We start from the raw sequence: 142,581 nt of genomic DNA on the forward strand, positions 1-142,581 counted from the left end.
TCGGAACTCTGCAGTGGCTTTATCTGGGGAATTATGCTGAGTTTCATGAGGGCCAATATTTTTAATCACTGTCACTGTCACTGTCATCCCGTTGCTCATCGATTTGTTCGAGCGGGCACCAGTAACGTCTCTTATTGAGAGACTTATTGTTACTATTTTTGGCATATCCAATACACATGGGGAGCTTGCCAGGCTCTGCCGTGCGGGCTCGATACTCTCAGTAGCTTGCTGGGCTCTCCGAGAGGGGTGGAGGAATCAAACACAGGTTGGCCGAGTGAAAGGCGAACGCCCAACTGCTGTGCTATCGCTCCAGCCCATATTTTAATACGTTGCCAAAAAAAAATTTTTTTTTAATTTAAACAGATTCAAATCAAACGAAGATCCAGGCTTCAGATGAGGTGTTTTAAAAAAACAGAAAGACATAAGCTAGATGACAGAGGGAAAACACAACCTATACGAAGACACGCTTTCAAGAGCCAGGTGACAAGAGGGGCAGTTTATGTACGAATTATGCAAACTTGTTTGCTGGGCCTGGGAGAAAGTACAGCAGTAGGCGCTTGCCTGGAATCTTGCCAATTCCAGTTCGAATCCCAGGTGCCGTACGTCTTCCCCTGAGTACCACCAGAGGTCACTCCTGAGCACAGCGCCGGGAATGGTCGCGCCTACTGCAGCGGGTGTCCCTACTCTCACCAACGAAATTAAGAATAAAAACTGGGGAGCTGGAGCAATAGCACAGTGGGTAGGGCGTTTGCCTTGCACACGGGCGATCTGAGTTCGATTCCCAGCATCCCATATGGTCCCCTGAGCACCACCAGGAGTAATTCCTGAGTGCAGAGCCAGGTGTAACTCTCGTATATACTCTTGTATATCGCTGGGTGTGGCCCCCCAAAAAAAAAAGAATAAAAACTGGGATTTTATTTGCTGTTGTGGGGAAATGAAGTAGAGGCCCTGCTTGTAGGCAGCCACTCACCCCACCAAAAGACATTGTCTCTGCTGGCTGAAGAAAGGGTGTTATTTGTAGTTAGTAGGCGAGAAGGGTAAAAATGTAGGCAGGAGTCAAAACCGAGTACCTAACAAATCCTAACATTACTTCCTGAATGACAGTTTCCTCTCAAGTGAATATAAGAGCTCATGGGCTGGAGCAATATGACAGCAGGAAGGATGTTTGCCTTACACCTGGCTGACCCAGTTTGATTCCTAGCACCCCATTTGGTCCCTGAGTTCAGAGTCAGGGATCCTGAACACCCGCTGGGTGTGGCCACTCTCACTCCGTAAAAATGGAAAGAAAAGAAGAGTTCAACCCGCTGAGCTCTTAATAGAGGTCAGCCTGTGCTGTCGTACCTGTGTCACTTCATTGGGTCTCCAAGCGGCCCAAGCAGTCGACTCTCCTCATTTAAGAGGAAACTGGGTTGCAGAAAGGTTAGTTGACTTTCCCGAAGTCACACAGCTACATGTGCACTCGGTCGCTGGAGGTGAGAGGCCATACGCGTCAGCCCCGTGGCTCTTGCTCTCTAATTTAAGATGGAATCCTGCAAATATTTAAGACATGACCCTTTTTTTTTTTGGCTTTTTGGGTCACACCCGGCGATGCTCAGGGGTTACTCCTGGCTTTGCACTCAGGAATTACTCCTGGCGGTGCTTGGGGGACCATATGGGATGCTGGGAATCAAACCTAGATCGACCGAGTGCAAGGCAAACGCCCTACCCGCTGTGCTATCGCTCCAGCCCCGAGACACGACTTTTGAGGGTGGGGAGCCACACCCAGCAGTGCTCAGGGATCAGTCCTGGTGGGACTTCTTGGGGGTACTGGGGATTGAACTCAGGTTGGATATGTGCAAGGTAAGAGCTATACCCACTCTATCTCTCTGGCCTGTGACCTTTTTTAACCATCTCCTGTCTTTAATGATTACCAATCAATTTTGTTTGTTTTTGCTTTCTTGTATGTGGGCCACACCTTGCAATGCTAAGACCTCTCCCAGCTCTGTGCTCTGAGGCCATGCACAGCCGTGCTCTGGGCAAACTGGTGGCCATGGATAAAACCTGGACCTCCTGCATGCAAAGCTCAGCCCAATGGGCTAACTCTCCAACCTCTAACTGGTTGATCTGGTACTTTTGCTTCTTCTTGGGCCATTTAAATTTACACACACACACACACACACACACACACACACTCGCGCACACACACATCTCTCCCCTATCTCCACAACTCACTCCAAACCCTTCTCCTCAGGAAATCTGCTGTCAATGTCCACTGGTTTGTCTTTTCATTTCATTTTTATCAGTTATTCAATTATGTGTTCTTGTATTGCATACAATGGGGAGACTAGCCAATACTTGCCTTTTCTCTTCTGACTTGTTTGGCTTCACAAAAACATTAACAGTTTTAAAGGTTATTTTGAAACGTGGATTCTGTAAAATATTGTCTATTATTCTCCCAAAATCACGTACCTTGTCATGTTTCAGTACTTGAAGGTAGCCTATGTCTTCCCTCTTTTATTTTACAGAGGGTTTTTTTCTTTTTGTAATTATTGCCCATTTATTTTTCAAGTGAACTTTCACAGTAATTCTGTTGTTTCATTTCTTGGCCCACAGCCAGCTGTGCTGAAGGGCTACTCCTGCCTCTGTGCTCGGAGGCGCCCCTGGCGGGCAGGCAGTCCTGGGTATCCACCCCAGACATCCTAAATGCAGAGCTAATGCTCAGTTTTTGAACTTTATTTTTGGGAATAAAGGATTTTGCTCAAAAGTGTCAAACATTTAGAAATTGAATTGTAAAGTGGTTGGTACTTCCATCCATCAAGTGTTACGTGTGTTCATTTAATCCTTCTTTCAAAAACAATGTACTGTGCCATTTTCCTACAACATCTACAAGTTCCTTTTGTGGAAGTGTAATATCCTCTTATGCTTCCTACCTTATTTTTAGTATAGAGAAGTGCTATTTACTTGCAAATAGGATCCCTTTTGCTGGATATGCAGTAAGAACCATTCAAAAAAAGCTCAGAAACAGATAAGGACTATGTGCGTCATTCAATCACATTCAAACCATTCTGAAAAGATCTGAAAATCTACGCAGGAAAAACACACTCATTGTTTATGCACGTTTTGGTAACATACTTAAAACGGTTGTCGCTGATGCGTTTCCATTCTGCTTCTCCCGTCGGGAGAGAGAGCAAACCGTGCGGGTGACTCTGAGCGCCACCTCCCTCAGATTACGTTGCTCTCCCCGAGCTATCCTGAACCTCACAGTGCAGGCTAATCATTGACAGAGCTTTACAATCACCAGCTTTTACCGGAGCGTTGATAAGACGGTGCAGCAGTCAGTGGCAAATGAAGCCAGGCTGTGCAGCAGAATCTCCAGGGAATGAATGGATTCTCCTCAGCCCTGATGCGGGCAGCGCACGTTATAGGAAAACAATGTCCACCCGCGGACGGCACGGATCTGTCATCCTGTCAGCCTTTATGCTCCTGAGGGCTGTTATTGGATTCTCTGGAGACGGAAGAGCCATCTGGGCTAAAGATCCTCATCTTAGCCCAGTAAATGAAAGTCAACTGTTTGTCTATGACACTTTTCCTAAAAACTTTTTTTGGGGTGTGGGGACTGGAGCATTTCAAGTGGAAGGCACCTGGACGGCAGATGGGAAAGGACCGTCGATATGGGACCATTTCATCCAGACGCACCTGAAAGATGTTCACAGCCAGAATAGCTCCAGTGACAGCTACCACCTTCTGGAAAAAGATTTGTCAGCCCTGGATTTTATTGGCGTTTCTTTCTATCAGTTTTCAATTTCCTGGCCAAGACTGTTCCCCAATGGAATAGCAGCCGACGCCAACGTGAAAGGTCTCCAGTATTATAATTCACTTCTGGACGCTCTTGTCCTTAGACGCATTGAACCTATAGTGACTTTGTACCATTGGGATTTGCCTTTGGTGCTACAAGAAAAATATGGGGGGTGGAAAAATGAAACCTTGATTGATATCTTCAATGACTATGCCACATACTGTTTCCAGATGTTCGGGGACCGTGTCAAGTACTGGATTACAATTCACAACCCATACCTAGTTGCCTGGCATGGATATGGGACAGGGGCGCACGCCCCTGGAGAGAAGGGGAATTTAGCAGCTGTCTACACTGTGGGACACAACTTGATCAAGGTACTGTACAGTGAGATTAATGTTGTAGTTTCAGAATATAAGGAGTTCACACATGTGCATACACACACCCTTGTCTTCTGCTGAAATAATTCTTTATTAATATTAAATAATAGGGTCCTCAGCTTAGCCTAGCCTGATTCTTCAGTGCTAGCCTCAGCTTTCATATTGAAAGTAATCTGGATTCTGTTTTCTAAGAAATTATGACAGTATCCAGTCAGTGTTCCCAAAATGTGCACTTTGAGACAATTTTTAAGCCAACTGTAAGTTAGAGCAAGAGTATATGATTTTACTTTCAATCTGTGGGAAAGTAGTTCCTTATGAATTTGATTGTTGACCCTTTTCCGATAACATGCAACTATTTCAGAATTGTACTTAAGGCATAGTCACTTAAAATATTGTTACTATTGCTATTCTTGGTTTTGTTTGCTTTTGTTTCTGTTGCTATTTTTCATGATATAATAAGCTAGACAAATGTTAGCTGACACATATTAAGTACAGAAATTGAAATAACTAAAGTTCACCCATTGGGTTTGTTTGTGTTACATGGGAGAGCAAATAAGGCTGTTTAAGAGCTAAAATTAGACTATATAATAAAACCTGGAAAGAATATGCTCCATTAAAAGTCTATCTCAAAAGTAAGAGTTTATGTTGGAAATGACAAGTTATTGAGATAATAGTGAAAAATAGCAAATAAGAGCTAATAATATTCATTGAGCTCCTAATTCTGCACCACCGGCTAGCCTGAGCATTTAATGTGCATTATCATATGTAACCCTCATGATAACCTTATGAACTATGTCCAACTCTTATCCCAGTGTTAAAGATGAGCCCGAAGATCAGTGAGATTAAATAACTTACTTCACGTTTGAGACAAAACTGTAGCTATTTGAACATGGGATTTATAAATGACTTTGTATAATAAAGAATAAGTGTCTTCTTTGAAAAGACTTTTTAAAGGCAACCTTGCAAACATTCTCAAAAGATTTTGCCTGACATGTTGGCTATTCTCTAGAATCAGGTTACTGTGAAGAATCAGGTAGTATACTTAGAAAAAATTACTTTGTATACTTATATTTTGAAGATGAAAAAACTTTACTAATGTCATCATGTGTTAGAGGTGGTCATTTGGTTTTCCTTATCCTCAAGTAATTAGATTTTTATTTAGAAAAGTGAACATTAAAAAAATGTTAAATTCATGGGCATTTTTAAAAGTATACAACATAAAATTACTCTATGTCTAATTGCATATAGAAAAATATCTCCTGGTCTGGAGAGAGTATGGGGGTAAGGCACTTGCCTTGTACACATTCTACCCAGGTTGGATCCCCAGCCTCACAGCTATCACTGTCAGGAGAGACCCCTGACCACAGAGCCAGGAAGAAATCCTGAGCACCACCAGGTGTGGCCTAAAAACCAAAAGGAAAAAAGAAACAGAAAAATATCTCTTAATGCCTCTTCTCTTTTTAAACTCTCTAGATTATTGAACATTGTACATGTATAACACATTATACAATGTAATGTGCATTGTACTATGGTTTCAATCACATCTGCTTTGCAGTAAAACAAATTGCATTATGATTACCAGGTCACTTATATATCTTTGAACATAATTATATTATGGACATATTACTAATATGATATTGTGACTTGGCAAAACAAGAAAGGCTTTAATGGGAAGAAAACTCATAGCTATTATGTCTGAAGATTATGCATATATCAATTAAATTTTATTTTATCTGGCTAATTTAACTTTAAATACAACACACTCATATAAATTTAGAAACATCAAATGGTATCAGAGAGGGGCTGAAGCGATAGTACAGCGCATAGGACTTTTGCCTTGCACACAGCCAACCTGGGTTCAATGCCCAGCATCCCCTATGGTCCCCCAAACACCACCAGGAGTAATTCCTGCATGCAGAGCCAGGAGTAACCCCTGCATCACTGGGTGTAACCTGAAAAAGGAAAAAAAAAATCTGTGTCTAAATTGTATCAACGAATGAAAAGTGAAATCTTTTGGTTGCCAAATAAATGATGTTAATAATGAGAACATTCATAAAAATATTCTGGTAGTTAACTTAAGTCCTTAAAACCTGGTTTACCCAGGGATGAGAGAGATAGGACAAGAGTCAAAGCACTTGCCTTGCATATGGCTAACTTTGGGCCAATCCTTCACAACACATATGGTCCCTCAAACACCACCAGGAATGATTCCCTGAGTACAGGGTCAGGAGTAAGCTCTGAGCACAGTCAGGGCTGGGCCAAAAACCAAAATATGGGGCCAGAGCAATGGTACAGTGGATAGGGCATTTACCTTGTAATTGGCCCATGGAGGTGGATCCCATAAGGTTCCCTGAACCCTGCCAGGATTGATTGCTGACACTGAACCAGGAGAAAGCCCTGAGCACAGCTGAGTGTGGCAAAAAAACAAAACAAAAAAACCAAACAAACGTAGAAACACACACACATACACACATACACACACACACACACACACACACACACACACACACACACACACCAAGGCCGGAGTGATAGTACAGCAGGTAGGGCATTTGCCTTGCATGTGGCTGACCCAGGCTCAATCCCCGGCATCACATATAGACCGAAGAGCACCACCAGGAGTGATTCCTGAGTGCAGAGCCCGGAGTAACCCCTGAGCATCGCCAGGTATGACCCAAAAAGAAAAAAAAAAACAAGTAAACCAAAAAAGTGGTTATCTTACAAAGAGTCATAGGTGACCAAAAAGTATATAACATTGTGAACCAAGGACAAATCGATACAATTATATATTTTTGAATTTTTTAATTGAATCACCATGAGCTACAGTTACAAAACTTTGATGTTTGAGTTTCAGTCATACAATGATCAAACACCCATCCCTCCACCAGGGTACATTTTCCACCACCGATGTCCCCAGTACCCCTCCCCCCACCTGGTACAAGTATATTTTTTAAATAACTTTCTCCTGATAAACACAAACAGAAGAAAGTTCTACCAAGTAGATATTGCTCCTGAATAGCATAGAAAGTTCTGTTTCCAGGGACCAGAGAGATAGTACAGCGGGTAGGGGCACTTGCTTTGCACACGTCCAACCTGTATTCAATCCCCAGCACCCCATATGGTTCTCTGCATCCCTCCAAGAGTGATCCCTGAACAAAGAACCAGAGTAAGTCCTGAGCAAAGTCAGGTGTGACCCCAAAAAACAAGAAACAAAAAAGTGTTTTTAGATGCATTGCCTGCAGATTGAGGTAGATTCTGCCCATCACCCAAAGGAAGTGCTCTGGTTTGATTGGGTTTTGTTTTATTTTGTTGGGGGGCATATTGGCTGCACTTAGGGCTTGCTCCTGGCTTTGCACTCAGGGATCATTCTTGGTGGGCTCGGGGAACCATAGAGGGTGCCAGGAATTGAACCCAGCTCCCCGGTGTGCAAGACAATCACCCTACCTGCTGTACTACCACTCTGGCCCGCAGAGTAAGAATTCTGAAGGTGAGACAGATGTCGCTGTTTGAAATGGAGGGATGGTATTTTCAAGTTATGTTTTCCACATAATTTCTATCTCTTTAAAATTTTGGAATCACTCCCCTAACTCAGGAATGTAAAGGGTCTCATGAAATCAGTCAGGAAATGGAACCTGCTCCATCACCCAGGGGCTGGAAGCCCCAGAGAGAAACCTTGCGTGCCTGGGAACCCAGGGGGATCTCATTTTCCCCAAGTGCCCCTCTGTCTTCTGTTAACATGGGAAACAGTCATATGATTCTTGTATGTTGCAATCAAGGCTTCTCTCCTCATTGGGCTGCTTCTTGACCAAGAAGCAGCAATCTCAGGATTCATCTTCGGTCCAAGAACATATGTCTAAATGTTTTTGAAAGTCTAATATAAAAACAAAAGTTCATGAGACGGTGTGGGGGGAGAAGGCATGAAGCTGTAGTACAGAAAGTTAGTCTCTTGCCTTGCAACCTGGCTTCAATCCCCAGCATTCCCTGTGGTCGCCCAAGCACTCCAGGTGTAATTCCTGACTGCAGAGGCAGGAGTAACCCCTGAAAAATCAGGGTGTGGCCCAAAAAGAAAAAAAAATACCCTAAGCTAAACTGAAACTGAACTTATAGGTGGCCAGAGACTATTTTCTTCTCCCATCCCCAGATACTGACAAAATTTCATAGGAGCTGTTGTGATCTTTTTAGTTCTGGGAGGATCTTTTTGGAAGGCGAAGTGGAACCACACCCAACAGTACTCAGGTCTTACTCCTAGTTCTGTGCTCAGGGGATCACTCCTGGTGGGGTTCAGGAACTCCTGTGTGGTGCTGGGTATCAAACTGGGGCTGGCTGCATGCAAGGCAAGTGCTTTACATGCTGGATCCTCTCTCCAGCCCCAGATTAATCTTTAAAAAATTCCTCCATCTGAAATGTCCTGGCATGGCAGAAACCTGAATGGTGCAGCCTGTTCTGACACTGACCTGGAATTTAGACGCCACTTTATTGCACCTTTAATAACCAGAAGGCAAATCTAAGCCACTGGGGAAATTTTGCCATAATCCCAGACCCTAATGAATGGTCCCCTCTGCAATTTTTGACCTTACCACGGTGACCATCACTTCAAATATTTTCTGTCATTTGGTGGGCGGGATTGGGGAGGGGACACTTGGGAGGGCCATACCTGGCAGTGTTCAGGAGTTATTCCTGGCTCTGCACTCAGATCACTCCTGGCGGTGCTTGAGGGATCATATGGGATATCAGGGATCGAACCCAGGTCAGCCATGTGCACGGCAAGCCCCACCCCTAAATATCACCTTTGCCAGCATCTATCTGGTACCTTTTATTAGATCCCATTTTACTGAGAGTGATTATTTCTAAGAGGTCATGTGTCACTTCCCCTCCTTGCAGAGAAGTTGGTAAGTGGGTTCCCAAAGATTTGGGGATGGAGTCCTGACCTGTCAATCGAACCTTGAAGAAACCAGATCTCCACCTTCCCCCCCTCCTTTCGTGACCACTCGCCCACGCCCTTTCTTGGCATCCTGGACCCCACACACTGGCCTGCAGGCCCTTCCTGGCAGTGTCTGGCTTATTTTGTCATGCCTTCCGCTCAGCTTCCACTGTGCCCTCTTCAATGAGCGTTCATTCTCTAACACCCTGCCCACCCACTCCCCACCTTCCACGACTCGGTGTAAGTGAGCACCCCCTCAGAGCTACCCCTGCCCCTTGAGGCGGGTTAGCGCCCCCCTTGTGATCTTCCCCCCAATACAGTCCACTTGCACCGTAACACTCGCCCCCTCTGGTACTTGTCTGCCTTCCCAGCTGGTCTCAGTGGGAGGGGAAAGGAGCCATGTTCCATGTGCCTTTATTTTCCAGCCTCTATCATATCAGGTACAAACCGAGTACCTGGTTGGATGGTTAAGCCCTGCAGCCTTTCTTTTTCAAGCCTTTCCATTCAAGAACCAGTATCAGGTGCCATATTCATAAGCCAGTGCATTGTAACTAGTTCTTTTTATTTCCGGTGGGGGGACACACACCTGGCAGTGCTCAGGGCTTAATCCTGGCTCTGTGGTCAGGGATCACTTCTGGCAGGGTCAGGGACCCTATGAGATGCTGAGGTTGGCTGTGTGCAAGCCAAGGGCCTCCCTCCTATCCCATCTCTCTGTCCCCTAATTCCTATCAAGTCACCTGTAGCCATGCAGTGTTTGAGTCAGAACTCTGAGTTGCAGGTGATAGAAACTGAGTTCAAGTTGGCTCCCACAAAAATGACCTGTTGTGGGCTGGAGCGATAGCACAGCGGGTAGGGCATTTGCCTTGCATGCAGGCAACCCGGGTTCAATTCCCAGCATCCCATATGGTCCCCTGAGCACCGCCAGGAGTAATTCCTGAGTGCAGAGCCAGGAGTAACCCCTGTGCATCGCCGGGTGTGACCCAAAAACCAAACAAAAAAATTTCAAAAATGACCCATTGTCTAGCTCCACAACCAACAGACAGAAACAGAGGGGCTGGGTGAAAAGGACCTTTATCTCAGCCTCTCAACTCATTTCTTCTTGTGCGTGGAAGTCAAATGCTCTGCTGAGGGGAGGGGAGATCCCTGCCGCTGTTTTCAATAGTGAAGACCTCTGCCCTCCCGCTAGAGGAGCAGGGCCTCAAGGCCTCACACTTGTCAGGGCAGAAATGCTGCCTGTTTCCAAATCAATAGAAACACATTCATCACAACTTAAACACAGGGACTTGCCACCCCCCACTCCTGAAGAACATTTGAGAGACTCTGAGGAAACAGGCACAAAAGTTGAGGGAGGTGGGGCCGGAGCGATAGCACAGCGGGGAGGGCGTTTGCCTTGCACACGGCCGACCCGGGTTCGATCCCCGGCATCCCATATGGTCCCCCAAGCACCGCCAGGAGTAATTCCTGAGTGCAGAGCCAGGAGTAACCCCTGAGCATCGCTGGGTGTGACCCAAAAAGCAAAAAAAAAAAAAAAAAAGTTGAGGGAGGTGAATTCGCTCCTGGAACACTTATTCATTTCTGCATTAAATACTGCCAGCTTCCATCACTGTTCTGGCTTCCTTTCTTGACGGTGTTGGGAATCCAAGACCTTACATGTGCTAGGCAAGCTCTCTACTGCTCGCTGCCTCCCCACTCTCCGTCATGGTTCTGATCACGTCATGAGTCCAGAATATTATCCCTCAGAGACAGGAACTGTGTGCCCATCTATGAAGCACCAGGATTTCCTGCCCTTGGCGCTACTGACATTTGGGGGGCATATAATCCTTTCTTGGACACTGTGAGGGAAGGAAGGGGCAAGGAGACCTTGCCTGTGCACTGTAGGATGGTCGGCAGTACTCCCAGTCTCTACCAACCAGTTAAGAACCTTTGTCCTTTAGATCCTGCCGGAAGGCTGGAGAGCTAGTACAGTGGGTAGGGTGCTTCCCTTACATGCAGCCGACTCAGGCTCAATCCGCAGCACCCTATGTGGTCTCCTGAGCACTGCCAGGAGTGTTACCTGAATTCAGAACCGGTAGTAAATGCTGAGTGCTGCTGGGTGTGATCAAAAACTTAAATCCAAAACTAACATTGTCATCTTTGTTTCACCCCATGTCACGTCCTATTCAAAAAGAGGTAGGGCCCGAGCAATAGTACTGTGGAGAGGGTGCTTACCTGGCACCCATATGGAACCCCCAAGCCTGTCAGGAGTGTTTGATGAGCAAAGTGACAGGATTAAACCCTGGAGCACTGCCAGGTGTGGCTTCCCCCAACACCTGCCCCACAAAAAAAGGGGAAGGAAGATGTATCAGGCTTAGCAGGCTTCACTGAGTATGTAAACTTCATTCTGCGTGTTCACATTTAGCCCTAACAACTAACCCAGTGTGTCACTTAAAAATAGGTCATAGGGGGAGGTGGAGCAATAGCACAGCAGGTAGGGCGTTTGCCTTACATGCGGCCGACCCAGGTTCAATTCCCAGCATCGCATTATGGTCCCCTGAGCACTGCCATGAGTTAATTCCTGAGTGCAAAGCCGGGAGTAACCCCTGTGTATCGCCGGGTGTGACCTAAAAAGCAAAGAAAAAAATAGGTCATAGGGGTTGGAAAGTTAGTACAGCATGTAGGACACTTGCCCTGCACACAGTTCACCCAGGTTCAATCCCTGAAAACCCATGTGGTCCCTCAAGCGTGCTAGGAGCGATCCCTGAGTACAGAGCCAGGAGTAAGCCCTAAGCAGAGGCAGGTGTGCCCCCCCCCAAATAAAACCAAACAAAAAGAAGGTCATAAGTGCTTTTCCATATAATATAAAATGATTCAAATACTATAATACTTTAAATGGGAAAATGCAAATATTCTTTTACACTGAAACAGTGCACTTTATTTCTAAATACCATAAATTTGTTTAAAATAAACCTTACAATACTATCTTGAATAACCCTACAATACTATTTTCCACAGAAGAAAAGATATGCTCTTTCTGTAGACCAGTGATGAAATAGTTTTAAATTCCTCAGGGATTCAAGAGGTTGCTCCATAGTGTAGAAGAGGCTTTCAGGACAAGCAGTGTTGGGAAACCAACACAAAATCAAGGTCTCAACAACTATTCCTGGACGTGGACCTCAGCTCTACTGCTTCTCTATTTTTCCACCTCTGAGGAACCCTGACTTAGCACTTCTCTTTCTGTCAGACGCTCACAGAAGGTTAAATGTATGTTCATTTGCAGAAATAATTCCATCAGCTATTTTCTCTTTAAGGAAGATCCACTTTGTTTGATAAAGGATTTTCACCTGTGACTGAGTAGTCAGGGATGTAGCTCAGTGGCAGGGCCTTTGCCTTGCATGTGGCTGACCCAGGTTCAATCCCTAGCACTCCAGATGATCCCCCGGGCCTGCCAGCAGTGAGTCCTGAGCACTGTCAGGTATGGCTCAAAAAACAAGGGGGGAAAAAGTGAATTTTATACAAACAGGCTTCCCCAAACACCCCATATGATCCCCTGGGCCCCACCAGGAGTGATCCTTGAGCACAGTCATGAGTACTACTTGGTGTGACCCCAAATCAAAACTAAATAAACAAAAAAAAGTGTTATGTGGAGCTGGAGCGATAGCATCATGGGTAGGGCATTTGCCTTGTACTCGGCTGACCAGGTTCGATTCCCAGCATTCCATATGGTCCCCTGAGCATGCCCAGGGGTGGTTCCTGAGTGCAGAGACAGGAGTGACCGCTGTGCTTCACCAGGTGTGACCCAAAAGACAAAAAAAAAAGTGTTACCTTAAGGAACTGGACAAATAGTGCAGGGGTTAAGGCACTTATCTTGCAAGCAACCAACCTGGTTTGGTCCCCAGTGCTGTATACACCCCTGAGTACACAAAGCCAGGAGCCATTTCAGAGCACCCCAAATAGGGACCAACCCCCCAAATAAAATGTTACCTTACAAGTCCATCTTGAAACTGTGGAATGCTGATGGCTCATGAGACGTGTTGTTTGTTCGTTTTGAGTGATATGTTCTTAAGGGGTCAGTTGTAGTCTCCTATTTTTAAGTGATGATTATTTCCATAATTAAAAGGAGCATAAAAGTAAGAGGCTAGAGAGAATTTCACCTATGCACACATATTAGCTTCTGGGCCACACCAGCAGGCCTGGCCTCCTTCCCCCTCTGTGCTTGGGAGACCAAGCGGTGCCAGGGATGGAAGCTGGACCTTTCCAAGGGAAGCAGCTCACGAAGTAATTGCTCTGGCCCTCAGAATTTTACATAAGGCTTGGGGGCCACATCTAGCGATGCTCAGACTTATTCCTGGCTCTGCACTCAGAAATTACTCCTGGCAGTACTAAGGGGAGTACTGAGTATACAAATACTCAGCTTGCACAGTACAGAGTAATTACTTACTTACTTGACTTGTAAGGTAACATTTTATTTGGGAGGTTGGTCCCAATTTGGGGTGCTCTGAAATGGCTCCTGGCTTTGTGTACTCAGAGGTGTATACAGGTCCTGTATACAAATATCAAATATTTGATATACAAATATATAAAATACAACATAGGTTGTCGGGGATGGAACCCAGGTTGACCACATGCAAGGCAAGTGCCCTATCCGCTGCACTACTGCTCCGATCCATGTTTTATATTTCATTGAAAAAAGAAAAAAGAAAACCATCACCTGGATATATAGTGTGCTTGTTAAAGATTCTATAGACAAAAAAATAATGTTTTTCTATTTTAAGTGCAGCTGCTAGGGCTGGAGCCTCAGTCTTCACACACACAAGGCAGGTCTTCTATGGCTCAGTCACGTCATGGCCCACTGTTGACGTTCTTAACCAAAATTAAGTGTGAAAATGGTAAAAACAGTGTGAAAGAGCCATCATCCCAGGACTCGGAGCTGTGTCTTCTCTGCCAATGGACTGTTGCAACAGCTTTCTCAGGCAAGAAGCCTGCAGTATTGCACAGACCCCTGAAAACAGATCAAATGTCATCAGTGAATTTCTACCCAACCCACCACCTAGATCTAGAAGACTGTAAGAGCAATATTTATAAATGGAAATGCCAGCAAGAGCCTTCTTTAGCTTTATTTGGTTTGAGAGATATCTTCAAGAATGATCTCAATGAATAGTTTTTTCATAAAAAAAAAAGGATTAAAAAAACTCATTTTTTCAATTTGGTTTGCAAGAGCATAAGATGACAAAATTAACTTTTGCTAAATTGTTTCACACACACAAGATTAGCTATCTGCATATTTTTTTGGTCATTGATGGACAGAAAAATGAAGGTTTAAAAAGAACACATTTGGGGGCTGGAGCAATAGCACAGCGGGTAGGGCGTTTGCCTTGCACATGGCCGACCCGGGTTCGATCCCCAGCGTCCCATATGGTCCCCCGAGAACCGCCAGGAGTAATTCTTGAGTGCAAAACCAGGAGTAACCCCTGAGCATCGCCGGGTGTGACCCAAAAAGCAAAAAATAAAAAAAAATTTAAAAAAAAGAAAAAGAACACATATGGTGCCAGAACAATGGTAGAACAGGTAGCATTTGCCACCCACTGACAGGTAACTCATTTCTATAGACAAAACCTCCAGTTTTGATGCCTTTGCCAATTGTTGCTCCCTTACTATTTTTCTTTATATCCTACATAAAAGAGAACTTTTTTTTTAATGTGGAGAGGTGAAACCTATACACATATGGATAGAACTATCCATGTGCTGTATTTAAGGACAGAAACAATCTGTGTGCTTCTTTATTTGTCCATCAAAATGTCTGAACATAGTTACCTGGCAGAGGAGAGACCCCGATCTTGAGGGGGCCTCCCAGGGCGGGGCTTATCCACTGCACTCGGCGGTGCTGACCCTGCGATTTCCCCAAATGTGGGAAACTGCATTGACGCTCTCCGCTCAGGGGAATGTCTGAACAATTTATCTCCTGATTTATACAATATCCCTTTTGTTTTGTTTTATTTTGTTTGTTTTGGGCCATACCTGGCGTTGCTCAGGGTTTACCCCTGGCTCTGTGCTCAAGGATCATTCCTAGAGGGGCTCAGAGGACCATTTGTGGTGCTGGGGATTGAACCCAGGTTAGCTGCATGCTAGGCAAGCGCCTTACCCACTGTGCTATCTCTCTGGCTCTTTGAATATTTTTTTAAAATAGCCCCTATGATTTTAATATTAGTTCAAAACTTAAGTGTCCCATTAAATGTATGTCCCTAGTAATCTCATCTAAAATTAAAATGTATGTTAACATTATTCTTTATTTAATTAGCTAATGCATAGCACCTACATTATAATCAAAACTCATTTCTGGGGATGGAGTGATAGTACAGCTGGTAGGGCGTTTGCCTTGCATGAGGCTGACCCAAGTTCAATTCCCAGCATCCCATTATGGTCCCCCGAGCACTGCCAGAAGTAATTCCTGAGTGCAGAGCCAGGAGTAACCTCTGTGCATCGCTGGGTGTGACCCAAAAATTGAAAAAACAAAAAAAGAAACTCATTTCTTTTAGGAGCTGAGATGCCTCTAGAAAACTATACAAGTAATAATTAAACAACCTAAAGTTAGCATTTTCAGATATATCTAAATTAACTTTGAATAAATTATGAAAAACACTTGCTAATAAAAATTTCCAAAGAAAGTTACTATACCAGAATATCATTGTTACATAAAAAAGAATCATGTAGAAAACCTACCTGTAGCCTATAAGCAGTATTTGAAGACCTTCCAAAGAGCAATATTTACCTTTTCTAACCATTAAGCAGAAAAAGTTATGCTTCAGTGAATGATTAACAAGAGCTTAAATAAATGTAATTATAAATGTTCAGAGAATAATGCTGGGTTATATTTAAACAGCTTGATTTGGTATGGACACTCTCATACACGGAAACTTAGATCCAAGTAGGTATCAGAAAACATCATAATGAAAACAGGGCAATGACGCAACTACGAACAGACAGGAATTTCACATTACTTAATAGTTTTCTGCTGCTGCCCTGGGGTCACACCTGATAATGCACCGGGGTTACTCATGGTTGGTGCTCAGGGGTCCCCACTCCTGGCAGTGTTTTGGGGACCACCGGTGCTGGGGCTAGAAACCAGGCCTCCTGCATACAAAGCATGAGCATTTGCCCTACCCCTGTAGCTTCAAGTAAGTCATTTTATAGTTTTAAGTAAGTCATAAAAATGTCTCACTGTGGGCTAGAGCGATAGCACAGTGGGTAGGGCATTTGCCTTGCACACGGCCAACCCAGGTTCGATTCCCAACATCCCATATGGTCCCCTGAGCACCGCCAGGAGTAATTCCTGAGTGCAGAGCCAGGAGTAACCCCTGTGCACCGCTAGGTGTGACCCAAAAAGAAAAAAAAAAGTCTCATTGAGAAAACTCAGCATTACAAAATGGTAAAGAAAAATGGTGCAGTGCTTAGATACAAATGGTTCAGTTGCTGCAGGAATACTGAAAATATGCTAGAACCCTCCAATTGACTCCCCAAGAAAGAAGGCCTCCGAAGGGATTCAAGTGGTTCCAGGGTGATCTAGTGGTATTACCTGAGAATGTTTTTGAAAAGATGTGAGGCTGGAGAAAACCAGGATCTGTTAGTATTTGGTGGAGTGGTTCTTCCAACCATGGTATCTGGCCTAGAGATTATGTGACTAAGTCTCAAGCAAAGGACAGGGCTTACCGCTATCGGAAGGACTTTCATGTTAATCACGTAGGAATTGCAGATCTCCTCCTTTTGCCTTTGAACATCAACACATTATTAAGGATTTAAAAAAAAACATTCTTTAATATGTAATGAAAAAAACATTCTTTAATATATAATGAAATACAAAACAACTGAACTTAAAGATAAAGTCTGTTTTTTCCTTTGAGGTTTTTTTTTTTCTTTAGACCTTTGGAGAAGAATGGACTCAGGGGGCAACGAAACTCACTGAAAAAGAACTGTTTTTCTTGAGCTTTTTTCATTATAAAAAGAACCTAAACTGAAAACCATTTCAACAATACAGAAAAAACATAAAAATAAAAAGGTGGGGTGGGGGCTAAAGCAATAGCACAGCGGGTAGGGCGTTTGCCTTGCACTCGGCCAACCCGGGTTCAATTCCCAGCATCCCATATGCTAAGCACCACCAGGAGTAATTCCTGAGGGCAGAGCCAGGACTCACCCCTGTGCATTGCTGGGTGTGACTCAAAAAGCAAAAATAAATAAATAAAATGAAAATGAAAAGGTAGGACTGGAGAGAAGTACAGCAGTACAGTGGGCACTTACCTTGCATAGAGGCTGACCGGGTTCCAGGCCCAGTACCACACCGGGACCCCGAGCCCCACCCCACCACTGTGATTTTGAAGCACAGCCAGAAGTAAGCCCTGAGCTTAGAGGGTGTGCTACCCCCCAAAAGAGAAAAAGATTTTCTCTCTCCCTAACTCTACCCCAGAAGTAACAACCACTTGCCGTTGTTCAGTGGTCAAGTATTTCTGTGTCTATATAAACATAAATTACATTTTAATAAAAATTGTAATTATACTACATTTAGTTCTGCTTATCAATTCTTATTATTAAAATATGAAAATACTTTGGTTTTCTGTTTGCTTGTTTTGACTTTTGGGCCACACCAAAAATCTGAGCTTACTCCCAGCTCTGAGCTCAGGAATCACTCCTGGAGGTATTCAGGGGATATTCAGGAGACCACATAGGGTGTCAAAGATCAAACCCGGTTTGGCGAAGTTTAAGCCAAGCATCCTACCCACTTTACTATCTGTCTAGCCCCAAGTATATAATTTTTTTTGGCTTTTTGGGTCATACCCGGGGATGTTCAGGGATTACTCCTGGCTCTGCACTCAGGAATTACTCCTGGTGGTGCTTGGGGGACCATATGGGATGCTGGGATCAAACCCAAGTGGGCTATGTGCGAGGCAAACATCCTACCGCTGTACTATCGCTCAGACCCAAGTATATACTTTTTTGTTTATTTATTTGATTTTTGAGTCACACCTGGTGTTACTCAAAAGTTACTTCTGATTCTGTGCTCAGGAATTACTCTTGGCATACTTGGGGGTCCATACTGGGTGTCATGGATCGGCGTGTGCAAGCAAATACCCTCCTTCCTGGCTATACTATCACTCGTCCTGCATATTATTTTTATTATGCTTTTTTCTGTAGTCCTCTTTCCTGTTAGAGGTCATAGGTTATCAGAAGGCAAATTAGTGACTTGTTAAAATAATTTGAAAATGTAATAATTGAAAAGGAATTGGGGAAAATTCATTAAGGTGAATTTTCATATGGCCGTTACTGAGCTTTAGAAAATGTGAATCTGAACTATTAAAAATAGGATGAGTTAAGGAGGCCAAAAAGATTTAAAAAAAAAAAAACAGCCAACGGGGGGTTGTCTTGCTAACAACTGACCCAGGTTTAATCCCCAGCTCTATGTAAGATTCCACAAGCCCTGCCAGTAGTAATCCTTGAGCACAGAGTCAGGAATAAGCCCTGAACACCACTGGGTATGGCCCAACAACCCCCCTAAAAAAATAGGATGAGTAAGCACTGTAGCACTCTTGCACTGTCATCCCTGTTGCTCATCGATTTGCTCCGGCGGGCACCAGTAACGTCTTCATTGTGAGACTTGTTGTTAATGTTTTTGGCATATCAAATATGCCTCGGGTAGGTTGCCAGGCTCTGCCGTGTGGGCAGGATACTTTTGGAAGCTTGCCGGGCAATCCGAGAGGGACGGAGGAATCCAACCCAGGTCCGCCGTGTGCAAGGCAAACGCCCACCCCGCTGTGCTATCGCTCCAGCCTCCCTTGTGCCATTTTGAGGACTGAATAAGGCTTGGCTGCATGCAAGTCAGGTGCCTTGCCTCCTGTATGATCTTTCAAATCCAGAAATTTGTCTTTTTTAATGTCCTACCAATATAATTTATTTCTTCAGCCAAATTTTCTTGGACCCTGGCTGGGGGCGCCGGGAGAGGAGCAGTAACTTTGTGAATATTTGAGTTTTCTCCTAAGAGCAGAGAGTAAGATAGTGTTTTCATGATTTCAAAAGGTTGCTTTGAAGCCTAAAATGTTCTTAGGCTGAAATTGTTGTGGGTGGGTTGCTCCCGAGCTGTGCTCCGGGGGCCTCGGGCCAGTCCCTCTGATACCCAACCCAGCCATGCGGGCGCGGGCGTGGTCCCTGGTTTGGGCCTGCAGCAGGGCCGTTGGAGCCACAGAGCATTAGGGCTCCGCGGCCCTGGGATGGAAGCCCGCGCTCCGGGAATTCACAGGGTGCTCCGAGCCCTGTGAGCGCTCCTGCCAGCCCGAGGCTGATATTATTGCAGGCCACTTTGACCGGCTAAATTGTCCAGGTGGCTGAATATGCATAGGAAGCCCTGGGTTCGATCTTTGACATAAGCAACCCTTTGATAATGACCGGAGAGAAGAGATAAAAGAAAACAAGCGAACTATTGGAAGAGAGGGTGATGGGCACTAGGGAGAGAGCACAGTGGGCAGGGCGCTTAGCTGGCCAGCGGGCACACCAGGTTCAGTCCCCACCAGGAGGGATCTTTTTTTTTCTTTTTGGGTCACACCCCGCGATGCACAGGGCTTACTTCGGGTTTTATCTCAGGAATTACTCCTGGCGGTGCTCTGGGGACCAGATGGGATGCTGGGGATCGAACCCGGGTCAGCCTCGTGCAAGGCAAACACCCTAACCGCTGTGCGATTGCTCCAGCCCCAGGAGGGATTTCTGAGTGTGTCAGGAGTAACTCCGGAGCATCGCTGGGGTGGGCCAAAACGTAAAATGAGAGAGATAGAGACAAAGAGAGGATGAGGACAATATTTCATGAGATTAGTGAAACTGCAATATTGCTTAGATAATTCCAAAGATTAACAACAACAGAAAAGAGTAAAAATTATTTTTGCTGGGAAAGATACTTGGAAACATTGACAGGAAACCCAGAAAATATGAAAACTATTTGCTGTGATTGTGGGGTCTTAGAATAAGCTTTCAGTTTTACTCTCTCTCTCTTTTTTTTGTCACACCCAGTGATATTCAGGGCTTAATACACCTGGCTCTGTGCTCAAGGATCACTCCTGGCACTGCTCAGGGGACTGTATGGTATACCGGGCATTGGCCGTATAGTATACCACAAGTGACGGGGTTTCTCAAGTACCAACACAAGCCTGGCCAGGTCCGTCCATCTGTTTTCAGTGCATCCTTTCCCGGAGTGTCCCTGTCAGATTTTCCTACCCTCTCACCTTTTTTTTGGGGGGAGGGGGGCTTCTAAAGATACACAAGTTGGGGCTGGAGAGATGGGACACAGGGTAGGTAAGGTGCTTGCTGTGTTAGATTAAGTTCAACCCATGGCACCTGAGCGCAGCCGGGTGTGGCCCCCAATCCCAAATAAATAAATTAATAAACCATCCAGATGGGCAAGGCAGCTTCTTGGTTTCCACCACTGAGGCATCAAGTCTGGATTCCAGGGCCCGCAGAGCACAGCTGCCAGCTCCCGCCCGAGGGAGGCAGGAAGGGGAGCTCGGGACAGGGCTGTCTCGCTGCCAGCACGCCCTCGGAGCTGGCTGGGAAAGCAAAACCTGCTGGCTCCCCCCGCTACACTACTGAATGTAAAGAACAAAGGTTGACGCTCCCTCCAATCAATCATTCCAAAGGTGGACGGCCTTGTCCAGGAGAGAGGATGACCTTGGAAAAGCACCCAGAGCCTGTTGTGCAAGGCTGTGGGATGGCTCGGCTCGGGTGACCTCCTTGGGCCACCGGGTTCTCGCCACGGGGCTCAGGTAGATGTTTCACCCGGACTGCAGCCCCTGCAGAGTCTGTCCTGGCGGCCCTGGCTGTGGGCATCAGGGCTGCCTCTCAGGGCCTCCCCGCCATGTCCCCGGAGAATGAAGAGGCCGGCCTGCCGCCAGAGTGCGCACAGATAACCCTAGATACCTTGATAGTCAGTGCAAACAGCAGCCGAGGGGAATGAGACCCCGGGACTGCGAAGGTCACCTTGGGGGTTGACCAGCACATGCTGACCTCTCTTTCCAGAAAACTCCAAGGAAAGGTGTGGCCAAGATAAATGCCTCTCCTCTCCTGTGTTGTCTTATTTCTCATGAAAATGCTGGTGATGCAGCCAAGTATTTAGGCGGTCTTTCAGATAACCCTGAAATACGTCACAGAATACCTATTGTATGGTGTTTGGGGGTCCACACCCATTGGTGCTGAGGGGTTACTGGGACTGGTGCTCAGGGGGCTGTGTGGTGCTGAGGATTGAATCACTTGCAAAACTTGCATCAGTCCTTTGAGCCATCTCTTTGGCTTGGATAGAACATCTATCTTAAAGAAACATTCCCTGCCCTAACTCCAACTAGGAATAGCTCCATGCATTTAAAGAAACTACAATCCTTCCTTCCTTCCTTCCTTCCTTCCTTCCTTCCTTCCTTCCTTCCTTCCTTCCTTCCTTCCTTCCTTCCTTCCTTCCCTCCTTCCTTCCTTCCTTCTTTCCTTCCTTCCTTCCTTCCCTTCCTTCCCTTCTTCCCTTCCTTCCTTCCTTCCTTCCTTCCTTCCTTCCTTCCTTCCTTCCTTCCTTCCTTCCTTCCTTCCTTCCTTCCCTTCCTTCCCTTCTTTCCTTCCCTTCCTTCCTTCCTTCCTTCCTTCCTTCCTTCCTTCCTTCCTTCCTTCCTTCCTTCCTTCCTTCCTTCCCTCCTTCCCTCCTTCCCTCCTTCCTTCCTTCCTTCCTTCCCTCCTACCTTCCTTCCTTCCTTCCTTCCCTCCTTCCTTTCCTTGTTTTTGGGTCACACTGAGTGGTGCTCAGGGCTCACTCTTGCCTCTGTGCTCAGTGTATCATATGGGATGCCAGGGATCAAACCCGGGGTGTGCAAGGCGAGTACTTACCTGCCCATTGTACTATCTCCCCAGCTCTCACACTATCCATTTAATGTCTGATGGTATCACACTTGCAAGGTAGCTGGTAAATCAATGCCCAGAGTCTTGTATATATTCAATGCTCTACAACTTATGCACTGGAGGTGCACAATAGCCCTGAAGATAGGAGCTGAGTCTTTTAAAGAAGAAAGATCTGTGGCTCCAAGGGATTAAGCAGCTGATTAGACTAAAGCAAAGAATTTCCCCCTTTGAATTTCAGCAATGCACAATTGTTTCTGTTTTGAAACACGAAGGGGGGCAGGGGAGCTGTTCTCAAGCTTTTCCACTATGGTTCCAGTCCCAGAAAAACCGAGGGGTGGGGATGTGACGCAGCAGCAAAGCATGTGTAAAGCACCTACCTTGCCTGCATGAGACCTGGGTTCTGTGCTTGGAATCATTAAAAACAAATATAGACACTGAAGGCCCTGTAAGAGCTGTTTGGGGATGGGGTGGAGCTCAGTGGTAGAGCATTTGCCTCCTATGTGTGAGGCCCCAGAGTCAATCCCAGGTAACACACGAAAGAAAAGGAGAGGAGAGGGGAGGGGAGGGGAATGCATGGAAGGGGAGGGAAATGGAGGGCACTGGAATTGAAGAGGAGAGAAGCTTCGCATGTGGGCGACCTGGATTCTCCAGTAGCAAAAACATAAGCTCACGGTGAGAGCTGAAAGCCGACTCCGTGTGTTCAGCCAGGACTTGGGGTCGGAGTGACAGCACTGTGGGTAGGACGTGGCCAACACGGGTTCCATCCCCGCCAGCACCAGATGGTCCCTTACACCTGTCAGAAGTAGTCCCTGAGTACAGACCCAGGGATAAGCCCGGACCACCACCAGGTGTAGCCCAAAAACAGACAAAAAGAGATTCAGTGTTTGTGCACTTGCCGGAGGAGCATCCAGAGAGACAAGCCGGGAGGTCTGTGAAGAGGCAAATCTTTCAGCATCGTCTGGATGCTAAGGACAGGGCGGGGATGGTTGGGACCAAGAAGTGGCTTTGGGCACTGTCGACTGGCCTAGAGTCCCTATCTACTGCTGATTCTGGGGGCGAACCCGGCCCTTCAGACAGGCTAGGCGTGTCATGCTCTACCACTGCGCTGCCACCCAACCTTAGGATTATTGTTTGGGGAAAAAAATGGGCGGGGTTATTGGATCACATTCAGCAGTGCTCTTGGCCCTGTGCTCAAGGATCACTCCTGGCTCTGTGCTCAGAAATCACCCCTGGAAGGGGCTTGGTAGACCATATGCGGTGCCAGCTACGGGACATGCGCAAGCATCTTAATCCCTGTACTCTCAATTTCTCCTTCCCCTCGAATCATTGTTCGGAAAGCATTTTTTTCCTCTTTTTAATTGACATAGGATGCCAGTCTGAGGACATAGTGCTGCTTTTGGGGCTGCAGTGCTGGGGACCACCAGGGCCACCCCAATGGTGACTCTGGCCTTTGGGGACGACAACCGGCTCTGTACTCAGCAATCACTCTTGGTGGGCTCAGGGGAACATACAGGATGCTGGGGGTGGAACCCGGGGATGGACCCTGGCCATGGGCAAGGCGAGCACCCTGTACTGTACTGGCACTCCAGCCCCTGCGACTCGGGGCTTTCTATGAATGATGCTCTATGTTTTTCTTGACTTTTCTCATCATGCCCCATGTTGTGCAACTGGTATGTTCCTGTTCAACACTTCTCAGTCTCATGTTCCCAGGGCAAGTGTTATGACCTGTGATGGGGGCAATGGCTCAGGGGACTGGAACACATGCTCTGCATGCAGGAAGCCCAGGTTTGAACCCCAGTACTGTGACCCCCACCCCCAGCATGAAGGTGCCTGTTATTCTGGGTGTGGCCCCAAAACAATCCAGAAAAGATTATTTTTGCCTCTGACTGGGAGCAAGGCAGGCACTCAGCACTGGCTCAGTATGTGTGTGGGAGATAGACTGGGAACAGATCGTGAGGTTCTGCTTAAGCGTGTTCAGCTGCAAATGTGAACTCTAGGAGAAACATTAACTATAGCATCCTGTTCTGGGGGGAGTGTGGGTCGCACACCCAGCAACGCTCAGGGCTTACTCATAGCTCTGTGCTCAGGGATCATTCCTGGTGGCACTCAGAGGAACATGTGTGGTGCCATGGGCTGAATCTGGGTCGCCACTTACAAAGCAAGTGCCTTAGCCCTGTCTCATCTCTCTGGCCCCAAGGGTTTGTTTATTTGCTTGTTTATTTGCTTGTTTTGGCTATATCCAGGGATTTGCAGGGCTTACTCCTTCTCTGCGCTCAGGGGACCCTATGGACCCAAGGACATCTCCAGGGTCAGCCACACACAAGGCAAAGCACATTAACCCTGTACTGTCTCTCCAATCCCACATTCATCCTGTTCCCCTCTCCAACCCTGGGGCATCCCATTCCTGGAAGCACAATTCCACATTAAGTGGAGTGGGTTGAAAATGCACTGTAGTACTGTTGTCCCGGGGTTCATCAATTTGCTCGAGTGGGCACCAATAACATCTCCATTGTGAGACTTGTTGTTACTGTTTTTGGTATATCGAATACGCCACAGGTAGCTTGCCAGGCTCTGCCATGCGGGCGGGATAGTCTCGGTAGCTTGCTGGGCTCTCCAAGAGGGACGGAGGAATCGAACCCAGGTTGGCCGAGTGCAAGGCAAATGCCCTACCCGCTGTGCAGAGCCAGGAGAGCCAGGGTTTTAATAAAACCTTTTATTCCATTTCTTTACTCCAAAAATACATTTAATATTGTTTTCCTTGGGGCCAAGGGCTTAGTTGGAAGGGCTGAAACTTTGCGTGCTGGCGGCCCTGATTTGAACCCTGACATTCCATGGTCCGCCAAGCATTGCAGGGAGTGACCCCTGAGCACCACTAGGTGTGGCCTGAAAACCAGATGCTTCGTTAATGTGGTCCATAAAAAGGTCTTCTACCAGTAAAGTGACAACCCTGGTAAGGACACTTAAGATTTTTTTAACTCTTTTATTTTTTAATTGAATCACCGTGAGATACAGTTACGAAGCTTTCATGATTGAGTTTCAGTCATACAATGACCGAACACTCACCCTTCCACCAATGTACATTTTCTACCACCAACGTCCCCAGCATCCCTCCTGCCACCCCCACCCCACTCCACTCTCTGCCTCAGTGGCAGGCACCTTCCTTCTTACTCTCTCTCTACTTTGGGGCATCATGGTTTGCAACAGATACTGAGAGGCCATTATGTTTGGTCCTTAGTCTACTTTCAGCACACATCTCCCATCCTGAGCAATCCCTCCAACCATCATTGACTTAATGGCACCTTTCCACCCCAACTGCCTTCTCTCCCAGCTCATGAGGCAGGCTTCCAACCACAGAGCAATCCTGCTGGCCCTTGTCCTTGGGTATTAGTCTCATATTATGTTATTTTATATTCCACAAATGAGTGAAGTCATTCTATGTCTGTCCCTCTCTTTCTGACCCATGTCACTTAGCATGACACTCTCCGTAAGACACTAAGGTAAGGATTAATGACACTTTCTTCTTATCAGGCTCATTCGAAAGTCTGGCATAACTACCACATAAATTTCCGCCCGCAACAGAAGGGCTGGTTATCCATCACACTGGGCTCCCACTGGATTGAGCCAAATCGGTCTGAAGATGCGATGGACGTCCTCAAATGCCAACAGTCCATGGCGTCGGTGCTCGGGTGGTTCGCCAGCCCCATCCACGGGGACGGCGACTATCCCGAGCTCATGAAGAAGAAGTTGCTCTCCCTTCTGCCCAACTTCTCCAACGCAGAGAAGAACGAGATCAGGGGCACAGCTGACTTCTTTGCCTTTTCCTTTGGACCCAACAATTTCAAACCCCAGAACACCATGGCAAAAATGGGGCAAGTAGTGTCCCTCAATTTACGGGAAGTGCTGAACTGGATCAAACTGGAATATGACAACCCCCGAATCTTGATTGCTGAGAACGGCTGGTTCACAGACAGTCATGTGAAGACAGAAGATACCACTGCCATCTACATGATGAAGAATTTCCTCAACCAGGTTCTTCGAGGTGGGTTGAATTATTGGTTCATGTAAAAAAAATTATTATTATTTTTGGAATTTGAGCAATGCTTAGGGGTCACTCCTAACTCTGCACTCAGGAATTACTAGGGGATGCCAGGGGTTGAACCCAGATCAGCCAAGTGCAAGGCAAGCATCCTATCTGCTGTACTATTTCTGGGCCCTCATTTAAAAAAAATTTTTTTTAATATCTTATGAGTATTTAAAGCGACCTGTGAATCAGGCTATACTTAGTTGTGCTCAGGTCTTACTCCTCTCCGTGCCGGGATCACTCCCAGTGGGGTTTGGGGGCTTGGAGGACCATCTCGGTTGCCAGGAATTGAACTCTGTGGTCAGTTTTTGCGTGCATGAAAATGCCAAAGCCATTTTCTATCTCTCCAGCCCCTCTCATTTATTTTTTTATTTTTTTGGGGGGGTGATTTGGGTAAGGGGCTGGGTCACACCCAGATATGCTCAGGGTTTACTCCTGGCTCTGCAATCAGGGGTCACTCCTGGTGAGCTTGGGAGACCATATGGGGTGCCGGGGATCGAACCCAGGTCAGCTGTGTGCAAGGCAAATGCCCTACCCACTGTTCTATCACCCTGGCCACTCTCATTTCTTTCTTTTTTTTTCCTTTTTGGGTCACACCCGGCGATGCTCAGGGGTTACTCCTGGCTCTCCACTCAGGAATTACTCCTGGCGGTGCTCGGGGATCATATGGGATACTAGGAATTGAACCTGGGTCGGCTGCATGCAAGGCAAACACCCTACCTGCTGTGCTATTGCTCCAGCCCCACATTTCTCTTTTTAAACCATCCCCTGGGAGGTACTGAATAGCAGTCACAGTGAGTTCCTGGAGATCCTGTTCACCTACCTTCCCTGTTCACAAGCTCCAGAGGACTGAGCTCAGGAGCCGAGCGGAGCGGGCCCAGTGCCTGCCCCTCGGCCCGGTCAGCACAGCCTTATGTCACAGCACTCCTCCCCTCTCCCCCCATCCCATGTCTGCATGCTGTCCCCGAAGGGTTGCTTCTAAGAAGAGAGTCTGTCCGAAATGGAAAGCAAGCCAAGCCAGGCTGGGAAACTCTTGGTCAAGAGCCTACATCTGTACTGGTCCCCCAGGGCTGAAAACGACCATGCCTTATGACACAGATTTGCACCAACCGTCTCAGGAATATTTTTGGTTTGGTTTTGGGATTATTACTCCCAGCGGTGCTCAGGGCTCATTCCTGGCTCTGGGTTCAGGAATCACTCCTGCCTGGTCCAGGGGACCATGCGAGGTGCCGAGGCTCAAACCTGTGTAAGCTACACGCAAGGCAAGCACCCCACCTGCTATACTATGTCTCCCACAGCCACTTTCACTATCTCCTTTCTCACACAGGGGCTTGGAAATGAGAGACATTTAGTTAGTTTCAGGATGTGCTGTCCCCCAGCGTGTCAGTGAAGTCGGGGCGTCGAGCCCTCCAAACATCTCTGCTTTTCCCCCCCTCTCTCCGCACAGCAATAAGATTTGATAAAGTACAAGTGTTTGGTTACACAGCCTGGTCTCTTCTGGATGGCTTTGAATGGCAGGACGCTTACACCACTCGCCGGGGATTATTTTACGTGGACTTCGATAGCGAGCAGAAAGAAAGGAAGCCCAAGTCTTCGGCACATTACTACAAACAGATCATACGAGATAACGGTTTTACTTTGAAAGAGTCCACACCGGCGGTGCAAGGCCAGTTTCCCTGTGACTTCTCCTGGGGTGTCACTGAGTCTGTCCTTAAGGTGAGTGACCACTGACAAATCAACTACAGGCACGGATAGTAAGAATAATAAAAGGGGGTACACCTACTGGACCTGGGGTGCGGAGACCGGCCCCACTCTTGTCAGCGTCTGCCACAGTCTGGCCTGGGGACATGCCTGACAGTTCAGTGCTGAGCTGCTACTGCAGAGCTGGGGCCTGGCTGCGCTCAGTGGCCACCTAGGGGTGCTAGGTAAGCCGTGTGGTGCCAAGTTTCCAGGACCGAACACATGCTACACATGTGTTCTACCACTTCGAGCCATCTCTCCACCCCACACTTTTTTTTTTGTGTGTGTGTATATATATATCACTGTATCACTGTCATCCCATTGCTCATCGATTTGCTAGAGTGGGCACCAGTAACGTCTCCATTGTGAGACTTGTTGTTACTGTTTTTGGCATATCGAGGATGCCACAGGTAGCTTACCAGGCTCTATCATGCAGGGGAGATACTCTTGGTAGCTTGCGGGGCTTTCCAAGAGGGGCGGAGGAACTGAACTCGGGTCAGCTGTGTCTAGGGCAAACGCCCAACTGCTGTGCTATCTCTCCAGCCCCCATGTATGTGTATGTGTGTGTGTGTGTGTATATATATATGTATATACATATATATATACACACACATAAACAAACATACACTATACACATACACAAACACAACATATATATATGGTTTACTATCACTCTGGCCCAGTCAAGATAAACTTTTTAAAAAATTTTTGGTTTTGTTTTGGGGTCACCCACTGATGCTCAGTTATTATTCCTGGCTCTGCATTCAGAAATTACTCTTGGCAGTGCTCAGGGGACAATAAGGGAATGCCAGGGATTAAACCTGGATTGGCCATGTGCAAAGCAAATGCCCTACTCATTGTACTATCACTCTGGCCCCCAAGACACACTTATCAAAATACCCCTTTTGGGGCCTGAGCAGTAGTACAGCAGGTAGGGCGCCTGCCTTACACATAGTCAACCCAGGTTCTATACCTGGCATGCCTCTTTGACCCCCTGAGCTTACCAGGAGTGGTCCCTGAATACAGAGCTAGGAGTAACCCCTGAGCACTGCTGAAGGTGGCCCAAAACAACAAGAAAACACCCTTTCAATATCATGATGCTCTGAGGTTCCACAACCCTAAACTAGACACACAAACTAGGAGAATTTTACGTCAAGGGCTATGTACAGGTTTAACTTTGTCCTGACATGATCACTGTTGCCGTGGTTTAATGTTCTAGATAACTGGCTGGCAGATGGCACGTGGGTAGGGATATGGTCTGGTAATTATGCTATGAAAGATGACATACAAGGAAACAATTAGGAAAATGTTTACCAAAGGTTCATTATCCAGGTGCATTACATTCAAACATGGGGGAAAACCAGTAGGTTAAAATCAGTGCAGAATTTCTGCTTCCTCTTGGTCACATATTTAGAAACAGTTTGTCTTTTTTTTGGAGGGGGGCCACACCTGGAGATGCTCAGGGATTACTCCTGGCTCTGCACTCAGAAATCAATTCTGGTAGTGCACAGGGGACCAATATGGAATGCCAGGAATTAAACCCAGTACTGCCACATGCAAGGCAAATGCCCTTACCCACTGTGCTATGAGTCCAGCCCCCAAGATATTTTTTTTAATGTCCTTATCTGTTTTAATTTAGACTCTGGAGCTAAAGAGACAAATACTGCCTCCAAGGAGAACTAAGCTCATCACTGCTGCTTATGTTGGTAGACTGCCTGTCTCAGAGCTCACTGAGCACTTTCCCAGAGTCCTTAGTACCTCCCAGCACATCTGCTCTATCGCTACAGTGAGATCGAGCCTGGGGTTTAAAGCAGTAGCTCTCGGGCTGGAGAAAGTAGAGCAGTTAGGCTGCAGCCTGGAATGCACCCGTCACAGGTTTGATTTCCAGAGCATGGTCCCCCAAATATTGCCAGGTGCTGCCTGGAGCCCCACCGTCCACTCCTACAAGCACCGCAGGACTGGCCCAGGAGTCCCCAGCACTGGGGGGCCCAAGCAGCATCCCATTCTCAGATCCTCCTGGCCGAGGATCATTAGTAGGCCCCAGGCCTCCTGAGCACTAGGTGGGAGGCCCCCAAACTTAAATGAAAGAAGGGACAGAACTAGAAACTGGAGATCAGAGTTGTGATGGGGGTCGAAGGGCAGCGGGTGAGACACCATCAGATCCAATGGTGGAGGAAATTTTGGGAGGGGGCCCGGGGTGTCCAGCAACCAAGGGGTTGCCTTGCATGTGTGAGGCTCTGGGTTTAATCCTCAGCATCACACAGACACTCACACACACACACACACACACACACACACACACACATTGCAGGAAAAGAAAAATTTGTGGCTCAGTGGCAGAGCACGTGCTGTCATGTATAAGGCCCTGCGTCCATAGGCTCGGAACTGCAAACTCCAAAACAAAAACAAAACATGGGAAATAAGAGAGTGTCAGGGAGGATCTGACAGCCCATTGTATCAGGATCCAAGTGCCAAAGAAAGCGGTGGGCGGGTACGGGCTCTGTCCTCAAGGCTCAAAGGTGGCAGAGAGGAGCTGGGGCCCGACCCTGGTTGGGCATGTTCACCCAGGTTCCCTGCCCAGCCAGGAGTATTTCCCGAATGCAGAGCCAAGAGTCAGCCCTCAGCCCTGCTGGGCGTGCCCCCCCCCCCATCTCCCCTCCCCACCTCCACTGCCCAAGAAAGAAGAGCTGGAAGGGAAGATAATCCATCACGGAGCTTCTTCCTCCCACCTCCCTGGAGGCAGCGCCAAGAACCCTCCCGTGAACGACGCAGGGGTCCTCCTGGGTGTTTTTATTTTGGGGGTTTTGTTTATTGGTACTGGATCTTACTCGGGGATCACTCCTGGAGGTGCTCGGGGGATCCCAAGTGGTTCTGGGAATCAAGCCTGGGTGGACCGAGGGCGAGGAGAGGGAGTGCCGGGGGCTCGTCCCTTCTCTCAGTCTCGTGCTTCTCCCCAGCCGGAGTCCGCGGCTTCGTCCCCGCAGTTCAGCGACCCCCACCTGTACGTGTGGAACGTGACGGGCAACAGGCTGCTGCAGCGCGTGGACGGCGTGAGGCTGAAGACGCGGCCGGCGCAGTGCACGGACTTCGTCAGCATCAAGCGGCAGCTGGAGATGCTGTCCCGCCTGAAGGTCACCCACTACCGGTTCGCGCTGGACTGGCCCTCCATCCTCCCCACGGGCGACGTGTCGAGCGCCAGCCGCGCCGCCCTGCGCTACTACCGCTGCGTGATCAGCGAGGGCCTGAAGCTGCGCATCGCCCCGATGGTCACGCTCTACCACCCCACGCACGCGCGCCCGGGGCTCCCCGCGCCCTTGCAGCGCCGCGGCGGCTGGCTGAACCCCGCCACCGTGCAGGCCTTCCAGGACTACGCCGGGCTGTGCTTCCAGGAGCTGGGCGACCTGGTGCGGCTCTGGATCACCATCAACGAGCCCAACCGGCTGAGCGACGCGTACGGCGGCCGCGCGGGCAACGCCTCGTACCTGGCGGCGCACCACCTGCTGCTGGCGCACGCGCGCGCCTGGCGCCTGTACGACGCGCGCTTCCGCGGGGCGCAGCGCGGGGCGCTGGCGCTGGCGCTGCACGCCGACTGGGCCGAGCCCGCCGACCCGTACGCGCCGTCGCACGCGCGGGCGGCCGAGCGCTTCCTGCAGTTCGAGCTGGCCTGGTTCGCCGACCCGCTCTTCCGGGACGGCGACTACCCGCGCGCCCTGCGCGAGCACCTGGCGGCGCGGCGGCGCCAGGGGCTGTCGGGCGCGGCGCTGCCCGCCTTCAGCGACGCCGAGCGGCGGCTGGTGCGCGGCGCCGCCGACTTCTGCGCGCTCAACCACTTCACCACCCGCTTCGTGATGCACGCGCGCCCGCGCGACGGCGGCGACCGCGACGTGCAGTTCCTGCAGGACATCACCCGGCTCAGCTCGCCCAGCCGCCTGGCCGTGCTGCCCTGGGGCCAGCGCAAGGTGCTGCGCTGGGTCCGCGAGCGCTACGGTGACGTGGACGTGTACCTCACGGCCGGGGGCATCGACGACCCGGCCCCGCTCGACGACCGGCTCCGGCAGCACTACGTGGAGAAATACGTCCAGGAGGCGCTGAAAGGTGGGGCCGGGCGGGGCGGCCCCCGAAGCACCTGCCCTCTCGCTCTCCCCGCCAGGCACCGCCGACGCAGCTTTGCTAGCGAGTTGGCTCCAGCAGTTGCATCTTTGGGGTTTGGGTTGGGGGCCACACATGGCGGTGTTCAGGGCTCATTCCTGACTCTGAGCTGAGATAGGGATCTCTCCTGGCCGAGCTCAGGGGACCTAAGGTAGGGGCGGTCAGTCCCGTGCAGAGTAAAGGCTCTACCCACTGTTCTTTTGCTGTGGCCCTTGGCACATTGGTTTTTGTTGTGGTTTCCTTTTGGCCACACTTGGCTCTGCGCTCAGGAATTTACTCCTGGTGGTGCTCGGAGCACAGAACCCGGTCAGCCGCTTACTCTACCGGCTGTACCATCTCTCCATTTGAAAGTAAACTCATTGAGATAGATGTAGGAGCGAGAGGTGAGCAGGAATGATACCAAGTCTTTGGTTGGAGCAACTGAGATGAGTGGCCATTTACCAGGGTGGGGGAATGGGCAGGTTTGGGAGATGGGTTGTTGGTTCGCTGATGATTGTTGGTAAGCTGAAGCTGTCTGTTGGACATACAGTTAGCTCATGTCAGGTATGCTGATGAACGCCCCTCAGGCTTAGAGTTCTGGGCAGAGCTAGTAACCAGAGTTATTTGTGCATTGTAACCAGAGTGCATTGACGGTCTTTGAAACAGGCCAGATGAGCCAAGAAGGGAACAGCAAGCAGAGTGCTGGCTCTGGAGCACTTCAATACTTAGGAGTCAAGAAATCAGTCAGAAATGGACAAGCACCGGGGCTAGAGCGATAGCACAGCGGGGAGGGCGTTTGCTTTGCACGCGGCCGACCTGGGTTGGGTTCCCAGCATCCCATATGGTCCCCCAAGCATCACCAGGAGCAATTCCTGAGTGCAAGAGCCAGGAGTAACCCCTGTGCATTGCCAGGTGTGATCCAAAAAGCAAAAAAAGAGAAAGAGAGAAATGAACAAGCACCAGTGCTGAGAGCTATGGACAGAAATTCCACCCTGTCAACATGGCAATGATCCGGCAGGGGCAAAGGAATGTGCAGTCTATAGGGAAGGAACCTGGCCCTGCCTGGACCAGAGGGAGTGCAGAGGCCAGCGCTGGGTAATGTGACCACAGGACTGCAGACACCTCCAGTCTCTCAGTGGCTGAAAAGGCAGGTCAGTTCAAAGCATCAGAATGAAGAGGAGGGACCAGAAGAAGACAGGTGTAGTCACTGGGCAGCACCCAGGGTACGTAAAGTCTGAGACCTGGCCAAATAAGCAAGTTTTCTGTGTCTGACCCTGTGAGCAGAAGTGATTAATCTTTTTCAGTTTAATGGTTCCATTTGGGGGGAGCCATTTTGGGGGGTGCAGGGGTGAAGCTCTCCCAGCACTGCTCAGAACCATGTGGTGCTGGTCAAGCCCTTGGCCCCAATTCTTGGTTGCTTCTCTCAAATGTTTTTAATTGTTTACGGATCCAAGTTTTACTGCAGGATCTCTTGGTGGGTTTTTCTTCTTTATGTCAATCATAACAGCATCCACGAACCCTGTAATAAGAACCACTACTTAAGGCCACGATGTTAGCTTGTTTCAGTGTAAACTAAAACATTATTCAAGATAATAATCCTTTCTGATCTTTTTTCTTTTCCAGCACACCTGATTGATAATGTCAAAGTCAAAGGCTATTATGCATTCAAGTTGACTGACGAAAAATCTAAACCCAGATTTGGGTTCTTCACATCTGACTTCAAAGCTAAATCCTCAGTGCAGCTTTACAACAAGCTCATCCGTGACAATGGCTTTCCCCCTGAGGACAGCGAGCCGCAGTGCAGAGCGAATGCAAGAAGTTCAGAGTGTGCCGTCTGCCTATTCCTGGTGCAGAGGAAGCCGCTGCTATTCTTTACCTGTTGCTTCTTCTCCACTCTGGTTCTGCTTCTCTCACTTACCATCTTTCACAAGCAAAGGAAAAGAAAATTTTGGAAAGCAAAGAACTTGCAACACATACCGCTGAAGAAAGGGCAGAAGAGAGTTCTTAGCTAACTTGGTCCTATCTGTCTGCGTGATGGAAGGTTTAAAATTTCACTCCAGCTCCATATACAGATCTCACTGGGTACAGAGCGACAGCGTGAGAATAACACCTCAGTGTTATTCGTGAGCAAGCTGATCACTGTGTCTGCTTCGTGACTCTCAAAGGACTTCATTCTAGTTGGTGAATTCAGCTCTTCAGTGTGAAGATAATGCCTGTGCCTAGCTGTAAATACGCTTGGTGACCGTCTTCCCCTGCTCCATGTTTGATGAGCTGTTCCCACCATTCTCTAGAACTACCAGTAGCTATTTTGAAAGGTACTTTACAGCAGAGATTTAAAGCTCTTTAACATTGGACAGTGATGTTTCTGTCACTTCTAGCAAGGTGCTTTCCCCTGTTGAGGTAGTTGGTCCCCAGAAGAGAAGATTATGTAGTACTTTTTCCCATCTATGGCACTTTCAGCCTTGCCTCTTTTTCCTGTGGAGACCCCGCTCTACCAGCTGGCCCCTTAGTCTTGTGCTGTGGTCCTCCATTTACATTTTACAGCCCCCTTGGAATATCCAAGGGGCCCATCCAGTTGACAAATGTTGATATAGTCTGTATCTACAGCCATGGTACAGCAGACTGAAGCACAGCAATTCCTCCGTTCTCAATAAAAACAAGCATTTCTAAAACATCAAATTATGTGATGTCTTTCATTTAATCAGATCTGGTACTATAAAAACATGTGGGGCCAGAGATCCAGTGGGTGGTGCTTGCTTCGCATGTGGCCGAACAGGTTTGATCCCCAGCACCCCATATGGATCCTGACCACCTCGAGTGATCACCGAGTAGAGCCAAGAGAAAGCTCTGAGCACAGCTGGGTGTGACCCTAAAACCAAAAAGAGTCCGGAACAACAGTAACCAGGTGTTTGCCTTACATATGGCAACCCAAATTTAATCCCCAGCATTACATGATTCCCGAGAGCCAGGAGTAACTCCTGAACATTGCCAGGTGTGGTCCCAAAACCAAATAAATAATAAAACATGTAGGGCTTAAGATCAAGTTCAAATGGTACAGCACATATTTTGCATGGGAGGAAGACAAAAGCCTGGATCCTACCTTCAGCACATGGCACCTTAAGTTATGCCAGGACTGCCCTCTTACCCAAACCCCACCACCAAATGCATGCAGTTTACATAACTCATGGAAAGATCTGGGACTAGAATTAGGGCTGGACCCTAGTCGGGCCCGTGCTCGGCTCCGGCCGGCCGGGTTTTCGGCCCGGGCGCCCATGCCCCTGCAGAGCCGGTGGATGTGGAACAAGCGGGAACCAGAGACAGCTTTAGGAATTGGGGTTCCAGCAAGTGCCTGCACCCATGTATGGAGACTGTGAATTAAGCCTTTGCCCCACGCCGGCTAACGGAGGAAATATGTAATTTCTGGCAGAATTTTCCCAGGACTTTATACAGAAATCCAAAACCGCGCGGACGCGACTTAACATTTATAATTGTCATCAATGTGAAAGGGTTCCATTTGAACAGGTCAGACTTGGGGGGGAAACTCCAAATAATAACAGTAAGTTTTTGTTGAAATATTGAAGGTTCTTAATGTAACAGCCACCTCTGGACTATGAGCTAAGCAAAAGCCCCACGCTGGCCAACGTGGCGTGGAGTACACCATACTATGAGGCGCAGGAAGGGGGATGAGGGGGAAAAATTTAAAAAAAAAAAATGGAAAAGGAAAAAGAGAAAAAAAAGAGAGAGAGAGAGTTATGTCAACTATAGTGAGTTTTGTGTTGAATTATGGAATGTAATCAAGGTAAAGAAAAAATGAAGTGAAATTCATTAGTTATACAGTAGGGGGTAGGGGGTGGGGGCGGGGGGTAAACTGGGGTTTCTGGTGGTGGAATTTGGGCACTGGTGAAGGGATGGGTGTTTGAATATTGTATAACTGACATATAAACCTGAGAACTTTGTAACTTTCCACATGGTGATTTAATAAAAATTAAAAAAAAAAAAAAAAAAGAATTAGGGCTGGAGATAGTACAGCAAGTAGGGCACTTGCTAAGCACACAACTGACCCCAGCACCACGTAATGGTCCCTGTGCCCTACCAGGAGTGATCACTGAACAGTCAGCCCTGAGCAACTACTCAGGGAATGATCCAAAAAACAAACACCCACGCACACTTGCCAGCAACAGGATTGTCCTAGAAAACTTTCACATCGTGCTACCTCATGTGATTTCTATGGTAATAAATAAATGGTAGCAGTTAGATCTGATTCAGCTGAGTTAATGTCCTAAAAAAGTTTATTTACTGATGAAATGATATTTCATTCCCCAATACCTGCTGAGGAACTTCACTTTTGGGCCATATGCGTAAGATTCCCTCCAAGGTGGGGCTGGAGCGAGAGCACAGCGGGTAGGGCGTTTGCCTTGCACACAGCCTGCCTAGGTTCGATTCCCAGCATCCCATATGGTCCCCTGAGCATGCCCAGGGGTGTTTCCTGAGTGCCTGAGTCAGGAATAACCCCTGGGCATCACTGGGTGTGACCCAAAAAGACCAAAAAAAAAAAAAAAATTCCCTCCAAGGTACAGAATGCAGATCTCAGTTCAAACTGTTTTTATACTGTAAATCTTGAACTTGGAAAGTTTGACTTTAACTCTGCTGAAAATTGGAGTTAGAGGCCTGGTCCTCAAGCCCATGTTCTCTCAAACATCTTGTCTCATCTCTATGGTTCTTTGCTGCCTGAAACACACCTGTCTCTTACAAGTTTCAATAAAAACTATCTTGTTTCAAGTTGGAAGGGAAAATGCACACCCCTTTATGCCCCATTCTTGGACTGCACACAGCAGCCAGTCACTGCCCACCCTCTTAGGAGTGAAACCATGATTTTTAGAAGAAAAAAATTCCTTAGGGCAATTTGCTTTTTCTCAATGCGGCTGCTCTAAGGAACAAAATGTTTCTTAGTTGTCTTACATATTGCAACCTTTGGTAGTTTTAAGTGATCCCTGAGCAGTCAGAGTAAGTCTGAACAGAGTAAGTCAGAGTCTGTCTTACAGACCTTTGTTACTTGCAACTTGCTTTTAAACCATCGCCATACAATTCTTCAGTAAATAATTGGGCTCATAGTCAGGGTTGGAGATACAGTAGCAGCAGATAAGGTGCTTTGCACAAGGCTGACCTACTTTTAATCCCTGGCATTCCATATGGCTCAAAAACACGATTAATTCCTGAGCACAGATTCAGGAGAAACACTGCTGGTGTGAACCAACCCCAGAAAAATTGTATTTGCTCCAATTACAATACTGGCACTCTGACTTGTTCTGTCACATTAAAGTGAGTCACTGGGTGGTATACACCAGATTCAACATGTTAAAGACCCTAAGAAATGAGGTCAACACACTGTGGTAAAATGATTTTCAGTGTAATTTATTCCAAATAAACTGGTTTGGACTGGAGCCATAGCACAGTGGGTAGGACGTTTGCCTTGCACCTGGCTGACCCGGGTTCAATTTTTATTCCTATCACCTTTCCAACTGTGTTAAGATTAAAATTAATTAAAGGTGCAGGTAAGATGCTGGGAGAGGAACAATTACTAGGAAATTATTTAATTACTTGGAAAAAAACATCACATACTCCCTTGGTGGCTACTATTGCCTATACACTGATGCTCAGCCTGAAAATCTCACTTTGGGAGAGGCTGGGGCACCACACCCAGCAGTACTCTGGCTCTTCTCGGGGGTGAATCCGGGCCAGGCTGACCACACGGTGCTGGAGATCAAAGCAGGATTGCCAGCTTGCAAGGCAAGAACCAGAACCCCGGAACCATCTCTCAGTCCCCAGCACCAACAACGTCATGAGGCCCAAAATTGCTGTGGGTACTCGCAATGTTCCTGGGTTCAATCCCTGGCACCTCATATGGCCCTCTGAGCAGTCAGGTGTGGACCCAAAACAAAACCAAAAACCATATAAATAAAAAGCCCAGAATAGTTGTGCCGGAAAGGAGGCATCTCAAACGGCTAAATCCTTTTTTTTTGCTTTTTGGGTCACACCCAGCGATGCTCAGGGGTTACTCCTGGTTCTGCACTCAGGAATTACTCCTGGCAGTGCTTGGGGGACCATATGGGATGCCGGGGATCGAACCCAGGTCGGCCACGTGCAAGGCAAATGCCCTACCCGCTGTGCTATCGCTCTGGCCCCCTCAAACGGCTAAATCTTAAGCTCTACATGTGAGAGCCTAGGTTAGATCCTTCCACTGACTGAGCAGTATGGATATAAGGCTAGTCACCACTCCATAAAGACCAGTTGAAGGAGCAATATTCAGGAACAAGTGGCTCACTTTGGTCACAAGAATGTAGTCAAACTGAGCAGAATCAGGAGCCAAGTTCCTATTTTCAGATTCAATACCAATTTATAGATCTAGCATAGACTGACCTTTAAATGCTTCCCACTCATCTCTCCCCCACGCCTGTTTGTCAAAGTCAATCCCAGATTCCTGTTTTCTTTAAAAGTAAACCATCCAGGGGCCAGAGCACTAGTACAGCAGGTAGTCTTTGTCTTGCATGTGGCCAACCCAGGTTTAATCCCCAGCATCCCAAATGGTGCCCTGAGAACTTCCAGGAGTAATTTCAACACCAAAGTCAGGGTAAGACTGAAGGGACAGGGGGCTGGAGCGATAGCACAGCGGGTATGGCATTTACCTTGCACGCGGCCGACCCAGGTTTGAGTCCCAGCATCCCATTTGGTTCCCTGAGCATTGCCAGGGGTGGTTCCTGAGTGCAGAGCCAGGAGTGACCCAAATTGGGAGGAAAAAAAAAAAAACCTGAGGGGATGATGCAGGGCCATAGCCACCAGGTGTATCAAACACAGTACACTGCAGCTTCAGAACCCCATCTGTTCTGCTTCTTGGCCACTTTTCCAGTTACAGCAGAAATAAGCGACTCAGGTGTACCTGCCTCACAAATGCCTGTTGATGCTTCTGCAAAGTAAGACACAACTCTGCCAATGCCTACATCCACAGATGAGCATGTGTCCTCCCATGAACATGTTATTCAAGCACTGAAGTATTCCAGGTATTACTTCACAGAACTCAAGCCACTCCTCTGTTAAGATTTTAATACTTGGTAGGGTGACACACAGCTGACTCAGGGTTGAAACCCTGAGCACCACACTGCCTCCTCCCACCCAACAAAAAATAAAATACTGTGGGTCGGAGTTAATCCAGAGGATCAAGGGCTTGCCTGTGGCTGATCCTGAGAGTAATCCCGAGCACTGCTAGCTGTAGTCTAAACCACCTTCCACCCCAATGACTACTGTTCAGCTGTTCATACATATTAGACTTCAATTCTGCTCTTGTAAAGGATAATGATTCAATGTAAGATGGTAGTCATATAGTTTTATTGCGTCTCATTATCACAAATAGATGTAAAGAGTCGTCCTGTATATTCTGCTTTCTGTAGACAGAAAACTGTAAAACAGAAATGAAAATGTCTGTGTGAATTAAGTACTTTCATTTACTGCCAAAACCCCTTTTCACCCAAAAAATTTTTACATCAAGCCTAGGCATTTATGTCTGCAAAATAAATTAGTCAAACATTTACTCATAAATTCAATGACTTATTAAATTTCTTCTGCATATTCACATATCCCATGAGGTTCAGGACCCAGTTTTAGAAGCTAGGCTCTAAATAATCTAAAATGTATTTTCAAATTATGGTTTAGGGGTCCACATTAAAAAACTCAAAATCCTCCCAAAATAATGTATACCCAAATGCAAATTTTTCCTATTTCCAGTCTAGCTTAAGCACCTAGCAAATTAATAAAATTTACAGTAATAAGAAAATACCTTGGATCTTATTCATCAGCCTGCTGTACAGTTCCTTTTTCAGAAACATAGATACCATCCAAAAACTTTCGGATATCCTTGTTTTTCACTGTTGTGGCTTGCTGAATTAAAGCAGCTAATAAGGTGAAAAAAAAAAAAGACAAAGACCTATCAGTCCAACACACCTCAAAAACCTAAAATGCAATACTAAAAACGTGAGTATTTTCAACTCTAAGTTCTTGGGCCAGAGCTCAAAGGACTTAGCGACGGTCTGCATGCAAGTCTGGGCTCATCCCTGACATGTGTCCCCAAAGAGCTGGGAGAAGCCCCAGATCACCACAGTGCACGCCCTGCCCCCACCATCCAGCCAATGTAAGGAACCAACTATTCAATTACAGGGTCGAGGCAAAGCCCATACACAGTCCACACACCTGAGTTTGACACAAGTTCAATGTCATTTCCTTCAAGAATCAACTCATCTTTTTGGGCCTGGGAGACAGAACAAGCCACACCTAAAAGAGAAAGGGCATTTTATGTCAACATAAAATTAATTTCAGGTCATACTCCTGTCTCTGTGCTCTGGAATCACTCCTGGCAGACTCGGGGGACCATATGGTATGTGGGGGATTGAACCCTGGCTGGCTGCATGCAGGGCAAATACCTTACCCGCTGTACTATCCCTCTGCTAAGATTTTGGTTGTATATAACCCGACTTCTCTAGACCAAACTCGTGTTCCTGCTTGAATTTGTCCAAAGTGGTGACTTGCACAGTCATTCATCTAAGAAACACCAGGGCTGGAGAAAAGCACAGGGATTAAGGTACTGGCGCATGGGGCCTATCCTGCTTCCACTGCCAGCACCACAGAGGGCTCCCCAAGTAAGTTCTACCAGGAATGATCAAGCAGAGCCAGGAATGGGCCAAGAATAAGCCCAGAGTAGCTGGTGTAGCCTAAGAACCCTCCACCCCCACCCCGAAGAACATAAACTAGCATTTGGCTAGAGCTAGTCTTATTTCTAACAGATATCTGGCATCCCTCAACAGGTTAACTTAACTTTTATACAAATTGCCATAAAGTAACTATTGCTAATGCGACACCCCCCCCCCCAGCCCAAAAGCCTGTAGAGCATGCTTAAGAAACAGATGCCTGAAGTTCAGGCCCTATAAAGCATGGCTTCCAAGCCCCAAGAGCAAGCCTGGATACCCTCACCCCCTGCAGGGAATGCTTCTCAAAACCAAACAAAAACAAAAACGGGTACCTTGCCTGTGATGGACAGGGGCAAGATTAAGATCTGAATTTAAGCAGTCCACACTACGAACAACTATGCACTATGACTTTTTACTACTGGGGACACACCTGGCAATGCTCAGGGGTTACTCCTGGCTGTGCACTCAGGAATTCACTCCTGGAGGGCTCGGGGGCCATATGGGATATGCCAGGGATCAAACAAGAGCAAGGCAAGTGCCCTACCTATTGTAATCTCTCTACAGCCCTACACAATGTATCTTCTAATGAGAAACTACACAGATGTCACTCCTGCAAATAACTGCTTAAAATTCTTTAAGAATTACAATTAGTAGAATCAGAGGGAAAGGGAGATGCTTGTGCCTTGCAGGCTTCATTTCTGGTAACATATATGGTCCCCCCAAAGCATCATGAGGAGAACCCCGACACTGAACCAGCCAGGCTGGCCTGTTAACCCACCCCGCAAAACCAACCAACAAAAAAATCACAACTGGAACAAAGATAACAAAGTCCTAACATTAGACTCTTAAGAATACACATACAACCAACTCTGCTATAAATCAAATCTGGTTTGTAGCCAACCCAAAACACTAGTACAACCGGAATTTTTCTGAATGACATCTGAGGTATCCACATACCTGACCTCATACGAACCCTGCGGATGTATTTTTCACCCAAGAAATTTCGGATTTCAACAAGCGACCCATTCTCCTGAATAACCACGTTGATAGGGAAATGGGCATACACAGACCTCATCTTGTAGCGGAAGCCCTGTTAAGAAAACCAACCATTAGCAATGCAGAGAAATCTGAAAGAAAGCACTTTCAGGGAGAGATAATTCAGTACAGGGGTAAAAAAAAAAGGGGGCTGGCATTTCATGCAGCGACCTGGGTTCTATTCCCAGCATCACTTATGTTCTCCAGAGCACAGCAAGGAATGATCTGAGCATAGCTGAGTATGGCTCAACCCCATCCCAATGCATTTTAAAACCTTAAACCTACAATATTTTTTGGGGGGGTCACACCTAGCAATGCACAGGGGTTAGTCCTGGCTCTGCACTCAGGAATTACTCCTGGCGGTGCCCAGGGAACCATATGGGATGCTGGGATTTGAACCTGGGTTGGCCGAGTGCAAGGCAGATGCCCTACCCGCTGTGCTATCGCTCCAGCACCAAACCTACAATTTTAAAAAGAAACAGTGATGACTGGAGCAATAGTACAGTGGGTAGGGAACTTTCCTTGCAGGCAGCCAAACCAGGTTCTATCCCAGGCATCCCACACGGTCTCCCAAGTACCACCACGACTGATTTTGGAGTCCAGCGCTAGGAGTATCCCCTGAGCTTCACCAGGTGTGCTCTCCCTCCCCACCAAAAATAGTCCTTATGGAGTTTTAAAACAAGTCACCTCAACCATGACTTACAAAAATTTTATCCACATTTGTCTCGTAACTAAACTGTACAGATCCTTAACCATTTATTTTACTATTTCCTATGCCCACAATAAACAAATTATTTGTGGTACAGACAAAATTTCCCCTCCAGGTGTGACCAAAAGGAAAAGAAAAAACAAACCCTAACCCGAAGAGTTGTTGTCTGAAAGAGTTAGTGACATTAAAGACTTTTAATGAAATAGAAAGCAAGCTCAAACAAATGTCTTCTTGCCCTGGGGTTTACCAATTGGGCTTACCAATGAGTAAACAAAACCTACTAAAACTTCCTGAAAGTTCCATCTATTTTTGAGATGGAGGGTGCTGTCAATCTACTTTCAAGTCTACCCACCTTCCCTAAGTCCTAAAGCCTAGAAGCTAGGGATGGCTTCACTGGAGATCACACCTTAGATCTGTCTAGGCTTCAAACATCTCCCCAAATACATACTGAACGATTTCTCACAGTGGCTATTCCTTTAACACACATGAAATACAGCCAGAACAACCGTCCACTCACCAGCGTGACCCCCTTGATCATGTTCTGCACATGACTGCAGATGGTGCGGACCGTAGCCAGTTCCTTTCGATTCCCCCACCATTTGTCAACCCGGAGCTGTGTAAGAGAACAAAGTTTGAGACCCTTCATTCCAGAAACAGGTGTGGAAACCAAGAGTGCAGACATGCGCATTTTACTTTAAATTCTGGAATCAGCCCAATGAAGCTAACAGTTCTCAAAATATCATTAGATTAATTTGCCAAAAACGGTTGGTATAAGCTGCATCAAACCTTACTTCCAGAAGAACTAAAACTGCCTAAGTCAGACCAACACTGGGGCTTGAGCGGTAACCCAGAGGGGAGGGTGTTTGCCTTGCACATTGCCGACCTGGGCTCCATCCCTGCCATCTCATGTGGCCTCCGAGTACCCTGGAGTATCGCAGGGTATGATCCCAAAACAAAACAAAAAGTAAAGACAACACTGGTTCTTCAAAGTCATGCAGAAACAAGTTTGTAGCATTAACAAGTTCTGACACCAACGACTGCGTGTGGAGCGCTACTGTACACTGCAGAATTCGAGCTGCCACTTTCACTAAAGCTGTTAACGCCCAATCTACCTACATTAACTTTTCTTTAGATTTTTGGGTCATACCCGGCAGTGCTCGAGGGACCCTCTGCAGTGCAGGGATCCAACCAGGGTCCGCTGCGTGCCAGAGAAGCCAAGACCCACATTTTCAGGCCGGAACATCCAAATTTCCACGCCCTGGCCGCTCGTGCTTCATGCCTGCCCGGCCCCGGAGCGAACACCCTATTTCGAGCCCGCCTGCCTGAAACTCCATCCTGCCCTGGCCCCCGACACCCCCCTCCCCTGCAGCGCCGTGCAAACCAGCGGAGGTAGGAGGAAGGCCTCACCCTCTTCTTCTTCTTGCCAAGAAGGCTGAGCTCCACGTTGATGTGGTTGAAGTCCCTCCGCAGGGTGCCTCGGGGGCCCTTCACGATGACCGTGCGGCCCTTGAGGGAGATGTCCACTGCAAGAGAAGGAACTGCATGAGGGCGCGGGGCGCCGGGGCCGGGGGTCGGGGGGCGGGCGGGGCGCGGGCGCCACGGCTCCTACCATTCTCGGGAATGTCGACGGTCTGGTTGCTGAGGATGGTCTTCATCCTGGAACACACAACACCCGGGGGTCAGGCGCGGCGGGCGGGGCTCCGCGGGGCTCCCCGGCCCCGGCCAGGCGGCCCGGCCAGGCCGGCAGGCCCCACGGCCCAGGAGAGCGGGCGGGCGGCGCCGGCAGCTCCATCGCGGGCTCGCCGCGCGGGGGCCCGGCCGGGACGAGCGGCCCGAGCGCCAAACGCAAGCTGCCGCCTTCCCCGGGGCCGATGGCTCCAGATTCCCCGAGCCCGCCGAGCCGGGAAGCCACCTTACCTCGCAGTAGATGCGGCAAAGAGAGAACGTCTTTCGTCATCACGCTCTTGTACCCCGTCGGGGGACCCTTGCGTAACGCGTCACGAGCGCGCGACGCTGCCAGGCGAAAGCAGCCGATCGCGGAGCGGCGCGATTTCCTCCGGGTCGGCGGCGCGGCAGGATGACGTCAGAGAACGAGCGCCGCTTGGTAGAGCCGTCCGGTCCCGGGAAGTTGGCATCCCTCCGGCGTGCTAGGGAGGAAATAAAATAGTAATAGGGGATGTCTCTGCGCTGCGGGGGCGCAGCCCGCAGGCTGGGGCCCCGGGTGAGCGGCGGGGCGAGCAGGGGCCGCGCGGGTGCGGGTGGGCTTCGGTGGGGTCCCACCCTTCAGGGGCCGACACGAGCCTTAACTTCTGGGCAGGACGGTTCAGATTTCTTTTGGATGGATCTCAGTGCGTTCTCCCGACCCCGCCTCCGCACCCCACGAGTTAGTGTCTCCTAGGTCGGTTTGTTCCTAAGTCTCGGACCCGCGCCAAAAGCTTTTTGCCTGCTAATCAGTGCCTCGGACCCTGTATTTCTTGGAGCCCTGTAATAAGCACCCCCGAATTACCGTTCTATTTGTCCGTGACTGCCCTGCCCACGGCGCGCCTCTCCGGGCTCTGACAGTGTCTAAGTCTGTGTTCTAGGCTTTTGCGAGGGACTCACCAGTTCCAGTAGCACCAACAGGCACGCGGAATTGTTAAAGGTCCCTTAGCTTTAGTGACGTGTACTGACTAGTGAATTTTTACACTGTTTTAGATCTCTTGTGCGGGTCTGTGTTCTCCTCTGCGAGTCAGTGGCTTCCAGTGATGTGCCATGTTCAAATGCGAAAACGAGGGTGGTGGGCGCAGTGGGCTGAGTGCGTGATTTGCAAGAGGGAGGCTTGGGTTGATCCCTGTACTGCCTGACCCCCTGGAGCGCCACTGGGTGTCTCCCAAAAATCAGATTGAAAAATGTAAAGTAATATGACCTAGGAAATTAATTTGCTGGCTTTATTTGCATCCTTCCAGGTCTCTGAAACTGACTGGGGGTTAGCCCAGTGCGTTTTTGTTGTTTTGGTTTGGGGTTTTTTTTTGCCTTTTGGATCACACCCGGTGATGCTCAGGGGTGTGCCAGGCTCTACACTCAGAAATTATTCCTGGCGGTGCTTGGGGGACCCTATGGGGTGCTGGGGATCGAATTTGGGTCAGCCGTGTACAAGGCAAATGCCCTACCCACTGTGCTATCACTCTGGCTCCTAGCTCTGTGTTTTACATCTCTGCTAAATTATAATGTCCCTGACTCAGATTAGGAATAGATGGGCGGGGAGGGGGCGGGACGTGCTACATATGGCGGTTCTCAGTGCTTCCCCCTGACTCTGTGCTCAATTATCACTACTGCCTTGGGAAACCAACCATATGTGGTGGCAAGGATAAATCCCTGGTTGGCCACATGCAAGGCAAGCACCCTATCCACATACTGTTGCTCCAGCCCCATTAATAGATTTGAAGTTGGTCTGTGGCATATGTTAGCCCATTCCAAAGCTTTTCCTATCTTTGGAAAGCAGTAACCAGGTTAACATCTGGACTTTAAATTTGCTTTATTCCCCTTGAGTCCTCCTTATTCTTAGAGCCTAAACTCTTGCACAATTTGAGCTTGTTGATGGTTTGTCATAATTTTGGAATCTGCTCACTTCTAGGTAATAAAGCATATTAAAAAAAGCAACAATTGGGTGGCTGAAGCAATAGAGCAGCAGGTAGGGCTCTTACCTTGCACATGGCCAGCCTGCATATGATCCTCTATACCTCATATGGCCCCTCCCCCTCAACCCCACGAGGAGTGATCCCTGGGTGCAGAGCCAGAAGTAAGCCCTGAGCACATCCGGGTGTGCCCCTAAACAAACAACGGAAAATTTCCAAGTCTCACACAATGAACTGTTTTGGGGCTAGAGCAGTAGTACAGTGGATAGGACGTTCTGACCATGGCAGTTTAATTTCTGGCATCCCTTATGATCCTCTGAGTTCCACCAGGAGTGATTCCTGAGTGCTCAGCCAGGAATAAACCCTGAGCATCACTGGGTGTGGCCCCACCTCAAGAAATAATAATGAATTTTTTCATTAGGTATTTGGAAGATATTTATGCAGTCCAGTCAAATCACTAAGTTCCCTGCCAGATGAGAAAAAGGAATCTTTACATAATGGACCGGACCTTCAAGATTTCATATCTGGTGACCTTGCAGACAAGAGCACCTGGAAAGAATATAAAGGAAATTTAAAACGCCAGAAAGGAGAAAGGTAATTGAAATGTGAAGCTGACATCATACCCACTCCTTCATCGTGCATTACCTTCAGATATAATCAAGGCCTAGAGTATATTTTTAATCTTGTTAAATTAACAAAATATCACAGGCTCAATAATAATAGGCATAGATGAAGCAGGTGAGAAAGTTGAGGTGTTTTGTGTTTTTTTTTTTTCTGACTCTTTCATGGTTTCTTTTCAACCTTCCTTGGATTTAACCACCTTACATTGTCATTTTCTTTTTTCTTTCAAGCCTCAGATTTCTTTTTAATTTTATTTTATTAAAACATAAACTGCAAAGTTATTTATAGTTTTGTTTTTTGGTGTTTTTTTTGTTTGTTCATTTTTACTTTTTGTGTCACACTGGGTGATGCTCAGGGATTACTTCTGGTTCTGCACTCAGGAATTACTACTGGCAGTGCTCAGGGGATTATATGGGATGCCGGGATTAAATCTGGGTCAGCTGTGTGCAAGACAAATGCCCTCCCCACTCTACTATTGCTCTGGCCCCAGCCTCAGGTTGCTTTAGTGGTGCACCTGGCAGCCAGCCCATTAGACCTTGATGGAGTTTTCATTTGTACTTGGTGTTGATGATCTAAGTTGTTCTTAATGTACTTAAAAACTATCAATCTCAGGGCTTGCCTTGCACACAACCAACTTAGATTCTATCCCCGGCACTCTCTTGGGTCATCCAAGCCCAGCCAGGAGCACATATGGTCACCCTAGCCCCATCTCTGAGCACAGAACCAGGAGTGAGCCCTGAGCACTGCCAGATATGGCTCCAAAATTTAAATTCTTTTTAAAAATATATCTATGGGGGCCGGAGTGATAGCAGAGCGGGTAGGGTGTTTGCCTTGCACATGGCCGACCTGGGTTCGATCCCTGGCATCCCATATGGTCCCCCAAGCACTGCCAGGAGCAATTCCTGAGTGCAAAGCCAGGAGTGACCCCTGAGCATCGCTGAGTATGACCCAAAAAGCAAATAAAAAGATATCTATGATTGTCTCTCCTAGAGAGACTCTGAGGGCCAGGGGAGCCAGCTCTAGGAGTGGGAGCACATTCTCCGCAAGCAGCAGCCATGGGTTCATTCCCCAGCACCACCAGGACTGACCCCTACCCCCCGCATTCATCAGAGAAGAGCCCCTGAGCATCATCTGGTATGACCCACAGAATATACCAAAAAAGGGCCCAGAGCGATAGTACTGCGGGTAAGGTATTTGCCTTGCATGCGGCTGACCAGGTTCAATCTCCAGCATCCCATATGGTCCATGGCCCCCCAAGTATTGCCAGAAGTAATTCCTGAGTGCAGGGCTAGGAGTAACCCCTGAACATCACCAGGTGTGACCACAAAAAATCTGTATATGTATATGTGTGTGTGTGTGTATGTGTGTGTGTGTGTATGTGCGCGCACGTGTGCATGTGTATAGATACCAAAAACTAAGAAAAGACTGATGAAAGAATATCATGCAGAGGGCAAATTGTTCTGCAGGATTGTTTGCCCAACAATACCTAGGCCAGATGGGGAGAGGTAAAGTATGCAGTGTAGGGGCCGGAGCGATAGCATAGCGGGTAGGGCGTTTGCCTTGCACTCGGCCGACCCGGGTTCGATCCCCAGCATCCCATATGGTCCCCTGAGCACCTCCAGGAGTAATTCCTGAGTGCAAAGCCAGGAGTAACCCCTGAGCATTGCTGGGTGTGACCCAAAAAGCAAAAAAAAAAAAAAAAAAAGTATGCAGTGTAGAACAGAATGTAGAATTGAAAGTAAACTTGTGGGATCTCTCCTTACTCAGAACAAATATAGAGGAGGCTTGCCTTGCATGCGGCCAGACTGGCTGGATTGGACACCCAGCACCCCGTGTGGTCCCCTGAGCCCCAGCAGGAGCGAGGTCGTACTCAGCAGTGTGTAGAGGTTATTCTTGGTTTGTGCTTGGCGGTGCTCAGGGGACTGTATGTGGTTCTGTGAATAGATGCAGTGTTGGCCACATGCAAGGCAGGCACCTTCGCCCACTTTATCAGCATTTTCACAGAGAAATAAGATGTTAAAAACTTGCTTATGGGCAGAGCGATGGTACAACGGGTAAGGAGCTTGTCTTGCATGTGGTCTACCTGGGTTCCATTCCCAGCGTCCCATATGGTCTCCAGAGCACCGCCATGAGTGACTCCTGAGTACAGAACCAGGAGTAACCCCTGAGCATCACTGGATGTGACTCAAAAAGCCGAACAAATGGGGACTGGAGTGATAGCACAGCGGGTAGGGCGTTTGCCTTGCACGTGGCGGACCTGGGTTCGATTCCCAGCATCCCATATGGTCCCCTGAGCACCGCCAGGGGTAATTTCTGAGTGCAGAGCCAGAAGTAAGCCCTGTGCACCGCCAGGTGTGACCCAAAAAGCAAAAAAAAAAAAAAAAAAAAAAGCCGAACAAATTTTTTAAAATATGAAGTTTTAAAAAAAAGCAACAAACTTGTTTACATGGGGACAGGCAGGTTTGGCTTTGCTCAGCATGGTCCCCCAGGAGCAACCCTCAAACTCAAAGCCAAGAGTAGCTCAGAGCCAGGTGTGACCTAAAACCAAAAAACCCCAAAACTTAACTTTTTTAAATTAGGATAGTGTAACTCTGTGCCTTAGCCAAATGTAGCTGTGATCTTGTGCCAGTTGGCTTTTGTTACTTTGTTTGAGCAAACCCAGATTTGATTCTTTGTTCTTTTACAGAAATCATAAGAGTTAATTTAGAATTATGGGTAGATAAAAAGTCCCTCTTGGGGCTGGAGCAATAGCACAGCGGGTAGGGCGTTTGCCTTGCACACAGCAACCCGGGTTCGATTCCCAGCATCCCATATGGTCCCCTGAGCACCGCCAGGAGTAATTCCTAAGTGCATGAGCCAGGAGTAACCCCTGAGCATCGCCGGGTGTGACCCAAAAAGCAAAAAAGCAAAAAAAAAAAAAAAAAGTCCTTCTTAACTAGGAATTGTAAATAGATCAAAGCTATGTGATTGTTCAGGAACAAACTTGCTAGTAAACAGAGTGTTTCACTTTCCTCAGGTTAAGACTCCCCCCATGGCTAAAGACAGAGATTCCTATTGGAAAAAATTACAATAAACTGAAAAATACACTGCGGAACTTGAATCTCCACACAGTAAGTTATCAAAAATTTAAATATTCTTTAAACCAAAAGCATAAACACTTCTACATAGGTATAGCTTAAAGTTGGTGAAAGTAATTGTGTTTTATGTTTCTGAGCATATTAACAGTACACACACACACACACACACACACACACACTCGAGCCTTGGGTGTTTGTGTGTGGTAATGCCTTGGGTGTCTGTGTGTGACCCATGGCTTAATATAAGGCACCACCCACACCCCTCAGAAAAATCCCTGTAGCTTAGGAGATGAGAATTTGTTACAAATAAAATATGTGCTTTTTTGGAAAGAGTATAAATGTTAAATATGAAATGTCACATATTTGCCTCTAGATGTTAAACATTTAATATATGTTCCTCTAGACCTTTTTCTTTGCACATGAAATATATGCGTTCATGGATTTTTTTTTAATGTAAAAATGAAATCCTGACACATAGAATTTGGCATTTTGACATTTTTAAAAGTCAGTGTTGGGTAGCCGGAGCTATAGTATAGTGGGGAGGGTGCTTCACTTGGCCTCGGCCAGCCTGGATTCAGTCCCAGCGTCCCGTATAGTCCCCAGCCACAGCCAGGAGTGATTTGTAAGTGCAGAGTCAGAACCCTGCGCATCACTGGGTGTGCCCCAAGAAACCCAGCAAAAAATTAAGTGCACTCACCAGAGTGATGTGAAGAATACCGCTGAGACCAGACTGTGCCCAGCGCGTCTCTTCTCTCCCCCAGGTGTGCGAGGAGGCTCGCTGTCCCAACATCGGAGAGTGCTGGGGAGGGGGCGAGTATGCCACCGCCACTGCCACGATCATGGTAAGGTCGGCTCAGCGCACCAGGGTCAGTCCAGAGCCTTTCTCCCCAAGGCGTGCTCTGCCACACGGGTCTGTGAGGACTGGGGGGGGGCAAAACCTCGAGAGGCTTTTTCAGCCTTTACGCTCTCAGCCTTCTTTCGCTGAACAATCTATCATTGATTCTGCCATCTCTCTGACGATCGTTTACCACCTTTGGTGCCATTGCTGGGGGCTGGGGTGAAAGCACGGCAGGTAGGGTGTTTGCCTTGGTATAGCCACCCCAGCTTCAGTCCCCAGCACCACACAGTTACCAGAGCCGCACTGGGTGTAATCCCCAAGTACCACCAGCCTTGGGCTGGCCCAAAACCAACGGTAACAGATGCCACTTCTGTAGATTTCTGGAGCGGCTGTTGCTAATTGCTCTCTCCCCCCCCCCCCCCCCGCACCTGCCCCTACCCCCACACTCACTGCTCTGTCCTGTGGGTCTTCTCCGTGGCCACATCAGCTCTCCTCTGGGCCACGCTGGATTCCAGAGGTAAGGTATGGGTTCAGGTTTGCCCCTTAGAGCCTCACTCTGCTTGGACTATCAGCTTTCCAAGGCACAGTGCTAACTTGGAAAATGGAAGCACAGGAGGGCAAGCAGGCCCACTGTCCGTGCCCCCTCAAGGCTTCCGGGTCGCGCCTGCTGCGGTCATTCTGCTGGCCAAGGTCAGTCTCCCAGTTGAGCCAAAGAGCAGCGGGAGGGCCCTGTCAGTTACAGGCCAAGGATGGGAGAGAGAACCTGAGTGCCGTATGGGGAAGTGAGAACTGGGCTCAGTGTAGTTTGTCATTCTTACCTGGAGGGGCTCAGCATTTGTGGCTGAATCTAAATGATATGCAACTGGGGCTGGAGCAATAGCGTTTGCCTTGCACGCGGCCGACCTGGGTTCTATTTCCTGCGTCCCATATGGTCCCCCCCTCACTCCCCCAAGCACCGCCAAGAGTAATTCCTGAGTGTAAAGCCAGGAGCAACCCCCGTGCATCACCAGGTATGACCCAGAGAGGAGAAAAATAAAAAAATCTAAATGATACGCAACTGAAGGCTCAGACCTGCCTGGGAGTGTCTGATAGACCAGAGAGCTGAGCCAGCAGGAAGCTCATCATTCCCGTGAGGAACCGGGGCTTCTGAGAGAGCTCGTCTGGCCAGCTGCTTATCCAAGTCACGAAGCCAGTTTTTCAGGGAGGGGATGATTGAGAGCTTCGTGACGGACATCAGTGGCTTCTTCCCCACAGCTGTCGGCTCCCCAGGCCACCGGGAGCACCCTAGGTGAGGTGGCTGAGGAAGACCATTTTCCTGTGGCCTCCTTGGTCACGTAGAGAGCTCTGAGATGCTGGCCTGGAGGAGCCCACAGTTCACCAAGAGAATGAGGCCAGCTTCCGCTGAGAGCTGGGCCCATGGGTAGGGACAGTGGCTTCTGCTGGCCCTTTGGAAGTGTTCCTGAAGAGGCCGTCCATGTGCAGAATGCACTCTGGCCCCACTTCAGGCTCCTGGGGGCCACTGGGGAGTGTTTTTGGCACGGGTGAGGCAGGAGTTTGCTTTATGGGGGCTGGGGGTAGAGTGGTGGTGGTTTGGGCTACACCCGGTGATGCTCAGGGCTTATTCCTGGCTCTTGTGCTGAGGGATCACTCCTGTAGGTACTCAGAGAACCATATGGGGTGCTGGGGATCAAACCCTGGTTGGCCACATGCAAGGCAAGAACCCTACCCACTGTACTATCTCTCTGGTCCCTCAAAAGTGCATTGTTTTTTTGGGGGGGCAGGGCAAAGAAGGAGCCACACCCAGAGGTGCTCAGGGGTTGCTTCTGGCTGTGCATTCGGGAATCACTGCTGGCGGGGCTTGGAGGACCATGTGGGATGCAAGGACCATGTGCAAGCCACGCACCCTCCCCGCCGTCCTGTCACTCTGGCCCCCTCGAAAGTGCATTCCTGAGGGTGATGCCTATTCGAGCGGTGACATCTCTGTTCCAGTTGATGGGGGACACGTGTACGAGGGGTTGCAGATTTTGCTCTGTGAAGACAGCAAAAGCCCCACCGCCCCTGGACCCCAAAGAGCCCTACAACACCGCCGAGGCCATCGCCGCGTGGGGTCTGGATTACGTGGTCCTCACATCGGTGGACCGAGACGGTCAGTGCGCCAGCACCTGCCCAGACTCCGGCCCTCCCTGAGGCGTGCGCCCTCCTGAGCTCTGGCTTCTTTTGTCTGTAGATCTGCCTGACGGGGGAGCCGAGCACTTTGCGAAGACTGTGTCGTTCCTGAAAGAGAGGTACTCGTCTTTTGCCTTCGCTTGGGTCCTTGAACTTTGGAGGGAGGATCCCTATAAATCTGGCTCACTTGGGGTCGTTACCTCGAGAGGTGCTCATTAACCTCTGGGGGGAAGCCCCTTCCCGATGTCTGCAGGGAATAACCTGCTCTTCTCTCTCCCACCAAAAAGTAGCAGTCAAGTATGCTGGTCTATACGTACAGAAGTTTTAGGGGTACAGAGATGCCCATCCACGGCCGATGGAGCCCCTCCTTTATAATTGAGTGTTGGTGGATTTGGGGGGGAGTTGTTTAAAGCAGTGTAAAATGCTCTGTGGAGACCTCAAAGGGCCGGAGCACTTGCACTGCATGCAGGAGATCCGAATCCAAGGCCTCAGTCCCTAGCACTGCCAGGTGTGGTCCAGAAACATAACACGCACCTAAGAAAACGGCCGGGCTAGAGCTCCGAAGACTAGCCCAGGGGGCCCTGAGCACTGCTGGTATGTCCAGCAACACAAAACCAGATGTTAAGCATGCTATAGATCCTTAACCACGTCCAGATGTCCTTGGGCTTCAGAATCTACGTTGTTATCAGTACTTGAGTCCTGTCTCTTAATGAGCACAAAAAGGGAGTCAGTTGTGCTTATGTGAGCAGCTCAGTGCTTTCTCAGTGTTTTCTCAGTGGTTTCAACCAATGCTTGATATTTTTTAATGTACCAATATTTGATATTTTTTAACATTTGATTTGGGGCTAGAGTGCCTGCTAGAGGCGGGGAAGGTATTCTTTCAACGTTTCTCCATGGAAAGAGATTTATTTCCTTTCTGCATGAGAAACATTACCATGGGGGTATGAAAACTGTCTTGTCCCTATCTTCCCTGCTGCTATCAAAGGATAAAAAACAACTCTGTTTTTTAAAGTTTTGGTGGGGAAGGGGGCGGGTTTTAGGGCCACACCCAGCAGTTCTCAGGGGTTACTCCTGGCTGCACTCAGGAATTACTCCTGGAGGTGCTGGGGGTGAGGGCCCAGATGGGATGCCAGGGATCGAACCCGGGTCTGACATGTGCAAGGCAGAGTCCTCCCTGCTTTACTTCCGCTCCTGCCCAGCAGCTTCATTCTCTCAAGGTTCTAAAGATTGAGGGTTCTGAGAGACAGTACAGGGGCTCATACGCTTGCCCGCGGGCAGCCTGCCCTGGGCAGTCTCTGGTGCCCCACACGGGCCCCTGAACACGGAGCCAGGCACGAGCACCGAGCAGAGCTGGGGCTGTCGAAACTGATGCCGAGTAAGTGCTCTTCATTTCTGTCTGAGCGGTAGGTGCCTCGGTTCTTTTCTCAATTTGATTCTTGCCTTCCCCCCTCAAGGAACCCAAAGATTCTTGTGGAGTGTCTCACGCCTGACTTCCGAGGAGATCTTACAGCAGTAGGAAAAGTTGCTCTGTCAGGGTTAGATGTGTATGCACACAATGTGGAAACGGTTCCAGAATTACAGAGGTAAGTTTATGTGAGAACAACCGTGGGAGGTTGGGAGGGTCAAAATCTGATGTCAGAGGGATATTTGTCATTGACTCTTAGAAGATGAAACACTTTTAAGTATCTATATGTTATTTAATATTTAATATTATTTAAATATATATAAACGGTGTCATCTATTCGTAAAAACCATGAACAATACCCAAAACATTATTAACTCCTGATGGTATCTTTGTGTAAATATGTGTTTGTATGTTTTGGTTTACTCACAGAATGAGCGCCTTTTTTTTTTTTTTTTTTTGCTTTTTTTGTCAGGTCACACCTGGCGATGCTCAGGGTCACTCCTGGCTCTGCACTCAGGAATTACTCCTGGCATTGCCCAGGGAATCATAACGGGCTGCCGTGGACCAAACCCGGGTCGACTGTGTGCAAGGCAAACGCCCTCCCCACTGTACTATCACTCCAGCCTGGGCATTTAAAAATATATATATATATAGGATCATGTAGTACTGCAGGTGAGGCATGCGCAGCTTACCTGGGTTTGATCTTTGACACCTGCGTATGGTCCCTCAAGCCCAGAGCACAGCTGGGTATGGTCCAAAAACAAAAGAAAAAAATAAGATGGGATAACAGCAACGCACCAGTTTCACAAAATGCATAGAAAGGGTCATGTTTAACATAAGTGACTGTGCTTTCATTCATGTCGCCTTTGCGCACAGTGGTTGGGCCACTGCTGAAGCCCAGCACACAGCCTGCACTCACCCTGCTGTGTCTCGTGTACCACCACCAGTGGGTGCCAGCAAAACCGGGTTTCACCCTGGAAGCATTCTCTCCAGTGAAAATTCCAGAAATGTGCTGCTTTTTTTTTTTTTTTTAAACGAGTGGCGTCCCTTCTACACTCACCAGCAGAGGGCAGCTTAGTCTTTTAGAAAGAAAGAAGCATAAAAGTTTCAGCCCTCTGAAATGCGAATTTGGGTTAAACCGTTTTTTTCTTTGTTCGTGGTCAAGATTTTATTTTCGGTAATCTTCCACCCTCTTTTGAAAATTTCTTACAGTCACCCAACCTAAGCTTCAGAATTTTGGTTTCTCAGTAAGTAATTCATTAACAGAATTACTTGCATTTTATTTTTTTTTTTTTTTGCCCCAGGTTTAAAGGCCCTAAAAGTCAGAACAAGGAAGTCCCACTGGACCTTATTTTCTGTTCTAAAGAAGCAGACCGGGGCTGGAGGGATAGCACAGGGGGTAGGGCATTTGCCTTGCACACGCCCGACCCGAGTTCGACTCCCAGCATCCCATATGGTCCCCTGAGCACCGCCAGGGGTAATTCCTGAGTGCAGAGCCAGGAGTAACCCCTGTGCATTGCCGGGTGTGACCCAAAAAGCAAAAAAAAAAAAGAAGCAGACCTTTGCGTGCAGAGGCTGCTGCCAAGCCTCGGGCTGTGCCCAGCTGGAACACGCCTTTCTGGCCTCCCGGGGTGCCTGCACAGGCAGATATTTACTCAGTTGAGCCCGTGGCCATTCTTGCTGACATCAGCTCTGCTCTTTTCAAGGAACGTTCGAGATCCCCGGGCCAATTTCGACCAGTCTCTCCGTGTCCTGAAACATGCCAAGGAGGTCCGGCCCGATGTTATTTCTAAAACATCCATAATGCTGGGTTTAGGCGAGAGCGATGAGCAAGTCTATGCGACGATGAAAGGTGAAAGAATCAGGACACGCTAGGGGCCGGGGCGATAGTCGGCCCGGCTTCAATTCCCAGCACCATATGCCCTGAGCACTGCCAGCAGTGGGGCCTCCACCCAACGCCCCCCCCCAACAATGTCTGTAAGAGGAAGAGAGAGAGTAAAGGGGTAAAAGGGAAAGTTGGAGCAATAGCACAGCCGATAGGGCGCTTGCCTTACACACGGCCGGCCAGGGTTCGATTTCCAGCATCCCATAATGTCCCCCAAGCACCGCCAGGAGTAATTCCTGAGTGCACGAGCTAGGAGTAACCCCTGTGCATCGCTGGGTGTGACTCAAAAAGGAAAAAAAAAAAAAGAGGCCCTGCGCCAGAGAGACAGTACAGTGGGTAAGGTGCTTGCCTTACACATGGCTGACCAGAGTTTGATCCTCAGTATCCCATATGGTTCCCCGAGCACTACCTGGAGTGATCTCTGAGTATTGCTGATATGGCCCCAAAAGCAAAATAATAATGATAGTAATAATAATAAAGCCTCCACCTCTAATTTAGTACCTGCTTTGTAATATTAGAGTTAATTGCCTTTTGTCCGCCAGCCCCTGAGGGGTTTCAGATCGTGTGTATATTTTCAATCTACATGCTTCCTGGCACGGAAATGCTTGGGGTGGGCAAAGTCTGACTCCACAGAGAGAATCATTGGCTAATGGAAGTTCACGCTGTTCTGAAGTAGTTTTGTTTAACTCACAATCGTACCGTCACTGAGACACCTCCTAATGTCACATGTGCTTCCCCCCAGCCCTCCGTGAGGCAGATGTGGATTGTTTGACCTTGGGACAATATATGCAGCCAACAAAGCGCCACCTTAAGGTACGTCGGTCATGGAGGGGCAACTGTGGGCCGGAGCCATAGACAGCGGGTGCGGGCCACTGTTCTGGGTGTAATCCCCAGAATCCCCTATGGTCCCCGGAGCCTGCCAGGGGTTTCCTGAGCACAGAGCCAGGAGTAAGCTATGAGCAGGCCGGGTGTGGCCCAAAAATAAACAGAAAGAGCAGCTGTTGGTGGATGGTTGGGCTTAGTAGGTCAGAGTAGGCTGCGGGGGGGGGGGGGGGGCAGGATGCAACACGTGGCACAGGCTTCACTGGCATGAGGCCCTGGGTTGACCCCACCTTCAAAAGTGAGAAAAAGGCAGAAGTGCTGCCTTTTCGTGTAATGTTACTTTTCTTTTTAAGATTTAAAACAGATGGAGGGACTGGAGAGATAGTCCAGGAGGGTGAGGCTTTTGCCTTGCACGTGGCTGACCGGGATTGATTTGAGCCCTGAGCACAGCCAGGAGTAGCCCCCAAAACCGAAATAAATAAAGGTGTAAAACAGGGCCCGAAGCTGAGGCACCTGCCTTTCACATAGCTGCCAGCCAAGGTGTTTGAGCCCCCAAGCCCCACTAGGAGCGACCCCTGAGCACAGATCCAGGAGGAAGCCCTGAGCACAGCCAGGTGTGGCTCCGAAACAAAACAAAAAAGAGGTCAGAATGCCCACTGTTGCTGTCGTGGGGCCACCCCCGCAGTGCTTAGGGACTATTTCTGGGTTTTGTTTTGTTTTGTTTTGTTTTTGGCAGTGGGAGGGGCCCACCCAGCAGTGTTTGCATACGTGGCTCTCCTTCAAACCTGGGAAAGCGCAGCGGATTTTACAAGACTGTTACACCCCCTTTGCCTAGCAGATAAACCTTCAGGGTCCCTCAGTCAAGCAGATTTTCAAGTCCCACTTTCCATTTTCTCATCTTGTGTCTGTCAGCTAGCCGGGCACTTTTCCGCCCCCCAAGATTGTGCAACTTAAGTGAACACACAGAAAAAGAATGTGAAATTAGGAAATTGGTCTGGGATGACAGCATCAGGGGCTGGAATCCGTGCCGTGGGTAGGAGAGGCCCCGAGCTTCAACCCCGCCACAGCACTGCCCTGCAGTCCTGGCGACCCCAGGCGCCCCCAGAACATCGCCTTGCCAGCCTGCACCCTCAGGTGCGGCCTCAGAGAGTGGCCCGTAGGTGCCTCAGGATCGCTGTGGAGATCCCTATAAAAATAAGCGGGGAAATTACATTAATTCACGCTTGGTGGTATTGTGGTTTATTTGGGGGTTACAGGCGAGCCAGAAATGAAGTCAGAAAGCCAAGTTAGTCTCACTGCTCCTGCTTTATTTCTGGAATGGCCATTTATTCATTCATTCAGAACGCTTGCTTACACCAGACACCAGGCCGAGCAGGAGACAGACAGGATGCATCGGGCAGAGTCATCTTCAGGCCTGACTAATCCTTGTATCTGGACACTCACATAGTCACCTCTGAGGTCACTCAGGCTCCCTCCCTGTCCTTCGGAATCATACAGACAGTGTCATACACACACACACAGTGTCATACAGACACTGTTCCCCTCCCTCCTGCAAGGGCCAGCTGGTAGGGCTGCAGGAACAGGAAGTCGAGGAGCTGGGAGAGGGCACCGTGGACACCCCCCACCCCCAGTAATTGGAAAGCAAAGGCTTGGGTGGGTATTTTTTCATAGAATAAAAATTACTTGGGGGAATTTCTAAAATCAACTAGAATTCATTCTTTACATATCCAGGTTGAAGAATACATTACTCCTGAGAAGTTCAAATACTGGGAAAAAGTAGGAAATGAACTTGGGTTTCATTACACTGCAAGTGGCCCTCTGGTGCGCTCTTCATACAAAGCAGGTAAGGATCTGGGGACGGGCGGGGTGGGGCGCATCTTTTAAAATGGTTTCTCTAAAATTCAGGCCCCATGATATACAGGGCTTTAGATTTTATGTTACTGCATGCACCGCCCCCACCTCGGTGACATTGTCCCTTCTCGTCTGCCGCTTGTCCTTTGGTGAACCCCGGCTCTGTTCGCAGAATCAGTGAGTTTGTTTTCCTTGGCCGTTGTCTCTCCCCTTGCTTTGTTTCCTTACATATTACACATGCCAGCGAGACCATCCAATATTTGTCTTTCTCCACCTGACCTATTTTGCTTAATGTGACCTGCTCCTATGCTAGCCCAAGTTGTTAGCAAAATGCACAATTTCCTCTTTCATAACTGATTAAAATTCCATTGTGTCTGTATAGAACAAAGGGAATAGTTTTGTTTAGACTAGACCTCACCACATTAACTTCTACTCCAAATCCCAAAGTCCGAGGGCAAATTATAACGGCTTTGGTTATCTTTTGTGGGGGAAATAAAACTTGTTTTTCTGGAACATTCTTAGGAGATTTGCTTCATAGGGATCACAATAAAGAGGGTGGGGGCTCTCTAGGAGGGCACTTGTATGCAGCCAGGCCCCGTTTACCCTCCAGCAGCGCAGAGGGGCCTTCAGGCACTGCTGGATGTGAGCCCTGAGCATAGATCCAAGCCAGGAGTACGCCCTGAGCACTGCAGTCGTCACACAATCCCCCCCTCCCACCCCTCCCGCCCCTCATGCCTAGTTTGTCTCATAAATAAAGAATTCCTCTTCTCTCTTCATAACTCATCTGTTGTGATGAAAGCAGAAATAATCCATTTACTCAGTGTGGATTTCAATAGCAGGTTATTCAGAAATGATAAATATCAGTTAAACATATGACATGGTTTTCTGAAAAATCTATCTTTTGACAGTGATGCTAGTTGGGTCTCCAGCTCCCAATTTCACATCAGTTTGATGTCTGAAGAGTATATTGCTGGTAGCATTGTTGTTTGCATCAGTAACATCTTGGTGTTTTTCCTCCTCCGTGCAACAGAAACTATTTCATAAGATTTTCTTTTTCTTTTTTCTTTTTTTCTTTTTTTTGTATTTTGACATATCAAATATCGATATTGAATATATAGAATATTTGATATGCAGCGGGAAGACAGTAATACAGTGATTTGTTTTTGGGGTCACACCTGGTGATGCTCAGGGGTTACTCCTGGCTCTGCACTCAGGAATTACTGCTGGTAGTGCTCAGGGAACGAAATGGGATGCTGGGGATCGAACCCGGGTCAGCTGCATGCAAGGCAAATGCCCTACTCACTGTGTTATTGTGGAATAATTCTTTAGTGCAAGCCAGGATAGGTTCGGGCCAAGTGCTATTGGTTTCGCTCCCCTTGGCTTTCCGTGAGGTGTGGAAGAGCAGAGATTATGCACTCCATTATCTTGCTGGGTTGTCAGCCGTGGCATTCTTATGAGTGTGTACAGATAATGTCAAGGCACCCCTCTATTTAGATCCCAAAAAGGAGTTTATCAGACTGCTGGCCTGCCTGCCAGCTCTGCTGATAGATAGGGCAAATGCAGGTAGGGCATTTGCTTTGCATGTGGCCGGCCCGGGTTTCGTCCCCCACGTCTCATATAGTCCCCTAAGCACTGCCAGAAGAAATTTCCAGAAGTCACCCTGGAGCATTACTGGGTGCAATCCAAAAAGAAAAAAAAAAAAAACACAAGCCTTCGCTTTGCTGTAACAACAAGGAACACTGAAGGCCTGGACCCACAGGGGTTCCTGGATGCAGAGGTGTGCATCCGTGCGGCTCGGAGAGAGGCTGGCGTGAGTGACTCTTCCCACTCACGAGAGGGGAGGCGCTGAACCTGTCCAGCCGCCAGGAGGCACTGGGCTGCCTCCAAAACCTCGAGTCCAGGCTGCTCTGGGGCGGCGCTCAGGACCATATCGATTGGGGGGACAAAGGGCGACACATAGTGCACCAAGTGGGCAGGAGCTAACCCTCACCCATGGGGTTACTCACTACTGGGCCACTAGGGGCCACGAGGCCAGAGCGAAGGCGAAGGGGAGGGGCGAGTGCCCCAGCGCCCGTCTGGGCCTGCACCAAAGGGGAAAAGACGCGCAGCAGTGTTGGGGGAAGCGCCAGGAGAGGGGGTCTCTGAGGACGGAAACCGAGTGCCAGAGATGCGAGACCAGGGGTCAGTGGATTCCAGGGTGCTCCCTGGAAGGGAAGCACCGTGAGGTGATGGGGCCACAGTATACTTCGAAATCGTAACTAACGTGTTTTCATTTTCCCTAAATAGGTGAGTTTTTCCTGAAAAATCTAGTGGCTAAAAGAAAAACAAAAGCCCTCTAATGCACACAGCCTCCCGGGGCACAGAGCCTCTTCCCAGCTGCTCCCCGTCGGCAGTGCAGGGCTTGCCGAAGGCCCCAGCTTCAGCGACGCGCCCCGGCGGCCGCCCTTAGGACAGTGTCGTGTACCGTCGCGAGGAAAGGTCACTCAGCTTCTACCTGCTTGACTCCACTAAGCAGTCGCTTGCTATGACGTAATCATAATGTGATATGAGTTTGCTGTTAACAGTGTAATTTATAAAAATACATGTAAAAACTGTGATTAACAGTATTGCAAACACTGGCACCTTAATAAAAATGATTGAAAAATACATTTAAAACTTCTGTAAGGTCTTCTGAGCCGCGTGTGTGTGTCTGTGAACTGCATTTTCACAGTACCCAATTGTAAAATAATTATAATAGTGTTTTAGTAGATATGTTAATATTTCAAATTTAGGGTCAGAGACCGTTCAGAGGACAGGCGCATTGCCTTTCATGCAGAAGGCAGGGCTCAATTCCTGCCTCCGGGTGACCAGAACAGGGGGTGTGGCCAGCCCAAGTTCCATCCCCAACACCACATATGGTCCCCCAAGCCCTGCCAAGAGTGATCCCTGAGCTCAGAGCCAGGATTAAGCTCTGAGTCCAGCTGGGTGTAGCCCAAAAAAACCCTGTCTCCCTGTCTCAGCATGTTCCCGTTGCACCACCATCAGCAACCCCTGAACACTGAATTGCAAATAGCCCCTGAGTATTCCCAGATGGGGCCCAAATACTAAAATAAAAATCACTGTATCACTGTCGTCCCATTGTTCATCAATTTACTCAAGGAGGCCCAGTAACGTCTCTATTCCTCCCAGCCCTGAGGGTCTCATTCCTCTGACCCTGAAAGAGCCTCCAATCACTGGGAAAGACAAGTAGGGAGAGGCTACTAAAATAAAAATAAATTTTTTTTTTTTTCTTTTTGGGTCACACCCGGCGATGCACAGGGGTCACTCCTGGCTCATGCACTCAGGAATCACCCCTGGCGGTGCTCAGGGGACCATATGGGATGCTGGGACTCGAACCCGGGTCGGCCGCGTGCAAGGCAAACGCCCTACCCGCTGTGCTATCACTCCAGCCCCATAAAAATAAATTTAAAAAAAATTTTTTTAAGTGTTGTCTTGCAACCTCAGGATTAGCTCTCCCGTGAACCTTAAAACAGGAATAGCAGGAAATGTCTGTTTCAAAGCAGAAACACAGCCATGATCTTCGAGGCCTGACTTCGATCCCCTTGTTACTGCACGACTGGTCACAACTGTTAGCAGACTCCGGGGACCTAAGGCCTGGTTCTTGCAGGACGTGTGGGCACAGTGAGCATGAGCTGCAGGGGCCCTGGCACAACTGCCAGGGCAGGAGCTGGAATCTGAACACCCGTTAGGGCCCAGGTGCCGTCCCCGCACCACACGGTCCAGCCTGGCGCAGCTCTGGATGGCCATGCACAAGACAGACTTGGCTGTGCACAAGCAGGGGTCTGGGGAGGGTCACTCCTGGCAGAGTGCTCATCAGATATGCCCTTGAGGTGCTCAGAAGACCCTGGGGTGCTGGAGATCAAACCCGGGGCTCATTCATGCAGAGCGTGTGCCCACATCCTGCAGTGCTCGGGGCAGCATACGTGGTGCCAGGGATGGAGTCCAGGTCAGCTGCTTCCACGGCCCTCACCTTACCTGCTATAACATCTCCTTAAAATAGTTTTTACTAAGGGAAGATACAAAATTGAAGGAGAGTGTGTGGAGAGAGAGCCCATGAAAGGAGATGATGCGCTGGAGGTGTGAAGGGGAGACGCCAGCATGGAGCTCTGCCTTGGCTGCGGCTGCAGGAAGGCAGAGGGTCAGGAGACGAAGGAAACAGCTCGCGCATTTATTTTGACAAATGCAGCGGAGAGGACACAGCCTTGCTGGCTGCCTTTGCTCTAAGGGCCCAGGAAGGCCCAGCCCCGTGGGCCTGGAATGCATGGAATGTGCAAGGCCTGGCCCGGGCACAACCACGGTGCCTGGCTCCAGCTCTGCCCAGACACCCCTTGTCCGTCCAGCAGAGCCCCACTCGCCTTTCCGTGCCCAGGACTCAGCCAGGTCGTCACAGGCTGTTCAGGGACAGACCGAAGTGGGCCGCGCCGGGCCTCGGGCCAGAGCAGAGGGCCGCGTGTTCCGCTGACACTCTCAGCGCCTGGCAGTGCCCCTGTCTCGCCCATGCTCTCACCTCCCCTGGGAGCCTGTGCAGAGATGCTGGAGGCCCGTCCCCAGCCTCCCAGGACCTGTCCTTTGGCTCAGAGACCTTCATCCACCCTGCCAGAGCCAGAAGTTTATTGCACAACTTAACCACTGAGGAACGCATGCTAATTTCTGTGGCTACGTTGTGCCCTGCCTTTTTAAAAATTTCCTTCCTTCCTTTGCCTGCTCTCCCCTCCTGTGCCCTCCCTCCCTCTCTTGGAGGCACATCCAGTAGCGGTGTCCACTGCTACTCCCAACAATGTCAGGGGTCAAGCCGATACCTTCCAAGCAAAGCTTTCGCTTGGCGCTCTCCTATGGCCCCTGAGGGTTTGTTTGTTTCCCACATCCGGAAGTGCTGGGAGCTCACTCCCTGCAATGATCTGGGACCATGCACTGTTGGGGTGGATCCTGGCACTGCCACGTGCAAACACTGGGCTCCAACCCTATGAGCCATCTCCCTGGCCCTTCTGCCTTTTGTTTGTCTGGTTGAGGGGGTGGGTTCAAAGGCAGAAGTACTCAGGACTACTTCTGGTTGCGCTCAAGAGTATCCCCTGGGGGCTGGAGAGATAGCACAGAGGGTAGGGCGTTTGCCTTGCACGCGGCTGACCTGGGTTCGATTCCCAGCATCCCATATGGTCCCCTGAGCACTAGGGGACTAGCTAGGAGTAATTCCTGAGTGCAAAGCCAGGAGTAACCCCTGTGCATCACCAGGGGTTACTGTGACCCAAAAAAGAAAAAAAAAAAAGTATCCCCTGGCCCAGTTCTGGACTTCCAGTTGGGGGTGGCAGGATGCAAGGCAAGAGCCTCAGCACCTATCTCTCCAACCCCACTCCTGTCTTCTAAAGAGAGCTCTGTAGACCGAGACCGCTATTATTTGTTTTCAGACCACACCCACTAGTGCTCAGGGCTTACTCCTGGCTCTGAGCTCAGGGACCAGTCCTGGTTCTGCGCTCTGCTGGAGAGCTCTGGGGGACCACATGGGGTCTGGAGATCAAACCCAGGTCAGCCATGTACAGGGCAGGCACCTGCCCGCAATATTACTCGTACTCCACTACGCTGTGGGGTGTCCATCGTGTATATATTTACTCTTTTGTTGTTGTGGGCCACATAGTTTCAGAGATCAAGCCCAGGATCTCACACGCAAGAGCCTGAACACGCTCACTGTTGGTCTCTGCTAGAGCAGAGAAACAGCAGGTGGGAGGGGTGCAGAGATCCTCGGCTTAGCTTCTGAGGCTGAAGATCCTCTGTTAGGGTTATTTTGCAGCTCTGGCATACTGTCAGATTTTTGTTGCTTTGGGGGCACACCCAGTGGTTCCTCCGGGGTTAGGGGTTCCTCCTAGTTCTGTCCTCAGAGATCATTCCTGACAGGTTCGGGAGACCATATGGGGTGCCAGGGCAAGGCAAGAGCCCTGCTCTCTTTCTTTTTTTTTTTGAGTCACAGTGGTGCTCAGGGCTTACTCTTGGCTCTGTGCTCAGGGACCACTCCTGGTGTATTCCCATGCTAGGAATCAAACCCAAGTGGGCCACGTGCTAGTCAGGCTCCCTACCCACTGTACTATCTTTGTGGTTCCACCCTATCTATTGTAGGATCACTGTGATCTCAAGGCTGTTATAAATATTGGTTTCAGTTCAGACATTTTAATACATTGCCAGTATATGGATAAACTAAATGTTAGTATGGGGGTGGGCACTAGCTCTGGGAAGCGAGGTTGAGTCTCTAGCATGACTAAAACGAACCTGGGCGGACCCTGTGTAAGACAGGTGCTCTACCCTCTGTACTGTTACCCCGCCCCTACACTATCACAGTGCTCCCTACTTTTTTGTTTTGTTTCTGGGTGACGCTTGGCAGCACTCAGGGGTTACTCCTGTTCTTCATTCGGAGATTTCTCCTGGCAGTGCCCTGGGGACCATATTGGGTACCAGTAATTGAACGTGAGTCGGCTGTGTGCCAGGCAAGCGCCGTCCCTGTTGTGCTATCACTCAGGTCCCTACTTTTGTGATTTAAAAGAAAGAAGCTAATTTTAGAGAGGCTATTCAGGGCTGGAGATTTGATAGTGCAGATGTCAAGGAACTTTCTGATAAGTGGCTGCCCCTGTTCCATTCCTGCTACCACATATGGTCCCCTAAAACTATCAGGAGGGATCTCTAAGCACCACCCAGCCCCCAAATCACCTCCCTCCAAAAACAACCCCAAATATTTTAAACTTTTATTGATTTTTGATTTGGGGGGCTACAACCAGTAGTGCTCAGTGTTTGGAAGTTGTTTCCAACGGCCATCAGGTGACCCTGGGTCAACGCCAGGGCTTCCTGCATACAATGCATACGCCCTGCCTCACTGAGGTCCCCCTGGTCCTGGCCCGAAACACACAGTTTCTAATGTAGAATGTTTATTTATTTATTTATTTTTATTTATTCATTTATTTATTTTTAATGAAATGTTTTATTAGTGAATCACCGTGAGGTACAGTTACAGACTTACAACTTTTCATGCATGTTTTCAGTCATACAATGCTCGAGTACCCATCCCTCCACGAGTGCCCATTCTCCACCCCTGATGATCCCAGTATTCCTCCCACTCCTCCATCCCGTCCCCCCACCCCACCCTGTCTCTGTGGCAGGGCATTCCCTTTTGTTCTCTCTCTCCTTTTGGGTGTTGTGGTTTGCAATTGAGTGGCCATCATGTTTGATCTATAGTCTACTTTCAGCATGCATCTTCCGTCCCCAGCGGGTCCTCGAAACACACTTTACCTGGTGTTCCCTTCTCTATCTGAGCTGCCTTTTCCTCCAGCGTGTGAGGCCGGCTTCCAAGCCATGGAGCAAACCTCCTGGAACTTATCTCTACTATTCTTGGGTTCTAGTCTCCCATTCTGTTTAATGTAGAATGTTTTATTTATACATTTGATGTCTGGACAGTTGTCTGTCCTCATCATTATATGTATCTGCTTTCTAACTGAACTGCCAAATTTGTAGAGGATGAGGCTTCCATCTGTTTCACTAGGTGAGTATACACTCAGCACAGCAAAAGCATCCAGTGGACATATTTCAATAACAACAAAGGACAAATAAGTCAGTATGAAACTTTAAAAAAAATTTTAAAAAGTAGATGGTATATATATATGTATATGTATATACATATATATACCATTATTTTAGAATTATGCTACATGTGACTATACATGAGATTATATTGGTATTTTTAATTTTATTTCTTATATTGATATTTTAGTAAAAGGAAAGGAAAACTGGCAATGATGAAAGATAATAAAAATGCAAAGTTAAAGTGACAAATGCTTTTAGCTCTGAGACTGAAAAAAATTATGTAGATGGGGGAATGAGACGCAGACAAGGAAAGAGACCATATTCCTGATTTTATTTTCATATTTTTTAAAAAGTCTGTAATCATATTTGGGTTGACTGAAAATACACAGACATGATATTTTTTGAGCTAAAAGTCAACTTCATAACTCATAAAAACAAAAAAAAAGCAAAAGAACATTAACCAAACCGTATTTGTAAGATTTTGCAGCATAAAGAATAGGAAAAACATTTCAAGCACATTTAAAAAAAAGAGAAATAAAGCACAAATAAGCATCCTTCTTCAGAGACAGGAATCTCTAATGTCCAAGAAACTTGCAGAAAGTGAACAGGGTAGTGGCCACTGTTCAGCATAACAATTTCATGGTTTAAAAATATCAATTCCATGACAAGTAAACTGACAATCAAAGAAAAACTGAGGAGTTCTTTTCCTTAAAACTTCACAACATAATATTAAAGTGCTGCCTATGGACGTTTTATAAAGTAAGAAATATTTGAAGGTTCATTTTTATTTTATAAAAATCGACACCATTAAAACCAACATGATTATTTGCCACTTGTTCAATCCAATCACTGAGGTAACAATATTATAAAAAAATACGTAAAAAATATTCTAGATCCATAATATCAGATAAGCTAATTCCCATATAGTTAGTACAAACTTGATTAAAAAAATAGTTTTGCTTCCCTAAAAATCCTTGTTTCATTTACCATGTAACATCAGAGAGATATTTACTATCCTGAAGTACCGAAAACATAACAAATTGAAACAGCAATTCTAGACTCTGGGTTTCTTATTAGGTGGATCCTGAAGGCTGAACTTTGGAATTTCACCAGATGCAGCATAGGGAATTCTCTTAGAAGACACCTTCTTGCCAATTGTTTCGATCTGAAAGGGGGGGGAAAGACATTAGAGAGAGAACTAATACATTAAAGTCTACAATGTAGCATAACCAGAGGGAGAAACAACACGGTCTTGCTTTGTTTTATTTCTGTTGTCCTCTTTTGTTATGGGCTGGAGCGATAGCACAGCAGTTGGGCGTTAGCCTTTCACGCGGCTGACCCTCGTACTGAGCCCACACGGCAGAACCTGGAAAGCTACCCGTGCGTATTGGATATGCCAAAAACAGTAACAATAAGTCTCTCAATGAGAAACGTTACTGGTGCCCGCTCGAACAACGGGATGACAGTTCTCCTTTGTTTGCTTGCTTGCTTGCTTGCTTTGGGGGCCATACCCCGAATGCTCAGGGGTTATTTCTGGCCCTAAGCTCAGGAATTACTCCTGGCAGGCTGGGCGACCACATGGGAGGCTGGGATCAGTCATGTGTAAGGCAAACGCCCTCCCCACTGTACTATCACTCGGGCCCACCCTTGCTTTGCTTTGGTTTTGCCGCCACATTTGGTCGTGTGCAGAGGCTGCTCCTGGCGGAGTGTTCGAGGACCTTGCATGCAGTACCGGGGTTGAACCGTCTGCCTTCTTAGACTATGTGCTAAGCCTACTGAGCCACCCTCTGGCCCCCACACTCTACTTTTTCCCTATTCACAGCTAGATGTCTCCACTATTGCCATTCCCGGCACCGGGGCCTGCCTCCGTGGAGAATCAGGGGCTACTGTTCCTTCATAGCTCTATGAGGACATCAGGCAGATTCCAGTGGGTTCACATTCTGTTTTTTGGGGGGACCGTACCTGCAGATGCTCAGGGTAACTCCTAGCTTGGAGCTTGAGGATCACTCCTGGTGGGCTCAGGAGACCATGTGGGGTGCCTGGGATCCCTGGTCGGCTGCACGCAAGGCAAATGCCCTACCCGCTGTGCTACTGCTCCAGCCTCTGACATTCTCTTTTTTTTTTTTTTTTTTTGGGTGCTGAAACCCGGAAACAAACTCTTACATTCCCTTTATGTGGCTTGTGCCCAATTTCCTTTTGCTGGAAACTTGCAGAGCTTCCTGGCTTCAGAGTCTGAAAGGCCCTGCTGGAGACCTGCTGGCCAACTGCTCTGCTACCTATCCTCTCTTCCTCCCTCACTGGTAACTGCTGTCAGTACAGCCGACACGAAAGGTTGTGCAAGTGTCTGGCATACAAGTCAGCCTGCAGTAAATAAGTGGTGGCCAACAGTTCCTGGCTGTGCACTCCGGGATCACGCCTGATGGGCCTCAGGGAGCCACCCATGGTGCCAGGGATTGAACACAGGGTTGGCGAGTGCCATACCCACCTTACTATTGTTCCGCCCCCTGGTCAGTGAGTTAAGGAAAGAGGAGATGATAATCATCATCATCATCATCATCATCATCATCATCATCATCATCATCATCACTGTCATCCCATTGTTCATCGATTTGTTTGAGTGGGCACCAGTAATGTCTCTCATTGAGAGACTTATTGTTACTGTTTTTGGCATATCCAATACACACGGGTAGCTTGCCAGGCTCTGCCGTGTGGGCTCCATACTCTCGGTAGCTCGCCGGGCTCTCCGAGAGGGGCAGAGGAATCGAACACAGGTCGGCCGTGTGAAAGGCGAACGCCCAACCGCTGTGCTATCGTTCCAGCCCAATAATAATAATAATAATAAATATAATTATAATATTATAATTATTATTATTATTATTATTATTATTTCCCAAATAAACAATTCTGATCATGCGGCCCCAGAGTCACACGGTTGCTGAGTGCGAACACACTGAGGTTCTCAAACTCAAAGCCGTGAAAAGGGCGAACGCACAAACAAACAGAAGCCAAGCGGGCCGGGCACGGGAATACCTGGAAGCCGATGGTCTGCAGTTCATTGTGGAGCCCGTCCAGGACCCGGCGCCCGTCAAAGATGAAGGCGGGCTTCAGCATTTTCTTATGGATTCGCTCATAGTCCAGATCCTGGGGTCAAAGGACCAAGGGGACAATCAGAACACAGACCTGCCTGCCTCCTTGCCGCCCCCCTTCTCCCACGTCCTTGCTGCCCTCCTGGACAGTGTCCATGTCATTTCCGCCAGCTCACCTTGAACATGTCCCACTCCGTGCAGATAACGACCGCGTGGGCGCCGTCGCACGCCTCGTAGGGATCTTTGGAAATGGTCACGAGTCTGGACACTGAAAAGCAACAGAAACTCTGTCTGCATTTATGCCTCTGGACCTGGGGATTTCAGGAGGGGTTTCGGGTCTCACGGAAGGGGGAGGAGTCTGGCTGAAGTGTGAGCAGGGGTGATGGTGGAGGATCTAAAGGACCCCAAGCAGCCCTGAGAGAACCTTTAGAACCTCTCAGGCTTTTGCTCCTTGGGGGCCAACACCTGATGGGGCTGGGGGCTGCTCCTGATCAGTGACTTGGGGGGTTGCTCCTGGCAGTGGTGGGGCTAGAACCTGGGGCTCCTCCCTTCAAAGCAGGAGCTCCAGCCCCCTGAGCTCTCTCCCTGGTCCACCTGCACTGCAGAAGATGTCGGGAAAACTATTAGACCCACCCCCCTCAGCCCCGTGGAACTCTTCAAAGTTGATGAGCCAAAGCCTCCAGATTTAATTTTAGAGAAATGAAGTCAATAAGCGCGACCGCCATTGCTATAGTGGCAGAAACAGAATAATTAAAGGTTTCTAGAGGACAAATGTTGTGGCCTGTACTCAGAGTGATTCATGAGACCGGGAGCCTCACCTTGATCATCAGCGGAAACTCCTGGATGAGAAAGATCCACAACGATTTGTTCCCTTGGTACCTTCGGATCATAGATATGGAGGTGTGCGCCTTCATCCATCAAATACTTGCTAATGTATATACTAGAAGATTCTCTGAAAAAAAAATTCAGATTGCCAACTTTTACAATGCATAATTACACACACTATGTACTGGACTTAGTAAACATGTGAAGATTCTATTATTTCTGTTATTGGGTTGCTTTTTGTTTGGGTTTGGTTTCAGGGGCCATACCTGGCAGTATTCAGAGTATACTCCTGACTTGCATTCAGGCATCACTCCTGTGGTGTTTGGGAAACCATATGGGGTGCCGGGGGTTGAACCCAGGTCAGTCACATGCAAGGCAAGTTCCCTATCACTATACTACCTCTCTACCCCAGATTCTATTTCTTAAGATGCTCATTTTATTTTATTTTATTTTATTTTATTTATTTATTTTGCTTTTTTGGGTCACACCGACATTGCACAGGGGTTACTCCTGGCTCTGCACTCAGGAATTACTCCTGGCGGTGCTCAGGGGACCATATGGGATGCTGGAAATTGAACCCAGGTCGACCGCATGGAAGGCAAACGCCCTACCCACTGTGCTATCGCTCCACCCTGCTCATTTTATTTTTATCTTCACACGATGTAAACAGATGTCTTTCACAGACACATTGACCAGTCAAAACTCAGGAGAAGGGGCTGGAGTGATAGCACAGTGGGTAGGGCGTTTGCATTGCACACGGCCAACCTGGGTTAGATTTCCAGCATCCCATATGGTCCCTCAAACACTGCTGGGAGTACTTCCTGAGTACATGAGCCACGAGTAGCCCTTGTGCATCGCTGGGTGTGACCCAAAAAGGCAAAAAAAAAAAAACACACCTCAGGAGAAGATGAGGCATTCACACTCTGAAGGCACTGAATACTGATGAATCTGATGATCTTATTTGGCGACTTCTCAGTGGCACTCAGGGCACCGTGGAGCACAGGGAGAGCTCTAATCCAGCAGTGCAAGGCCACCTTGAAGTCTCAGAATGGAACCCGAGGCCTCCACATGTCCATCACGTGGTGGGGCCCCGAGAACCACCTCCCTAGCCCCTGGGTCTGAAATAGCTACAGAACCAATACCTTGTATCACCAGTGTCCTTTTTGAATGCAAACCCCAAAATGGCAATCTTCTTATCTGTGACGGTATTGAACAGACTGTCGATTATCCGGGAAGCAAATCTCCTTCTCTGGTAGTCGTTCATATCTATGACCTGGAATTACACGTACAACTGTGCAGTGACTAAGGAGGGGCAGCCACACAGTGTGACAGTGAGGACTCGTAGCTGAGGCTTGTGCCTCATGAGTCAAAGAGAGCCAATCTCCTTAGAGTTAAAAATAAAAGTCACCTAACACTGTCTTTATTTATTCCGGTTTGGGGGCCACACCCGGCAACTGCTCAGGGATCACTCCTGGCAAAGCTTGGGAGAACACATATGGGGTGTTGGGGATGGATCAAACGTGGGTCAGTCGTGTTTAAGGCAAGCACCCTACCCACTGAACTATCTCTCTGGTCCATGGCTATCTTTTGGTTTTGGGGGACCACACCCAGTGGTGCTCAGGGCTTACCCCCGGCTCTGTGCTCTAGGACCACTCCTGGCAGGCCCAAGGGACCATATGTGGTGCTGGGGCTTGAACCTCTATCTAGCCTATCTGCTATATTATTGCTCTGGTGTGGTTTTAGGTAACCAAAGAGAGAGAAATTGTAGTTTTTTCTGGAATCGGGGAGGCAATTCAAAGAGCTGGAGCACATGCCTGGCAGGCAAAGGCCACCAGTATGATCTCAACACCACACGGTTTCCTGGAAGGCCGAAGGGTGTATCTCTCATCCCCGATCCCCACCCTGCCCCGAAAAAAAAAAAAAACAAACAAAAAACACTGATACTTGGTTTACTCTGGGAACAATTTTCACCTGGTGCTGTTCAGAGGAACACATAATGTTGGGAATCACACTTGGAGGCTCTACAAGCTGGACGTGCACTTCAGCCCTCTGAGCCATCTCCCCAGATCCAGAGAAATATTGGTTGAGCAAAACTCCTGTCACAGTTGAGGATCCAAAAGATAAACCAAAGGCTGAAGTGACAGTATAGTGAGTACAACCTTGCATACAGCTGACCTGGGTTCAGTCCCCAGCATCCCAGATGGTCCCCTGAGCACCCCCATGAGTGATTCCTAAGCGCAGAGTCAGGAGTAAGCCCTGAGCATCACTGGGTGTGGCCAAAACACAAAAGAAAAAGATAACTTAACACTAAAGTTGGAAAAAGGAAAATAAATGATAATGTCAATGTTAAAGTAAAACCAATTGAATTAGTCATAGTTGAGTTCCTGGAATAAATATAGACGTTTTGTTTCTTTGGGGAGGTCTCCCCACCATGCTGGGAACCCCAGGACTACTCCCAAGGATGCTTACTTTGGCAGGGGAAGCTGAAGGTCGGGTACCCGAGCCAGGGGATGCTGAGGGTCACCCTGGCAATCCCCAGCTAGGCTCAGAGGCCACACAGAACTGGAGATCACACTCAGGACCTCATGCATGAGCTTGAGCCCTGTGACCTATATCCCTGCCCTTCCTGGAATGAATTAATCCTGTGCGACACTTCACAGACCCAGGGTGACATGAATCAATGAAAAGTGAACCAGAATATTGAAACATTTAATACCAGAAACAACTATATTATGAACAACTTGGTAAATCACGGGGTTATAATTAAAAAAAATTTATGTGAATTTTTGAATAGAAACAAAAAAAAGAAAAGTGAACCAGAAGTTGTTAACTATGAAGATGACTACCTGCTGCCAGTAGCGAGCTACTTCGGGCAAATTCAGAGCCTCGCAGAGATAAACCAAATTCAGAACATCTTTCTGAAAGCAGCTCCCACCAAACCCTGGAGGGAAAAAAAAAAAAAAAGACACCACCTGTAGTTAGGAATCACACAACTGAATCATGTGACAAATCTCATCATAAATCAGAGAAAATTTCTTTCTTTTTTTTTTTTTGTCTGCTTTGGGGCCACACTGGGCTGTGTCAGGGGTTACTCCTGGCTCTGGGCTCAGGGACCACTCCTGGTGGGCCCCAGGGACCATATGGGATGCTGTGGATTATATCCAGGTCAAATGCCCTATCTGCTGTACTGTCTTTCTGGCCCCAGCTATTAAACTTTTGCTTTGATTTGTTTTAGAGCCTCACCTGATGATGCTCAAGGATTACTATTGGCTCTGCATTCAGGTATTACTTCTGGAGGTACTCAGGGGACCATATAGGATGCTGGGGATCAAACTCTGGTCGACGAGTGCAGGCACCCTACCTTGCTGTACTATGACCCCAGCCCCTCCAGCTATTAAACTGTCATGAGCCAGATATGCTCAATCTTTTCACCTTTGTGTGCCACTCAGTGTCTAGAGCCACCGAGCTGAAGCCATCATAGCTGGGTAACCAAGCAGAAAAGACTGTTCCCATCAAACTCTACAAAAGCAGGCGGCACAATCAGATTTGGCCCGAGGGTCAGGGAGGTCCCCAATTTGTCCTGCAGTGCAGTGTGCGGTGGGCGTGAAGCTGAAACACCTCAGTCTGACCTGGTTGCAAACACTGCTCTCCTCCTTGGTCTTCTCCATCACGGAAATGCCAGCACCAGCACTAAAACAGCACTACTGGGCTCAATACAAGAGAAGCCTAATGTGCTGGCTCAGAACTTGTGTACAGCATGACGTCAACCACGAGTAACTGTTTCTCTTTGTGTTGCTAAAGATAGAATTCAAGGGCCTCACACTTGTGTTTTGGTTTGGGGACCACACCAGGTGCTGCTTAAGGCATATTCCTGGCTTTGTGCTCAGGGATCACTCCTGGCAGTGCTTGGGGGACCACATGGGATGCCGGAGATAGAACCCAGGTCAGCTGCATGCAAGACAAACGCCTACCCCCTGTGCTATCACTCTGGCCGCAGCCTCATATAATTGAAGCATGTGTTATACCTCTGGGTTACATCCCTGACCCAGTTACTGTGATTAAATGCTAGCTAGAAGAAGCCATCAAGAAAGAAAAGTGCAGGGGCTGGAGAAATAGCACAGCGGGTAGGGCGTTTGCCTTGTACGAGGCCAACCCGGGTTCGATTCCCAGCATCCCATATGGTCCCCTGAGCACTGCCAGGTGGTAATTCCTGAGTGCAGAGCCAGGAGTAACCCCTGTGCATCACCGGGTGTGACCCAAAAAAGCAAAAAAAAAAAAAAAAAAAAAAAAACAAGAAAGAAAAGTGCAGAAAATCAATGTTGGGAAATGGTGCGAGGCCCAGTACTGGGAAATAGTGTATGCGGGTGTCAGTGGGTGTAATCAGGGTTGTGTAGGGCCCAATCTGCATAAGACTATTTACCCTTATATTAACTTCATTAACTTACACCTGTAAATACTGTCAACTCTTATTATACTTGGCAGTTACTTTCTAGAAGGTTGCTATAGACAGTGAATCAACAAATCATTAAGAATCATGACAAGGCATCACTCTGGTTTTTATTTTTTGCTTTTTGGGTCACACCTGACGATGCACAGGGGTTACTCCTGGCTCTGCACTCAGGAATAACTCCTGGCGGTGCTTGGGGAACCATGTGGGATGCTGGGAATTGAACCCGGGTCAGTTGCATGCAAGGCAAATGCCCTACCCACTCCAGCCCAACACTGGTTCTTCTTTTTTTTTGTTTTTGGGGTCACACCCGGTGATTCACAGGGGTTACTCCTGGCTCTGAACTCAGGGATTACTCCTGGTGATGCTTGAGGGACCATATGGAATGCTGGGAATCAAACCCGGGTCGGCCGTGTGCAAGGCAAATGCCCTACCCAATGTGCTATTGCTCCAGCCCCTCAAGGCATCACTCTGGGGCGAAATCCAGGATTAGGTATCTGGGAATTTCTTCTCGAAGTTGTGCACAATGTACACTGTCTTAAGGGCACTGACGTAAACAAAGCTAGAAACCAATGAAAGGAACCGGGTTTATGTACAGAAGTTTCTTATTTACCGACACTGGCTTTCAGGAACTTGTTTCCGATTCTCTGGTCCATCCCGATGGCGGTTGCCACCTCCTCCACATCGGCGCCTGTTGCTTCGCAGAGGGCACTGATGGAGTTGATGCTGCTGATTCTCTGGGCGAGAAACGCATTTGCCGCCTTAGGGGAGAAGGGAAAATAGGATGAGTTGACAGGGGCAAGTTTATCCGGGTCCTATTTCATTAAGTAGATGCAAATTATGAAAAGAGATACGAAAGCTTCTGACAGGTTCAAGCTGAAGGAGGCAGAGAATAGGTTTAGAATGTGTTGGAGAATAAAGATGATTAGGAAAGAGGCCGAGCAATAATACAGCGGGTAGAGTTTGCCTTGCAGGCAGCGGACCCAGATTCAATCCCCAGCATCCATATAGTCCCCCCAGCACCGACAGAAGTAATTCTTGAGTGCAGAGCCCAGAGTATCCCCTGAACATCACTGGGTGTGACGTAAAAAGCAAAAAGAAAAATAATAATATTTAGGAAAGGGAAGGGAAATTCTTTTTTTTTTTTTTTTTTTTTTTTTTTGTTTTTGGGTCACACCTGGCGATGCACAGGGGTTACTCCTGGTTCTGCACTCAGGAATAACCCCTGGCGGTGCTCAGGGGACCATATGGGATGCTGGGAATCGAACCCGGGTCGGCCGCGTACAAGGCAAACGCCCTACCCACTGTGCTATCGCTCCAGCCCCAGGAAAGGGAAGGGAAAATGATCTAAAATTTACTACTTTTGTTTTAGCCTTTTTGGGGGTGGGGGGACATAGGAGGTGGGTGAGCCTAAACCCAGCTGTGCTCAGGGATTATGCCTGCCTCTGTGCTCAGGGATCACTCCTGGTGCTCAGGGCAGAACCAGGATCAACCACATGCAAGGCAGCAAGCACCTTACCCCTCCGGACTCCTTCCAGCCTGTCTTTTTTCATTTGCAATGCCAGGGATTAAACCCAGATACCATACATGCAACGCATGTGTTTTACCATAGACTCACATTCCTACCCTTATAAATTACTATTTTAATCTACTGTCCATTTTATTCGAATCTTAAGATTTTCCAGAACATCTCATGCCTTGATATTTGATTCCCTCATAACAACATTTCATAATGTATAAATAATATTATTTTTTTTCTTTGGGGCTTTTTTTTTCAAAGAGATATCAAGTCCAGGTTTATTGCATCATTATTCACAATAGACAAGATATGAAAATAACCATGTAGCTTTCAGTGTAAATGAATAAAAATTATGTGTTACATATGCATGTCTATATGTAGATATATGTGTGTATGAATTGCAAAATGCAGAATGTTTAGATATTACACATACATATAATACAGTGTGTTTTTTAGAAAGAGATTCTTTGGGGCTTTTTGGGCCAAACCCAGGAGACAGTGCTCAGGGATCACTCGTAGCAGGACTAGAGGACCACATGTGATACTGTGGTTCAAACCCAGATTAACTGTATGTATGGCAAATGCCCTCTGTACTATCTCCCTGGCCCAGGGATATTATCTTTAACTATTTTTATTTTATTTTGCAGGGGAAGGTGGAGAGACTTAGGCCGTGCACAGAGGATGTTGGGTCTAGCAGAGCTTGGGGCACTGTGTGATGCTAGGGCTTGAACCCAGGCCTTCTGCATGCAAAGCATGTGCTCGGGTGGCTGAGCTATCTCTCCAGGCCCCCCCCCCTTTTTTTGGCTTTTTGGGTCACACCTGATGATGCACAGGGGTTACTCCTGGCTCTGTACTCAGAAATTACTCCTGGCGGTGCTTGGGGGACCATATGGGATGCTGGCAATCGAACCCAGGTCAGTTGCGTGCAAGGCAAACACCCTACCAGCTCCAGCCCAACACTGGTTCTTCTTCTTCTTTTTATTTTCTTTTTTGGGTCACACCTGGCGATGCACAGGGGTTACTTCTGGCTCTGAACTCAGGAATTACTCCTGGTGGTGCTTGAGGGACCACATGGGATGCTGGGAATCAAACCCGGGTCCGCCTTGTGCAAGGCAAATGCCCTATCCACTGTGCTATCGCTCCAGCCCCTCCAGGCCCCTTTTATTAATTTTAATAAAGTGCCTATATCGTAGCTCATCAGGCTTAAGGAAGAGAAGTCCTCATTCGCCTGAACGAAGAGCCGACGCTCTGTACCCACCAGTTTGGAGAGTTCGGAAGACCACGTGTTGGTGGTGAGGATCTTCTCCCTGGGCACCCAGTGCTCGTACACAGCACATAGGGCCTGCACTGCCCGCTGGCCCTCCGGCGTCTCATCTCCCCCAATCAGCACTCGGTCCGGGTTCTTCAGGTCCTTGATGGCGGTGCCTTCAGCCAGAAACTCAGGGTTGGACAGCACCTGGAACCCCAACATAAAGGTGACTCAAGTTGAGAGTGCCTCACGGACCACCTGAAGGTATTTCCTGAGCCCCTCACTCCTAGTTATCCATTCAGGGGTGTTGATCTTACTGGACAGGACCCCAGCACCTGGAATGCAACTGTCCTTCTCTAGGACCCCAATTTCCTTGACCTTGGGCTTCTCTTCTTCCTCCAAAGAATCCCACTCTCGCCATGAAATCAGGATCCACCCACCATGAGCCTTTTTTTTTTTCTTTTTGGGTCATACCCAGTGATGTTCAGGGGTTACTCCTGGTTTTGCACTCAGGAATTACTCCTGGCGGTGCTCAAGGGACGATATGGGATGCTGGGAATTGAAGCCGGGTCATCAGCATACAAGGCAAATGCCCTACCCACTGTGCTATCACTCCAGCCCCACACCATGAGACTCTTACTTAGAAGAAGAAACAAGTTCTAGCACTGCCTTTTTGGCAATACCTGTAAATTCAAGTTAGGTTTTGTGTTTGCGTCAAATATTCTCCGAATGCTTTCCGCCGCCCGCACGGGAACCGTGCTCTTCTCCGTCACAATTTTGTAACCGTGGGAGTTTTGCACGATGCGTCTCGCACAGGCCTCGATGTATTTCAGATCTGCCGCGCGGCCTTTCCCCATGCCATAGGTCTTAGTAGGAGTGTTTACCTGGAGAGGTTCGTGCAAAGAAACAGAGAGTTCATGAATCTCAAGGTATGCACCAGATTGGGGCCAGAGATACCACAGCAGGTAAGGCATGCGGCCTGGCATGCAGTTGGCCAGGTTTTGATCCCCAAAGGGTCCTTCAATCCTGGCCAGGAGCTGATCTCGGAGCACAGAACCAGGAGTAAATTCTGAGCACCATACATGTGCCACTGCCTACCACCCTCTCCCACCCAAAAATCAAGCAAACAAAATATATGCCCCAGATTGTCCATTTCAACTAGCCAAGAGGGAAGTCAGCTGCCTCAATATCGAATTTAAAAGATTTAATCTTCTGATGGTCACACAAAAAAATAGATGTACATGAGAAGCTTGAAACATCTCAAGAATGTTTCTGTCGGGGCTGGAGTGATAGCACAGCGGGTAGGGCGCTTGCCTTGCACGCGGCCGACCCGGGTTCGAATCCCAGCATCCCATATGGTCCCCTGAGCACCGCCAGGGGTGATTCCTGAGTGCATGAGCCAGGAGTGACCCCTGTGCATCGCCGGGTGTGACCCAAAAAGCAAAAAAAAAAAAAAAAGAATGTTTCTGTCAAGACATTACTATCTACACATCAGGTCACAGGGCAGGCGCGTAACCAGGCTAGGCCCTGGAGTTAGAGAGGAGAAAGAGCGTTTTTGTCTCAAAGGAGTTGAGACAACTCCTGAAATAAAATGTATGTTTGCACTCTTTCCTCTCATTATTTTTGTTTCGTTTGTTTGGAGGCCATACCGAGTGGTGCCCAGGGCTCACTCTTGGCTCTATTCTCCAGATCCATCCTGGTGGACTCAGGGGACCATATGGGGTGCTGGGGATTAAACCAGGCTCAGCTTCGTGCAAGGCAAGCACCCTACCCGCTGTAGTAATCTCTCCACCCCAAACATGTGGGCTTTCTACTGGAAGTGCTCTGAAAGTGCCAAATGCTACACGAGAAGATTCTGACCAAGAAGTCAATTATACAAATCTCCTTCTCTTACAAACATATAACCAATGGGAAAAGAAAGGAGATTAAGTCAGATTAAAACTAAATTTGAACATTGAAAAATCTGAAGCGTGAAAAACAGCAGGGAGGGGCCAGTGTCATAGTTTACAGCGGGTAGGGTGTTTGTTTGCCTTACATCTGGCCAACCCGGGTTCGATCCCCAGCATCCCACATGGTCCCCTAAGCACTGCCAGGAGTGATTCCTGAGTGCAGAGCCAGGCGTGACCCAAAAAGCTAAAAAAAAAAAAAAAAAAAGTAAAAGAAAAAGAAAAACAGCAGGGAGAAGTGGTTTATGTGCCATAAGAAAGGAACACTCAAGAAAAAACATAAAGATGGCAGTCAGGGTGCAACAGAGCTCAGGAGGGCAAACGCAGCTGAAGAGGTGAGGCTGGCATGCTGATAAAGGACTGAATTTAGCAAAATGCCTGGATGACAATGTTCATTGAAAAAGACTATTTAGTTACACATGAATAAATTATTCTAACAGGGCTGGAGAAATAGCCCAGCATCTTTGATCACAAGCTTGGCATGCTGTAAGCAAATGATCAATTCCCCAACACTGCATAGGTCCGAGTAAAACCAGGAGTGACCGCTAGCGCAAAGCAAACGCCCCAGCCACTCTATTACTGCTCTGGCCCACAGAGTGACCCCTGGTGTTGCGGGGGTCACTCCTGGTGGAATTTGGAAGAACCATGAGTGCTGGGAGTGAACTCAAACCTCCCACATGTAAAGTAAGTGTGCAAACTTATTTTTTTCTTCTTTTTGGTTTTTGGAACCACATCCAGCTATGCTTAGGGCTCACTTCTGGCAAAATTAGGGGGATTGTATGCAGAGTCAGGGATTGAACCCGGGTCTGGCGTGTGCAAGGCAAGCACCTGACCTGCTGCACTATCTGGCCTGCAAACTGTTTTCCTTGACCTCATCTCTATGAACTGGAGGCAAAGGAAGTAATAGAATATAAGAGTTTTCACCAGCTCTGGAAGACTGCTTCATGAGTGGAGGGGAGAAGGCAGATGGAATAGAGAATGGGTCTCTAAGAAAATGGCTGGAGGAACCAGTTGGGATGGGAGATGCATGCCAAAAGTAGATAATGGACCAAACATGATGACCTCTCAATGTCTGTGTTGCAAGCTATAATGCCCAAAAGTAGAGAGAGAGTATGGGGAATATTGTCTGCAATAGAGGCATGGGGGATTGGGAAATGGGGGGTATACCCAGGATATTGGTGGTGGGGAATGTGCACTGGTGGAGGGATGGGTGTTTGATTATTGTGAGATTGTAACCCAAACATGAAAGCTTGTAACTATCTCATGGTGATTCAATAAAATTTTAAAAATTAAAAAAAAAAAAGAGTTTTCACCAGCTCTGCCTGCTGGGCCTGGCACACTCTCTGAATTCATCTGTGCAGGGGCCTGTGTGACATATCTGGCTGGGGAAGAGACTAGACAGAGTTTGGGCACCGTTACTGACAACCAATATTCACCTGTACAACTTTAAGCCAAGCAAGGCAGCTATTTGATAGCAACAGCTTTATAATTGTGCTTCTTTGGGGGGCCACACCCAGCAGTGTGCAGAGACTACTCCTGGCTCTGTGCTTGGGAGTTGTTCCTGGCAGTGCTCAAGGGATCATATAGGGTGTCAGGGATTGAACCTGAGCCTCCCATGTGGTAAGCATGTGTGCAGCCTTTTGAGCTCTCTCCAGCCCTCCGAGGCTTTACTATTGAAGTGCTGGAGTCAGAGCAATGGTACGGCAGGCAGGCACTTGCCTTGCATGCAGTCAACTTGGGTTTGGTCCCCTTCCATCTCTGGCACCCCAGATGGTACCCTGTGCCTGCCAGGAGTGTTTCTTGAGTGTAGAGCCAGGAGTAACCCCTGAGTAGCACCAGGTATGACCCAAAAAAACAACAATAAAAATACAGTGAAGGAACAAATGCCATGCAAGACAGAGCACAGGGCTTAATCCCCAGCATGGAAACACGGCATAGCCAGGTATGGTATAGTGGCACCCATCTACCACCCTTTGTGTCCCCCACAAAAAGAAAGGAAAAAAAAAACAAAACAATGAAACTCTCAAATAGACAAGAATATACTAGAAGTCGCATGGAAGTTACTTACAGAAATAAATACCAGATCCGCTTCTTTAATGGCATCATCAATATTGGTAGAAAAAAACAGATTTTTCCCTCTGCAGGATTCTACTACTTCTTTCAGTCCTGGCTAAGAGAAAAAAAGGAGCTGTATATAGAGTTTACCAGTCACTTAGTGGGATAAAATTCTATTTAAGGGAAAGGGCAGATTGTAATCTAGAGGCCTAGACTCATATACTAAAGAAAAAGTCACGGTTTGTGTACCAAAGAGCAAAGTACACATTATGTAATGTTATTAAAGTCACTTTGAACCCAACACAGAGGATGCAGTAGCTCATTTCATGCTGTGTCATTACTTACCATGGGTCCAGGTGATAAAGTGTACACTGGGCACCCATATATTTATTGAACGGTTCAAGGTCTTCTGTGATTTTGAGCAAATGTTTGATTTTTGCATCATCATTACAAGCAGAATTCTACTCCCAAGCATTCAGGCCAATGGAATAATTAGTGGAGTAGTCAATATTTACTCTGTCCATACATATTAAACTTTTTTCTAACAGCTTATGTAAAAAGCACTTGTGTCAGAAATTTGTTACTTTGTCATATGATGTAACAGAATTTAGATATTTGCAAGAACATTAGAGGGGCTAGAATCAGTCCAGTGGATCTCTCTCCCCCTGTGATCACCTGACCCCTCTAGGAACGTTTTCTGTGCACAGAACCAAGAGTAAGCCCTGAGCACCAGCCTGAATATGCTGGGCATGGCCCCCAAAGAAAATTATGTCATGGAAACAGAAAGAACACAAAGAGAACAAAGCAGAGTTGAAGATTTACCTCATAAATAGGAAGTGTCGGAGAGTTCCACGCATTGATTCTTGATTCGTTGACATCTACAACAGTCACCCTGATTTCAGGGCACATGTGAGCAATGACACTGCAGGTGGGTCCCCCGACATAGCCCGCCCCGATGCAACAGATCTTCTTAATTTCAAACATGATGGTACTGGAAGGCGAACAGTAGAGCATTCTTTTAGTGAACACAGAACATCTGCCAAACTCACACTTACAAAAACTCTCGAGGTGACCGCTTAAGTAGAAAGGCCTGCATTTGTACTCATTTTCCCTGGCAATACCTGATACATGAAATACGGGGGGGGGGGGGGGGGGGGGGGTTAGAGCGATATAGTACAGCAGAGAGGGCATCTGCCTTGCATGTCAACCCAGGTTCTGATCACTGGCATCCCTTATGGTCTCCTGAGCACTGTCAGGAGTGATTTCTGAGAGCAGAGTCAGGAGTAACCCCTGCCCCCATGGGTGTGTCTGTCTGCCACCCCCCACAAAAAAGAACTGTGAACACAGTGACTGAAACACAACATTCCAACTGGATGACCCAGCCTGTTCTTGGCCACAATACCATGAAAATATGGAAGAAATGGTAGGAAACGGTCTTAGTGGAAGAACCACTACAGTTTACAATGACATTGACATTGTCTTTAGGAAGACAGGATACGCAACAAAACCTTACTCATGCCTCTAATTCACCTGGGAAACTCCGACTGCTCAGGGAGAGGTGACACACTGGAGCAGCAAATGTTTAAACAACACCAGTTCAAAGATCATCCTTGCCACAGATTGAACCTAACAAGGCAGCTATTAAGATTAGTTCCACAGTCCAAAACTGATTTCTAAGACGACACTCCCACATGATTTGGCTTCAGCTATTTATTTTTAAGTAGGTGACAATGATTTATTTTTAATTTGGGGGGCAATTCCTAGCAATGCTCAGCGGGTACTTCTGACACGGGATTCCAGGAACCACGTGGTGCAGGGGATGGAGCCCAGGATTCCCGCCTGGAAAAAAAAGATGGCACAACTTTTATGAGCCATCTCCCCCCACCCCCGCCCCGCCCCTTGACAATGATTTAGAACTCTATTTCAATTAGCCAGAGGTCATGAGATACTTAAAGTAATTTCTGTCCTTACAAACACTGTCAGACTAGAGCGATAGCACAGCGGGTAGGGCGTTTGCCTTGCACGCAGACGACCCGGGTTCAATCGGGTTCAATTCCTCCGTCCCTCTCTGAGAGCACGGCAAGCTACCGAGAGTATCTCGCCCGCACGACAGAGCCTGGCAAGCTACCCGTGGCATATTCAATATGCCAAAAACAGTAACAAGTCTCACAATGGAGACGTTACTGGTGCCCGCTCGAGCAAATCGATGAACAACGGAATGATAGTGCTACGACAGTGGTGCTACAGTGCTACCAACAGTGTCACACAGAGCTTTAAGTCATTAGGTGATGGATTCATAAATGAAAATTACAAGGCACTGGTCTATCCCAGTGCTTCTCAAACTTTTTTCTGATCATGACCCCTTCTGTGTACTAACACGTAGACAAGGGACACAAACACACAACTATCCTACCGGTTGGCCCCCCAGTTTTGTGCCATGGCTCTCAAAATCTATAACTTTTTAAGCAGGGATAGTTTGGGCCACACCAGGAAGTGCTCAGGGATTACTCCCGGCGTGGTTCAGGAGTCCATATAGGTTGTCAGAGATTGAATCTGGGTCAGCCTCATGCAAGGCAAGCACCCTACCTGGTATACTGTCTCTCCAGCCCCAGTTGATGTGATTTTCACCTATAACCCTGGTATGGAATATCCAGGTCCTGCGAGCATATGGACCCCAGTTGCTAAATACTGATCTATACTTAGAAATGTTAATTAGCTATTAAATTTTTCTTTTTTTTTTTTGCTTTTAGGGTCACACCCAGCGATGCTCAGGAGTTACTCCTGGCTCTGCACTCAGGAATTACTCCTGGTGGTGCTCACCAGGGGGCCAAATGGGATGCTGGGGATTGGGTCCTGGCTGACTGCTTGCAAGGCAAGTGCCCTACTTTGCTGTACGACAAATCACTCCAGCCCCTTTCTTTTCTTTTCCTTTTAATTGGTTTTTAGTCAACAGTCACCAGTTCTTGGGCCATATGTGGTGCTGGAAATCAAACCTAGGTCGGCCATATAGAAGGCAAGCGCCCTGTGTACTATCTTTCCAGTCCTCATTCATGAATTTCAAAGAGAAGGAAAATGGTAATCAGAGAGTTTAAAAATTGTTTAGCTTATTCCTGCAAGGATCAGAGACCATATTCAAAGGCTGATCTAATTACAATGCCTGGCAAGAATATAATATCCCTATCATGAAAAAAGATACAGCAAGACACATAATTAAGTTGATACCATTTTCTTTGGTCTGAAAGTGCTTATCAAAGAATGTTCTTCTAATCTTCACTGGTTCTGGGTAGAATTTCCTACTGGAAAAAAAATAATCTGAACAAATTACACACATCCTTTTCTTTATTAATAAATGACTATTCTGGCTTACTAATCAATCCTTTGGGACAGGGAGATGGCTCAACAGACTAGAGCACATGCCTGACAGGTATAGGACCTAGGGCTCCATTCCCAGCGCCGCCCCCCCCCCCACACACACACCCAGATGTAGTCTGTACCCCGTAATCTTTGTAAGGCTGTGATTAGCAGACACCAATTCTACAATGCTGTTCGGGGTTTGTTTTCTTCTTGGCTTCAGGGCAGCACCTGGTACACTGCCTGAACATCGCTCCAGGAGAAGTGTGTGGGGCCAGATAGCTCACTAGCTCCCTGGGAGCTTTTCCCCAGGCCCTCTGATGGTTTAACTAAGAAAAGAGGCAATTTGAATAAAACAGTAAAAAAGAACAGAATTTTGAATGTGGCCAACACAGGTTCAACCTCCAGCACCCCATATGGTCCTCCCAAACCCACCAGGAGTGATCACTGGGTGCGGAGACAGGAGTAAGCCCTGAATATTGGCAGCTGTGGGCCAAAAAGCAAGTTAAAAAGGGAGAAAGGGGAAGGGAAAAGGAAGGAAGGAAAGAAAGAAAGAAAGAAAGAAAGAAAGAAAGAAAGAAAGAAAGAAAGAAAGAAAGAAAGAAAGAAAGAAAGAAAGAAAGAAAGAAAGAAAGAAGGAAGGAAGGAAGGAAGGAAGGAAGGAAGGAAGGAAGGAAGGAAGGAAGGAAGGAAGGAAGAGGAAAAAAGAGAAATAAAAAGAGGATGCAGAGAAAGAAAGAAAAAGGAAAGAGAGGGAGGAAGTAAGGAAAGAAGGAAGGAAAGGGAAAAGGAAGGAAGAAGACAACAGTCTTAGCAATATACAAAGATACCTTCTTAATTCACCTTTGGTATTGAATAGGTAATATATTCAGGTGGTTCAAAAAGTAAATCTGGGGGCCAAAGAGTCGTTCCGTAGGTGGGGCCCTTGCCTTGCATGACACAGTTGACCCAGGTTCCATCCCTGCACATTTGGTCCCCAATCACCACTTGGAGCGACCCTTGAGCACAGAGCCATAAATAAGCTCTGAGGACCTTCAGGTGTGAGCCCCACCCCCCCAAACACAACAAAACAAAAATAGCTAATCTGTGTAGCAAGGTGTCCATTTGCATGGAGACATGGTTTAATGATAAAGCACATGTGTTGCATGCATGAGACCTGGGTTCAATCCTGGCATGATAAAGAAACAAGATGTACACTAAGAACTCACACTAACCCCAACTGATCTACTTTGTTAGCCCCTTTTTCACATCTATAAGCAGCAACTTTTAATTTGTGTATCCTTCCAACTTTTAAAAATATAGTACAAGTAAAAATAGACATGTATTATAGAAATCCCCTTTTATCTATAACAGGCAAGGCTACTCACCAATAAACTAATGAGAAGCTTAATCCCTTTTTTGAAATTCGAGGCAAAATACTACATATAATTGGAAGAGCTTTTCATGCTTGAGGCCCCAGGTGCAACCCAGTATACCTGCACAGCCCAGCTCCTGGCTGGCTGTGACCCCAGGGGTTCCTAGTGCATCTGGGGTGGTCCTAGGTCTCCAAGCAACACCAGGAATGGCCTGCTCTCTCCTGCAGAATGTGGCCCCCATGACTTTCAATTTTAAAAAAAGTCATCTAAGGGGCCAGAACAGTACAGCAGGTATCAGTTGTGATATGTGTATGTGGCTAATCTGGGATCGATCCCTAGCACCCCAGAGTTGTGATCCCTGAGCACAAAGTCAGGAGGAGGTCCTGAGTATAGCTAGGTGTAGCCCAAACCAAAACAACAACAACAGAAACAAATAAGGTATGCCAGGGATCAAACCTGGGTCAGCTGCTTGCAAGGCAAGTGTCCTCCCCACCGTACTATAGCTCCAGTCCCTCATTCTTTCCTTTTTTTTTTTTTTGGTTCATATACAATGGTGCTCAGAGCTTACTCTTGGCTCTGCACTCAGGGATCACTCCTGGTGGGCTGGGAGATCATTTGGGATGCCGGCGATCAAACCTGGGTCTGCTACGTGCAAGGTAAGCACCCTGCCTGCTGTACTCTCTCTGGCCTCTCACTCTCTTCTTCAGGTAGAACTTCAGCAAGAATTCCAAGAGTCACTTCTTTTTTTATTATTATTATATTTATGCATATATATAGATTTTTTTTTTTGCCTTTTTGGCCATACACAGTAACCCCGGCGATGCACAGGGGTTACTCCTGGCTCATGCACTCAGGAATTACTCCTGACAGTGCTCGGGGGACCATATGGGATGCTGGGATTCGAACCCGGGTCAGCTGCGTGCAAGGCAAACGCCCTACCCGCTGTACTATTGCTCCAGCCCCATATTATTATATATTTTTAGTCATGATTTTGTGGGTGCCTGGGGGTGGCACACTGAGTGGTACCCCAGACTTCTCCTGGCTCTATGTTCAGAGATGACTCCCGCCAGGACTCTTCAGGATGCCCAGTAGCTAGGCCAAATGGGGGTTAGGGCTGGAGGTTACCAACCTGGCACATCTACATCATTTCCAAAACTTATATGATCACAAGATGCCTGAGCTGGGAAAAAACATTTCATCAGTAAGAGAGTGCTACTGTTCTAACTAAACAAACCTACCAGACACTACAAGGGGATTAGAGCGTGCTTGGGAGTTACAGGATTTTATGCTGGAGAAAGGGAGACAGCAATGGGAAGAGAAATGAGATCCTTTTAAGGTTTTTTATTTGCTTTATTTGGGGGGCCACACCCAGGAATGCTCAGGTGTTACTCCTGGCTCTGCACTCAGAAATTATCCTGGTGGTGCTCAGGGATTGAATCCCTTTGGATTGCATGCAAGGCAGGTGCCTTACCCTCCGTAATCTCTCCAGCCCCAGAAGGTCCAACATGGGGGTTGCCTGGCCAGTTACCTTAACCTAGAAGCTGGTTAGAAGCACATCTCAGCGGACAGTAAGCCCTTTCACACTCAGAAGCCCCCTGAAGAAATAGGCACCACTACTGTTCTCTGTTTCTTAGAGGACTGGAAAGAATTCAAAGACTTCTGTGTGCTTGGGCTCAATGGACAGTTACTTCTCTGTCTATGCCTGAATAGCTCTCCCGGGAATCACTCCTTTAATTTTTTTGGTATGGGGCCTCATACACTAAAAATCATGAGGCACATCCCAGAAGGCCAACTCCCTTCGCAGGGATTTCAAATCCCCCTGAATTTCTTCCTTACATTGAGACTTTCTCTGTTTAAGACCTCAAGCAAACATGACTTTCCAAAGCACCCTGAGAAAAGGGCGAACCCTTTTGACACGAGATGGGCTGATTGCAAGGGGCGGAGGTCAGTCGCACGTTTCAGGCCAGGCCATACACATTAAGATGTCAAAGAAACCGTCTTAGGCTTTCATCCTCCAAAGGGTTTCCGGGCTGGGGTTCTCTTTAGTTTAAAGGAGACCCCGGAGCGGAGTGATAGAACAGCAAGCGGATAGGGCGCTTGCCTTGTAGGCGGCCGACCCTGGTTCGATCCCTGGCACCTCATCTGGTCCCGGAGCACCGTCAGGCCTAATTCTTAGGCACAGAGTCAGGAATAACCCCTGAGCACTGCCTGGTGTGGGGTCCTCATTTAAAATTTTTTTCTCTTAATTAAAATAAAAGAGAGCGAGTATAAGTAAAGCTCCCTAGATGAGCAGGGTCCAAACAAAAGATTGCAATCAACATGGGGTCTCTAAGCGCAGGCTCCCTCCCTTCGATGGGGGGGCGTTCAGCTGTCGGAAGGGCCAGGGAAATCTTGCATTGGTTCCCAGCCCGAAAGCAGGAGGCCGGGGGATGGGGGGATGAGGGGTGGGGGGCGACGGCAGGAGGAAAACAGCAGAGAGAAGCTGCTGGGTCTTGCAGAAGCAGCTCAAGTGATCCCATGCCCAAGGGCAGCAGATGCAAGAGGCGATTACGGCTCAGAGCCCGAAAAGCGGCGGCGATAGGGTGGGGAAAAGGGGGTCGCGGGCTGGGAAGGCTGGGCGCGGAACTCGGGCGGCCCCGGAGCATCCCGACGCGGCTTACCCGTGCCCGGCTGCTGCTCGCTCCGGGCTCCGCTGGAAGCCACTCAGACTGCACACGCCTCCCGCAGGCTGAGGAGCGCCGCACCCCGCGTCCCCGGCCCGAGCCCGCAGATAAAGGTTCCTGCCCGAAAAGGGGCAGGCTTCATCCCCTCCAGGACTCTGCCCTCCGCCGCATCCCGGTCCCCACCTCCCGCCTCTCTAGGCCCGGGGCCCGCCCCCATTTCCTGGGGCCGGGGGCGGGGCCGGCCGGCGGACGGGTAGCCACGCCCCCCGGGCGAGCGGAAGCCAATCCGGTCGCGCCAGCTCAGCGGCCCCGCCCCGGCTGCGAGCGGCGCTGGGCGGGGCTCGCGTGCGCGCCGGGGCCGGGTCGCGCTCCCCGTGGGGGTAGCTCTCCCCGGCAGCCCCGGGCTCTGGCTCGCGCCTCCCCGACTTCCCTCCTTGGGTCCCGTCCCGGGTGACGCGCGCTTTAGGTCAGCGAGGCCCTCGGGGACCGGAAGGTCCCGGCCCGCTTTCCGGTGTGGATCCTGCGTCCACACCCTCCGCTCGCGCCCGCCGCTTAGTCAGCGCCCCCGCCCGGGCCGCCGGGAAGGACGGAGCTGCGTGTGCGGGCGCGAGCGGGGAAACCGGGGGAGCCCCACGCCCTCCAGGCCTGGTCACTCCGCCAGCGCTAATCGGGGTCTGGAAGGCGGGTGCAAGCTGCCTCCCAGCGGCCTGGGTCAGGGAAGTGGGGGCTCGGAGAGCATGCAGCCCCCCGCCCGGCCCGCTCTGTGCTCGTCTCATCCCTAACCTCCAAAGAAAAGAAGGGGCGGGGGGGGGGGGGAAGCACAGTCGTGACTTTGTATCTCTTACTAAATTAAGACTTTTATCGGGTGGCATCATTTGTACTTGAAGTCAAAGCTTGTTTTTTTAGGGCGGGGGGCAGGGGTCGCCCACACCTGGGGGGGCTCGGGAAGGGGCGCAGTGCTGGAGACAGAGGCTGGGGCTCCCGCGTGCGGAGCGTGTGTGCAACCCTATGGAGCTAGCTCTTCGAAGCCGATCTTTCTATCACGGGAAGGTGGTTGGTAATTTATAAAGGCACACTGACATATCACTTAGATGACCTTTTATCGATAGGCTCCTGACCGTCCGTTGAATTTCGTCGATGAAACCCTTTGCTGCGGGTAGTACTAAATGTGAGTTTGTAGGAGGTGGAGTTTTTTTTTTTTTTTTTTGTTTTTTGTTTTTGGGTCACACCCGGCGATGCACAGGGGTTACTCCTGGCTCTTCACTCAGGAATTACCCCTGGCGGTGCTCAGGGGACCATATGGGATGCTGGGATTAGAACCCGGGTCGACCGCGTGCAAGGCAAACGCCCTACCCGCTATGCTATCGCTCCAGCCCCTGTAGGAGGTGGAGTTTTGCACTGTCAGAAATTGAACTCAGGGCTCAGGCACGCTAGCTATGTGCTCCTGTAGGTGTTCTATTTTCTGTGCGGTTAAATCCGTTGGTTCAACTAAGATGTAATGCCTTACTGTGTGTTCCACTTTACTGGAGGCCAGAGATGCAAAATAAGATAAAACTTTTGGGGGCCATACCCAGTCGTTCTCAGGGCTTACTCCTCTGCACTCAGGGATCACTCCTGGTGGGGCTCAGGGACCACATGTGGTGCTGGGGATCCAAGCCACTGAGCCACGTGCAAAGTAAGCACCCTACCTATCCAGTCCCTTAGTACCAAAGAAAAAAAAATTGGGGGGGGATAAACAGTATGGCAAATAAGTGTCTCAATAAAGACTTTTTAAAATCGTGATGGGCAACTGATATTCTCATTCATATTTTTATCGTTAGAGGTTAAAAATTGGGGGTGGAATGCCAGGGATCAGTGCAGGGCCTCACGCACATGTACTGTAATACTGGCCTGTATCTCCAGTCCACCAATCCTTAGTGTTTTTCGTGTGCCCGGCCCGGCACTGAGCTATAAGTGCAGTTGTTCATTGCCAGAAATTGTGCAGTGGAAATTCACAGGAAGTGTTTGAGCCATAGTTCCTGTACAGTTTAAGGTTTGGGAGAGGCAATGTCTGGCAGAGAAGATGGCAAAGGCCTTAAAGCGTTTTTAGTTTTTGTTTTGGGGAGGCCGTACCTCTCAGGGGTCAGGACTTTCAGGGAGACTCGAGGGACCATCTGTGGTGCCAGGTATTGAACCTGGGTGAGAAGCATGCGAGGCAAGTGCTCTCCGCACTCTCCCTGGCCTCCTGCACATAAAGCATTCACCACGTCCTTTGAGCTCTGTCCCATGGTCATATATATTGTCCCTTATCTCTAGGTATCTCCTGTCTCCCAAACATCTCCCATTGCACGTTTTTTCTTTTGTGATTCTAGGGGTGGAACTCAGGGCCTGACACACAGTGCTCTCCCACCGAGCCACATCCCTGGTCCTCCCATCTCACTTTCAACAAACAATCTTCCCTGGGAGATTTCTTTTGGCCACACCCTGCAGTATTCGGGAATTATACCCACGGTGTGGCCTTGTGGGGGGTGCAGGTGTCTCCTGGATATAAACACTGAAATGTTCACAGAATTCATGCAATCTATTTTGTTTGGAGGGGGAAAAAGTGAAAGATTCAGCTCCCCATAGCAAAGATCACATTTAGGTTAACTAATGCGTTAACTCTAGGTTTAAAAATCTAAGCTTGTAAACACTAAGACAACGGTAGAAGGGGAAGTGCCTGCCATAAAGGCAGACTAGGGGGCAGGAGGGAAACTGGGGACATTGGTGGAGGGAAGTGGACACCAGTGAGGGTTTGATGTTGGAACTCAATCATTAATAACTTTGTAATTCATGATGCTTCAATTTTTAAAGGAAAAAAATTAAAATCTGAGCATGAGAGCTATCTACAGTTGGTGTTAATGGAATATTTCAGGGGTGGGGCTGATGATCTGACTCTATAAGCTGAGATTTTGCAGAGAAACCACCAGATGAAATTGCAGGAGGCAAAATTCCTCACTTTTATTAGAAGTTCCATTGCTAGGGAAACTAGCAATGCTGAGCCATTTCATGGAAAAATTCCACAATTTTTAATAGGGATTCAGAGATCCAGACAAACATGACTAATTTTAGATGAAATCATTATTTCCTGGAAATTACGTATTCCACAAATTCTCTTTTATTGGAGGGTGGGTAGGTGGGGACATACTAACCAGTACTCCAGGGGACCAGAGGCCATGTCTGGTCATACTTGAGTGGCTGGATGAGTCAATGCTTAAGTTCCAAATGTGGTGCTGGGGACCCCACCATGGTCACATCTAGTGGTGCTCGGGGGATAATGTAGTGCCTGGGATCACATCCCAGGACTCTGCATGCCAAGCATGCACCCCAGCCCCTTGTGCCCGTGTCAGATACTTCCTATTTTGCTATTTTACATTTTTGTCATCAGATTTAGGACCTCTATCATGTTCTATCACTGAGCTACATCCTGGCCCCAAATTTTTACTTTTAACTTTTTTTTTTTTTTTACTTTTTAGGTCACACCCGGCAATGATCAGGGGTTACTCCTGGCTCTCCTGGCTCTGCACTCAGGAATTACTCCTGGCAGTGCTCAGGGGACCATGTGGGATGCTGGGAATTGAACCCGGGTTGGCTGCGTGCAAGGCAAATGCCCTACCCGCTGTGCTATCGCTCCAGCCCCTAAATTTGTTCTTTTAAAAGAATATTAAAATATCTCGTCTGCCGAGAAGTAACCCCAGCGGCTGCACGTGTGCGGCCTCTCCGCTGCTGAAAGAGCATGATCCCGAGACCAGCTAAACTACTTTTGGTACCAACAGCTTCTTGCAGAAATGTCTCTAGACTGTGAACTAAGCCACAGTCCCATGCCGCCCCAGGAGGGGAAGGTTTTTCTCTCTCGCCTTTTCCTTGGGGGGGATAGGGTGAGAATGGCGTGGCGACCGACATCTTATGAGGACCACTAATGAGAGGTATGAGCTTGCAATGATACAATTTCTGGCAGAAATTTCCCTGGACTTAGTTATTAAAATACAGAAATCCAAAACCGCATGGCTGGAATAGCAGCTGCGCAACCTCATATCTCTTCATTCTCAGCAATGGAAAACAAATTATCAAATGCTTCCTTTTCAGCAGGTCTGACTTGGGGGGGGGGGAATTCTAAACAATAATAGTGAGTTTTTTGTTGAAATACTGAATGTAACCAAAGTAAAGAGAAAGTAAAGTGAAATTTATCAGGCTACACAGGCAGGGGGTGGGAGTGGGGAGGGTTGGAGGTATACTGGGGTTTTTTGGTGGTGGAATATGTGCACTGGTGAAGGGATGGTTGTTCGAGCATTGTGTAACTGAGACTTAAGCCTGAAAACTTTGTAACTTTCCATATGGTAATTCAATTAAATATATATATATATTAAAAAAAGAATATTAAAATATCCCACTAACCCTAATAAACACACCAGAGTAATTTCATTGCTTTTACATGCATATAACATGTCATCTTGAATATTTGGATACAGTTCAGGTCACAGAACAAAAGCAAATTTCACTCATGGCTTCTTTTTGGTAAGGTATGTTTGATAAAGTGACATGGTTGCTATTATTTCCTGTTCTGGAAAAATGTAAAGTAATAAAAAAAAGAAATTGCTTTAGAACTTCCTAGGGAGTCTTAATATTCCTCCTTCTGAGACTTCCGGATGCTGATCCCATAAACTAATCATAAATGATATCAAAACCTTCTTTTAGTAATGAAGTTATTTTATCTTTTTTTTTTCTTTACTATACTGGGGATCAAACCCAAGGCTTAAAACATGCAAGGTCGGGGCTGGAGAGATAGCACAGCGGGTAGGGCGTTTGCCTTGCACGCGGCCGACACGGGTTCAAATCCCAGCATCCCATATGGTCCCCTGAGCACGGCCAGGGGTAATTCCTGAGTGCAGAGCCAGGAGTGACCCCTGTGCATCGCCAGATGTGACCCAAAAAGCAAAAAAAAAAAAACAAAAACAAAAAACATGCAAGGTAGGGGAGGGGGGAAAATATTTAAAAAAAAACAAACATGCAAGGTAAGTGTTCTACCATTAAGTTCCACCCTGGCCTACTACAACAGGTTTTGTTTTGTTAGGAGCATCTCTATTTAAGAGTAAAAAAAAAAAAAATGCACTGTAGTATACTGGTATACTGTAGCCGTTGTTCATCAATTTGCTGGAGCGGGCACCAAATAGTCTCCAAAAAACAAACTTTAGGGGCTGGAGAAATAATACAGTGGGTAGGGCTCTTGTCTTGCACACAGCCAACCCTGGTTTGATCCTTGGCATCCCATATGGTCCCCCAAGCATCGCCAGGAGTAATTTGGAGTGCAGAGTCAGGAGTAGCCCCTGAGCATCATCAGCATGACCCCAAAACAACAACAACAAAACTTAGTAGCACTGTAGCCCTGTTGCTCATTGATTCGCTTGAGCGGGCACTAGTAACATCTCCATTGTGAGATTTGTTACTGTTTTTGGCATATCAAATATGCTATGGGTAGCTTGCCAGGCTCTGCCTTACGGGTGGGATACTCTTGTTAGCTTGTCGGGCTCTCTGAGAGGGACGGAGGAATCAAACCTGGGTCGGCCGCATGCAAGGCAAATGCCCTACCTGCTGTGCTATCACTCCAGTCTTAGTAGCACTGTAGAACTGTCATCCCATTGTTCATCGATTTGCTCAAGCAGGCCCCAGTAATGTCTCCATTGTGAGACTTGTACTGTTTTTGGCATACTGAATACACCACAGGTAGCTTGCCAGGCTCTGCCGTGCAGGCAGGATACTCTCGATAACTTGCTAGGCTCTACGAGAGGGACGGAGGAATCAAACCCGGGTCGGCCGCGTGCAAGGCAAATGCCCTACTGGCTGTGCTATGGCTCCAGTGTTAGTAAAGGATATTAATGTTTTACTTAGTCCCAAAATGCTTGCTTCTCTTCCCACAAAAGTCAAACAAAAAACAATGGGTGTTACTAATGTTTTCTATTTATTCATTAATAAAAAGTGCATAGTACAAGCCCTTTATCCCAGTCCAAGAACTCAATAAAAGATTACAATAAACCTGGATGGCATAGACATGATTTGTTTGGCATGATTTAAATACTTAAACAGCAATTAATATTTAGTATATCACATGACCACTTTTGCTTGGAACAAATACCCATCAGACATGGTAACAAATACAGAAGAAGACCTATTATTCAGAAATATTATAATGTTTAGACTAAACCTAGTACTGCAACAACAAAAATTTAACCGATTCATTAATTGTAAACGCTTCATTTTCTCTTCAAGTTACAGCTTCACTTCTTGAATTTGATCAAATTTTTGCACACATTCCACTTAGTGACAGATTTTCATTCAAGGCTCCTAGGTTCCATTGAAAATGTAAGGTATTTGTGATTCTATAAACACTAATATTGCATACCACAAAGACAATAAAAGTAACCAAGGAATAGCTGTAATTAATAGTTACTTTGGAAAACCTCTGCAACTGGGAGATAGTATTTGGCTATATTCATCATAAAAATCTTTCCTAATGCAGTTTCAATGTTAACTTTTTTCCATCAAGAAAAAATGCTATTTTGCATAAAAAAAACACATTACTCTTAAACAATGGCATTTGTAGAATGCTTAAGAGCTAAACCTCAAATATTGAATCTTGTATTGTATTGTTTCCAGATTTAATTTTGCTATTGTTGTTGCTTTTTAGGCCCTCCCTAGTGGTGCTCAGGCTCTATTCCTGGCTCTGTGCTCTACCCAATCTTGAACTCAGGGCCTCATACATGTAAGTCAGATACTCTACCACTGAGATGCATTCCTGGCACACCAATTTATTTTTAAATGATTGTAGCTACGGTTTAGGCAAAATATGTACAGGCCAATTAATGAGTAATTTTGCTCAGTAAAAGGCCACAATATAGAAGCTTAAAGAATTAAATACAATAATATAAATTACTAGTTAGGCTAACAGGAATTCATTGTGTGCAGTCGTGGACTGTCTTTATCAAAAATGTGAAGAAAATCTTAAAAGCCAAAAAAAAAAAAAAAGAAGAAGAAGAAAAAACCACAAAAACCACCCAAATCACCAAGACTAAATAGTTCACTCTGAACTTTTGTTACTAATTAAATGAATGGTCCATATACAAAAAGATGAGCAGTCTGGATGACCATGAAGTGTATATGACAGAATGAGAGACTGGGATTAAGAATCCACATGTCCAGGTTCGGGAGGTGGAAGATTTGGTGGCACAGAAGCGTGACACTGGGTTTGATGTTTGTCTGGGGGTGGGGTCCTCTCAGCAGTACTGAGGGGCTACCTGGGCTACACCTGTCCAGTTCTCGGGGTCATGTGGCATAGGGATTGGACCGAGGGACTCCAGGACACAGGGCAAGCTCCAGCCCTTAGGACTAGCTCTCCAACCCTGGGGCTTAGTTCTTGGCACCACAGATGGGGAAAAACTGAACAACACAACTCAAAATTCAGGGGCATCAAGGACTAAACAAGAATACAGAAGAGAAAAAAGATAGAAGAATTCAGATTCTAGGGCTCTATCTCAGAAAATATGTTTCTACTTCCAAGTCACGCTACTTCTTCAATCATCACCAAATTCCAACCACTTGTAATGGTAGGTTCCATGACATCTCCACCAGAGTCTGCTTATTTGTGGCTTTAAAAAAGTAACTGACAGGATATAACTGCAGGCCCTCAAATTCAGGAGCCAGCCAGGAAAAAGGCATGCTTACCGCAAGGTTGCTCTATTTTATGCCAATCCTCCCCATTTTGCTTTAAAAACTTGAACAGCTCCAGAACTAGGAAAGCTTCTGGTAGGTGTCATGAGGAAAACCTTAACTCTCTGGGGTTGACTTGCCTACATTAGGCTACCTCAGGTTACACAAGTCATTAACAGTTAGTCAAAGAGAGTTACACAGAATAAATTCTCTCATATGTGGGATAGAAAGAAACATAGTAGGGGAATAATAAATGCTCAAAGGCAACAGAAATAAAAAGCATGAGAACTGACCAGTAGGAAGCAAGCCACTGAGGGGGACAGGAGAGGGAAGGGACTCCTGAAGGGATACGCATGCTGCCCTATCAGGAACAGTGCTGTAAACCCAGAGCCAAAGAGCAAAGAAAAGGGCAGGCGGGGGGTGGGAGGGAAACCGAGGACATTGGTGGAAGAAGTGGATTGGTACTGGAACACTGTATACCTGAAACTAAATCATGACGGACTGTAATTCATGGTGATTCAGTAAAAAAAAGAAAAAAAGAGGAAAAAAGAGTTGGTCATGTTATTTCAAGAATTTGATCAAAAAGCCAAGAAACGGAAGAAATACAGCAGTCCACACCGGATTATATCATGAAACCAAGCCCTTACGAAGTTATGGCCTATAATGTAATCATATAAAGGGGGCAGAAATAACCTTACGGACATTACACAATTGTACCAGAGACTATTAAACAGTGTAATTCGATTCATATAAATAATTTCTCAGATCTATAGAGTGGATTGCTAGATAAATCGAGAGGGGAAAATCCTTACATTGATAATAAAATATCTTCTTGCCTGCATAAATCATTTGTAATTATTTGGTAAGGGGAAACTTCCACATAGATCATGCAGGCTTTTTTGTAAAAAATGCAATTTGTATTTTTTTCCCTAAGAAAAACAATGTTTTTTTTTTAATTCCCCTTTTTTTCATAAATTCAATTAAAAATTTTACTTATATTAATCCTCCTACCCACCCCTAAACAATTCCATTACCAAACAAGAATGAGATAGAGGGTGAGACAAAGACCTTTTTCTGGGGGGTTAGGGGGAAAACACGGCCCCCCTGGGGCCACACCCTGGGGTGCTCAGGGCTTACTCCTGACTCTGTGCCCGGCATCTCTCCTCGCAGGGCCCAGGGGACAAGGTGGGGCACTCGCCACTGTTGTGCTCTGGTCCTGCCTTAACTGTTTTTCCATTTTCCTTCTTTTCCCTTGGAATAACCAAGAACCTATTCAATAATCTTAAAGCCAAAGGATAATAAAAGACTGGAGGAAAAAAATGTTTCTTTGAAGAAAAAAATCAGGTAAATAAGCAAATAGGATTTCAAATGTCAGAGACGCCTCCAAAAGTTCAAGACTGTTTTGTTTAAGAGGGAAGTATCAGAACAGAAAGAAACATCCTGAGAGGCACCCATATTAACAATAAAGTATAGCTTAAATCTGGCAAAGGCAGAAAGAATTTATTTTTCTACTCTTTCCACGAATCTTGGGAGGTTCTTGCTCAGTGCATTACAAATGTCATCAGTGGGCAGAAAACCATCGACCATATTTAAATCACGTTTATTTAAAGTTTTCTTAACATTAGACACATTTGTGTGGGAGTAAAAAACGCAGTAAACAACAATTTTACTTCTTCCCATGTCCTTTCCTAACCACACAGCCAGTTCTAGTGAGTGCTACAGGTTTCAGCTGGAACAGTGAAATATTTCAAATGTTGCCATCATCCCGAGGCCTAGAGAAAACTTCCACTTCACCCACAAATCAAACTTCAAGGTACATGTAAATACAATAGTTATAATTTTCTTTCATATACTCTCAGAAAACCCCAAATAACTTTATAAATATTGATTGGGGAGAAAAAAGGAAATTAAAAAAAAAAACCTAGCAAGACTAAAATATTTAAATGCACATATCGCAAATCTCTCAATCAGGTCAGAATCATTTTTTAAAAATATGAACACAATTATAAAGAGAATGAATGGAATGTTTAAGCTTAGGATAACCAAAAAAAGTCCCATATAATTTGTTTTTAAATATAATCATTTACTCAAATAAATTGTAATGAGGAATAGTGATAACAGAAAACAGTAGAAGCTTGCAGGTGACATTTCTAGAAGCTCATGAAAAAAAGACCATCCCATATCCAAATGCAAAAAGAAAAACTGTTCTAACGGGGTTAAAAGTACTCTGGTCATCTTCGTTCATTTGGTCGTGCAAGGTGTTAAGTATTCTCGATTTCCAGATCACAAAGTTAGTCCACAGGCGGGGCTGGTGGGTCTTGTCCCTAGTATCAGAAAGAGAAAAAAAATATGAATTGACTTTTTTTAATTTTAAAACTTCTCTTCTTTGTTCCAGACTGGTGGTGCTCAAATCTTACTCCTAGCTCTGGATTCGGGGAGGATCACACGGGTGGGGCTTGAAATACCCCAGGGAGTGCCGGAGATCAACTCGGGGTCTGCCACCCGTGAGGCAAATGCCTGACCCCCTGTGCTACAGCTATAGCCCTTGAACTTCCTTAAGCCCCAGAGCAACCAGTCTAACCCAAGGAATACAAGGAACAACGTCCCCTAGCCAACATCCCAGAAACCTATTTGGAATTTCAGTGTATTTTCTTTTCTTTTCTTTTTTGCTTTTGGATCACACTCACCAATGCTCAGGGGTTACTCCTGGCTCTGCACTCAAGAAATTACGCCTGGCAGTGATCCGGGGAAATGTATGGGATGCCGGGGACTGACCCCGAGTCGGCCACATACAAGGCAAACGCTCTACCTACACTGTACCACTCTACTGTCGCTCCAGGCCGTGTACATTTTGAACAATGCCTTTCTCCAGTGTTTGACTCCTTTTTTTTTTTTTTTTGGCCTCACCTAGTGATGCTCAGGCCTTACTCCTGGCTCTGTGCTCAGGGATCAATCCCGGTAGGGCTTGGGGATCATATGGAGTGCTGGATTGCACCTGGGTTTCCATGTGCAAGGCAAGTATCCTACTTGCTGTACTACAGCTCTGGTCCCTGTTCGTCTTATTCTTCTCTGCAGTTTGAAAGGCAGGAGAAAGTGTCTAAGGATGACATGATGTGGATAAAAAAAACACTTTCTGAGGGCTGGAGCGATAGCAGAGCGGGTAGGGCGTCTGCCTTGCACGAGGCCAACCCAGGTTCGAATCCCAGTGTCCCATATGGTTCCCTGCGCACCGCCAGGAGTAATTCCTGAGTGCAGAGCCAGGAGTAACCCCTGTGCATCGCCAGGTGTGACCCAAAAAGCAAAAAAAAAAGAAAAAAGAAAACACTTTCTGAGAGCTACGAGGTGAACTCTCTGGACTCTGTCTCCAGTCCTGAGACTGTTTCTCACACCAGTGTTGGGGAAGCAGAGTCGGGTTCCTTCTGCTCTAGGCAACCATTCCATGATCACCCGGGAATTCCCCACGCTGGACAGAAGCAGAAGAAACTACCTCACTGTTGTTTATTGCTTCACCCAGGGGTGCTCGGGGGCTCCCGTGAATCAGTGTTCGGGTAGTCCTAGCAGAGCTAGAGAGACCCTGAGTTACTGGGGATGGAGCCCAGGCCTCCTGCATTCAAAGTGTGCACTCTGGCCCACCGAGCTCAGACCCCAGCCCTGGGCTTTTGAAAATACTTTACTTCTAGATTCAAACAAAAGAACATTTTGTTGGGGCCGGAGAGACAGTACAACCCGACGTGCTGAACTATCTCAATAGCGCCAGGCTCTATAGAGCTGACTCCTTCCCTTTTGGTTAAAATTCAGCAATGCTACATACCTAAACTTACTACTCCTAAAGCAACAACAACAATAAGAACAACAAAAACTAAAAACAAACACGAAAACCACCATTGACAAACAACCACTGATGAACACAACTCTGCCTCCCCATTACATCTTCCTAAGGGTAACAACAAAGGACTGAGTCAGGTGCAATCACATGGGCTAACCCAAATCGATTAAATGAAGATTTTATTCTTTTTTTTTTTTCCTTTTTTGGATCATACCTGGCGATGCACAGGGGTTACTCTTGGCTCATGCACTCAAGAATTACTCCTGGCGGTGCTCGGGGGACCATATGGGATGCTGGGAATCGAACCCGGGTCGGCCACGTACAAGGCAAACGTCCTACCCACTGTGCTATTGCTCCAGCCCCAAGATTTTATTCTTATTTATTTTTGGATTTTGGACTGACACCCATGCATGGTTAGGTGTGGTCCCCAAAGCAATCATTTGAAAATTCCACATTAAAAGCTTGTTGAAATTTTGTGGGATAATTCAACAAGTGACTCAGTACATAACTAAACCAAGGGGGGAATATTACATATATATATATATGAAAAGAAATCTTTCAATGAAGTTTCTTCAAGACAGTACCTATGGAGCCAGAGAGTTAGTACAGTGGTTCAGGCACTTGCCTGGCAAGCAGCTGACTCAGGTGCAAATCCTGGCACCCCCACAGGGTCCCCCAAGTCCACCAGGAGTGATCCCCAAGTGCTGAGCCAGAACAAGCCCTGAGCACCACTGGCTGTGGCCCCAAAGAACCTACCACCAAGAAATCTGAACCCCTCGTCCCTGTTCCTATTGACACCCGCCCACTGGCTAGCGCGAGGAGACTCCAGCCCAGAACACTTACGTTGTGCGGACTGGCTGGTTTCCCAGTGAGGTTGGATCCTCTTAGATTCGGAGGTCTCAGGAGAAACAAGATGACTGCAATGACCATCCAGGCCATCAGGATCATGGTGACACTGATGCCATTGTCAGCAGAAGGGCCTGGGACTGAAGAGAAGGAGGAAAAAAAGTATTTGCGATGAAAACCGAAGCACTGATCACAGTATTACTTAGAGAAGTCTAAAAACAAATCCTCTCCCGTTTGCTTGTTTGGGGCCACATCCAGCCGTGCTCAGGGCGCAGACCCGGGCTGCCACGGGCAAGACAAGCATCCTACCTGCTGCAATCTGGTACCAACAAAGGACTTTTGTTAAATAATTTTTTCCAGTTTATTTTTACAACATAAAACAAAGGCCGTTTAAATGTCAATGTCAGAAACTGGGCAGGATCGTGGCACCACACAGACCCGGAGCAGAGCCAGCATCAACCCTGGAGCACCGAGTCGGAAGCAGCACCCACACACGACCAGGTGTGGTCCCCAAACGACCCCCCCAAAAAATGGAACTGATGGGCGAGGGAGGAGGTGCCATGGTAGATTTGCTTTGTACATGTGAGGTCTTGGTTTAGTCCCCTGGAGTTCCAAAAGGAAAATATTCTAACTAGAATCCAAGATATGAAAATAAAAGAGCATGAATGATTGTAAGAGCCCACCGAGAAGCATTCGACATCCTTTTCCTCCCATGAGAGCACCTAACCTACACAGTCGAGGAGTCGGGCGGGCAAGGCCGCAGGGCTGGGGCACAGGTCACAGGCCATTCCCAACCCCACAGCAACCCTCTCGGGCCAGATACACTTTTTGGTTGTGGGAAATACAGAAGGAAGGAAGGAAGGAAGGAAGGAAGGAAGGAAGGAAGGAAGGAAGGAAGGAAGGAAGGAAGGAAGGAAGGAAGGAAGGAAGGAAGGAAGGAAGGAAGGAAGGAGGGAGGGAGGGAGGGAGGGAGGGAGGGAGGGAGGGAGGGAGGGAGGGAGGGAGGGAGGGAGGGAGGGAGGGAGGGAGGGAAGAAAAGATATCACAGTCAGAAACCCAAACCTATTAAATGAAGATTTTTATTCTTATTTATTTTTGGATTTTGGACTTACACCAGCAATACTCAGGGCTTATTTCTGGCTCTGTGCTCAGGGATCACACATGGCGGGGCTCAGGGGAACATATGGGGTACAAATATTCATTCAAATTAATAATATAGGGGCTGGAGCGAAAGTACAGTAGGTAGGGTGTTTGCCTTGCATGTGGCCGACCCGGGTTCAATTCCCAGCATCCCATATGGTTCCCCGAGCACCACCTGGAGTAATTCCTGAGTGCATGACCCAGTAATAAATAACCCCTGTGCATCGCCTGGTGTGACCCAAAGAGAAAAAAATTAATCAAATTAATAATATATAAAAAGGTGCAGTTAATGTTTCCTTGACTAATCCTAGGTAGTTTTATTTCACGATCTTTTAAATTTTAAGGGACCCGAGCAATAGCACAGCAAGTAGAGTGTTTGCCTTCTATGTGGCTGTCCTGGGTTCAATCCCCGGCATCCCCTATGGTCCCTCAAGCACCATCAACAGTAATTCCTGCATGCAGAGCCAGAAGTGAGTAAGTAACCCCTGAGCATTGCTGGGTGTGATCCAAAAAGAAAAAAAAGTTAAAAAATTTAAAACTAAAAAAAATGTGGAGGTGGGGGCTGGAGTGATAGCACAGCGGGTAGGGCATTTGCCTTGCACGCAGCCGACCCAGGTTCGAATCCCAGCATCCCATATGGTCCCCTGAGCACCGCCAGGGGTAATTCCTGAGTGCATGAGCCAGGAATGAGCCCTGTGCATTGCCGGGTGTGACCCAAAAACCAAAAAAAAATAAAATAAAATAAAGAGATTCTGCTACTTTTTTAAAAAAAAAAAAAGTTTTTTTTTTTTTTAGGGGAGGTTGTTGTTTTGTTCTGTTTTGGGCCACACCTGGAGGGTACTCAGTGCTTACTGCTAGCTCTGTGCTCAGGGATCACCCGTGATCAAGGCTTGGGGAAGATATGAGATGCTGGGGATTCAACCTGGGTCAGCGGGATACAAGGCACACACCCTATCCGCTGGACTATTGTTCCTCCCTAAAACATGTTTTTTTTTCTTTTTTTGGTTTTTTGGGTCACACCCGGCCATGCACAGGGGTTACTCCTGCACAGTCCTACCCGCTGTGCTATCACTCCAGCCCCCTAAAACATGTTTTAACAGGCTTTTTGTTCGTTTTTAGTTTTTTGGTTAGGGGGCCACACTCAGTGGTACTCAGGGCGTACTGCTGGCTCTGCTCAGGGAGCACTCTCAGAGACTGAACCTGATCAGCTGCGTGCCTGGGTGCAAAGCAAGAGCCTTACTCGCTGCATTATCTCTCTGGGTCAAGGGACATTTGGGGGGGCGGGGGGGAGGCACACACAGTGGAGCTCAGGGCTTACTCCTAACTCTGCACTCAGGGATCACTCCCGCTGGGGTTCGAAGTGCCAGGGATGAAACCTGGGTTGGCCGTGTGCAAGGCAAACACCCTGCCCACTGCACTATCGTTCTGGCCCCTAAACACATGTTGTAAATGTAAAAATTCCCTTCCCTTCTTTTGTTACTGCTGTCGTGATGGCTAAGATTCACATACATTTGACTGCAACGCTTAAAAGCTCCAGCTGCAGTGCTCAATGAGAAAAAGCTGGGCGCTTCAGCCCAGTGAGCTACCTCCCCCGCCCAAACAGGACTCCATCTATTCACCTGTACCTAGCTTTCCTCCCCTTGTAAAACTCCACTCCCCCATGCTCGTCTCCTCCTGTCTTCAGTCTTCCTGTGACGTTTCTAATCACTCATTAACGTTTGTTTGGCAGAGCTCAGGGGCCACTCCTGGCTCTGCATGAGCTCAGGGGCCACTCCTGGCTCTGCATGAGCTCAGGGGCCACTCCTGGCTCTGCATGAGCTCAGGGGCCGCTCCTGGGGAAGACGCAGGGACCAAACCCAAGGCTCCAACACACAAAGCAAACTCTCAGCCCCTGGGCTAGCCCTCCCACCCAGAATTTCCTTTCTTTTCTCCTTTTATCTTTTTAAGCCACACCTTGTTGTGTTCAGGGCTGACTGCTGGCTCTGTGCGCAGGGATCACTCCTGGCAGGGCTTAGGGGGCCATATGTGGTACCAGGCACTGAAACCAGTTAGGCTGCATGCAAGCAGGAGCCTTAGCCCACTTTATTGTCTCTGCCTCCTGAACATTAACTTTTTAAGAAGTGCCATCAGGGGGCTGGAGCGATAGCACAGCGGGTAGGGCGTTTGCCTTGCACGCGACGGATCCGGGTTTGATTCCCAGCATCCCGTATGGTCCCCTGAGCACTGCCAGGAATAATTCCTGAGTGCAGACCCAGGAGTAACCCCTGTGCATCACCGAGTGTGACCCAAAAAGCAAAAAATAATAATAATAAAATAAAATTTTTTTTAAAAAAAGAAGTGCATCATCTTATGAGCCGGATAGATAGTACAGAGAGCAGAGAGCAGGGCTTGTGTCTTGCATGTGGTTGACTTGGTTTGATCCCCGGCATCCCTTATGGTCCCCTGAGTTACAGAGCCAGGAGTAACCCCTGAGCTTCGCCAGATGTGGCCCAAGACATTCAAACAGGGGCTGGAGCAACAGCACAGCAGGTAGGCTGTTTGCCTTGCACGCGGCTGACCCGGGTTCGATTCCCTGCATCGCATATGGTCCTCCGAGCACTGCCAGGAGTAATTCCTGAGTGCATGAGCCAGGAGTGACCCCTGTGCATTGGGTGTGACTCAAAAAGCAAAAAATTAAATAAAGTAACATTCAAACAAAGAAGTGAGACCATCTAACAGCAGTTCGACTCTGCCACTTCTTAGTCATATAATCCCTGTGCCTCAATTTCTCTCCCTGTGACATGAAAATATCTATCGCCATCTCGTAGAACAGCTGTGGGGGTCAAAATGGACAGGGCATGAGAAGCAGTTTGCATAAGGCCTGGCTTGCAGAGGTACCTAGCAAAGACCAGCCACGGGTGGTGTTCGTGAGCACTAGAGCACAGCCCACCGAACGCGGACACGCTGGCATAAACCCCTCGGCTGGCCAAGAGGTAACAGGCCCGCATCACTGGTGATGAACCTAGTGGCAGGAGAAGAAAGAGAGGGGTGTCTCAAGAGCCTCTGGACGGTGCTGAAAGTCTACTCTGCTTCCGTGTTAAGTCTCTGGCGATAAGCAAAAAAGCAAATACTACAAGTAAGAGGTCGGAGAGACCATTCACAAGGTGGAGAGGTGACTCAAAGCACCGCAACACACATGGAGCACGGGAGCCCCGGGTTCAACCCCCAACCCGTTCATGGCCCCTCCAAGCACAATGGCACTTGACTCCTGAGCACTGAGCCAGCAGCAGCCCCAAGCCAACCTGGCCCAAACACCACTTTAAAAACAAACAACAGGGGCTGGAGCGATAGCACAGCGGGTAGGGCATTTGCCTTGCACGCGGCCGACCCGGGTTCAAATCTCAGCAACCCATATGGTCCCCTGAGCACTGCCAGGGGTGATTCCTGAGTGTAGAACCAGGAGTAACCCCTGTGCATTGCTGGGTGTGGCCCAAAAAGAAAAAAAAAATGGGGCCTGATGATAGTACAACGGGTAGGGCATTTGCCTTGTAAGAGGCTGACCTAGGTTCAATCCCTGGCATCCCACATGGTCTCCCGAGCATCACCTGTGGGAATTTCTGAGTACAAAGCCAGAAATAACACCTGAGAATCCCTGGGTATACCCCCAACACTAATAATAATAATAATAACAACAACAACAACAACATTTTAAAAATGAAAGGGAAAAAAAATTCCCAATGAGGCCACCAACTTAGCTGGCCACCAGGAAAAAGAAAGTCGAGAGGGCCACTGTGGGAGCCAACAGAACCGGGCAGGCCATTCAGGATTATTTCTATCAATGTATCGGGTTCCAGTGGGAAAAGGATGAACACAACAGTGAGAGCAGCCCGAGGCCGGCAGGCTGTAATCCTCTGTGTGGAGGGCGGGGGAGGGGTGGGCGTGAAGCCCAGAATGACACGCACTGCCCTCACAGCAGTCCCCATTTTCAGCCGATTCACTGCAAAATTGAGTCAGGTCTGCAAGCCGAGTTTTGCAGCGAGTGAGCAGGCGTGCGAGGGACCTGGCTCAGCATGGCGAATGGAGCACCAAGCTGAGATGCTAAGAAACTGCAATTCGACTCTCGTTACCGAGTGAAGAGCGGAGCTGCACGCTCAGTGAAATGATCTCGGATACGTACAATGCGGCCTGGGAGCTGCGACATACGTGACCGGTGTCTGTTCCTGGCTCTCGGCTTCCCAAGCCTTTAGAATTTCCTGATAGGGATAAGAATGTCTCTTGGAAGGGGGAGAGGTGCTGGCTGGGGTGTGTGTATGTGGGGGGGGGGGGGAGGGCGCACACCCAGCTGTGCTCAAGGCTGACTCCTGGGCTCTGCACCCAAACCAGTGATTTCCTACCACTCCGGCTCAGCTCTCCCGGAGAAGTCGGTCGGTGGGGGGAGAGAGCAGCGACTTTCCCACTGTCCCCCTGCTCCAGCCCTGAGAAGAATGTCTTCTCCTCCCGAGGAGCGCCCTGCAGCCACCCCGGAGCTTACAGTGATCAGGCAACGCTTGATGGGCACTGACCTAGCAAAGGTGGACCCTGGCTATCTGCACTTGGCCCTCTGATTTGCGGGCTGGAACTTCCAGCTGTCTCCTCCTCCCCCACGGGGCAGAGGGAGAAGCAGAGACAAAGCTCCCCTCCCAAGGCCAGTGGCCGGAGGGCCTGTGCCCAGGAACCCCCTGGCCCAAGGCATCACTGAGGCTCAGAGCTTCCTGGGTGGTGGGCATGTCAGGTGCTGGGCGGGCGCTGCCCTCTCCAGCGTGCCCTGGGCCTCGGCCCCACGGGTCAGAAATCACTGAGTAGTCTAGGCCCGGGATGACAGTACAGCGTGTGGGAACGTTTGCCTTGCATATGCCAACTCGGGTTTAATCCCCGGCACCCCATACGGTTCCCTGGGCCCCTGAGTGAAGAGCCAGAAGTGATCTCTAAGCACTGTCAGGTTTGAAACACAATTTTCAAAAAGAAAAAAATCACTAAGCCGCAAAGAAAGGTTTGTGAGAACTGGTTATGTATGTCTATACACATATAAATAGGTAATGCATGTCTGGTTACTGGTGCAAATAAAGACCATATAAACAAGTGTGGGGCCTGGAGCACGTGGCTGACCAAGGTCCCATCCCCAGCATCCCATATGGTCCCCCAAGCACCACCAGGAGTGATCCCTAAGTCAAATGTAGCCCCTGAGTACCACTGGGTGTGGCTCAGAAAACAAAACAAAACAAAACAAAATACAAAAAAAAATGCTTTTTAAGTAATTCTAGGAGCTGGAGCCATAGTTCCAATGGGCAGGTGCTTGCCTTGTATGTGGCTGACCCTAGCTTGATCCCTGGCATCCCACAGGGTCCTCAGAGCCCTCCAGGAATGATGCTTGAGCACAGAGCCAGGAGTAAGCTCTGAAGAGCATCACAGGATGTGACCCCAAAATAAAACAAACAAACAAACAAAAAGTAATTCCATCACTGGGAGGAAACATCTGCAGAAGCCACTTAAAAGCATGACTCGCAGAAAGGACTTCCATCACACTCGAAAACAACAAACAGAGAGAGGGCGAGACCGGCCATATAAACATACTAAATTAATATTCAAGCCCCAGAGCTTTGTCTTTAGATTAAGGAAGTGAAATTTCACCCAGAGAAATAAGAGAGCCTTTGGTTCACAGGTGGGACTGGCTCAAAGGTCACTAATGCCACCAATGTAATAAACACTTGTTTCCTTGTCGGGATTTCAATGGGATTACTTCTTACTAGAACAGGTTTCCGCTTGACTTGGCGCTGCATGTCAGAGGGCCCGGCTGTAGGTGAATGAGCACTGGCAGAGGAGCAGCAGGATAAATCTGAGGGGTGGAACTACCCGCCAGGATCCCAAACGCCCCCCACTTCGCACCTGTGGGGCTTCTCAGAAGCCCCGAGTCAGGGCTCTGCCGCTCTGACCTGGGCTCTGAGCTGAGCAAAGTCCTCTCGACCCGAGGCACAGCTCCAGCTCCTACTTCTCCATGTGACATTCACTACCTGTACGGAATCTGATGAGATATCCAGTTCACAAAGCAGTAACGGTCATAAAGCATGCAGACCAAGCTCTACTGGCACGCTAAAGTGCTGTTTTAGTTTCATGGACCTATTTAAAGTGGGCTTAGCATCAGGGGTGTTAAAAGGTAAGAAACCAACCTATTAATAATGCAACTTCTCAGGGCTGGAGCAATAGCACAGCGGGTAGGGCGTTTGCCTTGTACGCGGACGACCCGGGTTCGATTCCCAGCATCCCATATGGTCCCTGAGCACTGCCAGGAGTAATTCCTGAGTGCTTGAGCCAGGAGTTACCCCTGTGCATCACTGGGTGTGACCCAAAAAGCTTAAAAAATAACAACAACAACCAAAAAAACAACTTCTCCATAGCAGAAGTCTTTATATATACAGCATGTTGCAAACTTACAATTGCAAAAAAATTTTAAAAATCTATTGGGAACCTAAAAGTTCAACAAAGAGAAATCATTTCAACACTGATGCTGGAGAGACAGTACATCGGGTAGGGTACTTGCATTGCGCTCTACCGACCTGAATTGGATCCCTGGAACCCCAAGTGGTTCCCCGAGCACTGTCAGTGATCCAATAAATAGACACTGATGCATCCCAAGAGATCACTAGTCATTCATTAGACTTTTTTGTACCATGACTACTTACGTTCCTGAAGACATTCTGTGTCTGTGCAGTAGGACTGGGACTGCCTCAACTGTAACGAAGAAGAGAGGAAAGTGAGCAATGCTCCTGGCCAAAAATCAAATACACAAAGCAGAGAGAGACCAGTGGATAGGGCACTTGTCTTGCATGTGACTGACCTGGATTCAATCCCCAGCATCCCATATAGTCCCCACAAATTGCCCGAAGCCCTGAGAACCACCAGGTGTGACCCCAATCTGCTCTCCCCAAATTAAAATAAAATGCATTAGGTCAGAGACTATATAGTGGGCATGTAGGTGCTTGCTTGCCTTACACATGGCCAACCTTGGATCCATCATGGTAACCCATGCGGTAAGCCCCTCCATATACCCTGCCTCTAGCACCACCAGGAACTCAGGAATGATCCCTGAACACAGCTGGGGATGGTCCCAAAAGACACAAGCAGTACAGACTTCCCAGAAAAATGTGTGTTTTTTTGTTGTTGTTATTTGGTTTTCTTTGGGGAGCTATCCCTACCTCTGTGTACAGTATTACTCCTGGCGTCAGGGGACCATGTGGTAAAAGGAATTGAATGGGGGCTTCCCGCATGCAAAGCATGTAACTCCTTTATTAAGCTGGGGCTGGAGCAACAGTACAGCAGCTGGGCATTTGCCTTGCATGCGGCTGACCCGGGTTTGATCCAATATCGTCCACCGAGCACTGCCAGGAGTAATTCCTGAGTGCCGAGCAACTCCTGAGCATCGATGGGTGTGACTCCCAACCAAAAATGGGGTGGGGGGAGTTTATTAAGCTATCTCTTTGGCCCTTTAAGCTTTTGTAAATTTTAAAATGAATTCTAAAAACAAAATTTTAAATGAATACTGCCATCATAAATAACATTCAATCCAAATGAAAAACAAAACTGTATCGAGGGGTTGGCTAATTGGTTGGAGGAAATTTTTGTTTCCACTCAAGGTGATGTTCAAATATACTGTGCAATTCACCCATTTAAATGAAGGCTTAGAAAAATAAATCACCTGCTACAGAACTCCTGCTGCGATATGCTATGAAATTTCCCAAAGGAGAAGCACTGACCCACAGCAGAGAGCTGAGAGAAGAAGGGGTAACGGGGCCGGAGCGATAGCACATCAGATAGGGCATTTGCCTTGCACGAGGCCGACCCGGGTTCAATCCCCGGCATCCCATTTGGTCCCTCAAGCACCGCCAGGAGTAATTCCTGAGTGCAAAGCCAGGAGTAACCCCTGAGCATCGCTGGGTGTGACCCAAAAAGAAAAAAAAAAAAAGAGGAGTAACTCTGCTAACGAGTTTTTTACCTCATGAAAATCTGAAGATAGAGAAAACGGGGGTGGGGGGTCCAACCCAAGATTTGATCTATAGAAATGCCCCTTGTAGAGAAAGGAATTTTCTTTCTCCCCTTTTGCTTTCATTTAAACAATGGTTGAAGATGGGGCTGGAGCGATAGCACAGCGGGTAGGGCGTTTGCCTTGCACACGGCCGACCCGGGTTCTAATCCCAGCATCCCATATGGTCCCCTGAGCAATGCCAGGGGTAATTCCTGAGTGAAGAGCCAGGAGTAACCCCTGTGCATCGCCAGGTGTGACCCAAAAACCAAAAAAATAAAAATAAAAAAAAAATAAAAATAAACAATGGTTGAAGAAATTAAAAAAATAATAATAATGAAAAACAGAGACCCAGGGTTTGTGGAAGGGACAGAGGTGTAGATTCTCACAAAGTTGGGATCTAAAGAAGTCTCCTGTGTGCTGGAGCGATAGTACAGTGGGTAGGGCATTTTCCTTGCACGCAGCTGACCCAGGGTCTATCCCTGGCATCCCATATGGTCATTGAACAACGCCACGAGTAATTCCTGAGTGCGGAGTGAACTCAAAACCAAACCAAGGGGCTGGAGTGATAGCATAGCGGGTAGGGTAGGGCGTTTGCCTTGCACGCGGCCGACCCGGGTTCAAATCCCAGCATCCCATATGGTCCCCTGAGCACCGCCAGGAGTAATTCCTGAGTGCAGAGCCAAGAAGAACCCCTGTGCATCGCCAGGTGTGACCCAAAAACCAAAAAAAAAAAAAAAAAAAACCAAACCAAAACAAACAAACAAAAGAAGTGTTCTGTGTCTATCTTTTCCTACAATTTAACTTTGGATCCACATCATTCTTAAAAATTAGAGAAACAGGGTTGAACAGAGATAGTACAGCAGGCAGGGTGCTTGTCTTGCATGTGGACAATCTGGGTTTGATCCCCGACACTACATATGATCCCCTGAGCACCCCCAGGAGTGATCCCTGAGTGCAGAGCCAGAAGCAAGCCCTGAGCACAACTGAGTGTAGCAAAATACAAACAACGAAACAAGGGGAATTTCATCCACCATCCTATGAGTGCACACCCTGTACTGAGGCTTTTAGGATGTTTAGGAACAGGAATGTCTCAGGAATGATCATCTCATAAACCCTAGAGTTGAAAATGACTGCAAATTAAAGAAAATAAAGGCACCCGTCTACTCAAATTCAGCCTCACCCTTGGGTAATGATACCCTCTCAACTTGCAGCTGTCTAGGGAAGCAGCTATGTAACTGCTGCAGGTAGCTGGCCCCTAACGACTGCAGAGGGCAGAAAGAAGACCTTGATTTGAAGTCTGGCACCAAGGCCAGGGAGAGAGCTTGCAAGGCCGCAGTACAAGTCTGCATGGCTCCAAAAGCATGCCTGGGCACAGGCGCCCGATCCCCTCGTACAGTGCTGATGCCTGAGCACAGTGCCTGATCCCCTAGGACACTGCTGATCCCTGAGTATAATACTGATCCCTGAGCACAGTGCCTGATCCCCTAGGACACTGCTGATCCCTGAGTATAATACTGATCCCTGAGCACAGGGCCTGATCCCCTAGGACTGCCTGATCCCCTAGTACAGTGCTGAGTCCCTGAGCACAGCGCCTGATCCCCTACTCCAATGCTGATCCCCTTATAGAGTACCTGATTCCCGAACACAGTGCCTGATCCCTGAGCTCAGTACCTGACCCCTGAGCACAGTGTCAGGAGCAGTCCTCTGGCCATTGCCGGGCATGATCCCAAAACCAAACAATAAAAATTAAGTCTGGCTCCCAGGGGGCCGGAGCTACAGCACAGTGGGGAGGGCATTTCCCTTGCACAAGGCCGACACATGTTCAATCCCCGGCATCCCATATGGTCCCCAAAGCACCGCCAGGAGTAATTCCTGAGTGCAGAGCCAGGAGTAAGCCCTGAGCATCGCTGGGTGTGACCCAAAAAGCAAAAAAAAAAAAGTCTGACTGCAAATTTCTAGTTTCAAGACCTTGGGCAAATTAGCACTTCTAAGCTTGAGTCTCCTGACCTGGCAAAGCAGGGACAATATCATCTACATATGTAAATCATACATGTGAAATATAAATAACAAGGCAAGAAACTTAGCTGTTATCATTACTGTGTCACATAAAATATGCTATTTATATTACGAGTGGAATTAGCAAATTAGCAAATCACAAAAGCACAGTCAAATTAATGGCTGAACTGTGGGTCAACATCCGCTCTAACCAATCTTAACACAGCTTAGCCGTAGGTGGGACTGAAAATCTCCAATGCTCCAGTAAGGGGCTGGAGCGATAGCATAGCAGGTAGGGCATTTGTCTTGCACGAGGCTGACCCGGGTTCGATTTCCTGCATCTCATATGGTCCCCTGAGCACCGCTGGGGTAATTCCCGAGTTCAGAGCCAGGAGTAACCCCTCAGCATCGCCAGGTGTGACCCAAAAAAGAAAAAAAAAATTCAATGCTCCAGTAAACAGTCAGATCCCAGTAGCTTAACTCAAAACCCAAGCAGAGGAGTGACTAGTGAGCGTCATCCACGCACATCCTGTCCTCGTGCAGCCTTCAGAGTTTAAGAGGCTACTTCCTTTCCTCTTTCCCTTTCAAACTCCCCAGCAGAACGGCATGTATCAACTTTACTTGCGATCAGCAAATTCTTTGCCAACTTCGAAGCAGGACAGTATGGAAAAAGGAGCCAGGCAATAAGTGAGGCTAGCTTAGAAGGATTCCAAGAGAGAGAAATCACGGGGGCACGGGTTCTAATGTGGGGTTTACCCGAAGATGTGGCAAAGAGCCTCACGTGGGAAATGAATCACCGAAGCCCATGAAAACAAACCAGTGACTTCCTACGATTGTATGTGGCTCAGCTCTCCCCTAGATGTCGGCAGGGAGAGGGAGCAAGGAGCAAAACGGACAGAAACTCCATCCCGCAATGACAACCATTTTGTAAACATTTTGGTGCATGTGCGCAGGATGCATTTTTGTATGTACATGCACTTGTACAAAATAAGACATTTTGTATTATTTTCCTGTCCTTCTTCCCATACTCAACTTGCTGTAAATCTTTCAATGCCAAGAACCAGGATATACCTTTTATTTGCCACACCAGGGGGTCCCCAGAGAGTGGGTCATGCTGGAACACTAGAGATCAAGCCCCTGGCCTTATGTATGCCCTTGGTGCTGTTTTATTTCTGTTTTGTTTTGGTTTTGGCAGGTGGGGGTGGAGTGGGTTGGGCCACACCAATAGTGCTCAGGGCTCACCCCTGGCTCTGTGTTCAGGGCTCACTCCTGGCTCAGTGCTCCAGGGTTCATTTACTCTTAGCTCTGTGCTAAGGGCTCACCCCTGGCTCTGTGCTCAGGGCTCACTCCTGGCTCTGTGCTCAGGGCTCACTCCTGGCTCAATGCTCAGCTCAGAGTTTATTCACTCCTAGCTCTGCTCAGGTTGACCCCTGACTCTGTGCTCAGGGCTCACTCCTGGTAGTGCCTGAAAAACCATATGCCATGCCACGAACCAAACCAGGGTGGGCCCCCTGGAGGCAAGTGCCTTAGCCTTTGTCCTGTCCCCCTCTGGTGTTTTTCTAAGGCACGCTGGCAGTGGCAGAGAAGTCAGGTTGCTCTCAGACTGCCCTCAGGGCTGCAGTCAGAAGGGGGAGACTGGCATCTGGCGATGGATCTCTGCGTGTCTGGGGCTGTGCCCGTTTTCCTGCCTTTAAAGCTTGTACTTTTCCTTCAACCTTTTGCAAACAGCAGGGCTTCCTTCTTTGCTTGGGGCACCATCCTTGTGAAAGGGATCTCCCGGGCAAACTCTGCTTGGTATTTCATTTCGCTGCAACATTTGTAAATTTGTACAAAAAAACAATGCTGTGGTGGTCTATAAATATAAGTGGAGAGGGGGGAAAATGCCAGAATAAAGGTATGTAGACTTCAAGTTGGTTTTTAACCATTTTCATTGAGATACTGTGATTAACAACACTGTTCAATTATACTTCTCATGATATATTGTTCCAACACCATGCAAACTTTGTTATTTTTTTCTACAGTTTTCTTTTTTTCTGGGGGGGTGGAGAATTGGGGGGAATAACACCCAGTGATGCTCAGGGCTTATTCCTCGCTCTGTGCTCAAGGATAATTTCCTCATAGGGCCCAGGGCAGCATCTAGAATCCCAAATCAAATGCAAGTTGGCTGAGTACCTGACCCAGTATACTCTCCCACCCCCCAATTTTTTTTCTTTTTTGGGTCACACCCAGCAATGGTCAGGGCTTTCTCCTGGCTCTGCACTCAGGAATTACTCGTGGCGGTGCTCAGGGGACCAAATGGGATGCCGGGGATCGAACCCGGGTCGGCCACAGGCAAGGCAAATGCCCTACCCACTGTTTTATCACTTTAGCGCCCCCAAAATAATTTTTAATATCTCTAGCATTAATAAACTGAATCACTTTTGCTAAAATGTTTTGGATATATTTGCCCCAATTTTGCATATACTTACATACCTCTACAAAATACCTTGATTTTGAACTTAATAACTTTATTGAGCCAATAATCACCCATGCAATTTTGGGGCACTGGCAAACTAACCCGTATAATTTAATGTCCTACCCTTTGGGTGTAGTTTATCTTGATACCGACCGGTAACAAATGCATAGATATGGGAAGAACTTAAGTCTGTCTGGCCAAGTGACTCACTGTGGCGATGAGGCAGGCAGGCAGAGGGGGGGCAGTCAGAAGGGGAATGCAGACACTTCCCTATTTTTCTATTTGTTTCGGGGGAGTTGAGGGGCACACCTGGTAGTATTCAGGGGATTGTTCGATCCCCGAGCAACACACATATCCAAATAAATGCAATTCAGTGCCAGGGAGATAGTACAGCTGGTAGGGTACTGACCGGTGGGGCTGACCAGTGTTCTATGTCTGGCACCCCATTGGGTCCCCTGAGCCCTCCAGGAGTGATCCCTGAGTGCAGAGACAACAGCAAACCCTGGACACAGCCGGGTAAGCCCCCCAGCCACCCGCCAAAAAAAAATCCCTAGTGTCCCATAGGGTCCCCCTGTACCTCCAGAATTTGACACCCGGCAGGGCTAGTAGCTGTCCCCAAGTCCCACACCCAGTAGTGGTCCCCTGAGCTCTGCCAGGTGTGGCTAAAAAACATCTGAGAAGAAAAACTGAAAAGCAAAGCCTCCAGCTGCTGTCTGGCCCCCCTCCCTCCCCCGAGCGGTCTCCTGGGAGGGCTGTCAGCCTGGGAACAACTCCGGGCCGGGAGGAGGCCGAGCAGCCACATGAAAGCGCCACACACAGACATGCCAGCTGCTGACGTCAACCAGGTTCTGCCACATGTCAGCGTCAACTGCCGCAGAGCGAGCGTGACTCCAGATGCTCCCCACGCTCCCCCCTGCAGCCCTTCCAGCGAGGCAGGCCCCGCATGAACCCACAGCTGCCGCTTTATCAGAAGTGGGGGTGAAGGATGCCATTTGTTGGTCAGCCAGAAAGACGGGAGCAACACAAAACAACCAACTGCTAACAGTTCACTCAGTCAAGTTGCACTGCGGGGCTGGGCAAGACAGCAATGTTTACTTTCCCCCCTTCTCTATTTAGTAGTGTTTAGATTTTGGGCCAAGTGGACATGCAACAGCCATTGGTTGTTATTATTTTTTTTAATGAACAACGTCATTAGGAATTAGGAATAATGTAACGTAATTAGGAATAATGAACTTCCTAATTGCCAAAATCAATTGTACCACAAAACCAATCAGGCTACAGGGCTGTCTAGTCTTTCAGGATGATGTCTTTCAGCCAGCCTACCTGCTGAAAACTCTAGGGTGTTCTCAGAATGGGGACAGGGCAAATTCCCCCAGACGAAATGGAAAACCAGCAGCCTTTACTCACACCCTCCATCCTGCCAGCAAAGAGCCCACCCAGAGTCATGTGTCCAGAAGAACATGATGCTGAAGGATCTTCCCAGGTGGCTGCTCTGGCGGAGAACTGTGAGTCAGTCTCTAATGGGGACAGACAGATCCCCCTCTCTCCCGGCAGGCCCAGCGGCCCGCAGCCACACCAGACACCAGAAATGGCTCAGCTCAAACTGCACCTCATCGAACTGCCAAGCCACCAAACTATTCCAGATCTACACGGGACTCCTCAACATTTCCCAGTACCATCAGCTAAGCAGGATCACAGCAAATGCGACCGGAAAGTTGCAGAGAAGCCCAACAAGCTCCATGAGCCTAAACAACAGGTTCACTTAGCACTAACCAGCGCAGTAGGTCTTCAAGGACATCAGTGACATCATGGAGGCAGAGAAGTTATATAAATTCTTATTGATCCAAAGTTGTTTTTTTTTTTTTTTTGCTTTTTGGGTCACACCTGGCAATGCACAGGGGTTACTCCTGGCTCTGCACTCAGAAATTACCCCTGGCCATGCTCAGGGGACCATATGGGATGCTGGGATTAGAACCTGGGTTGGCCGCGTGCAAGGCAAACGCCCTACCTGCTGTGCTATCGCTCCAGCCCATTGATCCTAAGTTTTAATAATTCCATTTGCCTTTGTGTTGTAACAAACAACATGAAGTAAATTGATTTGTTCCTGCACAGGGGCAGGATGGGGCGGTGGGTGGGAAACGGGGGTCAGTGGTGGAGGGGAGGTCACATCGATGGCAGAGCTGGTGTTGGAACATCTAATGTCTGAAACATCATTACGAACAACTAGGCAAACAATGTTATAATAAAAAATACATTTTTTAGTATTGGTATTTGAAAGAAGTCTGTTATACTCTTACTTTTTTTTTAGTGGTGGGCACACTCAAATATTATCTACCCAGCCAACTACACTTTCCTTACTTGGCTGAAATAAAATCGAAGTTAATCACATAATTGAAATAGCTTTGTAGCAATATGGGAAACACTAGATTACCATTGCTATTATTATTATTATTTTTTTTTTTTTTTGCTTTTTGGGTCACACCTGGCGATGCACAGGGGTCACTCCTGGCTCTGCACTCAGGAATTACTCCTGGCAGTGCTCAGGGGACCATATGGGATGCTGGGATTTGAACCCGGGTCGGCCGCGTGCAAGGCAAACGCCCTACCCGCTGTGCTATCGCTCCAGCCCACATTGCTATTATTATTAAGTGGAGGTACACACATACACACCTTGTATATGTGTGTGCCTATAAACACACAAACACACATATATGCACATATATGTACATAACACTTGCCTTGCATGCAGTGCAGGTGTGTGTATCAATGTTAAAAAGATGTGGGAAGAGGTGGCTGGAGCGACAGTGCAGCTGGTAAAGGGTTTAGCCTGCACGTGGCAAACCTGGGCTCAGTCCCCAACACCCCGTCTGGTCCCCAAGCCCTCCAGGAGTGATTCCCAGCCCCTGAACACTACTGAGTGTGGCCCAAAGCCTTCAAGTTAATAATGATATCAATAATAGTAGTAATAAAAGAAGATCCAGGGGCTGGAGAGAGGGTACAGAGGGTAGAGAGCCTGCCTTGCACACAGCCCACCCAAGTTCGATCTCAGCATCCCATCCGGTCCCCTGAGCACCACCAGGAGTAATTCCTGACTACAGAAGCAGGGATAAATCCTAAACACTGCCAGATGTGGCCCAAAACTCAGAAACAAATCAAACAAGCAAAAAAAGATCCGGGAAGAACCAGAGAAAATACCATTTTTCCAAGCATCATTCTAGGAATAGCAACCTTTCCTTCCCCTCAAAAACACAAACTGGGAAGATGTTCAACCAGGGGCGAGAGAGAAAGTACAGAGACTAAGGCACTTGCCTCGCATGAGGCTGACCCCACTTCAGTTCCCAGTACCACAGATGGTTCCCCTTGTCCAGATTCTTGAGTAACCCCAACCACTGCCAGGTTGAACCCAACCCCCCAAAAAATACATACAACCAAACAATTATTATTATTATTATTTTGGTTTGGGAGCCATACCAGGCAATGGCCCGGGGTTACTCCTGGCAAGTCCCAGGGGACCATAAGTGGTGCCAGGGAACAATCCCTGTTGGCCGCATGCAAGACAAACACCCTATCCGCAGTACTATTACTCTGGCCCCTATATGCACAACCAAGATCTAGGGGAAGAGAGAAAAAGTCAGATGGGGACTGAAAAGTTAAGCATTACTTTTAACATATTATTTTATTTTTATTATTACTATTTTCACTGGAGAAATATCTCCAAAGCCGAGAACATGAGCTCTGCATGCACGAGGCCCAGGCATACACCCCAGCACTACATGGTCCCGCAGAAGGGTGTGGCACCAAAACCAAGTGATGTGTCTTTTGAAAAATATATTCATATCAGCGAATGTTTTACAAAAATTAAGATAAATCTGCTGGAGAGATAATTCCGAGGTTAAGACTCTTGCCTTTCCCGCAGTGCAGAGCCCGAAGCACCGGGACCAAGAGCGGTGAGTACCTCCAGCTGTGGCCCAAAGGCCGCCACAAAAACTTAAAGTGTGAAAAGAGGGGCTGGAGCGATAGCGCAGCGGATAGGGCGTTTGCCTTGCATGCGGCCGACCTCGGTTCGATTCCCAGTATCCCATATGGTCCCCTGAGTAATTCCTGAGTACAGAGCCGGGAGTGACCCCTGTGCACCGCCAGGTGTGACCCAAAAAGAAAAAAAAAAGTATGAAAAGACAGTAGTGGAAATAAAGACTAGTAAACCTGGCTTCTATTGGCCTTTTTTTTTTTTTTTTGAAGCACCTGTGGTCAAAAACTAAGGTCTCATGAATACAAAGCATAAACTCTGCCGTGTTTCACCAGCAAACACCAATAGATTTGATGTGACTTTTAATTATCCTTCACATTCACTATGTACATGACCTTTAGTGTAGAGGAATCCAAGGACCTCCAAATCACATGCTGATAGTACAATAATATAGTTTCTTTTTTTTGGAGGGGGGGTTGTACCGGGTGATGCACAGGGGTTACTCCTGCCTCTGCACTCAGGAATTACTCCTGGCAGCGCTCGGGGAACCATATGGGATGCTGGGGATCGAACCCAGATCGGTCGCCTGCAAGGCAAACACCCTACCCACTGTGCTATTGCTCCAGCCCTTACACTAACATGGTTTTAAAAAAATTAAAGACATAGAAGTTTCAGTTAGGGCCAAGACAGCTCAAGGGGCCAGCGGTGGAACACTGACTTACACACTGGCACCCTCAGTTCTAGCCCTAGCATCACATGATCTGAGCACTGAGCCAGAGCAACCCTGGAACACTACCAGGTAATGGCCCCAAAGCAACAGAAAAAAAGTTTCAGGGGCTGGAGCGATAGCACAGCAGGTAGGGCGTTTACCTTGCATGAGGCCGACCCGAGTTTGATTCCCAGCATCCCATAGGGTCCCCTGAGCACGGCCAGGGGTAATTCCTGAGTGCAGAGCCAGGACTGACCCCTGAGCATCGCTGGGTGTGACCCAAAAAGCAAAAAAAAAAAAGTTTCAGTGACACTGTCTGGATTAGTGATGAAACGAAGGGGTCACCATCCCCTAACCACCAAAAAAATGAATGAGTGAATAAATAAAGAACTATCTTAGTTCCAAATTTTAGATTACAACAGAGAACAGGAAAAACACGTAACCCCAGTTCACCTTTCTCAGTGCATCTGTCTCTCTCTGGAACGCCTACTAGTAGCGGAACTACACCACAAGAGACAGCGGGAGAAAGGGAAGGGAAGGAGGAGACAGTGAAGCCAGAATAATCCCACAAACGGCTTTACTGGGAATAGAAACGCCCCTCTACAAGCTTTTTTGGAGTTTTTTTGTTTGTTTTATTTTTTTAGGCCACACCCTAAGCGATGCTCAGGGGTGACTCCTGGCTCTGTGCTCAGGAATTACTCCTGGAGCTGTCTACAAGTCATTTTTATGGCATAAGGAATAAAAAAAAAATTAAAAACCAGAACCCAGCAGGAGAGATAGTCCAGAGTTATTAAAGGCATTTACCCTGCTCCGGCCAACCCAGGCTAGGATCCCTGACAGTGCAAAGCTGGGGGCTCCCAACCCTCATGTCCCCTGTGTATGACCCCTGAGTCACCCTCCCAGACTCACTGCACATTCTTCCCAATCCCTCTACTAGTCAACAAACCAAGCACTGAAATTCAAGAGCTGTGTTTCTCAGCAGCGGGGCCATTCGGGCCCCAGGATATTCTAAGGGGCCACAGGTGCAAAGTGCACAGATGGGGAGGCCACAGCACAAGATCAGGGGCCAACTAGTACGGTGGGCAGGTGGGGAAACAAAGGAAACGAGGCTGGTAGGGAAGGAAACGTCTAAACACTGTGAGGAACACGGCTCTGCAGCATGAGAATAATTCGGGGAAGTATTTGAACAGTCAAGATGATAATCTTCTTTACATTTAAAAAAAATATTTCTGAATGTCCCTCACATGAAAACTTCCATGTAGCTGGCAAAGTGCAGAGGCATTAAGGGCAATCTGACACCTGTTCACCGCAATGGTGAGATTAAAGCCGGGGAAGGACACGAGCCCAGAGAGTGAGGAAAGCTTTGCAATTAGCACCCCAAGAAGGGCATTCTTTGTACTACACTTGAACAACCTTGCATTTATGAACGCAACATCGTCTAAAACATGGCGACAGAAAGGGCTGCTGTACGGTCTTTGCATTATGGAGCCCCCGCCCCTGTACAGAGCTGGGAGAAGCTCCCCCTCAGCCCAACACAGTTGAGTTTGGTCCCCAAAGCAAAGGAAGCACAATAAAAAACTGCTGTGATAACAGATAACGAATCAACTGCTTTAAAGTCCTTGAAGCGGTTAGACAATAAAATGAGAAATCCAGTTTATACTTTTTATACTGCTAATGCAAAATATCACTACACAACTGAGAAATAATAAACCTCATACTAGCACTAGAGCAGAAAGAAGGATCTAAATTGATGTGTGCGCCCAAAAACCTTAGGATACAGACATTCCTTAAGATATGTGCATGGGCTGGAGCAATACTACAGTGAGTAAGGGCACTTGCCTTGCAAGAGGCTGACCGCGGTTCAATCCCCAGCACCCCGTGTGGTCCCCAAAACCCTACCAGGAGTTCCCCGCGTACAGAGCCAGAAATGAAGCCTAAGCACGGCTTGGTAGGGCTCAAAAAATAAATTGTAAAAAAATATTTTTTTTTTCCCACAGAGGCCAGAGCAATAATACAGTGGTAAGATGCTTGCCCTGCACATGGCCAATCCAGTTCAATCCCGGCACCTCAGACGGCCCCCCAAGCCCTCCAGGAGTGATGTCTGAGCAGGAGTAAACCTGAGCACCGGGTGTGGCCCAAGACCTAAATAACCAAATGAATTCTAAAATAGTCAAATACTTTTTACTTTATGATGAGAAGAGTTTCTACGTTTAAATTCAAAGGAAAAAAGGAAAGAAAATCATCAAAAACATTTTAAATGGCAACACTGTGGAACATATTTCTTTTTAAGGGAGCTGCATTCACAGACCTTATCCTTCAAATGAGCTGAGATGGCTTATTTTTCACCTGATGACAGCTTATGTCTGTGAAGATGCTTACAAAGTTTAGTCTGTTGGTTTATTTATTTATTTATTTATTTATTTTACAAAAAATGAAGGCTTTTATTCTTTTAAAGCACCTTTGTCAAAGTAAGCACTATGTAATTTCCTTGATAGAAAGTAGTCGCCCTTACTTTAGTAAGAAAGACCATTCTTTTTTTTTTTTCTTTTTGGGTCACATCCAGCGATGCTCAGGGGTTGCTCCTAGCTCTGCACTCAGGAATTACTTCTGGAAGTGCTTGGTAAAGTATATAAGATGCCAGGATCGAACCCGGGTTGGCTGTGTGTAAGGCAAATGCCCTCCCCGCTGTACTATCACTCCGGCCCAAGACTACTTTTTTTTTTTTTTTTTTGCTTTTTTTGGGTCACACCCGGCAATGCACAGGGTTCATTCCTGGCTCATGCACTCAGGAATGACCCCTGGCGGCGCTCAGGGGACCATATGGGATGCTGGGATTCGAACCCGGATCGGCCGCGTGCAAGGCAAACGCCCTACCCGCTGTGCTATCACTCCAGCCCCCCAAGACTACTTTTAAGACTTGAAAGCAAATAATTTATTTGCTCCCAGGTTTCTAAAAACCATTTACTGAGGATATAATAATTAGAAACTTCTAACTAAATAACAAAAGTCCAAAATATAATAAAACATCAAAAACCAAACTACAATTTCTGAGCTGCACTATTTTGCTGCTTGAAACCTAAGTGACAGTATGTCACTATAATTATGCTATAGTTAGCATAATTAACACCGCTATAATTATGGTCTTATCTAAATCTTTACTGCAGTGCAGGTACAGAAACACATAGACACAGTTTTTTTGAGAATTGACACTCCTCAAAATGCAGCAAACATTTTAACTTAATACATGCAAAAAGGAAGTGTTCCAAAACATTTGCGTTATTTGAGAGAGGTTTTACCTGCAGAAATTTAATTTTAATTAATCGTATTGTGTTAGTGCTTTTAAAAATCATGACAAAAATCTTCTCTCTGAGCAGACTGCCCATGATAAATTACTATGATGCTATATGTATGTATATATTGGCAAGATGTCAATACAGCATAAATCCCATGGCTTTTGATTTTCTTCTGGAGATTGAAGCTGTTTTCCTACTCAAGTACATGGCTTTTGTGACCGAAATCTCCAGGCTCTCATGGAATCTGGAATGGGCGACCTCCCCTCATCTCCCTGTTCTTCTGGGAGTCTGGCAGTCACACCCATGAACAGCTTCTGGTGCCAGTTGAGTGCATTAACAGCCATGATCCTGAGATTCACAAAAAAATCTCGGGAGAGCTACAAGCTGCAGAAATGCCTCTGGACCCCAAAGTCACCATCCAGTTTAAAATTTAACTCCAGCTGTATCACCCTATTCAAATTTTAGAAATCCTGCAGTGTGCAGCCACATTTGCAGCCCACGACATCTCATACTTTACTCCACTGATGTACCAAGAGTAGTACGCCACATTTGATGGGGTATAAAGTAGAAGGCAACCGATCTTGATTAAAAAACAAAACAAAACAAAAATTAGCACACAAGGCTCAACCTGTAATAACATGTTAGTAGTCTCATACAAGGATTTACTGGCTTCAGGGTAAGATACAACAATCTTAACACACTTCCAACATTTTTGGATCATTTTTAGCAGATTATGACAAGCAATACAAAATAAATTATCTAGGACTTGCTTTGGGGGCGGGTTTGGGTGGTAGTAGGAAGGTGTAATGGTGTTGGGAATGGAAGTGGAATATGGACTGTAATAAATTACTGTGAACAACTTTATAAAAATAATTTTTTTAAAAAAAAGGAAAAGAAATAAAGCTGTTTTTCTTGGGATAAATACAGCAATGAAACCCATAACAGCTGATCAAAAAAAGTACTTCTGCCATAAATCCAATAATTTTCAGGAAACAGCTACCAATGGTAATTTTGCCATATAGTTCTTTTAGGGATAACATCTCTGCACTGTTGCCTTAAGTATGTCTCTAAAAGCTTGTTCTCTGTCGTCAAGCTTACTCTTTACTGTTTAATTTACTTGCTTACTGACTATAGCCTGGTTGAGAAAATCTAGTTGGTTGGTTCACTGATCTAGTGCGGTGTATCAGGCTCTCCCCGTCTTCTGGTGCTCAGTTCAAGGAGCTGGCCGGCTTGATTAATTCTGCCATGAACAGTGTTATCCAATAGCACTGCGCCAGCCAGCTCACCACACCAGTTACAATCTACGTCCAACTCCTTAGAAAGAGAAGGAATCTGAATTCCTCATTACTTTTATGAGCACGTGTGTTCTGATATTTCACAAAAGCTCTTCGACATGTTCCTGTACGAAAGGGTCATCCAAGATGTTGTTGCTATAACTGGTTTTTAGAAGTTTTTTAAAGTTTCTCTCCTACTCTCTGATCCCTCAACAGCCCCATGGATCAAACCTTCAGTGCTCTGTAGGGCACTTGGGGGCCCAGCAGCAGTTGGGGCAGGAAGGGGTCTGAAGGACGAGTTCCAGCCCCTGGAGCTGCAGGACAAGTCAAGGCGTAGGTGCACCTCAGTGCAACTCTCTGCACCACAGGCAAAGTCCTCTCCCTTAAAACAGGGGATGCCTGAGGTCGGAGAGATAGCATAGGACTTAAGGGATTTGCCCTGCATGTGGTCTGCCCTTCTTAGACCGCCCCCCACATCACATATGGTCTCCCATACCCCCACCAGGAGTGACCCCTGAACACAGACCCAGGAGCAAGCCCAGAGCTCAACTGGGTGTAGCCAAAATTAAACAGTAATAAGGAGCCGGGGGACCAGAGTGATAGTATAGTAGGGAGGCGTTTGCCTTACTCGTGGCCAACCTGGATTCCAATACCTGGCATCCCACATGGTCCCACAAGCACTGCCAGGAGCAATTCCTGAGTACAAGGCGATTTTAAAAAATTATTTTAATAATAAATAAAATTATTATTATTATTATTATTATTAAAAGGTGCTGGAGAAATAATACAACATGGAAGGTGCTTATCTTTCACATGGTCAAACTGGGATCAATCCCCAGCACCTCAGATGGTCCCCAACCCTACCAGGAATAACTTTTGGGGCCAAAAAAATAGTACAATGGATAGGGCGCTTGCCTTGCATGTGGCTGACCTGGGTTCAATTTCCAGCATCCCCTAAGCCCTGCCCAGAATGATTCCTTAATACAGAGATAAGAGTAACCCCTGAGCATCACCAGGCATGGCCCAAAAACCAAAAATAAATAAGTAAAATTTTGAAAGAATAAAAGGTAAGAAAAGTCTGTCTTAAGCCTTTCTGTGAGTTTAAAAAGTGTCCCACCTCCGTGGGGACAGGAGAATACAACAGGTAGGGCATTTGCCTTTCACACATCTGACTCAGGTTCTATCCCTGGCATCCCGTAGGGCCCCCTGAGCACTGCCAAAAGTAATCCCTAAGTGCAAGGCACAAAAATTGAAAAAGAGGGGCTGGAACGATAGCACAGCGGGTAGGGCGTTTGCCTTGCATGCGGCTGAGCCGGGTTTGATTCCCAGCATCCCATATGGTCCCCTGAGCACTACCAGGAGTAATTCCTGAGTGCAGAGCCAGGAGTAACCCCTGAGCATTGCTGGGTGTGACCCAAAAAACAAAAAAAAAATGAAAATAAAAATAAAAAAAGAACCAAGAAGCAGCAGCTAGTCTCCCTTGAAACTCCCCCCTTTACAATCACTACTATAGGTGTGGCCAAAAATAAGCAAAAAGCTTTCCTTCTTCATTATTTTTTTGTTTTTTTGGGGACCACACCTGGCATTGCTCAGGGCTTACTCCTGGTTCTGTGCTCCAGGATTGCTACTGGTAGGCTCAGGGGCCATACGGAGTACTGGGGACTGAATCTGGTTTGGCCGCATGCAGGGCAAGGGCCCTACCCGCCGTCCTGCCGCTCAGGCCCCACTTCTCTTCTCGTCTGCCTTTACTAACTGCTCTGTGTCCCTTCTGTTGTGTCTGTTGGTGATGACACACAAGTGGGCGTACTCGGGGAGGGGGTATGAGAGAGCTATGCATTTTTACAATTCATTCTTATGGGGGCTCATACCAGGCAGTGCTCAGGGTCTCCTCCTGGCTCTGCACTCAGGGATCACTCCTGGTGGGACTCAGGGGACAGTATGTGGTGTCAGGGACCGAATGCAGGGTCAGCTACCAGCTGCCTGCACACGCCAAGCTCTCCGCCTGCTGTCCCATGGCTCTGGCCCTGGGCTGCTCATTTTCATAGTTACAATCCTTGACTCTGAGCCCTGATCTCAGGCGGCTCACGGAGCTCAGCCTGGGCTTTGCAGGCGGGAGCCCGAGTGCAGGCCCTGGCACGGCATGGCTCCCCGAACACTGCAGAGAGCAACATCTGAGCACTGATCCAAACGCAGCCGAGTACCACAGGGGGTTAATAGCCCACCACAGCCCCTAATTTCCCTGGGTTTCACAACTAGCTATTATCACTGTAAAGCCTTGGGAAAATGATGATACTCTAACCAAAAAAGAAAACCAGATTTAATTAAATGTAAAAAAATTAAAAGTCTAGGGGCTAGAATGGTAGTACAAGAATTAAGGCATTAGCCTTGCATATCCCCCACACCACTTTGATTCCCAGCACTGCATACGGTCCCCTGAGCACAGAGCTAGGAGTAACCCCTGAGCATTGCCAGGTGTGACCCCAAAAGCCAAAAATATTGAAAATAAAATAAAATGCAAAAAAGCATGCATTCACCATGTGCTTTCCCCTCCCTGAACCCGTAGACATCAAAACTACAAGATGGAAAGGGAGAAGGGTTTTATTTTTTAAAGTATAGCATTAATCACTACATAGAGACCTGCTAATTAACTGCCAAGGCTGGAGTATGAGGTATAACTCAGCAGTAAAGAACTTGCCTTGCCCTGGGTTCAATCTCCTGTACACAAAGCAAAAGAAAAAGTTGGGGCCAGAGTGATAGCACTGAGGGCAGAGTGCTTGCCTTGCAGATGCAGCTGACCCCCTGTTGCAAGATAAATTCCTGGTACCACATATGATCCCTGAGCCCTGCAAGAGTGACCACGAGTGTGGAGCCAGGAGGGAGCTGATATGGCCAAAAAAAAAAAAAAAAAAAAAACCAAACCTGCTCATTAACTACCAACAATTCAAACTTCTGAGCAAATGCCTGTACAAACCTGTATTAACTTATCTGTGATATCACGCCCCTACAGACCATCAGCTACATGTAGTTAAAGACTCTCTGCATTAATACAGAAGAGAATAGGTGGTACAAGTTGGTAACTACCCATGATGCTGAAATTGCCCCAACATAAATCTATCACTAAGAAAGGCCCGAGTGAGGCCAGACTGATAATACAGCAGGCAGGATGCTTGCCTTGCACACAGCCGACCCGTTTTCGATTCTCAGTACCCGGTCTGGTCCGCGGAGCACTGCCAAGAGTGACTGTTGAGGGGAGGGGTCGGAACAATAACACAGGGCAGGTACTTGCCTTGCCTGTGGCTGACTCAAGTTCACTCCCCAGCACCCCATATGGTCCTCCCAGTCCCGCAAGAAGTGACCCCTGAGCGCAGAGTCAAGAGTAAGCCCTGAGCACCACTGACCGTAGCCCCAAAAGTAGTAAATAGACAGCAAACTGCCTTTTCTCCGTCATAAGGAATTACTCATAATAGGGGCTGGAGCGATAAGACAGTGGGGAGGGCGTTTGCCCTGCACGTGGCCAACCTGGGTTTGATTCCTGGCATTCCATATAGTCCCCCAAGCACCACCAGGAGTAACTCCTGAGTGCAGAGCCTGGAGGAACCCCTGAGCATCGCTGGGTGTGACCCCCCCCCCAAAAAAAGCAAAACAAACAAAAAAAATTTCTTATAATTAAAGATTTAGCCATGATGACTTACATCACCATGGAATTTCAACTGCTGAAGCAATTTTTTTCTGACCATCAGATGCAAACTCCCGATCACCAACATTCTCACAGAAACAGTGGGGGGAGGGGAGGGCAGCCCAGCTCAGTACCCTCCTGTTCAGCTCACCAGATTGATCAGCCTTCTCATCGCATGTTCGTGAGAGCAAACACATTCACAGGGATCGAATCCGCCTTCTGCCATGATTACCCAGCTTGAGTGAACTTGACTGCTTAGATCTAGAAAGAAGGGAAAACACTGTTAAGAGTGCAATTCAGGGCCCGAGAGATAGCACAGCAGGTAGGGCATTTGCCTTGCACACGGCCAACCCAGGTTCTATCCCTGGTATCCCATATGGTCCTACTGAGCATCAACACTGAGTAATTTTGAGAGCAGAGCCAGGAGTATCCTCTAAGCATCGCTGGTATGACCCAAAAAGCCAAAAAAAAAATGAAAAATGAAAGAGTGCAATTCAGGGGCTGGAGAAAATGTACAATGGGCAGAGTGCTTGCCTTGCACATAGCTGATCCAGGTTCGATCCTTGGCATCCATATGGTCCCCAGAGCCTGCCAGGAATGATTCCTGAGTGCAGAGCCGGGAATTATCCCTAAGCACCGCCAGATGTCTCCCCAAAACAAACAAAAATGCAATTCAGAGTTACTCTCTCTTGAATCGTGAAAACCTCATGTGGTATATATTCATGCCAATTAGTCAATCACTGATTTCTGGTTTCAGGGCCACACCTGGCAGTGCTCAGGAGTTTCCCCTGACCACGCTGGGGGTGGAGGAGGGAGGGAATGACATGTGGTTCTATAAAGATCATCAAACCAATACTGACAAGAAAACCCATTAAATGGGGGGGCCAGAGAGGTGGTACCAAGGGTAGAGTGTTTGCCTTGCACGCGGTCGACCCAGGTTTGATCCCCAGCATCCCAGATGGTCCCCACACTCACCAGGAGTGACTCCTGAGTGCAGAGCTAGGAGTTACCCCTGAGCATCACACCAGGTGTGACCCCCTCAGAAAAAAGAAAAAACAACAAGAAAACGTCCCAAATAAGAGATATATTTGTAAATAAGATTACAATTGATTATATTTAATATCCAAATACACACAGAATTCCTCCAGGGGCCCAGAGGAATAGCTCATGGCTTAGAATGCCTGTCTGACGAGCATAAGGTTGTGAGTTCACAGGATATGCAGCAGGGAGGGCGTTTGCCTTGCATGCAGCCAACCCAAGTTCAATGACCACCAACCCTATATGGTTCCCTGAGTAGCGCCAGGAGTGATTACTGAGCACAGAGCCAGGAGTAACCCCTGGGCGTTGCCAGGTATGGTTCAAAAACTCAGAAAAAGGTGAGTCCCATCCCAGATACCACCACATATGCCATGTGGGATCCCGGTGACTCTGCCTGTGATGGTGAGGGTCATGAGTGATTTCTGGTTGCAGCAAAGTCAGTTACGCACAAGAGCCACAATAATGAGGTCAGTGTCAGTGGCGGGACACTGGGACAGTTGTGAAGGAAAGTAGATACTCAGGTGGGGGTTGTGATGTTGGAATATTTTTACACATGGAAACCCTTCATTAACGGGTTTATAAATTATGGCGCCTAAATTTTTTTAATTTCTTCATGAAATTCAACCCTCAGCAAACACCACAACTAAAGCAGTGTGACCATTCGTGGGTCCTACAGCCAAGCATGCAAGCACAACAGCCCAGAGTCAGGAACAAAATGAATAGAGAGAAGGTAAGAAAGGGCGTAAAAACCAAGATGAAGCTAGAGGGCTAGACACAGGACTCACTGGTCAGTTGAACATCTTTGCAGGCGGAGATCTGGACTATCCCTGGCTTCACGAACAGAACAAGACTCACTGGGAATGGGGAGCGCGCTCAAGGTCTGCAATGTGTGCTCACGGGAGCCTCAGATCCACCCCTGGCACCACCAGGAACAGCCACCTGTTGTGACCTAATTTTCTGTTTGTTTGGGGGTCACACCTGACGATGATCAGGGATTGCTCCTGGCTCTGCACTCAGGAATCACTCCTTGCTGGTGCTCAAGCAACCATATCAGATGCCAGGGATTGACGCCAGGTGGCCGCGCGCAAGGCAAGCGCCTTACCCGCTACCACTACGCGTCACCCCCCCTCATTTTTTTTTAAAGTCAGACATACCGGGCCAGAGAGATCGTACAGCACGCAGGACTCCTGCCTTTCCATGTAGCTGATCTGGGTTCAATTCCCGGGACCCCGTGTGATTCCCCCACAAGTCTACCAAGAAGTGATCCCTGAGTGCAGAGCCAGGAGTAACCCCTGAGCACCACTGGATGTGGCTCAAAAAATAAAAAGAGGGAGGGGGCTGAGAAACGGAGAGTGATTGCTTAAAGAACAGTGTCTGGTTGGAGCCCTAGGTTTTGGAATCAGATAATGGTGCTGGTTGGGCAAGACTGTGACGCACGACACTGACGGCTGTTACACAACTGGGGTTCAGCGGGAGGGCTCCCGCTGCGCACGGCTGAGGCGCCGACGGGCACCGCAAGAAATGGAACAAAACAGGAAACCTGGGAGCAGTCAACGAGAGCCATGGGTTAGAATGTCCACAGACTGGCCTGGGATTTTACCAGAATTTAGAATAGGATGAGAGATTATGATATAATAAATATGAGAACAGAATATACTGAATGACTGAACGTGACAAAATTCCAGTGATATCTAATGGTTGAATTTAGTAGCATTCGTAGTATACTAAATATTAGTATGCTAATAGTAGTATAGTATATACTATAGTATATAATATGTACTATATATACTAGTATATATACTATATATACTACTATTATATACTATACATAATATACTTTTTTATAGTATAAAATAGTAGTATACTAATATACTATACTATTTTAGTAGTATACTAAAAACAGTATTTCTGGAAAACTAAGTTATGTTGCACATATAAAGAAAGTACTGGAAGAATAGATCTTTGGGGTGGGGGGTTGTTTGCTTTGTTTTGGCAGGGGGAACACCCAGCAGTGTTCAGAGCTTACTCCTGGCTCTGCACTCAAGCATTACTCCAGCGGGGGCTTGGGGAACCATGAGGTCCTGGGGGTGGAACTTGGATGAGCCTCCCTGGGCTCTTTCTGCTTAGTACTGGAGCCACACGCAGTGGTGTTCAAGGGGCCACCAGTGCTAGATGAGCTCGCTGGGCCCAGAGAGGTGGCTCTGTGGTCGAGTGCCTGTGTTGAGGTGTGAGGCCATGTGCTTGCACCCCAGAGCCAGCCCACGCCACCAGGAGTACCCAGAGGAGTGCCCAGGCCAGGAGACCTGGCAGCTCATGCCCGGGGGTTGGGATGTGCCACACACAGTGGGCATGAGCACTGTGACTGTGAGCGCATGGCAGACATAGTGAGCAAGTGTGTGTGAGCATTGCAACCAGGTGTGCGAGCCCCCACCACCACAACAAAGGTGGGGGGACAAGGAGGAAGGAACAGAGCAAACTTAACAGCTAAGAAGCAAGAGAACAGAATTTGGAGGACACAGAAGGAATGTAGGGCCACACATGGAATGTTGAGGCTACTCCTGGCACTGCGCTCAGGGATCACTCCTGGCCGTGCTCAGGGGGATCCTGTGAGGTGCCGGCAGTCAAACCAGGGTCTGTCATATGCCAGAAAAGTGCCTTACCTGCTGGGCTATCTCTCTGGTCCATCAAGAGAACATATATATATATATATAATATATACACACATATATGTATATATACACACATATATGTATATACATGTGTGTATATATATATATATTTAGAGAATATAATTTTGAGCACAAACATTTTATCCAGGTTTGTTTCTGGGGGAGGGGGCAGACACACCCAGCAGAGTTCAGGGTCTCCTCCTGGCACAGTGTTGGGGATCACTCCTGGCAATGCTCAGGGGGACCACGCGATGCTGGGGGTAGATCCTGGGTTCCTATATGCAAGGCAAGTGCTTGAGTCCTTTGAGCCACCAAAGGTGTCAACGGTCACTCTGTGAATCTTCACCCTTGCATTCTTGCTGTTCGGAGGACCTGGGGATTGCACAGCTTGGCTGTGGGGATCACACCAGGGTAGGCCACACAGTTGGCTATGCCCACTGGGGGCAGTACGCTCAGTTGCGGTACTTGCTGGAGACTGCACGCATTCTGGGTGGGCTGTTCACAGATGCCTGGCCACGGTGAATCACATGGGGGACCACACTCTGTGCAGCACCCGGGACCCTGACACCAGGGCCTTCATGGTCTCACACAGGGCCTTCATGATCTCACACAGTACACGGGAGGTGCCAAGAACCAAACACACAACCTCATGCTTCAAGGCAAATGTTTAGCCACGAAGCTATCTATCCCCCGGTCCTCTGAAGAAAGAAAGCGGTCTTTGGGCAGAGGGAGAGCAGAGCTTGCCTTGCACACGGCCAGCCCGTGTTTGATCCCTGGCCCCCTACATGGTCTCTGAGCCCTGCCAGAGTGATCCCTGAGCGCAGAGCCAGAAGTAAGCCCTGAGCATCACACCAAAAAAATGTGTAAATAGAAGCCAGAGAGATAGTACAACGATTAGGGCACTTGCCTTGCACACAGCTGACCCAGGTTGGATCGCCAGAACGCCACATGGTCCCTATCCGGCACCACCAGGATACTGAACATAACAGAGTGTGATGTTCAGTATCCTGAAACATATATATACATACATATATGTGTGTATATGCATACATGCATATATTTATTATACCTTAGGCAAGATGAGTTACAATGATAACTTTTTATGATACTGATGTAGTTACTTGCACCTTCGCCACCACCACAGTATCCAAGACCACTGTCCTTATGTGATTTCTGATCTGCCTCTTCCCGAATGTCCAATGACAGGAGTGGATAAAGAAGCCGTGGTATATATAATACAACGGAACATCCTGCGGCTGTAAGAAAAGATGCAATCTTATTTAAAAAAAAAAAAGATGGGTTGGAACGATAGTACAGCAGCTATGGTGTTTCCCTTGCACATGGCCACACCAAGTTCAATGCTTCATACTCCATAGGGTCCCCAAGGACCGCCAGGAGAGATCCCTGAGCACAGAGCCAGGAGTAACCCCAGAGTATCACCAGGTATGTCCCTCCCCCTAAAAAAAAATCAATTACAATAACAGTTAAAGACAATATGAATACATGTAGAAGTCTAAGAATATATATGTATATATATATTTACATATATATATATATATATTTTTTTTTTTTTGCTTTTTGGGTCACACCCGGCAATGCACAGGGGTTACTCCTGGCTCTGCACTCAGGAATTACTCCTGGCGGTGCTCAGGGGACCATATGGGATGCTGGGAATCGAACCCGGGCCGGCTGTGTGCAAGGCAAACGCCCGACCCACTGTGCTATTGCTCCCCAGAAGTCTAAGAATATATTAAAGACCTTTTTTTTTTTCCCAGGGGGCACACACCTGGCAACACTTAGGAGTTAGTTACTGGCTCGGGCACTCAGGGATCACTCCTGGCAGTGCTCAGGGGAACATACGGGATGCCAAGGATGAGCCTGGGTTGGGCTCATGGGAGGTAAATGCCCTATCTGCTCAAACCGCGGCCCTCCCCAAGCAAGGGACCTGCCAGACCACTGACAATGGGCTCTTGTCAATTCCCTTTAATTCATTTCCTTAAAAAAAATTAATTAGACTCCACACCAACTTTCCTGCCCCTAAACACAAACAGCTTCTTGAGGGCAGGAACCAAACTTAGCTACGGTTCTGTTTGGCTGTGAGTGCGTAAGCATGACACTCCATCGATATTTGCTGGGTGCTCGACACTGCTGGGTTTTGGGTTTTGTTGTGTTTTCTTTTTCCTGCATTTACATATGCCAGGAACATGAAAGTCAAATAGCGTCCCACGCAGCGTGCTCTGGGACCACGCAGTGCTTTGCACTGGGGATCAAGCGTAAGTCTCCAACTGCAAAGCACGTTACACAGCGCTTCGCACTACCTCCTCCGGCCCTCAAGCAGGACTTTAAAACACATTCCAGTCAAGGGATCAGAGACGTAATACAGCAGGTAAGGTGCTTGCCTTGCACAGGGCCAATGCCTGCGACCCAATAAGGTTTCCAAGGCCGCCAGGTGTGATTCCTTGAGCACAAAGTCAGGAGTAAGCCCTGAGCACTGCTGAGTGTGGCTCCAAAACAATTACATGTGTATATACATGCCAGTCTTAAACAGCCTCCAGTAAAATGAGAAAACATTCACAAACAGGCTCTCCCTCAAAGGTCCCAGACCTCATAGAACATCTTTCGTGTAAAAAAAACAAGGCTCTGCTTTAGGTCCTACTGTTTTCAGTAAATGCCTTTTTTGTTTGTTTGCCACTTTTGTCTGTTAGCTAGAACTTAAGAACAAGTAACAATGCACAGCGGTGGCTAAGCACCAGAGCAAAATTCTCCCAACCCCAGCCCACAATTAAATCCCAGGTAACCAGAGACATTAAAAGCTGCACTATCCTGGGAGAGACGGAACCCTGTTACCAGAAGCAGAGCTCTGGGAAATCCGTCTCAGAGACGTGTGATAAAACTTCCTTTAAAACAGTGCCTTTCTCTACCGCTTCACGAATACTCTGCAGAGATGCCAATCTGCGAATGATTTCAGGTATCCGGTGCCCAGGCAGACAACGGGGATGCTTTTTAGGGAGTCGGGGTGGGCGCCCTCCCCCCATCCTTCCCACAGCCCCTGCCACCGTGCCAACTCATCGGCCCGGACACAGGCCCTAAAATCTCTGGACCGAGGGGCCATCGCCTCCTAAGCAACCAACAGCTGCATCGACTCTTAGACAAGGACCTAACAATCGTATCTAAACAGCACAATTTTCACCTAAATTGATTTTTTTATATCTATTGATTTTAATATTGCAGCTTTGGCACCGAATCCATTTTAATTCTAGAATTGTACCAACAGTTGTGGCTTTTTTCCATGTTAAAATATATTGGGTTTTTTTTGTTTTTTAAAATATATTTTTAAAAAATAGTGATAGTCCTAATTAAAACAAATAAATAAAACAATGTTTTGGAAGGCCTGATAGTATAGGGATAGGGCGCTAGCCTTGCATGCAGCCAACCCAAGTTCGATCCCTGGCACCCAATATAATACACGCCGCCCCCTCCCCACCCCCCAAAGGTCCCACCAGGAATAGTCTCTGAGCGTAGGACATAATGATTGAAGATAAAGTGGACAGATCTGAGGGCATTTCCAGGGTATTCTACGTTGGGGAGTGTGGAGTTTTTCCTTGTGTTTAACACACAGCACTTTCCTACCACAGTATTTATGATCACAACCAGAAACGGCGTAAATGAAGCTTTTACCAGTGGTTTTATGGTAGCCTAATAGCAGACCAAGTGTGCATCCGTCCCCAGAGCTCTCAAACCATCCGTTCCTGGCCTAGCGAAGTACTGAAATAACTCTGGCGAGAGGGAGAACACCACTTCTCACGTCCCCACGATCTGATGCTACAACCAGCGAACCTTTCCCGGTCGAGTTCAACTATAATAGCTCGGCTGAGTCATCCTGTTTCTCTACGAGCTGAGGGAAATTTCCAGCTCTGTTCACCAACTCAGTCACACAAGACCTTAGCTCACCCCTGGAGCGTGACACTCGGTCGCCTGCCCAAAACTTTGGAAAAGGTAAAAAAGTACATCTTGGCGTTCCAACACATGTGTTTTCTAGAGTGAGGTCTGCTTACAGACAAAAGTTCATTCTTAAAAGTAGTTGTTAATTGAAAAAGAAAAGGGGGGGTAGCCACAGTATCGGGATAGAGCACTCGCCGTGCACATGGCTGACCCGCGTCCGATCCCCCAAGACCACAAGGAGTGACCCCTGAGCACAAAGCCAGGAGTAAGCTCTGACCACTTAAAAAAAATTTTTTTAAATGATTCTAGGTCTAAACACTCTTAGTAGCACATAATAAAACAACCCGGTTATATCAGTGTGTGATACTGGCATGAGATCACTAAGCTCAGTGACACTTCTAAGAAGTACAAGAAGTAAAATGAAAAATGTGAGCTTTCCGAGCCTTGCTCCCCAAATCTTCTCCTTGCTCCCTAAAAGTGTCCCACAGTTAACAGCCTGCTGTAACTGCTTCCCAGGATACACCCCTACAAACCTAGGAATGTTTCATACATGTCATTCTGGGAAGTTACATGAGATCATATTAAACATGTTCTGCAACTTGCTTTTGGTCACATAAAAAGTCTGAGAGCTTTCAGTATATGACCTATCCACTGTACTAGTTCTCCAGCCCCATTTTAAATTTTTAAAAGAGGACATTTTACAAAACACATAGGATTACCAACAACAAAAAGATCATATGCGGGGGCTGGAGAGATAGCACAGCGGGTAGGGCGTTTGCCTTGCACGCGGCCGACCCGGGTTCAAATCCCAGCATCCCATATGGTCCCCTGAGCACCGCCAGGGGTAATTCCTGAATGCAGAGCCAGGAGTAACCCCTGTGCAGAGCCAGGTGTGACCCAAAAAGCAAAAAAAAAAAAAAAAAAAAAAAAGATCATATGCAATAGAAGATCACCATAGGTTTCAAAATTATAAAGGTAATTTTCAAATGAGTTGGCTATTTTTGTAAAATGGAGATACAGTAAATAGTTTAAAAGTATTTTTGATGCAAAATGCTTGGGGGAGTCATGAAGTTTTTAAGCAAATACCCAAATCATATGCTAGATTACCCTCTGTGGTTCCCACCTTAATTTGCAAAGATAGTGCCTTTAATCTTTTTTTTTTTCCCAGTATTTTTGGGTCACATCTGGCAATGTTCAGAGGTTACTCTTGGCTCTGCACTCAAGAATTACTCTTGGAGGGGCTGGAGTGATAGCACAGCGGGTAGGACGTTTGCCTTGCACTCGGCCAACCCAGGTTCAAATCCCAGCATCCCATAGGGTCCCCTGAGCACCGCCAGGGGTGATTCCTGAGTGCATGAGTCAGGAGTGACCCCTGAGCATTGCCGGGTGTGACCCAAAAAGCAAAAAAAAAAAAAAAAAAAAAAAAAGAATTACTCTTGGATGTGCTCAGGGGACCCTATGGGATGCCAGGAACCAAACCCGGGTTGGCTTCACGCAAAGCAAATGCCCTACCCACTGTAATATTGTTCTGCCCCCCCCCTTTTTTTTTTTGCTTTTTTTGGGTCATACCCGACAATGCTCAGGGGTTACTCCTGGCTCTGCACTCAGGAATTACCCCTGGCGGTGCTCGGGGGACCATATGGAATGCTGGGAATTGAACGCGGATCGGCCGTGTGCAAGGCGAACGCCCTACCCGCTGTGCTATCTCTCCAGCCCCTGTTTTGGCCCCTTTTAACACAGCTTTGACCAAAAATTAACATGTCTTTTACTTTTTGCTTTGCCAAAAATTGGCAAATATCCTCACAGGGCTGTGCACATACTTTGCATGGTACATCACGGGGATCAAAACCCTCATGTATAAAGCAAGCACCCTACCCACTGTACTGTCTCTTAAATTTAAAATTTTAATCTTTATTATTAAAGACTGGGCTGGAATGGTAGTCCAGCAGGTAGGGTACAAAACAATATCATCAAACTTCACTTTAGCAAAATGAAGGACATAGCTCAACAGACTAAGCACACTCTCTGCACGCCAAGGGGCACTGGCTCCATCCCTACAATGCACAGCCCCTCGGCCCGGTCAGGAGAGGTACAGCCCAGGAGCAGCCAGGGGAGGCCACTGAGCACTGGCATGGGTGGCCCAAAATTCCATCCTCCCCCCACCCCCGCAAAAGCAAGGCCAGAGAGACAGTACAGAGATAAGACTCTTGCTTTGCATGCAGTTGACAGGATTAGATTCCACATATGGTTCCCCAAACCAGTAGTCCCTGAGTACAGAGCCAGGAGTAATCCCTGAGCACCCCCAAAATGTGTCGCCCAAAATACAGGTAGGGGTAGTGGGGGGAAGCAAAATGCAAAGTAACACGACTTTGCATGATACTTATTTTTATGTAACAGGAAAGAGAGATGCTGGGCAGTGAAATGGGGGAACTCAGAAGAGCATTCCGAGTTATGCACATTTGTCTAAAAAACTTTCATTCTTATTTCATTCTTACCCCAAAAATATAAAACCAAGAAAGCAGAACATGCCAGAAACTGCTGGCACTGGCCTACGGACATTGAGGGCCGCCTACACATGCTTTTACTCTGTACTTTGAATCTTGTTCCCACAGTCACAGCGGTTGGAAATCACCTCTAAGAATATTTTATGTTTTGGGCCGCAGTGACAGTTTAGTGGGTAGGGTGTGTGCCTTGCACGTGGCCCATTCAGGTTCGATTCCCAGCATCCCATATGATCCCCCGAGCACTGCCAGGAGTGATTTCTGAGTGCAGAGCCAGGAGTAACCCCTGAGCATCGCCGGGTATGACCCAAAAAGAAAAAAATATATATATATACTTTATTTTTAAGTGAATCAAGCTTGGATCAAGGTAGTTCTTATTGAATGGAACTTTCTAAGAAGGAACTGTGGGGAGAGAGAGAAATACAAGTTCAAGCGAGAACATAAGCTTCTCCAGAATGAATAAAAGCTCTAAGAATTTATTTTTTCTAAAAATAGTTCAGTGACCAAGTTTTTGACTAGAGGTCTAGTGAAGTCTGTCCACGTGGAGACCATACCTGGCAGCGTGTGCAGTGCTGTTCCCAGCTCTGAGCAGGGGGGTGGTGGCTGGGAGTCACCACTGGTGGAATCGGAGAATGAATGGGCCCTGCATGTGCTCGGACCTTGCGCTATCTCTCCAGCCCCTTCCTCATTATTTTTTACCCAGTAAAAACTAATTAGAAAATAATAATAGTCATTATTAAATTGCTTAATGATTATTTTAAAAATTAGAAAGCTCATTGGCTGGGGCGATAGCACAGCAGGTGGGGCATTTGCCTTGCACATGGCTGACCCGGGTTCGATTCCCAGCATCTGAGCACCGCCAGGAGTAATTGATGAGTGTAGAGCCAGTAGTAACCCCTGTGCATTGCCAGGTGTGACACAAAAAGCAAAAAAAAAAAAAAAATAGAAAGCTCGTCAACCAATGAGTAGACAATAGGGGTAGCAAAATATTTGTCTCCCAGGGGGCTGGAGTGATAGCACAGCGGGTAGGGCGTTTGCCTTGCATGTGGCAGACCTGGGTTCGATTCCCAGCATCCCATATGGTCCCCCAAGCACCGCCAGGAGTAATTCCTGAGTGCAAAGCCAGGAGTAACCCCTGAGCATAGCTGGGTGTGACCCAAAAAGCAAAAAAAAAAAAAATTTGTCTCCCAGTTTAATTCCAATAATACAGAACTACATGCTAACAGACTATTGTAAGAAGTAAGTGGGATTACTTGTATCCAAGCACCCAATGTCTTAAGTGTCAAGATGTCCAAATTCAGCCACACAATATTTCTTTTGCAAGGTACTCACTGGCTTTATTCTACTATCAGAAGAGTCTTAGTTAAAAACAGCCACACCTAATAATTGTTTCTATCTGCCTGTAGCTTTACTACTTTCACATCCTACCAACTGCCAGTCAGACAAAGTGAAAGCAGGAAAATTATTCTTTGTTTTACCATGAAAACAGAACCAGAGACAAAGTTCCAGGCCCTGGGGCCGGATTGATAGTACAGCGGGTAGGGCATTTGCCTGGCATGAGGCCAACCAGGGTTCAATCCCAGGCATCCCCATATGGTCCCCCAAGCACCACCAGGAGTAATTCCTGTGTACAGAGCCAGGAGCAACCCCTGAGCATCGCTGGGTGTGACCCAAAAAGAAAAAAAAAAAAGAAAGAAAGAAAGCTCCAAGCCTCTCGGTACATTTTTCACCAACAAGCAACCCAGGTTCAGTCCCCTGAGTACTGCCAAGAGGGACCCCCAAGCACAGAGTCAGGAGCACCACTGGGTAGTTAAAAAAAGAGAGAAGTTAGTTCTGATAAGCTAGCACTTTGCCTATTCTGATACTGGTATTATGACACAGGAAATCACAATGTAAAATACCTGACCAGGGCCCACTCTACAGCTGTCAGATATGGCCATATGGTGCCAATGAATCTGTTCCACTCTGACAAAAACAACTTCAAAGAAACTGACTTCCTTATTAAGGAAGTTATTTCTTATTAAAGACATAATTTCTTGTTAACTACAATCCCATCTCTCATGAGCAGTGGGCAAGGAAAAGCATAAATTGGTCCATCATTTGTTAAACACTACGTCGGAGCTATGCCGGAAAGAAGTCAGTAATTTTAAGGGGCCCGAGAGATAGTTAAATATGGAGGGTAAGATGCTTGACTGATTAATTATTAATTATTAATTAATCACTGACCCAGGATCAATCCCCAGCAGTGCATAAGGTCCTCAAGCGCCACCAAAGATGATCCCTGAGCACAGAACCGGGAGTAAGCCCTGAGCACCACCCGGTGAGACCCCCAAAATCAAAACAAACAAAAGCCTTACATGTTCAGATAAATCCCATTATATACCCTAAATAATCACACTTTTCAGTGCTTCCTGAATTCGTTTATTTTTTTTAAGTTGTCCATAATAACTGATTACATTTAATATTCTAACACAAATCCCACCACCATTGTACCTTCCCACCACCATATTTCAAATGTTTCTACTTTGAGCCCCAAACCCTGCACCCAAAGCAGAACTGAAATAATTTATTTTGTATTGCTTGTTATGAATAATCTGCTAAAAATGATTATAAAAAGTTTGCTTAGAGGAAAGTGTGTTAAGATTGTTGTATTTCATCCTGGAGCCATTAAGCCCTTCTATAAGAGATTATTAACATGTTGTTAAAGGTTAAGCCTTGTGTGCTTTTATATATATACATATATATTACATATATATGTATTTTTTTCTTTTTTCCCCCTCTGAGACTAGTTTAAACTCCATCAAGTGTGGTGTGCTACTCTTGGTACATCAGTGGCATGAAGTATTGAAATGAAATTATCATGCTTTTCAGTGCTTCCTGAATTCTACCATGACAAATTTTCAAAATTAAAATGGCCAAGAAAGCAGTTACAAGTTTTTTTAATAGATTCTTCATAACTTTATACTACTTTGTGGTATTATAAAGCATTATAGTATAAAAATAGTATGCAATATATATTAGATAATACTTTATAATATTTCACATAGGGTGGCCATATATTATTCTAACTAGAAGTAGCTATATACAAGAGTGAACTAGGGGCTGGGGCTGGAGCGATAGCATAGCGGGTAGGGCGTTTGCCTTGCACGCAGCCAACCCGGGTTCGATTCCCAGCATCCCATATGGTCCCCTGAGCACCTCGAGGGGTAATTCCTGAGTGCAGAGCCAGGAGTAACCCCTGTGCATTGCTGGGTGTGACCCCCAAAAAAAAAAGCAAAAAAAAAAAAAAGAGTGAACTGGGGCTGGAGCAATAGTACAGCGGGTAGGGCATTTGCCTTGCATGCAGCCAACCCGGGTTTGATTCCCAGCATCCCATATGGTCCTCTGAGCACCACCAGGGGTGATTCCTGAGTGCAGAGCCAGGAGTGACCCCTGTGCATTCCCAGGTGTGACCCAAAAAGAAAAAAAAAGAGTAAACTACAGTGAAAATACATGTTCTGAATGTCTTTTTTTGGGGGGGCGCAGGGCCAGGAACAGTGCCCAGGCTCCGGCATACATAGCACATGCTTTACAATGAGCACAACCTCCTGCTCCAAATTATGAAATCTTTAGTATAAAATATTTTATAGGGTTACACAAAGAATAAAAACACTCAGACAGCACACTATTCAAAAGAAGAGGCTACAAGTCAGAAAGAAGGACCAAATGGTTATTTTCTGTGGAAATAAATGAAAATATCTAAGAGCGGCAAGGTCTGAGGCTGGAGCGACAGTACAGTAGGTAGGTTGTTTGCTTTGCACACAGCCAACAACAGGTTCAATCCCCACATCCCACAGAGTTCGCCCAAAGACCACCAGGAGTGATTCCTGAGCACAGAGCCAGGATTAACCCCTGAGCATCCTAAATATCTCATCCTAAATATCTAAATGGCCCCTCAGAGAAAGAACTGAGGCCCGGAGAGTTCTCCACGAATGCTCCAGAGTCACACAGCACGCGTAGTTTTCTGACAGCCCTACCTAACTCCTTAGGGGTGAAGTTCCCAACAGGCAGAAGAGTTCAGAAGACAAGAGAATAAAACACCGTCTGGACTTTCAAGGGCTTGCAGTCAATTATGAATCGTATTGAATTCATATAAAAGCAGTGATCTAATTAACGGCCAGAAAATAGTATTACAGGTCACCTCTGAGATCATCTCCCTAGAAAACACTTAAAAATCAAAAGACAGGGGCTGGAGTGATAGCATAGCGGGTAGGGCGTTTGTCTTGCACGCAGCCGACCCAGGTTCAAATCCCAGCATCCCATATGGTCCCCTGAGCACCGCCAGGAGTAATTCCTGAGTGCAGAGCCAGGAGTAACCCCTGTGCATCGCCGGGTGTGACCCAAAAAGAAAAAAAAAATCAAAAGAAAAGGAGAACACGTCTCCCCGTCACTGTCCTACTGCTATTAAGAAGCTTAAAAGAGATGGGGCTGGAGCGATAGCATAGCGGGTAGGGCGTTTGCCTTGCACGCGGCCGACCCGGGTTCGAATCCCAGCATCCCACATGGTCCTCTGAGCACCACCTGGAGTGCTCCTGAGTGCAGAACCAGGAGTAACCCCTGAGCATTACCGGGTGTGACCCAAAAAGTAGAAAAAAAAAAAAAGCTTAAACAAGGCCCCCAGAGCACGGGGAGGCGAGGAGTGCCTTACACACACATGAGTGGCACCTGGAATTAAGCTCTTATCTTCACATTTCCCTGTTCATCCCTGA

At 47.5% G+C, this 142,581-nt stretch overlaps 5 protein-coding genes across 7 annotated transcripts in view; 2 read left to right on the top strand and 3 right to left on the bottom strand.

Annotated features, from left to right (window-relative positions):
* Positions 1–3,324: 3,324 nt before the first annotated feature.
* Positions 3,325–35,695, top strand: KLB (klotho beta). Its single transcript, XM_004608020.2, has 5 exons — positions 3,325–4,149; positions 25,481–25,991; positions 27,481–27,749; positions 30,731–31,868; positions 33,525–35,695. The coding sequence occupies exons 1-5, from the start codon at positions 3,325–3,327 to the stop codon at positions 33,911–33,913; spliced, it is 3,132 nt and encodes a 1,043-aa protein (XP_004608077.2). The 3' UTR covers positions 33,914–35,695.
* Positions 35,696–39,259: 3,564 nt separating this feature from the next.
* Positions 39,260–44,401, bottom strand: RPL9 (ribosomal protein L9). Its single transcript, XM_055139592.1, has 8 exons — positions 44,295–44,401; positions 43,987–44,033; positions 43,785–43,900; positions 42,895–42,990; positions 41,591–41,723; positions 40,140–40,220; positions 39,730–39,844; positions 39,260–39,351 (listed from the first exon to the last, which is right to left on the bottom strand). Exons 2-7 carry the CDS (start codon positions 44,030–44,032, stop codon positions 39,738–39,740), a joined length of 579 nt encoding a protein of 192 aa, XP_054995567.1. The 5' UTR covers position 44,033; positions 44,295–44,401; the 3' UTR covers positions 39,260–39,351; positions 39,730–39,737.
* A 25-nt stretch (positions 44,402–44,426) lies between these two features.
* Positions 44,427–61,315, top strand: LIAS (lipoic acid synthetase). Of its 2 annotated transcripts, XM_004608019.2 has the most exons (11): positions 44,432–44,598; positions 46,413–46,585; positions 49,629–49,722; positions 50,451–50,531; positions 52,517–52,673; positions 52,755–52,812; positions 54,148–54,276; positions 55,805–55,950; positions 56,726–56,796; positions 58,537–58,648; positions 60,943–61,315. In XM_004608019.2, the coding sequence occupies exons 1-11, from the start codon at positions 44,554–44,556 to the stop codon at positions 60,993–60,995; spliced, it is 1,119 nt and encodes a 372-aa protein (XP_004608076.2). In that variant the 5' UTR covers positions 44,432–44,553; the 3' UTR covers positions 60,996–61,315. The 2 variants fall into 2 exon arrangements, with proteins under 2 accessions (XP_054995566.1, XP_004608076.2); XM_055139591.1 differs by lacking the exons at positions 49,629–49,722; positions 52,517–52,673; positions 52,755–52,812 and having other exon boundaries at positions 44,427–44,598.
* Positions 61,316–66,566: 5,251 nt separating this feature from the next.
* On the bottom strand, positions 66,567–88,936 carry UGDH (UDP-glucose 6-dehydrogenase). Of its 2 annotated transcripts, XM_004608017.2 has the most exons (12): positions 88,746–88,936; positions 82,202–82,370; positions 81,393–81,494; positions 78,062–78,262; positions 77,388–77,585; positions 75,224–75,371; positions 73,010–73,104; positions 71,306–71,436; positions 70,157–70,290; positions 69,515–69,606; positions 69,283–69,393; positions 66,567–67,417 (listed from the first exon to the last, which is right to left on the bottom strand). In XM_004608017.2, the coding sequence occupies exons 2-12, from the start codon at positions 82,361–82,363 to the stop codon at positions 67,307–67,309; spliced, it is 1,485 nt and encodes a 494-aa protein (XP_004608074.1). In that variant the 5' UTR covers positions 82,364–82,370; positions 88,746–88,936; the 3' UTR covers positions 66,567–67,306. The 2 variants fall into 2 exon arrangements, with proteins under 2 accessions (XP_004608074.1, XP_054995032.1); XM_055139057.1 differs by lacking the exon at positions 88,746–88,936 and having other exon boundaries at positions 81,393–81,490; positions 82,202–82,330.
* Positions 88,937–94,703: 5,767 nt separating this feature from the next.
* Positions 94,704–142,581, bottom strand: part of SMIM14 (small integral membrane protein 14) — a 61,716-nt gene continuing 13,838 nt past the window's right edge. Inside the window, exons 2-5 of the mRNA XM_055139774.1 lie at positions 127,835–127,944; positions 108,975–109,023; positions 101,137–101,279; positions 94,704–98,791 (exon numbers count right to left, since the gene is read on the bottom strand). Coding sequence (XP_054995749.1) covers positions 98,759–98,791; positions 101,137–101,279; positions 108,975–109,023; positions 127,835–127,909 — 300 coding nt within the window. The 5' untranslated portion in view covers positions 127,910–127,944 and the 3' untranslated portion in view covers positions 94,704–98,758. The remainder of the gene's footprint in view (positions 98,792–101,136; positions 101,280–108,974; positions 109,024–127,834; positions 127,945–142,581) is intronic.

The sequence above is a fragment of the Sorex araneus genome, chromosome 5 (assembly GCF_027595985.1).
Source record: "Sorex araneus isolate mSorAra2 chromosome 5, mSorAra2.pri, whole genome shotgun sequence".
NCBI classification, from domain to species: domain Eukaryota; kingdom Metazoa; phylum Chordata; class Mammalia; order Eulipotyphla; family Soricidae; genus Sorex; species Sorex araneus.

Coding starts and splice junctions, on each gene's coding strand:
- UGDH (XM_004608017.2), bottom strand. CDS start 82,363: ATGTTTGAAATTAAGAAGATCTGTTGCATCGGGGCGGGCTATGTCGGG. Junction 77,586..78,061: donor AACCTAACTTGAATTTACAG/GTATTGCCAAAA, acceptor TTGGGGTTCCAG/GTGCTGTCCAACCCTGAGTT. Junction 69,607..70,156: donor AGTTTCCGCTGATGATCAAG/GTGAGGCTCCCG, acceptor GTTGCTTTTCAG/TGTCCAGACTCGTGACCATT.
- RPL9 (XM_055139592.1), bottom strand. CDS start 44,032: ATGAAGACCATCCTCAGCAACCAGACCGTCGACATTCCCGAGAATG. Junction 42,991..43,784: donor TTGGCAAGAAGAAGAAGAGG/GTGAGGCCTTCC, acceptor TCTCTTACACAG/CTCCGGGTTGACAAATGGTG. Junction 40,221..41,590: donor CAGGGTTCGTATGAGGTCAG/GTATGTGGATAC, acceptor TTTCTCTTTTAG/GTGTGGCTTGTTCTGTCTCC.
- LIAS (XM_004608019.2), top strand. CDS start 44,554: ATGTCTCTGCGCTGCGGGGGCGCAGCCCGCAGGCTGGGGCCCCGG. Junction 49,723..50,450: donor GGAACTTGAATCTCCACACA/GTAAGTTATCAA, acceptor TCTCTCCCCCAG/GTGTGCGAGGAGGCTCGCTG. Junction 58,649..60,942: donor GCGCTCTTCATACAAAGCAG/GTAAGGATCTGG, acceptor TTCCCTAAATAG/GTGAGTTTTTCCTGAAAAAT.
- KLB (XM_004608020.2), top strand. CDS start 3,325: ATGAAGCCAGGCTGTGCAGCAGAATCTCCAGGGAATGAATGGATTCTC. Junction 25,992..27,480: donor CCTCAACCAGGTTCTTCGAG/GTGGGTTGAATT, acceptor CTCTCCGCACAG/CAATAAGATTTGATAAAGTA. Junction 27,750..30,730: donor TCACTGAGTCTGTCCTTAAG/GTGAGTGACCAC, acceptor GCTTCTCCCCAG/CCGGAGTCCGCGGCTTCGTC.